Consider the following 144,179-nt stretch of genomic DNA (forward strand, 5'->3'; position numbering starts at 1 on the left):
GAAGCCTGACCGGTTAGCATGGTGACAGAAATAGGTGGGTGTCCCGGGCACACGCCTTTGAGCCAAAACTGCGTAAGAATATAGGGCAAGTGCTCTATACTTCTAGCTTTCAAAAGAAGGTGGAGAACCTAGATTTTCATAGATAAACACCTTGATTTCTAGAGGTGGTCTTGATTAAAACAAACAAACAAAAAACCACACTGTGGGCACCAAAATAAACATGTCTGTAGGCTGGTTCTGCCTTCTGAAATGCACATTTTGAACACACAGCTTCCAACCAGGAAGGGAATGTGGAGCTCATCTTTAAAGTCGAACTTCTCCACTTACCAGACAGGAATATCATGTCCAAAGGGTCCCAGCCCAGTTATATGATCCCACAGCTGAATGAGACCACAGGTCATCAAGGTACCCACCCACCGCGCAGTTTTTTTAACGTTGCTTACAGGTTTTGCCCCAAGCTGGCCCACCAGCAGTGGCTGTTTTTCTTTATGGTGTCTGTGGGACTAGGGGTAAGATTGAAGGTGACTGTTTTGCTTTAAGGTGTTTGTGAAGCTAGGGGTAAGATTGAGGGTGCTATAGTGAAAAGGCAGTTGATAAGATTTTACTGTAGATGTGAAAACCACTCACTCCTCACCCCATCATCAACTGAGACAGGTATGTCCCGGTTCCCATAGCATCAGTGCCAGAGAACCCTTGTTCTCAGGCTGGGATCAAGTATTCCCAAGTGACCTTATTGTACCCTGAGTGCGGAGGCTAAGTCAGGATTACTTTACAGTCTACAGTCTCTCCCCAGCCTGTACAGTCAACTGTCAGCAGGCACTCCAGGCCTATTCTGACCGCACCCTAAGGATGGAATGCATAGCTTCATAATCTGCAGCTGACAGCAGGGAGTTTTTGTGGCTGATCCATGACAAAAGTTATTATTTTATATGTTTTATAGGAAAAAAAACCTGTTTCATTTGCAAATAAATCACTTGGGTATATTTCTAAGCTTATTAAGCAATTAACTCCCAATACTGATATTTTCCATAGAATATTGCAAAGTGTTATCGGATAGAGTTTAGATGAGAGACTTTGGCATCAGATCTACATGGTTCAGGTCCTTCTCTACATCTCAAATATGCACGGGAGTGGGATTCATTAAAATCGTACTAATAATGCTTTTCAAACACCGTAAGTGCTCATAAAGGGTAGCTCTATTACACAATTGCTTCATCTTGATCTGTGAAGGGACTTTATATTAAGTCAATATTTTTGTGAGGCTTTAAAGATCTAGAGATACCATTCTTTCCAGAAAGTTGGGAGGCCTGATTAACATCCTCTTAAAGATCAGAAGCATGGCGAGTTGGACACTTGCTTGACTGTGATCCTCGCCTAATTTCAATCTAAATGATTTTGCCCCAATAATATCTGAGACATAAAAACTACAAAGAAAGGACATAAAATGTGTAGATAAGCCCTGACTAAGCGATTCAGTCCTCCTTGTTACTGTATAATAACGTTGCTAATCTTTACGAGATGGCTCTTTGGAAGCTGTGGGTGTTGCCCACAATCTGGAACAACCATCACGTTGATTTTGGGCAGAGGAGTGAAATATAATGATGGAATGCATTTATTCAGGTGGATATTCTTAAGGGGTCTAGTCTTTGAATTTTTAAGCAATTTTCTCTGAACTGTACATTCATTGGTTGAATAATTAACAGACATTTAGAGCTGAATTTGGAAAATATGCTTCTGCATGTGCTACTGAATAGGGCTGTGCCAAAGGTTGGGACAGAAATGTGGACTCACCCAGATTAGCAGTGCCAGACTCTGACACATTAAATTTCAACACTTCCAGTTCATCTTGGCAGATGCTAGTGTCCTGATGTCATGCAGCCATGATGTAAGCCACAAAGAGTGGCATTTTGCAATAGAGAGATTCTGGGAACCCTCCCCATGAGTGTGAGCTGCAGGATATCAATATTTACATTATACCACAGAGAGTGTGTTACATTTTTGTAATTCACAAAAGTCAGATAACTTACTCACGATCTCCTGCAGAGAGGAATTGTTTTTATGTTCAACACCAAAAGCTTAAATTGCTGGTGTTTGCCTTGTGATTTTCTTAAGACTTTTTTTTTTTTCAATTACATATAGTGAATAAAAATCTTCCAAAAGGACATTTCAAAATGAAAGGATTAGATTTGCATTGTTCTGGGAAACACTAAAAGATAAACTATGTTATAATTTTATTTACTTCAAACGTTAGAAAAACGTAATTATTAAAAAAAACTAATTTGCGGAAAGAAGACACAATAATAAGCAACTGTACTTTCCTTTTTATAAATTTCTGGCTCAAGTGTGAGTGAAATTATAGTGTTTGCTCCCACTCCCATTATTATCATTGTAATTAGCTAGTTAATATTAGTAACTAGAGGCCCAGTGTGCAAATTCGTGCACAGGTGGGGTTTGGCTGGCCCCGGCCCCAACCAGGACAGATCCGGGCTGGGCCTGTTGGGAGGAGGAGATGGCAGGAGATTGGCCAGCTGCCTGCCAGACTGGGGCCCACAGGCGATTGGCCCGAAGGCCCTGCCCTGATTGGGGTTGGGGGCTGATTGGGGGCAAGGCTGGCCATGGGGAGGGGCTGTGGGCGGTGGGTTGGCCAGCCCTGCCCCTGAGTGGGGTGGGTGGGGGGTGCCAATCAGGGGCCAGTGGCCTGGGGGAGAGGCCATGGGTGGTTGGCCGCCATCCCCGCCCCTGATCTGGGTGGGGCCAGCTGGGGGAGGGGCTGCAGGAGGTTGGCCCGGGCAGCCCCACCCCCTATTGAGGTGGGGTGGCAATCAGGGGCGGGGATGTCCAGGGGGAGGGGCTGTGGGTCTATCGTGGTGGGTTGGGCTGATCAGGGGAGCAGCTGAGGGGGGGGGGGAGGAAGGGGGCATTTGGCTCTTGATCAGGGTGGGAGAGTCCGGTCAGGTGCAGGCTGGGGCAGGGGGGGAACTGTGAGGTTGGCCGCCAGCCCCACCCCCTGATCAGGCCAGTTTGCTGGCCACAGTGGGCTTCATAGCGACCGGTTGTTAGGTCGTTATGGCCGTTTAGCTGCCTTTTTATATGTATAGATAGGAAGAGAGCAAAGGGGAGAAAGGGGAGGCCAGACATTATAAGCAAGGTCATTTGGGCAACTTCACCAGGAAGCTACAGCTTCACTCTCCCCAGGGAACCCCTGGTCCATTTCCTGCAGATCATTAGGGAAGGGATCTAACAAAGGGAAAGATGGGCACATGTGCAGTGAAATTGGGGTGATGCAGGTAAGGTGCTTGTCTGTCAGTCTGGCTTGGGGAACAATAGGTTGGCTAGAGGGTGAACCCCATCAGAAGCCCATGAAATCTAAGCTCCTGCCTAAAATCCCCAAAGAAGCTTTTTCTCTCTTGTGCCCTTGCTAGTGCTTGTTCTCACTTGCTCTCTAGCTCCATGACCCGCACTCGCCCATGCGCTCACCTGTTTTCTCTCCATAGCCATGTGGCCTTAAGCCGCCACATGGCCCATGGCCATGGGACCACCGGGTGGATTGTAGCTGAGAACACAAGCTAAACTAAACAGATGCTCGACTGGACTGGACTTTAAGATGGAACAGAAATTCTGGGCAGTGGCCTTAATTCTGGCCCTCCTGAAAACAAGATTGCACTTCTCCAGGCGAGGGAGACAGAGATGAAAACTTGGAGGAGACCCCCTTAATTTTACACCATCAGTAAAGCTTTCCATGAAACCCCATCCTCTTGTGAGGGCCTCAGGAAATTATTTTCCTCTTGGCACCCCAAGAACTCCACTTCTACCAATAACACCATCATGCTTCAAAATGCTAACTCATGAATATTGAAGTCCTAGCATGTATTCTCAAAGAATTGAAGGGTAGACCCAGGAAGAAGACAAAATGGGAATGAAAGACATTGATGAACCCCTTGGCAAGTTTAATTTAGTAAAAAAAATGCCAGAACATATTCCATTTCTTTCCTAAAGGAGCCACCCACCTAATGATCCATAGATGGATAGAGGAAATGTAGTTTGGATGCAAGGGACTCACTGGTAGACTTCTTTCAGGGCTTTATTGCACATGGAAAAAATAAAAAGTGAAATATTTGCAGAACATCTTGTATTTCTTCACTTTTTTTTTATTTAAGTCCTGATTCCATACATAAATATTGGCAGCTCTAGCTCCATAGGAATACCAGAGGTTCCTTCCTGCAAATTTAACTCTTGGGGTTATGGGGTCACAAGATCATGTGTAGGACAGAACATAAACAGGTGGTTTCTTATGAGTCACACTCTAACTTTCTATAGTCTCACTGGGTGGATTTTATACTGTTAATGCATACTGTTCCGCAGGTGAAAAAATTGGAATCTCTATTGTTTTTTTGTTTTGGTGTACTTTTCAGTTTGGCAATCTGGACATTTTAATTTTTGTCTGATGTTGTTTAATTTCAATTATATTGTGTTTATAATTTAGAAATATTTATAGACAGCAAATATGTTTAACTTTTTAGGTTATAACCTCTCCAGACTCCAGCATTAATTCCTCTTTCATCAGGAGGCAATCCTTAATTAAGCTTTATTGTTTCTTCCTGGACTCTCCCCAGCTTTTTAACACGTCTTTGAAATGCTCAGGGAGAGCATAGCTTTCTAGGTGTGGTCCCTGGAGTCACTGGGAGGAACCTTCACCTCCCCACTCCTTGGTATGAGGTAACCTTTACATACTTTGTGAGGACAATCAGAAAGTGCTGACACGCCATTCACCTGCCTTACATTCCTTGTGAAGGCAAAACAAAGCAAATGAAATACCTTCTACTCAAAGGAAAGCAGAATGTAAAGTTTTAATAGTGAATGAAAGTCATAACAATATAAGAGAAAGGCTTATTACTAGGCAATCATGGTAAGAATATTCATGATTGATCCTCTTTTAGCCCATCTCATGATCAAAATGGTTTTGCTTATTAAAATTACAATGGAAAAAAGTCAAGAGTTATAGATTGAATTTAAAAGAAAAGTTATAGACATTGTTTTTAAATTATATGTTTTGCTTCACTTAAAAACAAAATTTAAAATTATTATTTTACAAAACAAACACTAAAATATACACCTAAGATGATAGACAGTGGTGTGTTTTGGACTTGAGGTATGGTTGAGAATATCCCAATTTTTCAGTTGTGGAAAAATTGCTTTCTTCTCCCCTGGTCAAATTTTAGAGCTAGAAGGGCTCTGTAGAAAATGAAATTAAAGCCCAACAATATCAGTGGTCCTGCCCAAGATTATTCTAATTACATGGAAAAAAAATATGACTAAAGAGGAAGGACCCTAATTCCAAAATAGCTATTTCTAGAATAACTATTGCATTTTCTCACTCTATGTGCAAATCTGCTATCAAGTACTCAGAAGTGGTTAATAAATTTCCCACATGCTTTTGGTTGACGAAAAAATTCCTGTGTCCAACTCTTTAGTTTTTCTTTCAGGATCAGTTGTAGAATTTCATGTATTAGTAAAATTCTAGAATTTCAGTCCAAATGAATAGTCACCAGGTAATTCCACTAACAATACGAGGAAGTGCTAAACATAAGCATTAGGATACCAGTGAGTCCAACACAACATGTTATAATCCATGCAGAAAAAGAGATATTTTGTCTACTCAGGGCTTGATATCCAGTAGCTCCCAGTCATCAGAAACTCTAGCTTATTTTATATTTCACAGATAACAGCTCCACAATGTTCTCACAAGCTGGGTATAATGTATTTTGCCTTGGACCTTCCATTTTCTTGTCTCTGGCTTAGACTCCAGGCACTTGTTTGGATCACTGAAGGTGCCACAGCACTGATCTTATCCTAATAGTTGACATCACATTCTTTTAGACCTTATGAAAGCAGCATGTTTGGGATTAGGTCCATTGAGCAGTGATCCAAAATACTGGTAGCTAGTACATGAAGAGCCCAAACTTGGTATTGCTTTGACTTGTTGCAAGGTTGATGATCCTTCTCATGAAAACTCACATCTGACACGGTCAGATGCATGGCATTCAGACTCTCTGCAGTAAGAACAATAACCACACAACAACAGAACAGGCCCAGAGTAGTACTATGAACTTGACTTCTGTCACTGTAAGCTTGCTCCATTGGCTCTCTTGGTATCCTAACAATGACAAAGTCTAGTGATTTCTGTTGAAATGTATTCTCTCATTTCATCATGATCCCAACTTCCATCACATTCAAGTCTAGTCAGCTTAGGAAGTTTAGTTGTTTCATTTGAAGATGTCAGTGTGGGGTCCACTGATCTTTACAAATGCCTCAGGAAAATTTCTTACACACGCCTCACAGTGGTCTTCCTCTGGAACAGACCTTATAAGGTGATTTCAGTTTTAGACACCTAAAACAGAGTATTGATTTTCATAAGAATGTGAATGCTGTTAGTATACCTTATTGCAGATTATATAAATGTTCTGGGGTAGCCATTGTTGCTGGTGCCCCACCCAGATCCCTTTTACCCATTGGTAGATCCATCCCCAGCAGCTATGGGTGTTAACAGACCCAGAACAGTATCCTTCTCCAGAGGATCCCCTGGGCCCACAGAGAACTTTGCCTGAATTCCTGGGAGACTCCTGGTCTGTGCCCACTATCCTGCCAGGAGCATCCTGCCACCCATGCTGATGACACAGGGTACTAAAACCAAGATCCCTCACCTTCTTGGGATAGGTCTATAAAGCCCTTCACATTTGAGATCATCCTGTGGAGTCAGGCTGAGACTCGACTTTAGCTAATACCACATCTTTGCTTACCTTCTTCCTCTGCTCTAGCTTTCCTTACTGCCTTATAGGTCCTACTTTAGGGCATCCCTTGACCAATCACTTGCACAGGAATCCCCATTTTGTGTTCTGCTTCTAGGAAACCTGACCTCAGACAGCGGTATTATTAACATTAAAAGGTCTACTTTCTTTTTTTCCCCTCTTTTTGGTTCCTTAGGCAATTGGCATAATAAATAAGTTGATATAACATATTTTATATGAATTGTTCTACAATTGATATAACATTTTATTTTCTCTAAGATACAATTATTAAGCAACCAAAATTTTTCTTATTTTGATAGTCAGTCTTGATCATTTTTAAAATGAAAACTTTGTTAATAGAGTATGCCAGGGAAATGTATTTATACTTTTTTTCTTTAATTTAGCTCACATTACTTCTTGAGTTTCCCTAGCTACATGAATTCAAGGGAAAAAATTACCAGTGTGGATACACTAGAAATCAGAATTAATACACAAGTAACTTATACTTAGTGGATCCAGCTTATCTTCTTAAGCTTCTAGCAGTAGATAATATCTTCTGAATATACCTTCAATTGATTGTTTGGAAGTAAATGGCCCATGTTTGCCACACTGTTTATTCATTTAACATTCATTTCTTGATTTCTTCATTCAACAAATATATACAGAGTGTCTACTGTGTGCCAGGCACCGTATTTGGCGCTGAATATATAATGTTGAATAAGACACACTTTTCACTACCCTTGTGGGGCGTACTGGCCTCTGCATTTGTAACTTTGATGTATGTAGGCAGACAGAAGCAAGGATGGAGGGAAGTTGTAAATTGGAGCTATCCTATTGCAACTGCAGGTAAATTTTTACTGCTAATCTGGGTTTATGAGGAAAGGTATCAAAACAAATATGTAGGAACTTGCCAGATTTGCAGCCATATTTTCACTAAAAAAATTAAACAGCCAATTCCTAGTACATTGTAGGGGCTCAATAAATATTGTTCAAATGAACGAGTACCCACTGACTTCATATTTTGTGTTTTTTTTCCATACCTCGTTCTTATGTAGCAGTAAAAAATAGCAAGAAAACCACTTAATAATACTCCGACGCCAATCCAAATTGCAATGTATTTTTCATAAGAATTTACAGCATATGAAGTTAAGGTCAAATGCTCACACCTTTCTCCAGTATAACCAGTAAAACACCTTTACAAAAAGAAAAGAATGAATAATTTTAAGATTCACAATGACAGAAATACAGAGAAAAGACCAGTTTCAAAGAATGAGGATGCAAATACCAAATGAAAGCCAATCTGTTACAAGTACTGAAGAAGCTATGTATTTTACAATAATCATTTCATTAAGACCGCATATCAATGTACCTTTTCTCATTGGCGAAGTGAAGATAGTATGTGTGCTTTATGCCTTGATCTAGAAAATTATTTTCTCTTATATAGGAAGATGCTGAGCAAATCAATGATCACCAAAAATAGTATTTTAGTTGCTCTAGAATTCTCTATTCTCCAAGTGTTTTTACCATACCCTATCCTATTTCATTTCATCCTAATCACATTTGCATGATGCTAAAATGCTGATATGGATTCAATAGTTTTGAGGTGGAGCATAAGCTTCTGCATTCCTAACAAGCTCCCAGGTTCACAGATGCTGCTAATCTGGGAACCATATTTTTGAGTAATGAGGATTAGGTAGCTTAGAAACAGACTCCTTAGATATCCAACTACAAAGAAGATTGGTGAGTCACGATCAGATCATGTACTCTTTTAGCCCCATAAGATAGAGGTGTGGGAAATGTACTGTGTGAAGCACCAAAGGCATAAATTCTCCTCCTCCTGTGTCCAGGACTTGGGCAGTTCTTTGCAAATTACCTGCAGATGGCTTTCTTCAACTCACGGTGGAAGGCACAAACACCATTGATGCAGTAACTATCGTGGTGTTCCAGGCAAGGGTGTGAGAACTTCAAGGCTATAGGTCCTTCTGCGCCTTCGGATAGGAAAAAGGAGAAACAATATTAACAGATGAAGTAGGTCATATATTTTTTTTAAAATATATTTTATTGATTTTTTACAGAGAGGAAGGGAGATGGATAGAGAGTTAGAAACATCGATGAGAGAGAGAAACATCGATCAGCTGCCTCCTGCACACACCCTACTGGGGATGTGCCCGCAACCAAGGTACATGCCCTTGGCCGGAATCGAACCTGGGACCCTTGAGTCCACAGGGTGACGCTCTATCCACTGAGCCAAACCGGTTAGGGCAATAGGTCATATTTTATAGTAGTTTTATAACGTGTTAAAGAGAGCTTTAATTTTACTATTCTTTGGGTGCTCTGTTCACTGAACTATTAATCGGTTCCCTTGGCAGGTTATAGTCACAAAACTTAGGTTAATATCACCTAGAGTCAGTGGTCGGCAAACTGCGGCCCCTTGAGTGTGGCTCTTCCACAAAATACCACATGCGGGCGGGCACATACAGTGCAATTGAAACTTCGTGGCCACACTCAAGGGGCCAAAGAGCCGCATGTGGCTCGCGAGCCTCAGTTTGTTGACCACTGACCTAGATATATCATTCATTAATTAGGGGATGGAGGTAAATCTCATTCTTTTTTTTAATTGATTTTTTACAGAGAGGAAGGGAGAGGGATAGAGAGAAACATCGATCAGCTGATCAGCTGCCTCCTGCACACCCCCTACTGGGGATGTGCCCGCAACCAAGGTACATGCCCTTGACTGGAATCGAACCTGGGACCCTTCAGTCCGCAGGCCGACGCTCTATCCACTGAGCCAGACCGGTTAGGGCAAATTTCATTCTTTAGAAGTCACATAATAAGGGATAGATACAAGTTTGCCAAAAGGTGGCAGCATCAAATCTAGTTTTAGCAACTTTCCAGATCAAGGCTTCCCAAATGTGTGCCTGAATGCTGATAAGTATAAAAGGTCTCACACAATTTTCTCATTCTCTCCTTTACATCTGAGAAGTCAGCGCTTAGAAAGATTTGGGCTTATAACTGGGAGATAATGAACTTGATTTCTCTTTTCCCAGAGCATGAGATGAGCACTCCCTCTTATGTGGACTGCCATGAGTGGCTAACTGAAAAGGGAATATTTTCCCTAACTGATTTCAGAAGAGGTATGGTTATGACCTACACAAGAAGCCAGAAACAACTTATGGCCCAGGCTTAACATAGTTAAGACCATACTTTGAAATATCATTTAGAAATTTTATTCACTTAAGAGATATTACGAAATAGTGGGAAAAGCCTTGGAGTTAGAACTTAAAAACCTGGGTTTTGATTTCTAACTCTTATACTGTGCAAGTGACCACACCTGACAGAACTTTTGTGGCCACGTGTCCAGAAGCTTCTTTATGGGAAGCCCCCTGGCGGAAGCTGTGATGTGGCAAAATGTATCTCCTTCGGGACGCTTACTCTTCATTCCTGATGTACTCAGAACATACGCCTATATAATCCCTGGGTTTTATGAAGTGGGACGCACAGTGGTAAAACTATAACTGAGTCCTCTTTGCTATACTTTCATTGCTGATTCTTAAATTTTTCTCCAGTAGATTTAGTGGCATTTTAGTTTGTCAGCGTTATGAATAAATATGTCATGAATATCTCTGCATCCTTAGTTATGTTTCACAATATTTGTCTTGCCAAGCAGATTAAGACACTCCTATTTATTTGTTCAGATCTAAAAAGGCAGACTTTTTTTGATAATGAAAATACTAAATTTTTAAGTACTAAGACACCAACAAGATCCCTTCTTGTAGAACTTCCTTTTGGTTGAGAACACACAATATTATCTTAAGATTCACATTCATGTGGAGTCATGAATCTATTTTCTCATTTTAATAATTAATTCTGAAGCAGTGAGAATTTTGCATTATAAACTGGGCTAGGTTCTTCCTAGGGCCTGAATTAAGATTTGCTAGAAAATGTGAGACCTGAGAGAAGACATTGGCAAAGAAAGGGTATACTGGAGAGATTCAGCTTTCCTATACAAATCTGGATTCAGGTTTTTAAGTCAAGTAAAAAGCAAGGAAAAACTAAAGTTCTCCATCAAGAAAGCAAGGGAAAATGATAGAGATATATTCATTTTCCATTGTTATTACCTGTAACTTGGAGAATTTTACTTGCAGTTCCCTATTAAGAAAGAAAATAGTGGTCTGGGCATAATGTTATGAACTCAGTCATAGAGAGAAGCCATATTTTACTTTTCTGCAGTATTATTTTCTACTAAACATATTTCCTTCCCTTTTTGTTCGAAAGCTCAGAAAACAGGGAGATATAAAAGTCATTCTAAGCCCTACACTTATTTTGGTTTGCAGATTAATAGGTATTTACAAGTTCAATGTGTGGGAGCAGGGTGGAGAGAGTTAATGGGTTGTGGGGGGAACATCTGTAATGCTTTCAATAATAAAAATAAAATTTTTTAAAACTCAAATTGGCAAAAATATTTCAAATACATTTTTAAATTTAAAATTATTTGTGAAATGAATTCTTAATTATTACTACCTCATATTCAGAAACAAAATATCTGCCTTAATCTTTTTTATTTGCCTGGCTCTGAGAGCGTGATATGGCATTTCCTCTGTCCTGTGTCACATCACTGAACCCCACATCAGGGGGCAGTATGTCATTGTGTGACAGTCATAACCATGCAGTACACAGGTCTTGGCAGGTTACAAGCTTTCCAAGTTCACCTCTAAGAGTTCAAACAGGTTTGAAAATATGCTGATGCTCAACAGCAGTGGGAAGCTATTCAAATAATAATAATAATAAGGTAGGAAAGAAAAAAAAGTGGGTAGAGGAGTTAGAAAATACAGCCTATGCGAAAACAACAACAAAAGCCCCTCAAAAGAAACAGGAAAAAATATTTCTAAAGATAGGGGACATGAATTAAGATTTCATCTTGTAGCCATAATTTCTTTGGCTGCAAAGCTCATAGTCACAGATCAAAATATAATGCCAAAATGGTGACAAATTGCCCCTGGACACGTGTGAGTTACAGGGAACTAAGCATGAATCAAGCAGAAACTGTGGCATGTTTAAATTAACATTCAGGAAAAGTAACTGGAGACATTTCTTTAATTTCCTCACTTCCTCCTTTTAGAAAGCTAATTCTTTTCAGACACATTTACCTGTCACTTCCATTTAACACCATCATGCTAAGAGTTGATTATCTAATCATAAAATATATATTAAACATTTTCCAATGTTGCTCTTATCACAATCCAAATTCTCTCACAAATGAGAAAGTCCCTTGAAATATAAAAATGCAAAGAAAATACCTTTTGTTTTGTTAACTGTCCAATTACTTGGTTGGGTTGTGATTGCGAGTGTCAAGTTCAAGGCCACCTCTTCACTTAATGCTGCCATTGCTGTATGAAGGGGGGAAAGGTATCTTTAGCAGGTGAGCCCCTTCTATGTATAAGCAACAGATTGAAAGTTATTCTATTTATTTCCTTTATGTTTTATTTTGAATCCATTTACATTTGAGATCCATCACCTAAGTAGGGCAACTTCCTGACAGTTTCTCTTCCATATCCCGTCTACTGACTATATTATAATTATAGAAAATAGGGACACATTAATATTTAAGAGAAAGTGAATACATTTATATACTGATTTAATCACAAGGATGCTGTCATATAATAGTTAAAATGTATTAACCTCTTTTCAGTTTTACAAAAGCAAATATTTAAAGGTTTCAAATATGTACTAGGAGAGGAACATACATCACATAAGAAACTAAATTAATTCAGATTCCTTGCTCTAATCTTTGTCATGAAGAACAACTCCGAAAAGCCAACTTCTCCCTAATTCAGAGAAAACAAATCCTTTTCACATTTCACACTGACACCAAGTTAACAAAAGAAGAAGAAATCACCTACCATTGAATAAGAGGTAGACTGACACTGAAACGCTGAAAGCCATCGCCTGTCCTTGTTGACAGTATCTGCTCCTCTCCTCCCGATGGTGGAAGGCTTTTATGGAGCTCTCGGAGTCTTTCTTGCATTTATATTTGATGAAGCGTCATCTGGCAGTTACCAATCAAAAAAATATGTACTCCTGGCAGTGACTTAAAGCCTCAAGGCGCTCACACACTGGGTGAGGATACCTGTGTTATCTCCCAACATGATCAAGTTTTCCTTTGAAACCCTTATTTCCTGTTACCTGTGGGCATAATCGGGAAAGTAAAAGTGCTTAAAACAATAAAAAAAAGAATCTGACGTCAGGAAAGGCCCCATTGGTGTAAAGAGACTTGTACCTGCTCCAATGCTCCTAGCAACCTCTATCAGATTCCAATAAAGGGAGTTTTGATATTTGCAAACCAGGAAACAGCATAACCTGTTAATAAAAGAAATATTCCTGCCAGTTGCACTGCCTTTCAGTACAAACTGGGTTTCATTGCAAATCAAGATATTTTGTCATTTAGTGGCATGGGAGAACAATTTCATTTGTGTAAAAACAGAGATTTCATATTCCATTTTAGTTTTTGCTATCTAGTTTTACTATTACAAGTTCTGCACACATAATTATTTTTAATTGTATAACATTTATCATTATGCTATTCTGCCATTTAACATTTTTCTGAATAAATAAAATGGGCTACTAAGTTATGGAAACTACACTGCTTAAATTTGTGCCCCAATGAGTAGACTAGAAAGGACCAGGAAAACACAATAATAATAATAACAACAACAATAATAATATAATAAAATTTCCATTGAGATAAAATTAAAATATTTAGGTTGGTACATTTAATGAATAGAAATTTTAAAACTTAACACAACATTCAAAATTATGATTATTAGAGTGCCATTTAAAAGGAAAAAACATGCAATTATTGTTAGTACATATTGTGATTATAAGGACTTTCTCATAAACTTTTACTTGCCCCAGTTGTTGTGAACAATTTATAAATATGTTCTGCAGAGTTGCTGTGACTTTCTCTCTGGAATTCCAGTTGCTCATATTTTCTATACCTTAAAAAGCTGTTTAAGTCAAGATAGGTTATCATTTGCATCATGTCCACCCAGCACATTCAATTTACCAGAAAGGATCCCTATTACTATTCAAACATGAATTTGGCTTTAAAAAGCACACAAGAATGAGCTTGTTGAACTCATTATAACTTGGGCAATCACTTACCACAGGCGTCATCATTCAAAGTTAAAAGAATATATAGTCCCTGGCTCACTTTAGATGTGCCCACATTTTGTTTTCTAGTTCTGTGGAGTTTTTTTCAACTATTTATTAAGATAATTTCTGGATAATATTTCTCCCAGGAAAATATTATTTGAATTATAAGTCAAATTGTCATCTTGTGAACCACAGGTGAGAATTTAAGAAGGAATCATTTACAAAAGATTCAATGAACTGTCACAACCCATTGCAGTTTTTAGAGGAAGAAGCTAGGACTAATGTCAGATATCTTTATTTTTTTAAGACTGGGGCAAGGAAGTACAACCAACCATCTTAGTAATAACTATTAACTGGTGCTTCCGTAGTGCTTTACATTTTACTAAAGGTTTTTGCACACATTTCTGTTCTTTGTTTAGTAATCCCAGCCCTAACAATTCCAGCATCCATTATATAGTTAATCTGCCTTAAGTGAATAAAGAAATTAACAACAGGTCTTGTTTCTACTCTCATATTACAAATAAGAAATGAAGGCTCAAAAGAATTAAGTGACTTGCCAAAGGCCATGCCCCAGAGTTAAGACTTGAATCTGTGCTCTGATTCCAGACATATGCACTTTCCATTTCCCCAGCTGTGCCCTCTGGTAGGAGTGGGAATACTGCTCTCAGAGGAATTCTAATTATCTCCTAAAATCAAGCTTTACATAATTACCTTTATCATTGGAATCTAAATATTAACTGTGGCTTTCACACACATTTGGGCTTAGAGAAATGGATCAGTGTCTCTCCAGATGTTTCCCTATTCTGGTGAGTTGGGCCACATAATATTTAGAAACTCATCTGCCACTTCAGCTTAAGGTTTCTATCAGAACATAGCTCTGAGTCATCCACATGCTTCTTTTCCTCTGGATCCTGCTGGATCCCACTTACATTCTCTGTAGGAGAGACTCCAATCTTCACTTCTTCAATCCTCTCTTCAGCAAGTCCTTTCTCCAATCCTGAAAAATGGGTGAAATGGGTGTTGTAAGGTGGCTTCATTGATACCTATTCATTCTTGATACACATTAGAGCAGGTTGGAGGGAGAAAGGAGAAGGCTAAGAGCTGCAACACTCCACTACCATTTTCCCCTCCTACCACTTTGTGCCTTTTTAAATGCATTCATCTTGTTCCTCTAGTTATAAGCATCTCTGCAAGTGTCTTCACTCCCCTTCCATTTCCCTTCCTTTTCTTTCCCTTTCCTTTCCCTCTCTTCTTATTTCCTTTCCTTTCTTTTTTTCTTGCTCTTTCACTAACTCAACCAAAATTTGATGCTGGATATTGGCAGGAAATGGTATTCTTATGGATTCAGTTATCATTCACTCATCTATTCATTCATGAAATATCGAATGCCTGCATCGTTCATGGCACTGGGCTGGATGTTATGATGTATGCAGGACAAATAGACAAATCATGTGTGGATTCTGACCTCAAGGAACTAAAGGGAGACGAGGAAAATATGTACATGGGTGTTGTCAGGGTAGGAACTGATAACTGCTATGAATGTCTACATAGACTATGAGAGCTCAGGGGTAGGACTTAAACTCCCCCAGCAGTTTCCATGGATAAGGTTCAATTGAAGTAAACCTTACATAATAAGTAGGATTTGGACATATACCGATACAAGAAAGGATTCTTTGTGGGGGAGAAGCAGGGAGACTGGTGAAAAGAGAGTGCGTTCTGCCTCATATCATCCCAACAGATTTGTTTCAAATTCCAATGCTGCCTTCAGCATCCACTTGGCTTTGACTGAGACTTTAATAACCCAAAAGTTAATTTTCTTACCTATCAAATGGTGATTGTCAATAACAAAAAGAAAATAAAGCATTTAGCGTATGATAGGTTCTCTATTAAGGATAACTGTTACTACTGAACAAATACAGAAAGACAGGGTGTGCATAATGGTCAGTAAGACTAGGAGTTCAGTGGTAGATACATGCTGATGAGTCCCAAATTTTCATCACTAGCCATGAATTCTTATTCTCTTCCTAGACTGATATTACATTAGGACTTTCATTTATATATTATCACCTCAAACTCAACATGTCTTAAACATTTTCTCTCTTCTCCAAAATCATCTTCCCTTTATAACTTCCTCATGTAATCAGTGAAAGCCTCTTCCAGGCTCTAATTTTAATTCTCATAATTTACTCAATATGGTCTAAATTTTAATTTGTTCAAGTTTTCCCTAATCTATTTCTGCATACTTATCCAGTTGTATTTCCACCGCTCTCCAACACACACTTTTCATTTTTAGTATGACTGTATCCCATATATACATGCTAAGCTCATTCTTGCCTCCATATTTTTGTATTATTGTTCAATCCCAATTAATTCTGTAGGGTCATTTTTACAGATACTTTTTGGAGAAGGCAATTTACTTTTCCAAAGGTTCTGTACAAAGTCATCATATGTCTATCTGTTGTGGACTCCAAATATTTAAAAAAGTCATAACAACAACAAACCAATTTTATCTCCTTTATGTGTTGACAAAGGTTGCCTCCTTGACCACATTTTAATCAGTCTCCTGTGGGTCCTCTTCTTGACTAGGTCTTGACTTGACATGCTTGGCCCAGTTTTAGAAAAGAATTTTGCTAAATCAGTATATGGACCACCCCCCATATCTGACCAAGTTTCTCATCCCCCAATTCTTTTTTAAAAATATATTTTATTGATTTTTTACAGAGAGGAAGGGAGAGGGATAGAGTTAGAAACATCGATAAGAGAGAAACATCGATCAGCTGCCTCCTGCACACACCCTACTGGGGATGTGCCCGCAACCAAGGTACATGCCCTTGACCCTAATCGAACCTGGGACCCTTGAGTCCGCAGGCTGACGCTTTATCCACTGAGCCAAACCGGTTAGGGCTCATCCCCCAATTCTTAATATCATAAGTCATTGGCCTGTCTTTTAGCAAGAATGGTAGTAAGCTAGTTTAGCAAGAGTCCCCCAACCCTTGACACCAATCAAGTTCCTCTTAATAATTTTCTATCCACTGATCCCCTCATTCTGCTCATTGGCTATAAATCCCTAGCTGTCGTTGCTGTACTGGGAGTTGAGTTCAATCTCCTCTATTGCTATAGTCTTAAATGAAATATTTCTTACCCTTCTTAACAAAGATAAGAATAATTATTATTTTACAGTATTTTAATTAGTTTCTGGAAAGGCTCACTCCTGAATTTTAGCTTAGCCAAAGGGGCAAAAATCTTTAAAAAATAACCCCTCCTGCACTTTGGGGAAAGCAGGATGGGCTCAAAATGACAGACTTCACCTTTTCAGTGTACATGTATATTCAGTCATTTTGTTTGTTTTGAGAATTTGCAGCCTTAAAAATTTTAAAAGGCCCATTTCTGAAGTGTTTGTGTGAGAGCTTTGAATTTAAATTTCTGTCAGGGTTATCAGACAAAGATGATCTAGGCTGATTGTGGAATGGGACATAGAACCTTTACTTTGCTGCTTAAAAAACTTGGACAGTTCTCAGCAGGCTGTAAAAAAAATAGATAACAAATTTATGAACAAATAAACTTATAGATATCTTAAGGAAAAAAGAAGACAGGTATTCTTATTCAAATTGCTTTTATTATACAGTTAAAATACTATTAATCATAAACATCTAGTCTAGTCTCACATAAATAATAAGTATACACATCATTAAAAACATGCATTGGGTAAGAATTATTATTGGTACATAAATGTACTGGGATTTGAGTATGAAAACAATACAATTATGTGGCTAGAGCAGTCTCAAGATACCTTCAACTGAGAGTCACATGTATTTCCTAAATTTAAATTGTGTTAGAAGCATGGCATCTACTTTGAGAACCAAATGCTATAAGAGAAGAGGGTAGAACTGTGGGAAAGAAAACAGTAGATTTTTAGACATATTCTAATGTTTAACATTGGCACACTGTTTGTGTGTTTTACCAATGGATTTCTGCATTTGTGAAAAAACATAATTTGTTCTTTAATGAAGGCTTCACTCATAGTATGTCATATTTTCCTGATCTTTGTGGGGAAAGACCACCTTAGTTTTGTTTTGTGCATTTGTTTGCTTTGGGATTTTCTATTATTCCTCAAAGAAGGCACTGTCCACATATTTTTCTAGAACAACAAAGAAATTACATGTAAACCTAATACATTCTTATTACATTTTTACTATAACAAGTAGTCATTTATCATTTCACATAATCATTACCTTCCCAAGCAGCACTGTATTTTTTGTTTTCTTTGTATATTTCTCTTTTCTTTATTAAACATTATTTATTATTAGGATGCCTCATAGGATGCATTTAGGAGATATATAAGATGAATATTTTATTTTTTATATTTTATCTTTCTTTTAGCAACTTAGTTCTTTTTTAGCATATGATATAGAACTAAAATATTTAAAAATTGATCAAGCTTATGGCAAAACCTGAATTACATTTTACATGGGTGTCCATTTGGCTGACAAAACATTTGTTGAAAACATATGGCATGTGATATTTAATTGTGTCAAAATATATTATTTATTATGAGCCCTTTATTGTTTTAACATTATGAACAAATATTATTCATAAAATAAATGTTACCAATATTTCCAGTTGTTTTGTTTTTCCCTAAAACTCAAAATCTGTTAGCAGGAAATGCATACAGTTGTGTGAATCCTCTGATCCACCGTGATTCCATCCATGAAAAAATAAATACAATGTAGAAATAAATAGCTTTGTAGTAAAATAGAAAGGATTTTCCCCCTTGTCGAGTAAATAAATAGCATGATTTCAGCTTGCTTCGTTCTTTCATGCGACCTAGTAAATGACTTTTTTAGCTGCCAGGAGGGTGTTCTTCAGAAGCATGGCCACCGTCATGGGTCCCACGCCTCCTGGAACTGGAGTGATGAAGCCAGCCTTCTTCTTCACAGCTAATGGAGGAAACAGAAAGTACTCTTTACTCTTAAACTTTTCTGGGAGTTTATATTTTTAAACACACTGAACTGTTAAAAAGATCAACTGAGGCACTAAAAAAATTTTAAGTTTATTTGAGCATTTATCGATTGCAATTGGGCAGCGCCAAACCGGAAGTGATTAGGAGAGTTCCACTGACAGGAACTCAGGAGAGGCTTTTTGTTTGTTTAAAAAATTGTGTTTGATTTTTCAATTACAGTAGACATGCAATATTATGTTAGTTTCAGGTATACCACAAAGTAATTAGACATTCATATAACTTATGAAGTGATTGGGCAGAGACCTTCATAGAGAAAGGGGGGGAGCAAAGTCAGCAAGTTATTGATGGATAGAGCTTTGAGTCTAGCTGGATGTTTATGATTAGAGGTCTTTAGGTTTGTACTTCATAACTTTAGTTCATTGATAGGCTTAGATTTGTGTTTGCTTCCACAGGCTGCCATGGCATTAGAGCCACCTCAGTCTACTGGCCTCCTTATTTAATTAACTTAACAGAATACTATAGATTTTTCTGCTTTACACATATAACTTAAACAAAACAACTTCAAATTATTTTTAAAATAAAGTAGGCTCTAATACACACACACTCTTAGACAAACACTCCTATGTATGATATCTAATGTGGAAAGAATACTTCTTTAATGCATAACCTGATATTATTAAACACATGCTATTTAGATGTATAGCCTTTCACAAGTTGGCTCATATATGCTTCTACATGAATCAAAATCAGCAGATGTTTTCTAGATCTTAAGTATTATTTTTGTACAATTTATATTGCCTTCTTGAAATATGGCTTATAAAATTTATATTTACCTTATTTGAAATATAGTATCAGATGACAATAATTCTTTAAAACCATAGGAAAAGCAAAGGAATAATATTACTTGAAGAAAAGTCCAAATAAGTTTAAAAACATCACACAAAAAAATCCAACTAGTGTGTATTATAAATCTTCTTATGATATGTAACGAAGTAAAGATAAGAATACTGTGATATGGAAGGTAATATTTTAGTTTTCCAAAATGACTCTCTACATGAAGCCTGCCCTTGCCATACTTCCATCCCACCCTATGCTGTACTAGTAAAAGCCCTACACTAGGTCCAGAGCCATTCTGTAAACAGCTATGAATTATGAGTCCTTTGTTCTCACTATTCCTTCTACCTGGAATAGTCTACCATATCCAACTAAGAAACACATTACTAGTCTTTAAAAGCCAATAAAATGTCACCTGGTTCTAATTTTTCTCAAAAATTTACCCCTCCAACATGGAGCTCCACTATGTATGTTTCCAGGAACTTTACAGCTACCTCCATCATGGAATTCACACTTTGCTGTCGCTCCCTTCACTAGACACCAGGACTTAGAAGGCAGAACCAAGTCTTTATGTTGGTGGAAGTTGTCAGTTCCAATCTTCGAACTTCATGCACATGTTAGGTATTCATTACATTTTGATAAAATGAATTAAGTAGCCCTTGAAATTTAAAATCTAAAATCAATTTGCAGGAATATGTCAGTGCTGTTGATTGGATGCAAGCAATATAAAATAATTTAGCTCAAGCTAATTTCCTGGAAAATTCAAACTACTCATTTTTCCTGAGGGTGACAAACTGCATTTTTCATTTTCCAATAAACTGACGTGATGACATGAATAATGCCACCCAAGACCTTTCTATATGATTGAAGAAGCAACACCTTCAAATATTTTAGGTCTGTAGCGAAAAAGTACTATATAGACTACTACTACTATTTACACTGAAAGTGTATAAAATCTTTGATTTGTAAAACACTAACTTTGAAATATTAATAGGTGAAAATAAAATACTGAATAATATGGTAAATTAATAATCAAATACAAATTAAATCTTCAATAGAAAACAAAATGATTTATTTCACAATTGAAAGGTAAATAAAAGCAAGGTTGGCATGGTTGAGTGTCAATCTATGAACTAGGAGGTCACAGTTTGATTCCCAGTCAGGGCATATGCCAGATTTGTGGTCTCAATCCCCAGTGTGGGGCATGCAGGAGGCAGCCGATCAATGATTCTCTCTCATCATTGATGTTTCTATCTTTCTCTCCCTCTCCCTTCATCTCTGAAATCAATAATTTTTTAAAAAGGTAGATACAATTGATTATCTCAGGGAATCTATTGTGGGTATTAAATCATTTTTATTAATTTTCAACTTTGAAAAGTAAAGTGGCTTGAAATTATGTATATGTTGAAAAAATAAATAACCATAGGTACTATCAGTTGAGCCCCTATTACTTGCCAATAACTTTCTATACATTATTTTAATAATATTTAAATATTATTTGATTTTAATAGATGAGGAAAATGTGTTCACTGAAGTCACTGACTTACTACTCTCTTGTAGAGACACTGTTCAAAGCCAGGTTTGAAAAATTCTATGATTGCATAATTCCACCCCTTCCCAGTACAATTGTATTACCATGACCTTAACAAATGGAAAAGTCCCAAGAAAGGCTCATGTGCCAAAAATGAACTGCTTTCTTAAAGGGTTAGGAGGACATTCTGAAAATAGAAACAAAGAAGAAAAAATTTAATCTAGTAGTTTTCCTACATTTTTACTATAAGTGCTCATAGCTTATCATCTTTGGCTTATATCTAACACTTCCAGTTACACAGCTGGCTCAGTGGTCTGCGTTGCTTTCTTCCTGGATGTCAAGACAGATAAAGCACTGGTTTGCTTAGGTGTCATGACACTTCTTTACCAAATTACATTTTTCACAACATGGTTACTATCGCATTCTTGTGCTCAAAAAGTGATCTTGGTGGGGAAGGAAGAGGGAATGGACATGAGCTGTTTTCTGAAACAATACCTGCCCAAAATGTGTAGCTTGGTTTTTGCATTTTCCCACAATTTACTGGTAGGAACTAACACACATTTATCCTGTCCTACCTATCACTTCATAGAATTAGACTATGTGATGGGTAATGAGTTTTCACCTGAACCGGAGTAGGGCTTCCCTGGACATCCATAAGCATTTAGCAACAACAGAGCCTTGTAGATTATTAACGAGGCAGAAGTTTATATCGCTGTGAATACCCCTGGTTATTCAAATACTTGTTTCAGATATATTTTATCTTTAAAATAAAGTGAATAGATATGAAAATGAAATTTGTACATAGTCCTAAAAGGCAGACAGTAATGAATTTGATTAAAAACATATCCTATATAATAAAAGGCTAATATGCAAATTGTCCCCTCGACCGGGAGTTCGACTAGGAGTTCAACCAGGGGACGGGGCTGGCTGACCAACACCCCACAGCCCCTCCCCGTCTGGCCCGATTGGCCAGACCTCACCTGTGCATGAATTCGTGCACTGGGCCTGTAGTATAATATATACAAGGTCTTCATTCCTTTGGATTTGATTTTCATGGGAATCTATGTCTGAGAAGGAAATACAGAGATGGGCAAAAATAGGTTCACAGGTGTTCATATGGAAAATATATAATCCTATCTAATAAAAGACAAAAAGGGTAATTAACTGTACCTCCACTACCCTTCACATTGGCTAATCAGGGTGATATGCAAATTAACTGCCAACAAAGATGGCGGCCGGCAGCCACACAGCTGAAGTGAGCAGGAGGCTTGCTTGCTCAAATGATGGAGGAAGTCAAGGTTCCCGGCCTGCCACGGCCCGGCTCTGAGCCCGAAAGCAACAATGTTTCAATTATAGAAGCTAAACAAACCCCAGATACCTGCTTTCAGCCGGCCGCGGCCTCAGAGCTGGGAGCACCAGTGACGGCAAAAATGTTTCAATTATAGAAAGTAAATAAATCTCAGAATAAAAAAAGAAAAAAGAAAAAAAGGAAAGGTTGGGAGCATCAGTCACTGGCCAGCCTGAAAACGGCCCTCAGCCCCTCACCCAGACTTGCCAGGCACCCCAGTGGGGACCCCCCCTAAAGGGGGTGTGGCCAGCCTGAAAATAGCCATCAGCCCCTCATCCAGGCTGGCCAGGCACCCCAGTGGGGACCCCCACCCTGAGGGGGGTGTGACCAGCTGAAAACAGCCATCAGCCCCTCACCCAGGCTGGCCAGGCACCCCAGCGGGACCCCTACCCTGATCTGGGACACCCTTCAGGGCAAACCAGTTGGCCCCCACCCATGCACCAGGCCTCTATCCTATATAGTAAAAGGGTAATATGCAAACTGACCCTAACAGCAGAAAGACTGGGAATGACTGGTCACTATGACACACACTGACCACCAGGGGGCAGAAGCTCAATGCAGAAGCTGCCCTCTGGTGGTCAGTGCACTCCCACATGAGGGAGCTCTGCTCAGCCACAAGCCAGGCTGATGGCTGCCAGTACAGCGGTGGTGGTGGGAGCCTCTCCTGCCTCCTCAGCAGAGCTAAGGATGTCTGACTACAGCTTAGGCCTGTTCCCCGCTGGCAAGTGGACATCCCCTGAGGGCTGCCGGGCTGCCAGAGGGATGTCTGATTGCCATCTTAGGCCCAATCTCCCGGAGAGCAGGCCTAAACCAGCAGGTGGTCATCCCCCGAGGAGTCCCAGACTGCGAGAGGGCACAGGCCGGGCTGAGGGACCCCCCACCCCCGAGTGCACAAATTTTTGTGCACCGGGCCTCTAGTTAATAAATAATAATGCAATAATAAACTTGGTGTTTTGCATACTCACAGCTATAAACCTAGTTTTGTCCACCTCTGCCTAAATTAATGCTCTGTTGGCTAGTCTTACTGCATTCTTTGTCTATTTATATAAGGGCTAGGATATGGAAGTGATTTCTCAGGAAAGATAGGGGATTATCATGGGCAAATGCCAGTAGGTACAGATGCCAATGCTTAAAAAAATTCTCTAGTCTAATGATTTTGCATAACTATTTCATAGCTGTCTTAAGTGATGAGTTTATAAAGTATCAGAGGTGGTTTATGACTAAAATTAGTCATGTGAGAATGAGTTAAATTCAATACCTGTTTGATACTCTAAAAAGCATCTTCCCCAATTATATGTGCAAGAGAATAAGTTAACAAGCATTACTTCTCCAGAATAACCTTTTATTGGCCAGTCTCTCCCTGAGGGCAGACAAGGGTTTGTACCTGCTTATAGAAGTTGATGCTTTTAAAGATTAATCCTATAATGTGCAGGCAAAAGTGTTCTATATGCTCCATTGAAAAGAAATACAGAAGCATTTTAAGGTAGTAATTTCCTTCAGAGACTTCCTGTGAGTGTGTCTAGCTGTGAGGGAGTATATGTGTGTTTTAAGGAAAATGCCCAAAATTCTGTTTATACGTGAATCAGGTGTTAGACCTTGATTGATATCAGCACTTTTATAAGAGACTCATGAACAGTATTATAGAAACCATGGTTAAATTCAATTTCATAGAGTCAACATAATTTTAAAGTCACTACAACTCTTAAGCAAATAGGACAATCATCAATTCCTATTATCTGCATGGAACTTGCTCTAAGGAATGAGACTTAGATGGAAATGACGTGGCCATGTTTAAAGCAGGTTCCTAAAAAAAAGAAGAAGAAGAAGAAAAAGATTATTTTGAGGAAAGGCAACAATTATCTTGACAATTTGAATGACCTCTCTGTGAACTTTAGACCCTGCAAAGTAAATTCTATAGAATTCACATGGTCAAACTCAAATTTGAAGACTTGGAATAGAAAGAATAGTAAAGTCACAATGCCAATGGGATGTTCATGTAGAGATAGGAGATATGTGCAGTCATTTTTTATAATCTATTATAATAGTCTCTTGGTTTCCAGTCTCTACCATATTAGACATATATCCTGCAGCCAGATTTAGTCTTTAAAACACAGATTAGATCATTTCAGTTTATATACATTGGATGAATCTTCACTGTCTCTAGAATAAAATATAAATTCTCTGTCATGGTAATTAAGATCTTTAATAGCCTGGCCCTGCATCCTGTTTTGCATTATTTCCTAACCCTTGCATATTTTCCTAACTCAATTACTCTCTGTTCCCACGCATGCTACAAACCAGCCCAGATAGATTTATAGCAAAGGTTCCTTGAGAACAGCCATAGTCACTGTCCCTTAGAACTTACAGTCTAGTTGGGAGATGCATATTACAAATACAATGAATTAAATAACAGTTGATCTAGGCTATAAAACGTGCTACAAACGAAATGTTCACTGCATTGTAAATGTTAGAAGACCTAACTGAGCCTGAGTTTTGTATACACATGTAGGGTTTATCTATGTCAAGTTCAGAAATCTGATTAATCAAACTTTTCCCAGTGAAATGGAGACGTGAGGAGTAGACTGTGCTTCTGGTCAGGGAACAATGTTAGCGATGAAGATGGAAAGAAGCTTCTTGCAGGTGGAAGGTAGCATGAACTCTTGGAAACACCGCAAGAAGGCCAGTGTGATTGACACATAGGAGCGAAGGGGAAGAGATGCAAGAGATGACAAGGAAAGGCCAGTTCATGTAGAGCCTAGCAGATAACGTTGAACATTTTGGATATTAAGAGTAATGGTTAAAGTATTTACATATTTATAAATACTCTAAGGCAGGATAAGATCAAATGGGAAACTAAACTTTCTGTGTTTGCATCTTTCTCTAATGAAGTTAGATTATCATCTGGGTTAGAGGGAACGAGGAACACAACATAAAGTGAAATGTGCTAAGATTGAAATAAGTTCTGGCACTTGTATGAGCACTTCAAAGAGGAACAGAAATTAGATATGGGGGTCAGAGAAATATTTGTAAAGTGACAGAAAAGTTTCAAGATCTCTTGGATGCCTGAGGGAGTAAGAAAGAAGCGAATGCAATGCAGACACAGTGAATAGTAAAAGTGAAGGAGGTTTGGACATAACAATGAATCTTATGCAATAGAAGAGCTGAAATAAGTTCATTATGGCCAAAGAATATGGTGAAAAGAGAGAGTAGAAAGAGATGGAGCTGAGATGAGGTCATGGCTGTATGACCCCGAGGTGAGGGCTCTGGAGTAACTACAGCTGTATTACTGTGTTCAAGGTAAATACATTTTTAAGAAAGTCTTTTGTGAATGAATTTGGTCATTTATATCCTATATAATAAAAGCCTAATATGCTAAGTGTCCAACTGTTAGTTCAACTGTTTGTTCGACCATTCGACCAGTCACTATGACGTGCACTAACCAACAGGGGGCCAATGCTCCGACAGGTAGGTTAGCTTGCTGCTGGGGTCCAACAGATCAGGACTGCGCGAGATGGGCCAGACATGACCTGGAGCCCTCCCGTGATCCCTTCTCGGCCCTGATCATACCCCAGTGGGGTCCCTCCACCTGACCTGCACCTTCTTGCAATTTAGGACCCCTGAGGGAGAGCTGGTTTCGGCCCAATCCCCGCAGGCCAGGCCGAGGGACCCAACCAGTGCACAAACCTGTGCACTAGGCCTCTAGTATTTAATAATAGCAAGTTTTGCAAGATGAGAAATTGAATAGAAAAATGAATACTAAACAACTTTCAGAAGAAAATGAAAATAAAGGAGAATTCATGCTGCATTTTTGTAAAGTTTCAGGTTCTTGTATGTTATTAAATTTTTATTCAAGAAATCATTTTGCAGACTGGAATATATATCTAATCTTTGTGTTCCCTTTTATCCACTATGTGGACAGCTATTCTTTTTCATGTTATTGACTTCAGATTTCTAAAGGAAAAAAATTAAGAAAGAATTAGCTTGACATCATTTTATTATTCTTACTTGATGACAGGCACTATTCACTATCAGGACAAAAACTATAGTTTAGGAACAGAAGTTATTAATTTTAGGTGATGGCAAGGATGATGGAAGAAACTAGGTGTTCAGTGTTCATCTGTGCCTCCAAAATCCAGGGTGACACATGGTTACAAGGTTTAGAAATATTACTCATAAAGAACACTCACTAACAGAAACATAAGGGACATTAAAACGCCCTTTCACAGTTTTGATAAGAAAAAGGAAGAAGTATGTGATCATGAACCTTTGGCCCTGACAACCCATGCTTCATGACAGGTGTCTCTGGCTTGTGTGTTCCATGTCATTATTTTCTCTGGAAACTTTATGTTCCCAAGTTCCCAGGCCCTGGGCTTAATAGTGCAAACTCTCACTAAAGTGCTTTCTTTGTTAAGAAAACTCACTGATTCTCAGGCAGATAGTGCATTTCTGCATCAGCACAGTATGTACCTAGAGGTCCCAAATAATGGAATTTCCAGGTGTATCTAAACAGAATTAATTTTGCTAATACAATTTACAACTTGTATATTCTGGCAAAGTCAAAGAATATATTTGTGCTTCATACATCTATTTCTGGGTGGAGGAGGAGGAAGTGATGTCTCAAGTTTCTATAGGAACATTTCATTTCCCTTTGTATTCTGCCCAGCTCTCTGTCACTTTGAAGGAAGTTCTCTATGGCCCATGTCAGATTTCCAACAATGCTGCAACTCCCTTTGAAAACCAACTCCCTTTCCCAAAAGGAAAAGGGATGATTCCTTACCCATGGCAAGGCAGCAGAAGAAAAATTTATTGTTCCTCTCATGTAAATTTCCGCCTCCTAGTATATATGTGTAATTGTCTAAATTAAATGCTTGGAGAATTTTCCCATGCTTCTAAATGCAGGCCATTTAAGGCATGACCTCTTAAACATATCCAGTACAGTGAAGGGGAGACAAGCTTCAGGAGAATGAAGTGCATGAATAACAACCAGAAAAACCTGTCTGGCATAGGTCTACGGAAATAGTATGACTCAGGAGGTAATATGGAAACCACTCCACTTTCTCATGTGGTTGATATAAAAATGACACTTAAGAGCATGATAAGCTAGAGGGAGGAAAGAGCTCCTGGACAAGTGAATGTCTCACCACTGAACTCTTGCAAGGCACAAGAATCAGGTGCCCTAGAGGCAATTTACTATGCTTTCTCTTGCATTTATCTGATTGCCTGATTCCTGGGGTTTCTGTAGGATTTCCACATATATTAAGACATTCATTATCATGGCCCCCTGTGGTGCAGTAATGGGACTGGCAGGATTAATGCCCTAATGGAGTACAAGAGTATGACATTTGGATCCACATTTATATACCAACTAGAGGCCCGGTGCACAGATTCGTGCACCAGTGGGGTCCCTCGGCCTGGCCTGCACCCTCTTGCAATATGGGACCCCTCAGGGAATGTTGGAGAGCTGGTTTTGGCCTGATCCCCGGAGGCCAGGGCAAGGGACCCCACCGGTGCACAGGCACCGGGCCTCTAGTATGCATATACGATCTTTGGTTAATCTCTTCCCACCCTCTCCCCTCTCCTTCCCTCTGATATTCATCAGTCTGTTCCATGTTTCCATGCCTGTGTGTTGAACATCTACCCCCTGAAGGTCAATGTGAGTCATTGCTACTGGTTGAATGGTCTAATGGTCATTTAGGCTTTTATATATATAGACTAGAGGCTCGGTGCACAAAAATTTGTGCACTCGGGAGGCGGGGGGAGAGGGGGTCCCCCAGCCCGGCCTGTGCCCTCTCACAGTCTGGGACCCCTCGGGAGATAACGACCTGCTAGCTTAGGCTTGCTCCCGGGTGGCAGAGGGCAGGCCCAATCTCTAAGTGCAGCCTCTGGTCAGGCTCAGAGCAGGGCCGATTGGGGAGTTGGGGCGCTGCCCCGTAATTCAGAGAGCAGGGCAGATCGGGAGGTTGTGATGCCACCCTCAGTCACGCTCAGGGTAGGGCCGATTGGGGGGTTGGGGCACCGCCCCCTGTCACACTCAAGGCAGGGTCGATGGGGAGGTTGCGGCGCCACCCCCTGTCACACACAGAGCAGGGTTGATCAGGGGGTTGGGGAGCTCCCCCCTGTCACGCACAAAGCAGGGCCGATCAGGGGGTTGAGGAGCTCCCCCTGTCACTCACAGAGTAGGGCCGATAGAGGAGTTGGGGCACCGCCCCCTGTCACACACAGAGCAGAGCGGATCAGGGGGTTGGGGCGCTGCACCCTGTCACACTCAGGGAAGGGCCAATGGGGAGGTTATGGCTCTACCCTGTCACACACAGAGCAAGGCCCGTGGAGGGGGGTTGGGGCGCCATCCTCTATCACCCACAGAGCAGGGCCCATCAGGGGGATGGGGTGCCACCACTGTCACACTCGGGGCAGGGCCGATGGAGAGGTTATGGCTCTGCCCTGTCACACACAGAGCAGGGCCCGTGAGGGCGGGGGAGGGGGGAGGGTTGTGGCGCCGCACCCTGTCACACACAGAGCAGGGCCCATCAGGGGGTTGGTGTGCTGCACCCTGTCAAACACAGAGCCGCAGGGCAATCAGGGGATTGGGGAGCTCCCCCCTATCAGGCATAGAGCAGGGCCCGTGGGGGGGGGGTGGTTGGGGCGCCGCACCCTGTCACACACAGAGCAGGGCCGATCAGGGGGTTGGGGAGCTCCCCCCTGTCAAACACAGAGCTGCAGGGCAATCAGGGGATTGGGGAGCTCCCCCCTATCAGGCACAGAGCAGGGCTGATCAGGGGGTGGAGGTGCCTTCCCCTGTCATGAACAGAGCAGGGCAGATAGGGAGGTTGTGGCCCCGCCCTCTGTCACACACAGAGCCGCAGGGCGATCAGGGGGTTTGGGCGCTGCCCCCTGTAATTCTGATCCTGATGCCGGGAGCCTCGCTGCTCCGCTGAACCCGGTGCTGGGAGGCATATTACCCTTTTACTGTATAGGATAGAGGCCTGGTGCATGTGTGGGGCTGGCTGGTTTGCCCTGCAGGGTGTCCTGGATCAGGGTGGGGGTCCCCACTGGGGTGCCTGGCCAGTCTGGGTGAGGGGCTGAGGGCTGTTTTCCGGGTGGCAAGTGACTGAAGCTCCCAACTGATCCTTGTTTTCTTCTTTTTTTTTTTTTTTTTTATTCTGGGCCAGCTTTAGCTCTGAGGCCTCGCTGCTGAAAACATTGATACAATGTTTCAGTCCGGCTGGATTTCAGTCCGGCTGGTTTCTGGGGTTTTGTTTACCTTCTTATTTGCAACATAGTACATAGTTGCTTAGACTTGCAGCTGAGAGGCCGGCAAGTGAGGCGGGGAACGTTGGAGTCTGCAGCAAGCAAGCCTCATGCTCGCTTCAGTGCCTGGCTGCTGGCCGCCATCTTGGCTGACAGTTAATTTGCATATACTCACTGATTAGCCAATGAAAAGGGTAGCGGTCGTATGCTAATTACCATGTTTCTCTTTTATTAGTGTAGATTGTTTTGGCCTCATTAGGCTGGTGATCTGTACTTACAAATAGTTCCTTCCCCTAGTTCCCATGCTATCTGTGTGTGTAGGGTGGCTAAGCATTTTTTTTTTTTTGCTTTAATTACTTTTCTCTTTATAGTAAATCAAATAGATATATATCTAGTTACCTGCTTCACAGATGTGAATACATACAAATACTGCTCACACCACATAGAAGGCTTTCAGTGGAGCCAAATAACAAATCAGTAATGCCATGGAAGTTCGAAATTTCTTTTCATGAACTCTATGATCCACTAGTGGAACCTCCTCTCTGACCATGGATGCTGTTGGCTATCATTGCCAGTTTCTATTTTGCAAATCAGGAGTAGTGATCATTGCTATGATATTTCTAGTACTCTATCAAAATGACTGAAAATATCTTTCTTTCATTACTTTCTTAAAAAAACAAAATCATCATTTACTCCTATCATCCTCTCCAATCCATTTCCTTCAAGCCCATGAATATTCCTATTCTATGGTAGAAAATCTGTAAGCTACATAGTCTGTTTGGAATATCCTCAAAATCCCCTGGCAGAGCCTTGATCTAATAGTTATCATAACCCAAGATACTACAACATAAAATTTCCCTCTCATAGATCTTTGTATTTTAATATGAGGCCCTGAGAAACAACTGCAAAAAAAATCTCATCATAAAGTGTAAGAATAAAAGGACTTGCAGGGAAATCAGGCACTTCTCTTGTTCTTGTGGATGCCCTTTTTGTGCTTCAATTTTAACTCTTCACTGTAAGAGTATGTCAATCAATGTTAAATATATTATACTGCTCTGGAAGGTGAAGCTCGGCTGATTGGGTGTTGTCCCATGCACCAAAAGATTGCTGGTTTGATTCCAGCTCAAGGTACATACCCAGCTTGCAGGCTCAATCCCCAGTAGGGGGCATGCAAGAGGCAGCCGGATGATGTTACACTCTCACATTGATGTTTCTCTCTCTTCCTCTCCCTCTCTTTCTAAAAATCAGTAAACTATTCTTAAAAAAAAAAAAAAAGACCTAGACTTCATAATGAGTATCTTGTCCATAATGAACAACAATGGAGATAGTTTGCTCACTGATGACAGGGATCTTGTAGTGACTATCAGTGGCTCTACCTGTTTTGTGAAATGACCTGTATGGGTACTATGACCACAGTGTTAGTAACAGCGTCTTTAACAGAGGCATTTGCAAATTTCCATCAACTTTTTCAAAATGATTGGACAAGATCACTTCTGGGTTTAAGTGTTAGGTCTCCCCTTATACCAAAGCTGGACTTTTGGGCTACCTTGTAATCATCTACCATAAATAGTTGATATTTTGAGTCAAACTGATCAACTGTATTATTATGAACTGAATGTTTGTGTCCCTCCAAAATTCATATGTTGCAATCCTAATCTCCAATGTTATGGTATTAGGAGGTGGGGCCTTGGGTGGTGATTAGGCCATGAGGGTGGAGCCCTCATGAAAGGGATTAATGCTTTTTTTTTAAAGACCCTAGGGAGCTCTCTCACTCTTTGTGCCATGTGGGGATAGAATGAGAAGTTAGCTGTCTGTAACCCAGATGTGGATCCTCACCACCATCTGACTATGGTAGCACCCCGATCTTGGACTTCCAACATCCCCAACTATAAGAAATAAAAACTTGTTGTTTATGCTGCTCAGGCTATGGTAATTTACTATATCAGGCCAAACTGACTAAGACATATATCTATATATAAAAGCCTAAGCAACCGGCCGACCAGCTGACCAGCTATCCAGCCAGTATTTATGATGCACAATGACCACAAGAGGGCAGATGCTCAATGCACAGGCATGAAAACATGGAACAGACTGGTGAATCTCAGAGGGAAGGGGGGAGGGTGGGAAGAGATTAACCAAAAATCTTATATGCACACTACAGGCATGGTGCATGGATTCGTGCACCGGTGGGGTCCCTCAGCCTGGCCTGCGGGGATTGGGCTGAAACTGTCTCTCTGACATCCTCTGAGAGGTCCCAGATTGCGAGAGGGCGCAGGCCAGGCCGAGAAACCCCACCAGTGCACGAATCTGCACCGGGCCTCTAGTCATCAAATAAAATGATTAACACTGAAAACTGAGTTGGTAGGGAGTAAGTTTAATTTGTGGGTTGTTTTTTTGTTTTGTTTGTTGTTGTTGTTGTTTTTGTTTTTTTGTGTGTGTTTTTTTTTACAATATCACAGATTAATAGTTCTGTAAAAGTGATATAGTTAAAAAATAGTCCTATGTCCTTAGATTTTGGTAATAGGCTCTTAGTTTTCCATCTTGTACAACACACACTTGGGAGTAAATAGTGCTGAAAATACTTCAAAATAAGCTTGTTTTAACATGTATTCTAGAGAATATAAGTTCTGTGAGGCAGGGACTCTGCCTGGTACCTTGAAGGTGTGTTGGGTGAGAAATATGTGTTGAGTCAATCAACAATGACTCAATGTATGTATCATTATTAGATCTGCGTTGCTATAGATTAATACTTTGTTTGATGTTACCTTGAGTAGGAGTTTTGTTGCCATTAAGGCAACTTTAAAGAATTATCTCTGTAAGAGTAATACTTAACATTTATAAGTGCAGAGGATGGTCATACAAATGACCAATGATCTGACTAAGATGACTGAGAGCTGATGTGGGATGGAGATACAAAAGAAATGCAGGGCAAGAAGTTTGCCTTACAGAGGCATAACGTATAGTAGGGAAGAACTAAGTAAAAGTTCAAGGTAGTAAAGGGTTAAGAGCAAAATGAGTAAGTTAGATGAGATCTGCTTAGGAGTTAGGAGAAGATGGGGATAAGTATGAGTCTCTTAAGTTGATTCATATGACTTTTGGGTAAAGAACAGGCTTGATGTAATTACACAGAAGAGAGCTGAGGCCAGAAAAGTAAAGAGCAGGGTGGTAACTGAAATGTGAAGTTATATATTTCTAGATTAGTACTATAGTGGGGATGGAGAGAAAAGGTGAGTAGTGTGTACATACATAAACACACAAAAACTATATTCTGCCAGACATATGCTTAGCAAGTCGCATACATCAGCTCATGTGAGGTGATTATTTCATTTAATCTTCACAACAACTTTTTAAGATAGGTATTATTACCTCAGTTTTCAGATGATAAAATCAAGTCTCAGAGAGGTGAAGTGATTTGCCTAATTGTTTTAAGCAACAGAGCTAAGCTTGAAACCTCAGTCAGCCTGACTCCATAATCTTTTATGAAAGGTTGGACATAAAATAAAAAAAGCATGGAGTGAAAGGTAGCGCTTAGGCTTCAAATGTGGAGCACTATGCATATACAAGACATCTAGAAGCAACTGTAATAAGAGAAAATATAGATGAAAACTGCTTTAAGAGCACTCCAGGTGTTTTAGTTCCATTTCTAGTACTTTCTCAGAAACATAGTACTAGGCTTCCACATAGGTTTAGATCCTCTTCTGTCCTCATGTTTCTACTATTGGGTTTCAAATATGAGGAATAAATCTGACCAAATGGAGTCCTAAATTATAGGGTCCCTTTTGCTGTAGGAGAGGTTTCCTGTCCAGTGGAGATCCTTTGGAAGGATGCAAGGTAAGGCTTCAGCTATTCTGGCCACAATTGTTACAATATCATACTTTACTCATTTAACATGCAATGCTGGGCCTACTATTGAGTATGAAAGACTTTTTGTAATTTTTTCTTCCTTGCCTTTGATCTGCTGTTCCCTCTACCTGAAAAGAGTCCCTTTTCCCTCTGCCAACTCTTTATGTAATTACACATACTTAGGTGAAATTCATTGATCCTTTCAGACTCATCTCAAAAGGATTCTAGAATTGCCACCTTCTCTCTTGTGTATTTGAAAATTCTTAAGAGTCATACTTGATTCTTTTATATTCTCTTTCTTTTATATCTAGTCATTTACCCAATCATTCTAACTCTCCTTTTAAATTATAATACCATCTAACCACGTCTTAACACAGTCATCCATTACCAAGTTCAATTTGGATAATTTCTTTTTTTAAAAAAATATATTTTATTGATTTTTTACAGAGAGGAAGGGAGAGAGATAGAGAGCTAGAAACATCGATGAGAGAGAAACATCGATCAGCTGCCTCCTGCACACCCCCCACTGGGGATGTGCCCGCAACCCAGGTACATGCCCTTGACCGGAATCAAACCCGGGACCCTTCAGTCCGCAGGCCGACGCTCTATCCACTGAGCCAAACCGGTTTCGGCAGGATAATTTCTTATTTGGATAATTACAATAGCCTCCTAATAGGTACCCTATCTATACCCTTACTTCTCTACCATCTATTTTCTATTCAGAAGCCAGTGATTCTGCTAAAACACAAGTCCACTGTTATTTTTTCCCAAAAAAATCCTCTAGTGGCTTTCCATTGCACTTAGAAAATCCAAATTCTTTCCATGGTCCACAGGCCCCACATGATATGGCACCCCTGCTGCTATCTCTTGAGCTCCACCAGGCATGCTGCTTCTCAAGGTCTTCACACTTGTTATTCTAGATGCCTGGCATGTTCCTCTCCCACATATCCACACGTCTCTCTCCCTCATTTTGTTCAGGTCAGAGGTGAGCCTTCCCTGATTACCCTTTCTAAACAACCTCACTCCACAATTTTCTAACCTCCTCATTTTGTTTACTTTTTGTAACACTAAACATTGCCTAAGATATTATATTAATATGTATGTATTTATTTATTATTTGTCTCCTCCAATTAGAAGGTAAGCTACCCGAGGGTAAGGATTTGCCTATTTAGGTCACTATTGTGTCCCAAGTGACTATAACAATGTCTGACACATAGCATCTTCCCACCCCTGCCAGTATCCCAATCACAAGCCCTGCTCTGGCCTCTAGGGATTCCTGAGAGGGCCATGGGTAACGCCTCCTCTTCCCACTGTCTTCCTCAACTCTATTTGCAAAAGAGTGTTGTGAGAGGTCAGAGAAGCCCCTGGGCCTCTACTGGGCTGGGAATTATGGTTCAGGAAGAATTTGCTAATAGGAGTGGGCTCAGCTATGTGTCCCCTCCAAGGCTTGGGGTGTCTCATTTCTGGTACAGTTTCAGAAAAGAGCGAGTTGTAGGACGGAGAGTAGACAGACAGACCAGCTCAGGGTCTGTGCCTTCTCTTTTCCCCTCATTTTCCAGGGAAGCAGGGCTAAGGACCCTCTTTTCCTCCCTCTCTAGGACCACCCCTTTGTATCTACACATCCCTCTCCAAGTTCAAGCAGACTCCATCATGAAAACTGATCTTCCCAGTTGTTCAGTTGAGCTAGTCCTGGTCCTGCATCCTTCTATCCCCTGAGGCCTAAAGGTGAGGTGAGCCAGCTCCAGGAGGGCACTGTCCATGAAAGGGTGCCCTGCAGTAGTGGCACACAGAGCCTCACAGGAGGACCCAAAGGGCACATAGGGCATTAAAAAGCAGAGAACCAAGAGAGACAGACTCTGTCCCTATCCCTGCCCCCACTTTCCCAGCATGAAACTAAAATCCTGTGCAGTGTGGGTTTTTAAAATTAAGATAGAACATTGTGTAAGTTTAAGGTGTATAACCCATTGATTTGATACATTTACATATTGCAATTATATCATGGCACATAATTATCATTTCTTTTTTGTGATGAGAACAATTGAGATCTAGTTTTTCAGCAAATTTGAAGTTTATAATATAGTATTGTTGTCTACAATCATTATGCTGTGTTTTATATCTCCAAAACTCATCTTCTAGTTGCAGGTTCATACCATTTAACATCTCCCAAATCCACCTACCGCCAGGCCCTAGTAACCACCACTCTATTCTGTTTCTATGATTTCAGCTTTTTTAGATTTCACATATAAGTAAGACCATGCAGTATTAATCTTTCTCTGGAGTCTCTCACTAAGCATAATGCCCTCAGGGTCCATCCATGTTGTCACAAATGGCAGGATTTCCTTCTTTCTCATTGCTGAATAATATTCCACTTTATCTATCTCTATCTCCCTATCTATCTATTATCTATCTTATATCTTCTTTATTTCATTCATCCATCAAAGGACACTTAGAGTGTTTCCATATCTTGGCTATTGTGAACAAGGCTGCAATAAACATGGTAGTGCAGATATTTTTCCTATATCCTATTTTCATTTCCTTTGGATATAGGATATACAACTACCATTTAATCAAGAAATAGGAAAGCTGGATCATAAACTCCACATATAGAAATATGTTGTGTTTCTGTACAATAACAATGAAATATATGAAAATGAAGTAAAGAAAACTATCCCATTTACAATGGTATAAAATGCAATAAAATACTTAGAAATAAATTTAACCAAGAAAATGAAAGATCTACAAAGTGAAAACTACATGACTTTAATGAAAGAAATCGAAGACACAAATAATGGAAAGATAGCTCATGCTCATGGATTGGTAGAAGTGGTACTGTTAAAATGTCCATACTGCCCAAAGCCATCTATAGATTTAATGCAATCCCTATAAAAAATTCCAATGGCATTTTCCACAGAAATTGAAAAAAACAATCCTAAAGTTTGAATGGAACCATAAAAGACCCAAAGTAGCCAAAGCAATCCTGAAGACAAAGGACAACGCTGGATACATCACACTTCCTGATTTCAAACTACAAAGCTACAGGAATTAAAACAGTATAGTACTGGCATAAAAATAGACACATGGACCAATGGAGCAGAATAGAAAGCCCAGAAATAAACCCCTACATAAAGGGTCAATTAATATTTGACAAGAGAGCCAAGAATATGCAATAGGAAAAGGACAGCCGCTTCAATAAATGGTGCTGGGAAAAGTGGATAACCCCATGGAGAAAAATGAAACTGGACTCTATCTCACACCACTCACAAAAATTAACTCAAAATAGATTAAATATTTAAACATAAGATACCATAAAACTCCTAGAAGAAAACATAGGAAAAAAGCTCATTGACATTGGTCTTGGCAATGATTTCTTGAATATGTCACCAAAAGCATAAGTAACAAAAGCAAAAAACAACAAGTGGGATTACATTAAACTAAAGAGTTCCTGCATAACAAAAATAAACAACAAAATTAAAAGGCAACTGATAGAATAGGAGAATATGGTTTGTAAACCATATATGGATAAGGGGTTAATATCCAAAATATATAAAGATCTCACACAAGTCAATAACAAAATACCAAACAATCCAATTAAAAAATGGGCCAAGCAGCCAAATAGAATTTTCCAAAGAAGGCATCCAAATGGCCAACAGGAACATAAAAAGATGCTCAACATCATCAATCATCAGGAAAATGCAAATCAAAACCACAATGTGATATTACCTCACACCTGTTAGAATGCCCACTATCAAAAAGACAAAGGATAAATGTTGGCCAGGATGTAAAGAAAAGGGATCTCTCTCTCTCTCTCCATATATATTGATTTCAGAGAGGAAGGGAGAGGGAGAGAGAGCTAGAAACATCAATGATGAGAGGGAATCATTGATCGGCTGCCTCCCGCACGCCCTCCACTGGTGATCGAGCCCACAACCCGGGCATGTGCCCCTGACCAGAATCGAACCCAGGACCCTTCAGACTGCAGGCCAATGCTCTATACACTGAGCAAAACCAGCTAGGGCAAGAAAAGGGAACTCTTGTGCACTGTCTGAGGTATTGCAAATTGGTATAGCCACTATGAAAAACAGTATGGAGGTCCCACAAAAAATTAAAAATACAACTACCATTTAATCCAGCAATCCCACTCTGGGTATAACCATGGGCTGTATTCTAACAGCAGGTAACTTGCCCCACCCAGGGAAGCATACACACAAGAACCTTAGTATTGAATCAGGAGATATGCAAAGTCTTGGGAGCCCTGTGCAACCCTGGGCTCTGGAATGGAAACCAAGGCTTTTTTTGTAGATTTGTCTCTGGTTCCTGAAAATATGACTCAGGCCTCCTTGCCTTGGGCTGCCTTAGTGTACCGCTGCCCCAACTACTGGGGACTTTGTGGACTATGGCAGTGGCAATAGCCCAATCTCCCAAGGCCAGGGGTCCTGGATTCAAAGCAGACTCCCACTCTGTGGCCCACCTATCAACTAGTATGGCCCAATTCAGCTGTGGTTGGCCTGCCCTCTGTTGCTACCCCATCTGTCTGGCATCCCAGCCTCACCCCTAACCTGTCCTGGGACATTCTATACATGTCCATAAGTTTGCCTTCAGTAAATCCCTCTAGCTGTATATTTAGAGTCTTTCAAATGGCAAATGCAGACATTGTCAATATCTCCTGATCAGCTATTCCAAATTTCCCCTTCAGTATCATCATTGTTCATTTATTTCCTGGTAATTCCCTCTTTCCATGATCTATGTTTGTAAAATGTCATGAGGTCTATCACTGGGGGACAAGGAGTCAACCGAACTGTGCACTTTATTATATGAACTGAATGTGCCAGAGCCAATCACCAACACACTTAGAAACTTGTGACATGATTGGTCACAACCCACATTTGATATTTACATAATACTTTTTGGACTGAGGACCTAGCAGTGAAGTTTGCACTTTATACAATTATAGTTAGCACTAGAGGCCCGGTGCATGAAATTTTTGCACTTGGGGGGGTGTCCCTCAGCCCAGCCTGCACCCTCTCCAATCTGGGACCCCTCGGGGGATGTCCGGTTGCCAGTTAGGCCTAAACTGTCGGTTGGACATCCCTCTAACAATCCAGGACTGCTGGCTCCCAACCGCTCGCCTGCCTGTCTGCCTGATTGCCCCTAACTGCTTCTGCCTGCCAGCCTGATCACCCCCTAACCACTCCCCTGCCAGCCTGATTGACACCTAACTGCTCCCCTGATGGCTTGATTGCCCCCAACTGGCCTCCCCTGATGGCCCGGTCTCCTCCAACTGCCCTCCCCTGCAGGCCTGGTCCCCCCAACTGCCCTCCCCTGCAGGCCTGGTTGCCCCTAACTGCCCTCTCCTGTTGGCCTGATCGCCTACAACTGCCCTCTACTGCCGGCCATCTTGTGGCTGTGGGCACCGCCATCTTTGAGGGAAGGGCAGTCAATTAGCATATTCCCTCATTATTGGCTGTGGGCGCCACCATCTTTGTGATGGTGTGAGGGTCAATTAGCATATTTCCTCTTTACTAGATAGGATACCACTAAAATTCAAACTTCTTTGTTGGGAGACTAGTGTTATGTAGCTAAATCATGGTAACTGAAATCTCTGCACACCAGAACCAAGCAAAGTGAGGATTGCTATACACCAAAGCACTGTCCAAGCACATTTGAAACTTGATATATACATAACCTGGGGATTAAATTAAAAAGTGACTTTATGCATTAACCATGTAAAGTACAAAATAGTGGAGATGTAGCAGGGGTGGGGAATGTCTGGCCCGTGGGCCATATAAGGCCCATGAAATCATTTGGCCTGGCCCTGCCAAGGCATTAGGGGTGAGTTAATTTAATGTTTGACCAAATACCAGTATAGCAGGCTAATTTTTAAGTTGATAATTTTGTATGGCCCTCGAATGATGTTATAAATATCCCAATGGTCCTTGACAGAAAGAAGTTTCCCCTTCTCTTGCAATAGAAGGTAGAAATTGCAAGAGTCTGGCTGTGAACAAATGGTGCTACATGACTATGTCATCTCAGGCAAGATGCTCAGGGTCTGTGTGCCTCTATAAACTAGGGATAGTGATAACACCTACCTTAAGGGGTTTATAAAAAATTAATAATTAATGTAAGAGGATGAGAACAGTACCTAGCACATTGAAAGAATCTCAAACACTAGCTACTGTTATTACTAAATGAAGAACAATACAAATGCCCCCATCTTCTCAGGTCATTTGTAGAAAAGCCTCTCATATTTTCTTTTCCCTCAATATAATTTTCTTCTAGATTTTCCTGTCACCTCTTCAAGAATATTGGCAAATCTGTGACTGAGGTGGTAGGGAGTTGTTGGAGCAGTAGTGGAGAGATGGAAAATTGTTTCTCTCAATGTCACCTTTAGTCCTGAACACTATACAATGCCATTACCCTAAAAAGGGTTATTCTATTCTATTCTGGGCTCAGAAGGAGGAGAAAAATAAAAAAAGGAAGAAGAGAATGAAGCAGAGGAAAATTGAGAACAGGAAACCTACGTAGATGAAGAAAGATGTGCTCTAGAGAAAATAATACCTACACCAAAACACAAACCTGACATTACAGTAAAAAGGAAAAAAGGGTATTTTTATGTTTCCTTTTGTCAAGAACTATAGTTAATAAAAGCTTTATAAAATATCACTCTTTTGAGAGAGTGATTCAAACTGAGGCCAATACATCTAATAATGAAGATTACAAATAGGCATCTGAATTTTCTTAGAAATAAAATAGATAAAATGATTCCTGGTTTTATAAATTATTAAATTTGCAATTATTTACATACTTTTAATATTCCTCTAATAGGTCATTGATGAAATTATTCTTTAAAAAATTATTCCCATCAAAGTAATCTACTTGACGTCAGTTGTCCTGTTTCCTTTATTAGTAAGCCAAAGATTTCAGCAAGGACAATTTCCTTCAGCACTTGATTTTATCTACATCCGTTTTGTTGATCTTGGCTATAGTTCTAGTGAAACTTTCACCAATACTCACAAGGCAGCCACACTTTCCCTGTGGCAATTAGCAGCCAAATGCTACCTTATAAGTTTTGTGTCACAACCCAAGTTAAAAGTTCCTCCTTCTCAGCCAAGGGATCAGCCCTCACCTCAGGTTAAGTCCTGAAGAACAACATGAAGAACGACATGTCAAAACCTACCACTTGCCTGCTCCTCTGGGTGGCTGAGTCATGGCCTTCATGGCAAGGTCTTCTTTACTAAGTACAGGTCTTCCTTAGGCCTCTAGCTCCATGAACCAGCAATGTAGCAAGAGTGAGATTTTTAGGATCAGAAAAATCTGACCTTACAAACGTTTATGGGGTTTTACACAATCATTTGGTAGCACTCAGTTGAATGTACAATATATACCAAGCATTAGGACTAGAAGGAGCCATTTTATCATTTAACTGATAATAACAACGATGCCCAGAGAGGTTGCAAAGTTAGTGGGTTAGAATACCAGGTCTAAAAGCACCTCTTCAGAGTCCCAGACAAATGCTCTTTCCGGTCCATTTCATGGCTTGTTTCTCATTGTGATTTCTTTTTTTTTTATTTCGTTATATACTTTGATACACAACCGCAATTGAATTTAATAGATTCTATCAAGTGAAGTAGTTTGCCAGCTGGAGTGCATTAAGCATATGCACTCACCCCCAAATGCTCATTTTAAAATATTTTCAGAATATCCTCATGAGCAAAACAATATTCTTAGCTAATCATAAGAATGCATGGAAATGATGTGAGACCAACACATTATCATATAAGAGAAGGGTCTTATAAGTTATGGTGAACTGCTGGGTAAGTTTATCCCACAAGCACAGTCAAGGTTATGAACTGAAAACATCCCAGCTTTTCTTAAGCTGGTTATCATGTGCTGTCTATGCCATCTGGTGCATCATAAGTGTGTGGTGATTTTTACAATCAACACAGGGTAACTGTAATGTTATCAAGAAGCAGAATGACAGTGCAAGAAAAATAGGAAATAGGGTCAAGACTTGAAATATATTCTCATTCTTTCAAGTTGAGACATTCAAATAAATTATTGCTATCTGACATTAGTGACTGAGCATGAAAAGTGAAATAAAGAAATGAGGTCATTTCCTAAAGAGATCAACAGGTACACATAACACACACATACACAGACAGACACGCATGTTCCCTTGGAGAGCCAGCTTACTGGACTGGGAGCTCCATCCATGCAGGGAGCCTATGACAGCCTAGGAGGGCAACAGTGTGCGGTTTGATAAGCTCCAACTGCACTTCGCTCTTATTCACCATGCTGCCCTCAGAGGAAAGAGTCACACTGATTAATAATATTGCCGCCATCAAATAGAAACTTTCTCTTTCTACTATCAAAACATGAAGAATACAATCTTTCTTTACCTTTACTTATCAAGAATGATTTAATTTATTACCTTCAAAGTCCACATCTCCAACTAATTTTATCTTTTCTGTTACTGGGTCGTGGACATAGTTGATACCCACATCAATTACAGCAGCACCTTCTTTAATCATATCAGATGTGATCAACTTTGGAATACCTAGAAGCAAAACAGAGTTATAAAACACTCTAGAAAAGTCTTAAAATTGGTGATGAGTATAAAAAAGGTTTACACATCTAATATTTTTGTTGTCATGGCTTTAAAAAATACACAAAAACTGTTTCTAAAACAACAACAACAAAAACTGTTCCTAACTATATTGATCATTTCTGATTAAACAGAAAAAATGTGGGCTTCTGTGGATAACACCCTGCCAGGGTTTACCCTTTCACCTTTAAGAGTGCCTACCAGACTTCTCCAAATGGGTACCTGTTTGAGCAGCATTCTTTAGTATTTTGTGTACTATAAATGGCATGGGGAGAATATGAAGATGAATGAGGCTCCTTCTGAGGTTTAATGGAGTGAAAACAACTTGGAAATTGGAGGTAGACAAAGGGAAGAAAGGGAGGGAGGGATGAAAAGTATAAAAAATAATGATGATAATAATTCATATTCTTCAAGGTTATGGTAAACTGTAAAGTGCCATAAACATACTCCAAATGTGAAATGCCATCTTGGGCTTTCTTTTTATTTGTTCTTGGTTTCCCTGATTAATTACAGAGTATATGTCTCCATTCCAGTTTGAAAGATAGTTTTACAGAGATCTTATGTCACCATCTATTTTCTGTATTTTCACATTTTATCTCAAGTACTATACCAGCAAATGGCTAATGTTCTAGTTTTGGTTAGTAATCAACAAACCATTTCCAAACTTAGTGTCTTAAAACAGCAATTTATTATGTTTCATGGTTCTGGGGGTTGTCTGAGCTCAGCTGCATGGATCTTCCTGGGGGTCTTTCATATAATTGGAGTCATAGTGGCTGAGGCTGGGGTCACCTGGAGATGTGACTGGCCCATTTCCAAAAAGGCTCATTCACATGTCTGCATTGATGCTCACAGTTGGCTGAGCTCAGCTGGGGCTGTCAGCTGGGGCCTACAGGTATGAATACTCCAGGTGGCTTAGGCTTCTCACAGCCTGGCAGGTAGCTTCCTGGAATGAGTTTTCCAAGAATCAGGAATTAGAAGCTGCCAGTCACTTAAGGCTGAAACCTGGAAACTGGCACAGTGTCACTTCTGCTATATTCTACCCTACAGAATCCAATTACATGTAAGAGGAGGGGTAGAGTCTCCACTTCTCAGTGGGAGAATCAGAGAATTTGTGGCCAACTTTACCACAATGCCTCTGGTAGACATTGTGTCTGGTAGGTGATTTACTCACCTTCACATTCTACATCCTTTGCAGGAAAAGAGTTACCTGTTGTGTTTTCAGAGGCTTTATTCTAGCATCTGAATGTATTCATTTAAGTATTCCAGATGGCTTAAATGTAACCTCATGACATACGATTTTCAGCGTTAGTAAGAATTTAAAGGCTATAAAGAAATAATCAGTGTTAAAATAGATATAGTTATCTCATAGGTCCCTCAGTCACATAATGATATAACCAATGAAGCATCAATGGAGATATTTTCCTCCTGCTTTCCCATTCTGTCCCACAGACCTCTTCCTTTTTATTGGTTCTAGAATAGTAATTTAATAGTGCTCCAAGATAATAATAAAGTCCTGTTTCTTTTTGGCATTCAATAGAAAAAGAAAACATGCATTCATGTGACTGCAGGAAATATTTTTAAGATGAAAATGTTGATGAAATACTTATTAAAATCTAACTACTATGCTTTTGAAATACTTATTAAAACCTGCTACTATGCTTTTGAAATACTTATTAAATTCTAGCTACTTTACTCTCCTTTCCAATTATAACTGTTCATAACAATTTTCAGAAAATATCAGATTGGCAATGGACGAATGCACAATTTTCAAAGTAGAGGGAAATGTGAGCTTTATTTTAATTCCCAGGAAAATTACAAAATACAAAAATATTAAATGTATGTTTATTTTTTTCTGATATGATGTTATGTATATTTATTGTAGAAAATCTGGAAAATATCTAAAAATGCTAAGCTAAAAATAAAAATCAATATAATCTTGCCATTCAAAGATAATAAGTATATTTTTATTGCATTTCTTTCTATGATTTCAAAATATTTCTATATTGGGTATAAAATATGATGTCTGTAATTTTGTTTATATTATGCTTCACTATGTACCTTAACACTTTGTCATTAAAATTAAATTGTGAGCATTTTCCCATTTCATCAATTATTTAAAATTTAAAAACCACATGGAATAACTTATAATGTGGATTACCATATTAAATTATTCAGCCCTGCATTTGTTCTAGTATTTTGTTGTTATAAATAATGCAGTGATGATCATTCCTGTGTTCAGGAAACTACAGATGATTTCTTAATTGAAGCGTCAAATTTGAACCCTTATTAACAGCATGGAAAAACATGGATTGGTTGAAAACTCTTATTGGTACAGTTATAGCTGTTTAAGTAACATATTCTAAACTATTGATCAATGCATCTGTAAGGTCCATTAAGTATTCCATGGAAAATATTTGTCAGTGACATTTTCAAATTCTTTATAAAGAACTTTGAAGAACACATTGGCATGGTGATAGTTATTTTCTCCTTGTCCACCTCCAGGTCCATTTTCTACCCTTCTCTGATCTACTCTATGCAGAGCTGAGGCTGATCCCTACAGAGGTCTTGTGTGCTTCCTACCACTCTTGGGACCCTGTCACTGCCATGAGAACAGGCTCCAGCTGGTCTCCTGGAGGATACAAATCCTGTGGAGGAGAGCCGAGTTGCCTCAGCAGAGACCGTCCTAGACCAGTCAGCTTCCAGCCAATGCTTGAGAGCCCAGTCAAGATCAGAGGAACAAGCCAAAGTCACCACAACTGACCTGCTGAACCAGAGACTCATGAGAATTTCCTTTTAAATGTTATTGTTTAAAGTGACTGAGTTGATCGGTTTTTTGTTGTTGTTGTTTTGTTTTACAGGACAATAACTGCATACCCTACAGTCAAAAAATACAAAATTGGATAGAATAATTTGTAGGTAGCCACTTTGAAATAATCCTATCTAATAAAAGACAAAAAGGGTAATTGACCATACCTTTGCTACGCTTCCCATTGGCTAATCAGGGTGATATGCAAATTAACTGCCAACCAAGATGGCGGCCAGCAGCCACGCAGCTGAAGCCAGCAGGAGGCTTGCTTGCTCCAGTGATGGAGGAAGCCAAGGTTCCCTGCCTGCCGCGACCCAGCTCTGAGCTCCGAAAGCAACAGCTCCGAAGGTAACAAAGTTTCAATTATAGAAGCTAAACAAACCCCAGATACCTGCTTTCAGCAGGCTGTGTCCTCAGAGCTGGAGCGAGCAGGACAGCAACCAAGTTTCAATTATAGAAGGTAAATAAATCCCAGAAAAAAAAAAAAGAAAAAAAGGAGAGGCTGGGAGCTTCAGTCGCCGGCCAGCCTGAAAACAGCCATCATCCCCTCATCCAGGCTGGCCAGGCACCCCAGTGGGGACCCCCACCCTGAAGGGGGTGTGACCAGCCACAAACAGCCATCAGCCCCTCACCCAGGCTGGCCAGGCATCCAAGTGGGACCCCCACCCTGATCCGGGACACCATTCAGGGCAAACCAGCCGGCCCTCACCCGTGCACCAGGCCTCTATCCTATATGGTAAAAGGGTAATATGCAAACTGACCCTCACAGCAGAAAGACTGAGAATGACTGGTCACTATGACACACATTGACCACCAGGGGGCAGACGCTCAATGCAGGAGCTGCCCTCTGGTGGTCAGTGTGCTCCCACATGGGAGAGCTCTGCTCAGCCACAAGCCAGGCTGACAGCTGCCAGTACAGCGGTGGTGGTGGGAGCCTCTCCTGCCTCCTCAGCAGTGCTAAGGATGTCTGATTGCAGCTTAGGTCTGCTCCCCGCTGGCAAGTGGACATCCCCCGAGGGTTGCCTGGTTGCCAGAGGGATGTCTGATTGCCAGCTTAGGCCCAATCCCCCAGGGAGCAGGCCTAAGCCAGCAGGTGGTCATCCCCTGAGGGGTCCCAGGCTGTGAGAGGGCACAGGCTGGGCTGAGGGACCCCCCCCTACCGAGTGCACAAATTTTTGTGCACCGGGCCTCTAGTGAACTATAAGTAGCATGAATTTGAAAATAAATAAATATATGATCCTGAGGTGTTGTACTTGATTAAAACTCATTAAAAACTATTAGGCTATGATGCTAAGACAAATAGTGTCCAGATACAAGGAAGTAATGTTTTCCATTATATTTTTAGCAGACTCTCTCTCTGGAAGCATTGGCTGTAATCTAGAGAAGAATAATTAGAAAGGATCTAGAACAGCCGTGGGCAAATGAAATGAATAAAACTAAAAGAAAAAAAGACTGTACCCTTTTATGTAATGATGTTTACTTTGAATTTATATTAGTTCACACAAACACTCCATCCATGCTTTTGTTCTGGCCCTCCGGTCCAGTTTAAGAACCCATTGTGGCCCTTGAGTCAAAAAGTTTGCCCACCCCTGATCTAGAACTTACGTTATAAGAACAAATGCTGTCAAATTAGTTAGCTCAACTGTTTATCTGCAATAATATAAAAAAGCTTGTGCCACAATGTAAAGCAACTATATCATTAACCACACTATTTAGCACTATTTAATTCAGCTAGCTTTATTTTTCCATAGCAAGACTTTTTCAATGAAGGCAAGAGGATATTGATTTATATTCTGGTACAGCTCCCTGAGGACCTATAACATATAGTTCTCAAAGGGTGAGAAATAATCATGGGCCAGTCCTAGTCCACACATTGACTACCTCTGAAATAGAGGAACGGTTCAATAAACTCAGGCTGACTATCTCAGGAAAAAAATACAACCAAGTTCAAAACTCAATAATTGTGGCAGTGTCTTCAATATGTTAAACTGAACAGAAAATATATTTATTCCGTATGTTTTCAGAGGGAAGAATAAAGAAAGGAGGGAACAAAGGAAGGTAATAGATTTTAGATTAACAAAGAGATCAGCATGTCTTAAGAATAATAAAATATGCTACAAAGAGAAACTTTATATTGTGTTTATCCTTCATTACAAATATTTACAATAGGGTAAAAATGGGATAGAATTGGGAAGGTAAGGGATTCCTTCCAACTCTATGATTTAAACATTCTCTTTTGTCTAGTCATACTGGAAAAAAAAAATTTCTTCTCACAATTAATTCATTTCTGAATGCTTGTAGACTTCTGACCAAGTAAAAGGTAAGAAAAGAAAGATATTAAAAATTCACTTAATGATTGAAATGATGAAAGACATAAAAATCTCTAGTTTTATGTTAAATATTCTAAGTCATCCACTTACATTATTGTCTTGTAGAAGCAAATGATTGATGTAGTTGTTCCCAAAGTATATAAGTGCAATATATTTAAATCCTTATCACTTGATAATAGTGAAAGGGCATTAAAAGCTATTTAAATGTTTGGTAAAGAAAAGACACACATATCATTAGGATGTGGAGTCAGATTTTTCTTTCTTTTTATAAAGTTGAAAATTATTTCAAGAGAATATTTCCTATGAGCTTTATGCTTTTTTATGTATGATAATTCCATTGAAGCCTCTCCTTAATTCTTATATAATTTGAAGGCTCAAGTATTATATGTGAGAACCGAAACCATCCACACCCATTAGCTTACTGTGTACATTAACATGACTTTACTATTCCACTGTCTTCACCAACATGACTTTATTACTAGTACTCCAGGAAACTCACTCAGAAGATAAAAGTTGCAAGTAATTTTATATCAGGAACTTAGAGAAAAATTCATTTTAATTAACATCAAACTGTCTGACTTTTCAATAGATAGCATCAAATGACTATTCTCCAAGATTGTTAGAAAACCTTGCTTCAAAACCCTCTCCTTGTTTTGTCTACCAATCCTAAACTTTTACAGTATATTATGATCCTTACCCAATCTTAATCAAGCCTCTGCATTAAAAGATTTGCCTTAATGCAAACTTCAACATTTCCTAAATATCCCAACTTTGCTTCTATAACCTAAGATGCTACTAAAGCAATCTGGAACCCTGAAGATAAAAATATATCCCTGATTTGTGGACTTTGATGATTTGTTTGGTAGAAATGTTCCTATATTGGCTAACTTCAAGTTACCAAGGTGACATCACCGAACAGGGAATTGGAAAGAAATGCTCAGGATCCAGCTTCTCAGCTGATCGGAGCTAGCTCAGCACACCACAGCTCCTAAGGTGCTCCCTCATACTTCAGTAACCATAAACTCAGATCTGTCTTATCAATGGACTGTATGGGTGGTATTTGGGAAGAGCCAGCATTCAACAATATTGGGGATCCACAAAGATCTAATTAAGAACTTCTCTTGTCCATGATCCAAGACCTCAACTTGGAAACCATGGATGCCCTCTGTGGCCCCTTGACCCTCTTGCTGGGTCAGGGAGCTGTTGGTCTCTCTGATTGGGAAGATGAGTCTTGCATTGAATCTGAACTGACCTATTTTCATTACAGCTCCCCAAATGCTGAATTTATTTTGTCTCTCTGAATAAGAAGTCCCTTTTAGGAATCCTCTAATTACACAGTGAAAAAATGTTTATCCTTGGTAGAGATGGGTTTTATTACTTACAACACAATGTGGTTTTGTCGCTCTAATTTTTTATACCATATCTATAAGGGACATTTTCACAGGAAGGGGATGGAGGTAAACTGAATGAATCTACTTTTCAAAATGACCCCAAGGACCAAAGAATTCAGTGTCTTTTGAACTTTGGAAAATCCTATAGAAAAATTTTGCCTCAGGTCCCTTAGCAAGATTTTATGAGAACTTTCTTCAGTCTTGTCTTGCTTTTATTTTCTGTGAAATATCTCCAGTCCTTTCTATCTGCTGGGAACTGCAAATCTGTAGAGTCGGTTGGCAGCTGGAGATGGGCTAGAAATTAGGTGGTTGTGTGTGTGTATGAGGGAGGGGGGGCGGGGGAGGGCTGAGGCACAAGGAACACAAGCAGCACTTTTAATTGACCAGTCCTAGACTCTCCCTACCTCAGTCTAAACTTAAGACTGTGCCCCTCTGAGGTAGATTACTGCTTCTTACATGTATTTTTAGACCATATCCCAAATTCTTATACTTACCTTCTAAATGGCATCATTTTACCAAGGATAATTTAGAACTATGGTAGCCATTCTGATGAACTTTTGATGTACACAAAAAAGAAACATGCAAATTGACTGTACCTCCACTATGCTCACAAGCCACGCCCACCAGCCAATCAGGGGCGAGTATGCAAATAAACCCAACCAAGATGCTGGCAGCCATGGAGCTGGAGTGAATAGGAGGCTTGGGTTGCCCCCAGCGATGGAGGAAGCCAAGCTTCCCACCTACCCTGGCGGGACCGAGGCTCCCCTCAAGGCTACAAAGTTTCAATTATAGAAGTATCAATTATAGAAGATAAATAAATCCCAGATACCTGCTTCCAGCCGCTCTGACCTCCACTCAAGGAGGGTCTGGGAGTCTGGGTTGCCCGGGGGCTGTGGCCAGCCTGCAAACAGCCATCAGTCCCTCACCCAGGCTGGCCAAGCACCCCAGTGTGAAACCCCTCCTGAAAGGAGTGTGGCCAGCCTGAAAACAGCCCTCAGCCCCTCACCAAGGCTGGCCACACCATCATAGGGTGAGGGTCCCTGCTGGGGGGCTTGGCCAGCCTGCAAACAGCCATCAGCCCCTAACCCAGGCTTGCCAGGCTCCCCAGTGAGGACCCCCATCCTGAAGGGGGTGTGGCTAGCTTGAAAACAGCCCTCAGCCCCTCACTCAGGCTGGTCATGCCCCCCCAGTGGGGACCCTTACCCCATGGGGGCGTGGCTGGCCTGCTAACCACCACAGGCCCCTCGCCCAGGCCACCCCATGCCCCAAGGGAACCCCCACCCTGATCCAGGACACCCTTCAGGTCAAACCAGCTGGCCCCCACCCGTGCACCAGGCCTCTATCTATACTAATAAAAGGGTAATATGCTAATTAGACTGGGAGACCTTCCAGACGTTCTTCTGGACAAAGCCATGGTGGCAGGGCCAAGGTAGAGGCGGTTAGAGGCCAAGAGGGGAGGGCCGTAGAGGCCAAGTTGTGGGTGACCAGGTTGGTGGGGGGCGGGGCTGTTGGGGGTAAACAGACCAACAGGGGGGCCAGTTGGGGGCAAGCAGGCCAGCAGGCGGAGTGGTTAGGGGCAATCAGGCAGGCAGGCAGGCAGGTGAGCAGTTAGGAGCCAGTAGTCCCAGATTGCAAGAGGGTTGTCCGACTGCTGGTTTAGGCCCAATCCCTGTAAACCGGCAGTAGGACATCCTTTGAGGAGTCCCAGATTGGAGAGGGTGCAGACTGGGCTGAGGAACACCCCCCTCCCCCATGCACGAATTTCGTGCACCAGGCCACTAGTAAAGGAATAAAATTTTAAACATTCAATGGTCTGCATTATTAAATGATTTTGAGGGCATATCCAAAGGTATTCAGATTCCAAAATTATTCCTTTAAAAGATGTCTTGGCCAAGGCAAGAGAGAGAGAGAGAGAGAGAGAGAGAGAGAGAGAGAGAGAAACTAAAAATGTTCTCTCATCTAGCTCCTTTCAAATCTCAGCACAAATCTAATAGTCTTTATCTTATTATTCCTCTTCCCCCCCAGCTATGTTTCTCCATTTCTTTCTGACTCGTTCCTTTTCCCAGCCGGCAGGCCCAAAACCTCCAAGCACAATTACCTCAGAAAGTTAAATTCCCCCTGGAGTAGAGAAAACCTCTTAGGTTTTAAGATTTAGTCTTTGTTCTAAGCCAAAAGCCACATTGAATATTTTGCAAAGGTTAGAAAAATAAATTTTGCAGAGGAATTAGGGATATCCGGTAATATATAAAATTTAGTTGTTACACACTTATAATATCAACATTAAAAAATTCTAGCTTATAAATATAATTATACACTAAAGTCCAACATAAGTTTATGGAATTATGGTGTTTTTTTCTTCAAGACAATCCATTTATGATTTTATTTCTGGCAGTAGAAAAAGCCCATTTTGAATGCATATTTTCAAAAATAACTATTTTAGGGTAAACTATTCTTAACAGGAAATTTAATAAAATAGATTTCTGATTCAGTTAAGATTTATCTGCTGTGGGTGAAAATTACTTTGGTTGATAAGTAGCCTAACCAATAGATGATCTACACAGAATTACACTTTTCAAAAGTTATGACTTTTTTGTTAAGTGATTGCAAATCTGTTATTTTATAATTCCTATATGAGAAATAAGAAATTAATCACCAGTGCTATCTTAGCAAAATAAACTAAATAAATATAATGTTTTAAAAAAACAATACCAATACCTAAAGTACACACCAAACATGATTCTACACCCTAAGACCTAAATTTAATGATATAAAGGTACAACCATTCCCCCTTGAGTAAGTGTCAGGCTATATCTTTATTTTTACCATTTAGAACCCAATATTCATATGCCTATTTGACAATGTCTGAATTAAGTTCACATGAATTACAAAAACATTAATCCTTTCCCAATGAATCCTCCTATCATAGTCATCTTAAAGTCTTTATGAAATAGCCCAGTCAAGGCATCCTGATAAAAGGAAGTTCCATATTTACACATAAATTTAATTAGTATAGTTCAAAGAGCTATGGAAACATTATCTAATTAAACTTCACAACAATTCAGTGAAGCAAGAGAAGGTCGACCCATTATCCTCATTCATAAGAGAGAGATTTTGAGGTGCTGAGAGGCTAAGTGATTTCTTAGTTTCACAATGATGAGTCAGAGGTGAGACTGGGAACAAAACCAGAACTCTTGTTTGGATGTAAAAGTAACACCATGAAAATGCTTATTCAGGTGGCTGGCTCCTTCAGCTGGAAGCTGTCCGACTACATAAATTACAAGAGTAATTGCAATGGAATTTGTATTAATGCATACATTTCTTTCTAGATTAGAAGTTTTTTTCTTCAGCATTATTGCTCTGGAAGCAGTTAGATAACAGCTATATGCAACCTAGCTAAATATAACCTACAGTAGTAGTAAGTTTCTTCCCCCAAGGGTCTTCCTGCTATTTCTAAACATCTTCTGGAAGTGCTTATAAACCAGTGAGTGAGTGGCAATGACCACAGGGCATATCCCCTTGTCTCTCTTTCCCTGGCTTCTCATTCCCATCTGATACCTGTTTGGTTTATGAAGTTTCTCATGAGAATAATATCCACACCAAGGACAATCTCTGGATGCTTCCAAAGCTTCTAATCCATCAGGTGCCAGAATAGTACTAGGTTCCTTTGTTCTCAGAAAGTTATGAGATCACTCTTGAATATTTCCATCAGCTTCTACCTGGAACCTTTTCTCTGTAAAGTCCAGTGGACATGTGAGGGCAAGATGTGTGCTGCTTTTTCCTTCCTCCCATCAGCTAAACCTTGCTCCCTTCAAATGGACAATGGTGCATTTGAGGCATGGGTGGAGGTCGGGCGCCTGTGGAGGCAATAGGCAAGAATCTATATTACCAACCACCATGATATACTGTATATAGAGTATAAAACTCAAATGGAATTTATATGGTTATAATAATCTGGCTATTTAACAGGAAAGGTGTAAAGGGAAGACTAGATAATATAAGAATGCCATTTATACAGCTTTGCCAAGAAGTTGCAATTAACATTCTCCCCTCATATTGTTGGGGAAGGGATTGGACAATAGACACATGCCCAGTAAAGTCTGGGTGATGTGGGAAGGTGCTTTTTGGTCAGTCACACCTGGGAGCAAGTCAGTGGCCAGAACAGGCATGGCCACTACAACGGCATGAAACTGGAATATTTAAACTCCTGGACAAAGGAATGCTCTTGACTTTTAGATCTTGCCCCTCTAGTTGTCTTGGGATTCCTGTTGTTGCAGGGGGAACACTCTCCAGCATTTGTCCATGTGACCCATGGCCATGTAGACTCCATACAATAAACTGATGGAATTTAATTAGTCTGATGCTGAATTGGACCCGGCTGCAACATGGAATGGAGACTCTGGACATTGGCCCTGCTTCTGGTTTTGCTGGTTTTTAAGACTGGACTAAGGAACATGAAATCTTGGACCCCAGGAATGTAACTCCATGCAAATAAAGTATTTTACTATATCTTATTTTCCTGTGGGGACCTCTGAAAATGCATATTTCAGTGGTGCCCCAAGAATTCGACTCCGACGAATGACGGGTAAATTTGGCCCACTCATTTCTCTGGTAACAATAGTATTTAAAGTGATGGCTTTGGCCATTTTAAGGAGTTACACAGTTTTCCTGGTTCTGTCCCATGTACACAGGATGTTACATGTTATTAAATTTTTGTTTTTCTTCTGTTTATGTCTTATGTCACTTTGCTTATCAGACCAGTCAAAGAACCTAGATGGGAAGAAGGAAATGATTTTCCCATCCATAGAGACTGAAGAGAGAGGAAAATAGGGAATATATGAAATGAAGTCATTTTAACTAACCTGTTAAAATTATTAACATTATGAAGATTGGGGCATGAGGAAAGACTTCATTCTCCTTCTAACTATCCTGGGAACTTAAGCTTTTTTGAACTTTCCACATCCTGTATAAATGCCTAGATACACATCTGGACTTCCATTTAACCCTCTAATTACCCACTGACAAACTCCTGTATCCAGGCCACCTGATTAGCCTCTGAAGGACTCACATATACATCTACCTGACATCCATTAGCCAGACTGCGTGACACCTGCTGATATCCTTAGACCAATCCTAGGGGTAAGAATACTGAAGGATTGCAGGTTTGATTCCTGGTCAAGGGCAGGTATTTGGGTTGCAGGTTCATCCCTGGACCCGGTGGAGGCACATATGGGAGGCAACCAATCAGTGTGTCGCTCTCATATCTCTGTTTCTCTCTCTCTCCCTCTCTGCTCTCCTTCTTTCCTCCCTTCCACTCTCTCTAAAAATCAATGGAAAAATATCCTTGGGTGAGGATTAACAACAACAACAAAACATAGTCTATTGCCCAGCCAGCTCAGTGGTTGAGCCTTGACCTATGAACCAAGAGATCACAGTTCAATTCCCAGTCAGGACACATGCCCAGGTTGTAGGCTCAATCCAAAATGGGGGGTGTGCAGGTGGCAGCCGATCAATGATTCTCTCTCATCATTGATGTTTCTATCTCCCTCTCCCTTCCTCTCTGAAATCAATAAAGCTATATATTTTTTAAAAACATAGTGTACTTTTTAAAATCCATGGTCAAACAAGAAAACCAGACAATTATACTACACTATGGCATTGCGATATAGAAATGTACAGTATGTAGAGGAAGATGAGTTAGGGAGGGGATGCTAACTTAGCCTGTGGCAGAGAGGTCTTGTTTTCCAAAGGACTGTGTTGATTCTGAGAGATGTCTTGAAAAGTAGATGAAAAAGGTCAGAAAGACTGTTCTAAACAGAGAAACCAGAGTATATAAACAACATCAAGAACAAAAATAGAAACTTCCAATGAACTTTGTAGGTTTAAGGAAACCGAAAGGAATTTGAGATGGTTAGAGTCTAGGATGCATGCCTAGGGCAGTGGCTGGAGACAAAGCTGGAGTCTCAGTTCCCACTACGCACTTCAGAGAAAGGCTGATTCACTTTCAATGGATCATATTCTAGTTCATGTGTATCCTGAATTTACTAAAGACATAGTTTCTCCGTTGAAAATGTTGGAAATAGCTAGTTTTACATTGCATTAAGTTATTGAAAACACCACGGCTGGGTGTATCCAGAATGAGCTGGAGGAATGGGCATCACAGAAGTCGCCATGGGGAGGGCTGAGGAGCCTCCACGGGACATCTCACCACGGTCTGCACAGGGGAACTTTGAATACTTTCAGTGATCAGGCTGCATCCCAAATCAACTAAATCAGAATTTCTCTGTGTGGGACTCACGCATCAGCATTTTTAAAGTTCCTCAATTAATTGAAATGTGTGACCAAGGTTGAAAGAGGGGACCAGGTTTATGTGATGGACTGATGGCAGCATCATATTTATTGATATGGGAGAGGTGAGTCTAGGTAGATCTCAGTATTCATAGCTCAGATCGGGCTTTACTCCAGGCTCCCATGAGTCCATTTAGGAATGTAGAGAGGGAGACCCCAATAAATAAAGAATTGGCAGCTCTTAAAAATTCTGTATTATATTTTGTGCCATTCTAAGGGAGACTACCATGATAGAGAGGCATTCTTTCCCTTTTTGCAACAGAACTTCATTCTTTGAGGGCTCCAGCACACCTAGGATGGACTGTGCAGCTAAGAGACTGTGTCTGGCCACAGTGGTCAGCGTTGTTGGCAGGAAAAATAAAACTCATCTCTATATGAATGTATGTTGTGAAGAGATGGTGATGAGGGGTTAAAGCAGAAGAGAACACTATGTGAAAACTGACTAAACTTGTTATGGAGTATAAAGATCCATGAGAGATGTAAAAATAACAGCAAAGGTGTGAGGCATAATTAAAAAGAATTATACAGAGAATCTCTAAAATTTTAGTACTATAAGGAAAATATCCAGATGGGAAATATTCTCATTATTTCAACAGATATTTGCAGAATAGCTATTATGTGCTAGGTATCAGAGAAAGTGAAAGGGATAAGACAATGAATAAGATAGACAATAATCTCTTCCTTATGGAGTCGACTTTTTCATAGGGAAGGTAGCAAATAAATAAATAAATAAATAAATACCGCACACAGTGTCTGGCAATGATAAGTGCCAGAAAACAAAATAAAACCCTGCTATTTTTAGATAGGCCTCTAATATGTTCATTTGAACAGACATGAATGAAAACAGTGTTATTATGCAAATTAGTGGGTTTCAAATTTTTTGGTTTCAGACCTACTTTACAGTCTTAAGAATTATTGAAGACCCAAAAGAACTTTTTTTATGTGGCTTATGTCCATTGACTTTATCATATAAGCAATCAAAACTGACAAACTGCTTAAATATTTATTTAATTCTTTTTAAAAAGACAATAATAATCCCATTACATGTTAAAATGATAGATTTTAATTAAAATAACCACATATCCCAAAATGACAACAAAAAAATAGTGAGAAGAGAGGGACTGTTTTACGATTTGGATAATCTTTTAATGTCCAGGTAATAGAAGAAGCTATTCTCAATCTGCTTTTGCATTCAGCACCATTCTCACATGTAGTTGGAAAAGGAAGAAGTGTTCTAAAAGACTTATAAGTTAATCGTGGTCATCTTTCTTTGAATCTACATCAAAACTAGACAAGAAACCGTTTCTACAGGGTAGTTGCAATGTGTAATTTGAAGCCATTTCAATGAGCTTTCCGTAGTCTATAGTATTAAAACCCAATACTGGTCTACCTTACATTTTGAGTGGATATAGTGATATCATGCATTACTTATTTGAAAAATATCACTTCACTGAGTTGTACACATCTTCCCAATGTTGTCACACATCATTATACAATACTTAAAAATCGTATTTGTTAATATCACCATCAATCTCAGGGGAGGGGAACGTATTGGGAAGCTGTCAAGCTCACAGTGGGATCACTGCTTTTGCAGAATTTTAAGATTGCTTGAATCAAACTATCGTCTAGTCCAGAGTGCTAGTACAAGTTCACCACAACTCACCTGGATGTCTTTTGTAGCCACTACCAGTCTTTGTTTTCATATCTTCCCTCCCACTGACAAAAGCAGTTCATTGGGCACTCTGACCCTTTCCTTCAAAGCCAATAAAAGGATCTATCTCTACCACCAAGCAAAGACCTCCCCACACCCCACCTTTTTGGTCTGAGGATCATACCACTTCCCAGCAGATTGGAGAGACTGTGGTGACAAATATAATGAATAATCTCACTCTCACTTGAGACCCCACCCCCACAAACAGGGAGTGGCACAACCTTGAACTGTAATAACCATGTAACAACAGTTGAAACAAATAGTAACACCTACCAACAAAATGAGCAGTGTTACTTTTAATTTTGGTTCCCTGTAGAACATTCAAAACAATATTATTAAACATTTTTCGGTACCAAATCTCACAGAGTTCACTGTCATAGATGAGGTCAGTGTATGAGCCAAAGTCGGGAAAGAACGGGCACTTTGAGAGAATGAGAAAAGCTCTCTGTTCTCTCAGGGATTTAATGGTTGGCTCTGTTACCTTGCCTACAAGCTTTGTTTTGTGAGAATTTCTAGTTCCTTATTACATGTTTGGTGATACAAGAACCAAACAAAAAATTAGGGCAACACATTCATATTCATTTGGAAACACTGAAATGACCCATGGGACTCTAAACAGACCTGAGATAAAAGCAAGGAAATCAAAGGAATACATTGTTTGAGATTAAGAAAATGCTTATTAAAAGCAAATAAATAAAACAAAACAATAAAGCTACCATAAAAGGCCAAAACTTGTGTTTAAAAATGAACAAAATTCACCAAAGTGGATTGGAAAGCTTCAGACTTTGTGGTAGAGTTCTCCGACCATAACTCGCCCTCCCCATGTAGCCTAAGGGGGTGTAAACACAGTAGGCTGACATCGGGAGTGGGAGGGTAGCTGACAGAGCCCTGTCCTGGTGAACGTGAACGTCCCTACTGTGTGGGAGATGACTGGTGCAACCGAAACGCACTGCAGTAAAATCACACCGGATGGACACAAGGTGCCCAGTGGAAACTGGTAAAGGAAAGGAAACTGCAAAGGTCTTTCTTGTCTATTAGTAATGACCCTTGAAAAGCATATGCCAGCCATTCAACTCCTGAGATGCCTTCTGTGGCGACACCAAACCCAATAGGAGACCAAGTGCCCCTCTATATATGCACCCAGAGTCCCTGCACTTTCCTTTCTCACAAGTTTTTTAATTTTTTCATTCTGTTTGCATGTTGCTATTTGACTAAAGCCTGTTTAAAGTGGACTACAAGCTCCATGAGGGCAGTAACTAAGTCAGTTTTGAACCCACTGCCTGGCACTACTTGGTGCTCAGTAAATGTGTTGAGGAAAGGAAGAGAGGGAGGGAGAGTGTAGCCTTAGACTAGCTTAATAGGCCAGTCCTGGGAAAGTGGCACGTTAGTCTAACGGGGAGAAAGATAACAGGAAGCATCCCATATGAAAACAAGAGAGTCACCAAGGCTCTTGTTCTATATACTTTAAGTTGGAAATGTGTTCATGTGAGAAAGCAAATGAATACAGTTCAGTAAGCACCTGTTAGACATCTTAGAATTCTGACTAAGAAATTCAAAGTTTTCCTTGTGACATACTCTCCCCCTTCCCCTGGCCCCACGCTAGTGAGGAGGAAAGAGCTTCTAAGAAGAGACAGGACATTATTTGAGTAGTTTCTCTCATTTTTGCCTTATATTTTAATTAGCTTGGCTGGCACTGCAGGGCTGTTTAGAAGAAACGAGAAGGTGATACAGCTGTGTCTCTGCAAGTCTGGGGAGTGTCTTACCTGGCAGTCGTAGCAAGAATTGGCAGGAGGGGAAAGAGAGGTGAGCAGAAATTCCAGAAATGTCCAAATCACAGATTCCAGGGGAATGTGGACATACAGCAGTCATTCTGTTCCATGTGGCATAATAGGACAAAGCATGGTCTGAGGAATTCTTCATGTGGGAAGACAGATGACACTGACAGCTCTACGTGGAGAACTAGCAGACACCCAGTAGGGAATAAGGTTTGCCATTAGGTCTGCACAGGCGTGCAGTCTGAGTCACGGAGAGAACTTGGGCTTCATGTGATCGTATACTAATGGTAAGACTATATTTCACATTTATAAAAGTAAACACAGTAACAATCCCCACCCCTTGCCCTCCGTTTGCTGTAAAAATAATGCTAAGTAGATGAAAACACAGAGCACGGTGCTTGGCACACAGTCGCATTCAATTAATGACAATTGCCTTTGGCTTCTTAGTTTTCTAATTGAAATGTCAAATACAATATGAATATTGTGTTATATATAGTTTTGTGGTATTAAGTTACTTTAAGTGACCTCTCTATGTAACAAAAATGTCTCTTTTTTAAATAAGTTGCTTCAAACTTCGTTTTTCAAAAAAATTCAAAGTATAAATAAAATTCCACCATTAATCACCTTTGGGTAATTTTAGCAACTCAATTTATTTTGCAAATATCCCATTATTTCTTTAGAACAAAATACAAAGATGGCTTGCTTGGCCGGTATTGCTCAGTGGTTGAGCCCTGAACCAGGGGGTCATGGTTTGATCCCCAGTCAGGGCACATGCCTAGGTGTGGGCTCAATTCCCAATAGAGGGTGTACAGGAGGCAGCCGATCAATGATTCTCTCTCATCGCTGATGTTTCTCTCTCTCCCTCTCCCTTCCTCTCTCTGAAATCAATAAAAAAATTCTATATAATAAAAGCCTAGGTGGCATCATGCCCTTGCGTGAAGTCATCACAAGATGGCCACCACAAAATGGCCATGTGTACAGGAGGGGTGGGGCCTAGTGGCCACTCCATGCCATGAGGCCTGGGGGTCCTGTGGCTCTGTGCAGTGTGGAGGAGGCCAGTCCTGGCGTAGGAGGTGGGTTGCAGCAGGGGAGGGCAGTTGTGGGTGATCAGGCTAGTAGGGGAGGGCAGTTGTGGGCAATCAGGCTGGTAGGGGAAAGCAGTTGGGGATGATCAAGCCAGCAGGGGAGTGGTTAGGGGGCAATTAGGCTGGCAGGCAGAAGTGGTTAGGGGCAATCAGGCAGGCAGGCAGGCAGGCGAGCAGTTAGGAGCCAGCGGTCCCAGATTGTGAGAGGAATGTCCCAGATTGGAAAGGGTGCAGGCCAGGTTGAGGGACACCCCCCCCCACCTTGTGCACAAATTTTGTGCACTGGGCCTCTTATATATTAAAAAAAATAGATAGCTTAAAAGGCCATGTATAAATGAGCTAAAAATGCCCTGATTTTACCTGTGTTAGCCACTATTGTTTTGTGACTATGATCTCCAGCTGATTCCAGGAAAATAATGTCATGAGTGAGTGATTATTTTTGTCTTTTGGTAGTAGGGGGAGAGAGGAGCCTTTTCTTTACATAATTATTCTAGGATTAATGGTGTAAAAGGATTAATAGGATTAATTATTCTAGGATCAACTAGCTTCCATTTAGAGTTTATAGGCCAGAATCCTAAAGTGCATTTGATGATGAAAAAATAATTTAATATGCAAGAATATTTAATAAATGTAATAAATATGTAACAGGTAGAAAGGGGTTTTAATTTGATTTACAAATTCCTTGGCCATCAAAATCATATAAAAAATGTCCCAGAAGCTTATGTTTTTTCCAATTGGACCACATATTTTGCAGAAACAAATATGGGTCTATGACAAAAAGGAATGGAAATGAATAGTTTTTTTGGCCCTTTCAACAAATTATTAATTTCTAAAGCATCACTCTGTGAGGATATGCTCTTTATAACTGCCGCACATTATGAAAGGGACACATATGGCAGGCTGTGTTTTGTAAAAGCAGAACTAGAATAAAAATGTAGTAATACTCTACTCATCTAAGAAAATGCCAAGTCTTTTACTGTTAAAATAGATGAATGTGGAACACTACTTATTGGCAGACAGAGAACTGTAGTCACAATCTGAAAGCTCTGCAAAGCTAAACACATATTTGTATTTCTACCACATGTAATCTAACGCAAGTATTCTTCAGAATATAATTGGCTGTAAGCATCCCTTTGTGTAGATATGCCATCATTCCTTAAATGTTCCCATGTTGTTGGGTGCTTAGACTGTTTCCAACTCTTTGCTATCATAAATAAATCTGCAGTGGATATCCTTGAATGTTATCTCTGTAAGCTCATTACAGTTCTCAATGGGATAAATTCCTGGATGTAGTATTTTGGGAACTGAGATAATGTGTGTTCACAACATATATCCAAGTTTTTAAATCTATGTATTTTTATTTGAAGAAATGTAGTCAAGTTACATCTCATCTAGTGCCCCAGGTAAACTAACATTATGTCCTGAGTTATTTCCAAGCCATTCAGCATTCCTTTGCAGAGTTTCCACTAAAAAGTCAGAAAACTTATAAAGGAGAAAACCCCTTCAAATAGTTTTTTAATCCCCCCCAAAAAAGTAAATTTGGGGTGATAGCTTAGTAACCTAAAAGAATTTGTTACTCTTAGTAAAAACAAAGGGAATTTCATTCACTGTGATATGGTGTGCCACATTATTTTTAAGAATATTCATTCAGACCAACTATCCTAGGGTGAATATATATCATAATGTGGTGTGTGTGTGTGTGTGTGTGTGTGTGTGTGTATGTGTGTGTGTGTTTTACAAAGAGTAAATCTTCCTGGTTATCTTTAAAGTCAGTGTAACTATGAATTATGGGGAAACATAATAAGAACATTATGGAAATGTACCTGACTTTTCTGCAATGTAATAGTTGATCCCGGATATAGATTACCATCTTGATTTAAAGGGCACAGTGGCTAGAGTGTCGGCCTACGAACTGAAGGGTCCTGGGTTTGATTCTGGTCAAGGGCACATGCCTGGGTTGCAGGCTCAAGCCCCAGTAGGGGGCATTCAGGAGGCAGCCAATCAATGATTCTCTTTCATGATTGATGTTTCTATCTCTCTCTCCCTCTACCTTCCTCTCTGAAATCAATAAAAATATATGTAAAATAAATAAATATAAAATAGGCAATTATTAATTAACCAAATCAGAAATAAATTTGGAGGAAATGCACTCAGGTGAAATTTGAAGGGACAGGGACAGAAACCTTCCCTTGACTATGCATACAGGCAAAAAGTAAGGGCTTTCATACAAAGCTGTTTGATGAGATATATGCTGGCACCAGTGATTCCTTTCTTCTCATCACTGTCCTTCAGAACCAAAGCCACACCTGAAGCAGGCGGCCAGATGCGCAGTAAGATTCCCTGCAGCCCATTTCAAACACTATCTCTACATGGATTACGCAAGTGTTGATGTGTGGTATTTTGATCCCTGATTTTTTTAAAGTTTCAATTTTCCTGTATTTTAATTAGATTTGTGAATGTTACTGTAAAACCACAACTAATAATAACTGACTATAGATAATGGAATCATTTCACTTTCTTCCAGTCAACACATGTTTGGAAGAGACATTCAGCAATACCACACACTCAGAATACATCAGAGGAATGACTTCACCAAAGAAGGGCTCATGTTCCTACCCACACTAGGCAGTAGAGCAAAGTATTTTCTTATTCTCTCATTGAAGATGATCATCATTTCTCAGCTCTTTCTCTGCCTCCTCCCTACCTTACCTCTGAACTCTGCAGCTGCAAGCGCTGACTCAAGGGTGCTGATGCAATGCCATATTAAGCTTTCGTGAAGTGGAACAGCCCAAACAAGGTATTAAGGTTGAAATGGATCCTGAAGAGATCATTTACCCTGATAGAGGCCCCCTCAACTTCTCGGGAAGAAGCTTCACCAAAGATAAACACCTGAATTCTAAACAAGGAAGTATATTCATTCAGCAATGAGTTTTCTAATCCCCAGTGCAAGATTCTTCAGTAGATATTTAAAAATAAATAAACCTTGTCCTGGGTACTGGAGGTCACAATACCTTCGGAGTCACTTCAATGCCGTCCCGTCCACGTGGTCACCTTCCATACTGACCCACCATAATTCTTGCTGTTCTTTATAGACTCATCTCATATCTCACTTAGGTCCTCTGTATTTCCATTCTCCTCCCTTTTATTGTGTTACATTTCAGAATTAGCAATATGATGCTTAAAAGGGGACTTTTCTACTTTAAATAAAGGCACCCAATGCCATCCCCTGTTAGTGTTATGTATCCAAATTTCACATAATATTAAAGCATATTTTATGACTTGCGTGGGTGTTGTTAAGCAGATATTTTGTTTCTGTATTAATCCTCACCTAAGAATATTTTCCCATTCATTTTTAGAGAGAGTGGAAGAGAGTGGGAAAGACAGAAACATCGAAGTGAGAGAAACACATTGATTGGTTGCCTCATGCCCACGTGCTGACCAGGGCCCAGGCTGGAGAGGAGCCTGTAAACGAGGCATGTGCCTTGACCAGAATCAAACCCAGAACCCTTTGGTCTGCAGGCTGACGCTCTATCCACTGGGCCAAATTGGCTAGGGCTAGGCAGATATTTTGTACAACTATAAGTTACCACTTGATAAGCCTCATATAAAGAAAGGTCTATTAAAAATTAATAAACTATAAAGGTATAAATCCAGTGAAGATATAGTAGAAAACAATGCTTTAAACCTTCTCTTCAGTGTAGACCAGATAACATTATTGGAGTCACTAGCTGAAATGAGTAATACTATTCAAAATACGTATTTTAAAAGAGCTCAGAGCCTTACACTAGGTTTTAAATCATCTACTAATATACCAGGAAAAAATAATGGCTGTAGGAAACACTCTTTATTAGATACTGGAGGCCCAGCACACACAAAATCGTGCACGGTTAGGGTCCCTAGGCCTAGCCTGGCCTCCGTCGCATGGCCTCTGCCACCCTGCGACACTACGTGAAGCTCCCCTCCTCGGGATGCTCGGAGAACCGCCCCCCTCCCCCCCCGCCTCCCCCTCCCCCCCCCCCCCCCCCGCCTATCCCTCCCCACCCCCCCCCCCCGCCCCCGACTGCTCCGCGAGGCTTCCCCCCCCCCCCAGGACACTCCACGAAGCTTGCTGCCGCCCCACAAGGTTCCCCACTGGACACTATGTGAAACTCTCCCTCCCCCCACTCTGTAACTGCTCCCTGAAACTCCCGTGCCCTGCGACTGCTTCGCGAAACTTGCTGCCCCCCGGGTGACTGCTCCACTAAGCTCATGGCCAGCCCACCACAGTCGCTCAACAGTCCCCAGTCCCACCCCGGCACCAGTCCCCCTCATGGTGAGTGGCTCGGGGGCCAGTGGAGGGGGGTACCGAAAGGTGCTCCATGCACTTCATGGTGACTGGTCGCCCCTTCGGTCATGATGGCACCTAGCTCTTTATATATATTAGGATGGATTAGCTATCTTAGATCCCATCCTATTTTTTAAAATATATTTTTATTGATTTCAGAGAGGAAGGAAGAGGGAGAGAGAGATAGAAATATTAACGATAAGAGGGAATCATTGATTGGCTGCCTCCTGCGCACTCCTACTGGGGATCAAGTCCACAACCCGGGCATGTGCACTTGACCTGAATTGAACCTAGGATGCTTCAGTTTGCAGGCCAATGCTCTATCCACTGAGCCAAACTGGCTAGGGCAATCCTATCCTATTTTTATTGTAGATAAACCCATTTGCTAACAGAGAAATAGTGGACTTTTAATCCCTACTAGCATGCTGACATGAATCTCATGGCCATCTCTGCCTTGACCAGAGCCTCAAGAGAGATGAAAGGAATGGAAGAATAAATAGAAAAAATAGATGGGCTTACCAGAAAAACAGACTAGATGGCCAGGAAAAACTACAGAGCACATACTTGATCAAGGTTGCACAATTAACAATTGGCAGAGATGGGATTTAAATTCTGAAATACTTACTCCAGCAAGGCCTGTGCATTTACACCACTCCATACCATTGACAATAATTGACAAAATTAAGATAAATGACAAATTTAGGAAGGCAGAAGGAATTCTAGAGGAGAAGCAGAGACTAACGGGGACAAGATGGAGAATGAGAAGAAGAATATGGGAAGAACAATAGCACAGTGAAACCATAAAGTGTGCTGACATTGGCTCAGGAAGCACCCAGAGCTGTAAAGGAGTAAGTTCCACGCCCAAGTGCCATGAGCTCCAAATGATGGCATAGACTATTTTCTTACCCCATCCCTAGGAACTTCTCAGTGTCCTGGCATCCTGAAAATTACTAATTCTGCTCAAAGGAAGAGGAAATACTGTATTGAGAACCTAGGATGATGTCTGATGGGTGTGTATCTAGAACTTGAAAATATGATGGAAGAAGTGGTGAAAAGTAGTTGGTAGGTCACCTTGTATTTTATGAAGAGTAAGTATGAATATTCCCAGTTACTCTACTGAATTGCCCATTTATCCTGTTTTATATTACAGTGTCTATCTTTAAAAGTGTTGCAGTAGATGCTTGAGTTATGACTGTGAAAGTTCATTCATCATGCTGGAAGGGATGGCTTAGTGGACAAAATGCCAGCTTTCACCAACTATGACACTGTATCCAGAGGTTAATAATAATAGGCAAGTGGCATTGATTCAGCAGCTCATGTTCTGAATGAAGCTAGTTCCAACAAGTTTACTCAGATGGGTGGAGGGTTCTTTAGACAATGTCTGGAAAAAAATTGCCAATCCTGCCTGGATAATGAAAATTCCTAGACCCTTTACAAATGTAGTATTTCCCCAGCATGAGACATGGAAGAACCAAAGGACTTTTTAACACAATCTTAGAATCTGTGCCCTCTTCTGCACAGCAGTACCTTCTTTATCATTAGCCTTACCCAAGCCAATTTAGCCTTCCCCAAAACTAGAGTAGTCTCCTTTTATCCTCAGTTTCTTCACCTTCTGTGGTTTCAGTTACCTGTGGTCAACCTAGATCCAAAATGTTAATGAAAAATTTCATAAATATATAATTCATAACTTTTAAATTGTGCACTGTTCTGAGTAATGGGATAAAACCGTGTGTCGCCCTACTCTGTTCAGCCTGGGATGTGAATCATCCCTTTGTCCAGTGTGTCCACTCTGTATACGCTCCCTGCCCTTAGTCACTTAGCAGTCATGTTAGTTATCCCCTATCACAGTAAAGTAATGCTTGTGCTTGAGTAAACCTTATTTTACTTCATAATATCTCAAAGCACCCGAGTAATCATGCTGGAAATTTGAATATGCTAAAGAGAAGCTATAAAATACAATAAAATATTGAAAGAGAGACAGGGAAGGAATGCGAGAGCACACAGTCACATAAGCTTTAGTTTATTATTAATTATTTTGTTAATATCTTACTGTGACTAACTTATAAATTAATGTTTATCATAAATATGTATGTATAAGAAAGACATAGGGTTCAGTACTACCTATGGCAGCAGTTCTCAACCTGTGGATCGCGACCCCTTTGGGGGTCGAACGACCCTTTCACAGGGGTCGCCTAAGACCATCCTGCATATCAGATATTTACATTACGATTCAAAACAGTAGCAACATTACAGTTATGAAGTAGCAACGAAAATAATTTTATGGTTGGGTCACAACATGAGGAACTGTATTTAAAGGGCCAGAAGGTTGCGAACCACTGACCTATGGTATCAGGCATCCACTGGGGGTCCTAGAATATATCCCCACAGACAAGGGGTGGCTACTCTACTTCTTTATTCAACTGTTTAATACCCTCAATTTTAGCTGTCTATAATAGTCTCTTTCTTCACTCTTCTCATAGTTTCTTTTTTTAAAATATATTTTTATTGATTTCAGAGAGGAAGGGAGAGGGAGAAATAGAAACATCAATGATGAGGGAGAATCACTGATAGGTTGCCTCCTGCATGCACCACACTGGGGATCAAGCTTGCAATATGGACATGTGCCCTGACCAGGAACCTCCTGATTCATAGGTCGATGCTCAACCACTGAGCCACACTGGCCAGGCTAATTTCTTAATTTAACATTTATACTCAGATCAGTCTACTCCTCTACTTAATGATAGAAACTACTCTTTTATTTCAAAAAAATAACTCACTTAGATGGCTTTATCAATTACTTTACAATGACCAATAAATTTTAACACGTTAAACGCCCAGTCAGTCACCGGTGACTGACACTACACTTTCCGTCCGGAAGACAAAACAGGCTGGGTGCTTAACATGTTAAACAAATTCATCTTTATAAAATTATATTCTTAAAAATTTATCAGCAAAGAAGGGTTTTAAAAGCCTATAGAATCTATTGCTATTCTTATTGTGTTCATGCAAACAATCAGACCAAATTGAAACTTAATGTAATACAGTAAATATATTGGTCTTAATTTGGCTCTTTAATAAAAATTAGGGTGGCCATGACCGGTTTAGCTCAGTGGATAGAGCATCGGCCTGCGGACTGAAGGGTCCCAGGTTCGATTCTGGTCAAGGGCATGTACCTTGGTTGCGGGCACATCCCCAGCAGGGAGTGTGCAGGAAGCAGCTGAATTGATGTTTCTCTCTCATCGATGTTTCTAACTCTCTATCCCTCTCCTTCTCCCTTCCTCTCTGTAAAAAAAATCAATAAAATATATTTTTTTAAAAATGAGGGTGATTTTAGGGAGGGGGAATTATATTTACATAGACTTTATAATACACAGTTATGAATATTAGACTCACAGCTTTATTTTTCATTTATGATTTGAATTGGATCCTAAATTAATCTTAAATATTTGGCTACAACCCTCCAAACTATTCTTTCTTTCCTTCCATCAAATCATTTGTCATAATTCTTGCTGTTCTAGCTTTTGTCCCAATAATAGTAAGATTTGTAGCAGTTTGTCTCCATCTGGTTACAATCCCTGCTTGTACTCAGGAAATACCACTTCTCAACACCATCACAACCTCCTTTTGTGGCCAGGCCTTATTGTCCCTAACAGAGAGCAAGGATTTTTGGCTCTGAAGAAAAATGTTGCCCCTTTCAGCAGGAAGCAGCTATAGAAGAGACCTTACACCCTCTTTTCTCTGAAAGAATTCAGTGCCAAGATCCTTGAGGGGGTGAGGGGGGAGTGTTAGAACCCAGAGCAAGAATGATGGACTAGGTACAGAAACTCACTAGGGCAGAAAGCCCTAGATGCCTAGCAAGGGGCAAAACTGGGAAAACAAGAACCTGGCCCCCAAGGTAATCTATCTTCCCCTAGCATATCACTGGTCATGTGATTTGGACTCCAGATATTTCACATCTCTAGTCAGGAATTTATACCCCTTGACCTTTTCCTCCCTAAAGATAAACATCTAGGCCTCAGTTGTATTTCAGCTTCCGGCCCAGAAAAGCAGCAAAACCAGACACGTGGTGCTGTGGCTGCCTCAGGACCAGCTTTTACCTCTCAAGTCATTCAACTGGTTTCCTCAGCCTTGGGTATCTGATAATTTCACCCTCCCTTATAATAATGGACACGCTAAGGTGCTAGGTGATTGGTTTCTGACATGTGGCATAACTGTTTATTAAGAATAATTATTAACAAACAGAAAGAGGAGGGAAACATTAGGCCTATAGGACAATACAATCCTTAGCAGCCATCTGTAAGCTTCCCACCACAGGAGAACAAAAGACCAAGAAAAACTCACTAGACACCAGGAGCCAGACCATACAAGGAAAGGAAACTGTTCTGAAGGCTACTGATTGCACACCTGCATTCCATCCACATTCCAAGCCCACCAGCTCAGCCCCCAAACCCACTGATGACAAGTTTCCTGCCAGTGACTGCGTATAAGGATGAAACTCTGGCTCCTGGGTGCTGTCATCATTGACCCAGTGTCCCCTTGGCTTGGTGCTATGCAGCCCTTCCTTTGGATACTCCAACCCCCATCCTTAAATAAATTTAATTTTTTTTTAAAAAATTACCAGCTACATTTGTAATAATTTGAAGAAGTATTTGTTCCAGTTCTCGTCTCAAAATCAATGCAGCATACATTTATTGAGTATCCACAATGTATCAGGTACTATTTTGAGCACCAGTAAAAAAAATTTCTGTTTCTGCAATTGTAAAGAGAAGGGTATAGACAACTTTAAACAACTAGAGCAGCGGTTCTCAACCTGTGGGTCGCGACCCCTTTGGGGGCTGAACGACCCTTTCACAGGGGTCGCCTAAGACCATCGGAAAACACATATATAATTACATATTGTTTTTGTGATTAATCACTATCTTTAATTATGTTCAATTTGTAACAATGAAATTGGGGGTCACCACAACATGAGGAACTGTATTAAAGGGTTGCGGCTTTAGGAAGGTTGAGAACCACTGAACTAGAGGCCTGGTGCACAAATTTGTGCATGGGTGGGGTCCCTTGGCCTGGCTGGTGATCGGGGATAATTGGGGCTGGCTGAGGGGAGGGACTGCAGGAGGTTGGCTGTGGGAGTTCATTGACCACCAGGGGGCAGCTTCTGCATTGAACACCTGCCCCCTGGTGGTCAGTGTGCATCATAGCTACCGGCCAGTCGGCCAGTCATAACGGTTGCTTTTATATATATATATATATATATATATATATATATATATATTTATGTGTTATAACCATGGTACAGCAAAGTTCCTAGAAACAGATTATTTCTCTCTGGGAAAAATGCAGAGGGGTATAGCTTTGAGTAGGAGCCTAGAGCCTTTTATTTCTAACAGCATAATTTGACAGGATTTGGTTTTCAAATTTGAACTTCTATATTAGTCTACTTTTCAAATTTTGGTGAGATGCTTTAAAGGTAAGTCCTATATAGTTAAACCTATGAAAGTTTGAGAAACTGGAGAAGTGAGATTAATATGAACATAAGCTAATTTTAGTCATGCACCAGAATCATCACATGCCATTTCCTCTTATACTTTTCTTCTGTAAACCCATTCCAAGGTTTCTTCACCACATTCTTTATTGTCATTTCAGACATTATCAATGTGCCTGATACATCACCCACTACTCCTCCTCTACTCCTCCTAACTTTGAGATGGTACTGCTTCCATATATGCTGACATTCTAGTTATGACAATAATCAATACCTCTGCCATGAGGTCATTATATCCTTTTGTAATACCCACTGCTAATCGCATGTGTTTATTTCCCACACAGAATGCATGATGTGGTTATTCATTATTAGTGGGTTGTTGTTTTTTTATGCCTTCCTTACAATTCCACTATAATTTACCAATCTCTACGTATTTTATCCTCAAATTCTCCAGGTGATTATTAAGGAAGTAAAAATGTAGTAATCTTTAGTTATTTCTTACAAATTCTCAATTTTCTTCCCTGAAATTTCCCATTACACAGATGTTTATTTCCTAAGGATGATTGCAGGGCTACATACAGAGCTGTATTCCAAAATTCAGCATACATTTGTATCTAGTTAGAGGCACTAGAGCTGGAATACAAAGCAAGGAACAATACCTGTTTGCACTGCCTTCACTCAAAATTGTCTTCCTTCCAGGATTAAGACTGTGCGTGGCCAACTGGCTGTCTAAAATAGCTTGCACACGGGACTGGCGCCCTCTGGTGGTAATAGGATACCCTGAGTAGGATGGCTGAGATATAGAGCCTCAATACTGCTTCATCACCTAGAGACCTGGGTACCTCCAGGCTCCTCTTTTGTTAACTTTATGTAGAATTGGTCCCTTTTCCCTTTATTTTCCCCTTCCTTTCTTATTTTTTAACTCCTTGATCACAGTGACAATACAGTGAGTCTATATGAGAAACTCAAGGATGATGACAGTGTTGGCATAATGACTTGTGACATAAAGTTTGATTTAGTCACAACAGAATATCAGTGGTTCTTGAAAGAGGATGGTAATTACCCACTTGTCATTTCTCATAACATGAAAAACATGAGTATGAATGCATACTGAGGGATTTTGCTCCAAATATGCATTCAATAAAGAAAATATGCATTCGATATTATAATTGATAAATGAGAACTAAGATCAACTGTGAAATATTCTTTATATATTGTTAACCTCAGAATCAAATCAAATTTTAATAATAATGAACATTTCATTTTGTCTAAAATTAGAGATTAGCAATGACGACCACTCAAATTCCTCTCTCCTCACCAAATTCTGAGTCTTGTGTGTGACTTCAAGTGTTTCTAAAAAAAAGTCAATGTAATATTTATCTTGCATGAATCTATCAGTTGCTGCAGCAGTATTTCACCTAATGTCTGTGATCTAACAAAGTGTATTGCCTCTCTAAACATCCATCTTACTTCTGTCAATTGAGCTCAAACTCTTACATCTGGTATACCCCCTGAATATAATTTTTTAGAAAAACAGGAACTGTAGTTAGAAGATTATTGTTGATTCTAAAATGGGAATATTTCTATTTATACTCTATGAAGAGGCAAATTACTCCATCTAAAGTTATCACATATATATTTTGAGTTCCTATAAAGGGCCTATAGAATAAGAAAGTGAATTAAATTCTGTTAAAACTAATTTAAATTATTATTATTTTCCATTAAACTCAATTTATTATGAAACGTTTACTCTCCCTTTATAATTTGTAAATACTCAGCAATTCAACTGTAAAGTGTAGAAATTATCAATAATATCTAATTGATAAAATTAAAAGGGCTCTCATTCCAGCCTTAGATAAAGAACAGTCACAGTGTCTTCACCGTAGAAATACTATGTGGCAAGAGTAATGGGTAAAGGCAGAAGTAAAGGGTAGAATTATTTTGTATATTCAAATGTAAAACAAATTAGAAAAAGCTAGACCCATTAAATGAAAGTATAATAACTGTTCTCTGTTTCCATTCTTGTCTCTCTAAAGTCAATTCTTGACTCAGTGTAAGTAATCTTTTAAAAACGTATGCCAGACCATGTCAACCTCCTGATCTCAGCCATCGTAGCTTATATCAAAGTTTTTACCATGGCCTACAAATTCCGACATGTACCAGCCATGGCTATCCCTTCAACAGCATTTCCTACCAGTCTCCCCATAATTCATTCATGTTTAGAAGCAATCATGTTGTCAAAAGAATTGGCAAAATGCACATCTGTTCTTGTGCTTAATATTTCATTCCAAAGGTTATTCAGGTTTTCTATAATGAAGTGACAAATGCTAACACAGGCACAATGGACCAATATGACCAATATGATGATTGCCAAGAGACAGAATCCAGTTGTCGGAAGTTAATCATACATATCTTAATTCTCTGAAGAAGTGGTTCTTACGGACATGCTGGCATTTAGGGCAGGAATTACTCTGCTGATGATACTCCACCAAATAACACCCACTAAAGACTTACCTGCAGCGACTATGATAATATCTGCCAGCTGAGTATGGATCTTCAGTTGTTCTTTGGGGGTATATCTGTGAGCTATTGTCACTGTTGCATCACCTGGAATGCAGAAGAATTCCATTAATGATTACTTAACTTATTCATAATTTATGAGTGCTCCAATTCTAGAGGAGTTTCAGTTACGTCCTAAGTGTGAAAAAATGCTTTGAAATAATTAAATCACTTTAAAAACAAAAGCTAGATAAGAAAATATAGATGACCCATATCACTGTACCCTTCAACTGACCAGTGGAAAATCAAATGAGCCCAAATGAGGCTATGTGCTGACCATATAGGACAGCTATAAGTAGGATCCTAGAAACCTAGCACTTGAAAGTTCTGCATTGACAAGTTAATACACAGTCACTCATTGGCTTGATAATAAAATTTATAAATACTGAAAACAGCAAGACAAGTGCACTAAAAATGGGGCAACATCTTGTAGCAGGACAGGTTAGAGATTAATTCTGCCTCATCTTGGCAGGTACCACATTCATCTTGAGGAGGTGTCAAAAAAGGGTTCCTAAAAGAGGTAATATACTTTGTTAGTTCTTAAAGCATGAGTAGTAGTACACCAATCAGGGAAGGGGAAAAAAAGGAATTCCAAGGCAAAAGAATGGCAAGGAAAAATGAACCAACTTTGAAATTATGTGTTTAAGAAATGATGAAGAAGTCTAGGCTATAAGGGAAAGTATTCATACATGCTTTAACAAAGTGAAGTATGAATAAGAGAGGTTAGCAGACTGCGGGATTTCAGTGCTTAAAGTGAGAGCCATTGAAGGTGAGTGAGAGAAAGGCAGTGATGATGGGTCAAAGGAAGGACTCCCGGTATGAACATGGCTGAGTGAGACAGTACTCTCTCTCTTCCCTTTCTGCATAACATACAACAAAAATGTCATAGTCTCTATTTTTAGGAAAACTAGAAGACATACCACAGGGAGAAAGGCAGCAAAGAAATGGACAGAATAACAAGATGTTCGGCAACAACAGATCTCTGAGAATGACTGCAAAAATATACTTCCTGAAGGTGAAGAGTTCACATCAAAATGCAAATATTTGTAGCAGATAAAATAGGAAGAAAGACTGGAGAAGTCTTCTGAGACCCAGTATAGTTCAACAGAAAGGAACACAAAGACTTATACAGGGAAGGATTTCAACAGGAAGGAAGTAGTTGAATTCTATGAAGTGAAGGAGAAATCTGAAGGCTGCCCAGTACCTCCTTTACAACTGCTAGCAGAAGTATCCTGCAAATAGCAGATCCAAGACATCCAACTCTTCAATAAGTAATTTACAAAAGCATTTGACAAAGCATTGAACGCATATCATATAAGGATCAGCCCAAGGGAATTTGAATGGTGACAGAACTGTTCAAGGTTCTATTGGTAGTTACATGACTATATGCATTTGTCTAAACTCATGGAACTGTATACCTAAAAGAGTGAATTTTACTATATGCAGTTTTCTTAAGTAAATAAAAGGATACATTTTAAAAGTGGCAGACCCTATATAGGCCTAACCAATGGACACAGACAACAAGGGGGTGAGGGCATGAGTGGGGGGGGGGGTTAATGTGGGGATAAGGACACATATGTAATAACTTAATCAATAAAGAAATTAAAAAAATAAAGTAAAAGTGGCAGGCCCAAGAAAAAAAAAAAAGCAAAATAAATAAATAAATCCAATAGCAGTATTTTTTACAATAGCTAAGATCTGAAAACAGCCCAAATGCCCACCAATACATGAGTGGATAAAAAAGCTGTGGTACATTTACACCATGGACTACTATGCAGCAATAAAAAAGAAGGCTCTTTTACCCTTTGCAACAGCATGGAGGGACCTGGAGATTAATATGCTAAATGTAATAAGCCAGTCAGAGAAAGACAAATATCACATGATCTCATTTATATGTGATACCTAAAGAACAAAATAAACTCACAAACAAAACAGGTCTGGAGGCATGGATGCATGGAACAGACTGAGGGAGTGGGGGTATGGGAAACCAAATAACATGTGTTCCTGGTCATGAGAGCTAGCTATCCAGTGTTAAAATAAAAAATAAATAAATAAATAAAAATGGAGACTAACCTTGAAATTTCTCTGAGCAGACAAAACAGTTTAGTCATACAAGCAAAGTTTAACTTAGCTTATTTAACAAGGTTAATTTGACCTGGATCATTTCTTGCTTATGCCTCTGAAAATCATAAACAAAATTTGAACTGTTTCCCAAGGTTCATATGAGGTAACCATTGACCAATTCCCTATCATTTAAAAAAAAATTCTAATCCTATAACCAATCACTGTGAAGAATAAACAGTCCTTGCTTTCTCGCTAATATAAGCTGTCTTAGAACAATATACTCCTGAGCCTCATCCATATTTTGGTTTGAGGGCTCCTAGTTTGCAAACTATCTTTTCGGTGTGTAAACAATAAACTTTTACTGATTATTACTTCGGTGACTGATTATGTTTTGTCTGAACTTTTGACGCCTGCTAACTATATTCTCATTTAACCTGTCTTAATTGACATAGTGAAAAATCTTGTCATTCCTATTTCCAATCCTGGTTTCCCACTGCTTTTCTTCAACAAATCCTCTGGCTTGCTGCACCTAATCCATTCTGTCTCCTCAGCTTTTTCCATAGGTAACCAGTACTAACAAGTTGCAACAGCTACTCCTTAGAATGATGTGTATCTCTGACCCTCTGATGACTTTTCCCCCTCACTCAGTTTCACGTCCTATTGCTCAGATGATAACAGCCTTGGCAAGAACCTAATATTTCTAAGCATTCCACACATCCAGGTAAAAATTCATAAGCAGAGTCTTAAGCAACTTATTTGTTTCTGCAGTTTTGCATAAGTTATAGAAATCATGATAGCCTAGAAAACTTCAAATACCTACTTGTGTCTGCATCAGCAAATACAGCAAAATGGCGAACCCAGTAAGGGCTGGAATCTCATGTGTAGGGTTTCTTTTGTCACTTTCTCTAGATAAGGAAAAACTAAGTCATTCCCAACACGTTAACTCACACTATGACCTGGTTTAAAGGGAAAAAAAATCATTGAGGAAAATTCAGTACTCATCAACAGAACAGCACTCAATGAATCTTAAAATAATACCGCACTCTCTTGACTCTGAATTCCAGTTACTGCATGCTTTCTATCTCATATTTAGCTGCTTTTTCTGGATTAAACTGTTTAAATTTTAGATATTGTTGCAGAACACTCAGGTCTAAGCCTTCTGTCCATGTTTTAAATGGGGCAGGCTTTACTGTCTTTATCTGGTCAAGACCTGGCTGGTTTGACTTGCTGTTTAGCAGTCTTCCAGTCGTCTTCCAAACACTTTGGGCCAATTGTTTCACTTTTAACTAGTCAAATACTGTTTCAAGCTCAGTTCTTTAAAGACCTATTGTTCCTTGGAGAGAAAGAGTTTTACGGACAACTGACTGAATCCTGACCATCAATGTCTGTAGATATTTTAAAAATCTGTCCCAGTTTTAGCCAAAATTTATTGAATTGAAATTGTGGATGCATTTATTCAACAAAGGAAATATACAAATGAGCAAATATATATATATATACATATATATATACACACACACACACACACACACACACCAGAGGCCCGGTACATGTGGGGTCCCTCGGCCTGGCCTGCGGGGATCAGTGGACCTCTACACTGCCACAGCCCAACCTTACTAGCTCATTGGGCTCCAGCCTGCTGTCCACATCAATCCCACGCAGCACAAAGTAGTGTGTGACTGGGGAGGAGCCCAAGTCTGGGCTGGATGCTGTGCCGCTCCTGCTCATCCTGGCCCCGCTGCACCTGCCGCAGCTTCCACTACTCAGGCACACAAAGGGAGTGTCCGCAGGAAAGGCTTGCACCACCGAAGCTACACTCACCAGCTGTGAGCCAGGTGTCTGACGCCCATCTGTCAGCTGAGCAGCACTCCTGCTGTGGGAGCTGCTGCATTGAGAGTCTTCCCCCTAATGGTCAGTGCACGTCATAGCTATCAGCCTGTCATCTGGTCGCCTAGGCTTTTATATATGTAGATAATAAAATTGTACATAGGAATAAGTGCGAAGAAGAAAAGAATGCAGAGTAAGTGGATAGAGAGTAATAACATGGATGATATTTTAATAAAGTGATCAGGGACATTTGAACAGAAATTCGAAAGAAGTGAGCAAATAAATTATGTAAATAACTTCAAAAAGAGCATCCAGGTAGAAGGAAAATCAAGTGCAAACACACTGACACAGGAGCAGGTATGACATATTCTAGAAATGCAAAAGGCAGTAGTGGCTGCGGGTCAGAGATGGAGGGTGAGAGTGGTAGGAAATGAGGAAGAAGATGAAGCCCAGATTTGATCATAGAAGGGCTCTGGAATGAAACGTGCAGCTCTGGGCTCATTCCAATCTTCTGAGCACTCATCCTCAACCTTGATACCATTAGAATCTTCTGTTTTTTAAAAAATACTAATGTTCAAGTCCAACTTGTAAATATTATGATTTAATTGTTCTGTGTCGGGTTTAGGTAGCTATATTTTTTTAAAAGCTCCCAGATGATCCCAGTGGGGAGCAGGAGCTGAGAAACACTGGTTTAGAAGTTGGGAAAAGAAAAATGACCCAGAAACAGAGAATGAGAAGAAATGTCTAATGAAATAAGAGAAATTCATGCCAGAGTTAGCTTTAATCTGTGCTTAAACAATAAAAGCAATAGCTCTATAAAATTTTGCCATTTCATTAAATTTTAAAGCATTTTATACATATAATTCAGTCCATTACATAGTTTCCTGATTATAAGGACCCTTAGGAGAAATTACTCTTCGGTCTTAATATCAGAATATGATATTTTTTATTTTTAATCTTAAAGACACTTTATTGAGTAACTAGTTATTTTTTTTTTCCTGCTAAAAAGCTCTCAGGATAAAATTACTGATCCAATCATATAGCAAGCATAATTTATATTTAATTAAATAAATTCGCCAAATATATATTCAGCACCAGTATATAAAAAGCAATGTGATTGGCACTAAGAACATACCTGTGAAGATTTAATGATATGTCCAGTTTTAGCAGTAGCCATATTCTTGGCTCCATTCCAGTCCCAGCTTTCCTTTAAATTTTTCTTCCCTATTTCTCATTGGCATTGTGTTTTAGATATTACTATGGCCCACCTTAAATACTTTTTAGAATAAGTGCACCATAGCAGCGAATATGTATTGAGTACTTACTATGTGAAAACACTAAGATTTTTAAAGATATTAGCTCATTTAATTCTCCCAAGACCCTCGTATATCCTTATCAAACAGAAAAATGCAGAAGCAGAATGTGGCCTCTGGCAATGTGACCAGAGAGCTTGTGCTCCTTCCTACCAGGCTTTCATGCCCCAGGCGCCATCTTCACCACTCTGGACTGCAACTGTGGTGTGAGCAACTTGGCAGCTATACATGAAAGTAGGAGTTTTAAAGTCTTATGTTTTTAGGATCATTCTCTTCTATTAATAGGAATGAAATGTATTGGTATCCAAATGAATAAATTCCCCAGGTGACCAAATGCTCATGGTACCAAATTGCCAGGTCAGGGTTGAGGGCAGTACTCATGATTATGAAACAGATTTTAGCTACAAAAAAAAAAAGAAAAAATCAACTAAATTTTAAAGCAATAAGACCCCCCTGAAGCCTAGACAAAATGAACCAGCCAGCTCAGCCATGCGACAGGGGGCAAGTGAGAGCATGAGCCAAAGTATTGCTCTTCCTTTTCTAGTTGTTCTGACTAAAAGGTGTGGGTATGGGGTCTGTTTGGTAAAGTTTTACTTATTCTTGCATTTATTTCCTGCTTTTCAAGATTAACTGATGAAAATAAACTCAGGAATCTTACTAGAATGTCTGATTCTGTAAACATGCTTACAAGGTCATAGACTAAAGCTAAATACTAGTAAGCATTCCCAAGGCTCTTGCATTTGAGAGAGAAAAAACGCAGACATCTTAAAGAGCTCTCTGCTGTTACTGCCCTCTCAGTCATCCTTCCTCTGGGAGAAGGGTGGACCTCTGGGGCATACTAGTACAAACACAGAAAATATATAACTTTAGGAAAAAACAAATACTTTCAGGGTCCAATACTAAATATTATTATTCTCTCAGAGATGCAGTGCTTCCTATATTACTATAGTAAAGCCTCTGGGAACAACCACAGTCAAGATAAGTTTGGTTCTGTTTAATATAGATTTCTCAAACCAATTTGACAAATTCCTCTCCTCTTTTTAAAACTTAAAACCTATTTAAGATCTTGTGGTATGTCAGTGTTCTTAATAATACAACTTAGAAATAGCTGTATTAAACCTTTTATGATACCCTTGGCCTAGAATTAAGGTAAATTATTCATTCATTTATTGCACAGACTTTTTAGACAGTTAGATGCTGAAGATAAAATGGGAAGAAACACAGATCTGGTCTTCACTCTTGTGAAATTAATTGTCCAGTGAGTGTGGTGAACATTAATCAAATAATGACACAAATAAGTGACAATTACAAACTGATAAATGTTGTAAAGAGAAGTTCTTCAGTATGTCTATGGTGGTGTGTGGGGTGGGGTGGGAGGGATGATCAGAGAAGCCTGCTAATGGAAGTTCCACCTGAGCTGAGAAATAATGGGTGAGCAGGAGGGAACAATGACTATTTGGGATGCTGAAGGATGATGTAGGTATGAGGTTAAATCAGAACTGTGATGAGGGGAGGAGAAAATGAAAGCAATTCTGGGAAGTCCTGAGAATCTGCAGAAAAATTTACACGGGGAAACAGAAAAAGACCTTAGATGAAAGAAGAGCAACAAACTACAAGAATAAAAAACAGAAGAAACTTCAGAGATATTTATTGATCAAAGAAAATGGGGCCTACATTCTTTTTTTTAGCATTTAGTAACTTTATAAAATTACACTGTTTGGCATTAACTAAAAATTTTTAAGTCATCAGATCATCATTTATAATTATGGCATGAGTTATTTTTTTTTTGTAGAGAGTACATATTTTTCTTCTAGATTTTAGATATTTTTAATAACTTCAAGTAGGAGATTTTTTATTTTTGCTTGTGAGGTAAGAAATGAAAATTAGTAACAGAAGGTAAATAATAAAAATACAACAGTAACAGAAGGTAGACAAAAAAGGGGGCTAACCTTCATATATAACTATAATTAGAAATTGTTCATCTCTTCCTTCAACTAAGCTTTTTATTATAGAAAACTAGAGGCCTGGTGCACAAAAATTTGTGCACTGGAGGGGGGATCCCTCATCCTGTCATGCCCCCTCTCACAGTCCAGGAGCCCTCAGGGGATGTCCTACTGACGGCTTAGGCCCGCTCCTCTGTGGGAGGTGACTGAGCTGATCAGGGGAAGGTGCCACCTTCATCACCCCACTGCTGCTGCCACTGCAGGCCGCAGTGGCTGCTAGGCCTGAGCCCGGGGCCTCGCAGCCGCCGGGACTCATGACTGCCTGAGCCCACAGCTGCCTGAGCCCACAGCTTCCTGAGCCCAGGCCTCACAGCCGCTGTGGCTTTGTCCAGATGGATGTCCAGAAGATGTCCGTCCTAATTAGCGTATTACCCTTTTATTAGTATAGATTCTACCCCTTTGCAGCACTTTGCACAATTACAATGATTAATCATTCATAGCTAATTGTTTAATGGCTGTCTTTCCTAATAGATTATAAGTGTAAGAGGACAGGGCAGTATCTGACTTAGTCACCATAATATGCCCTGTGCTTAGTCACCAAGAAATCAGTCCATCTGTAAGAATACAGCATTACATGTCAGCAGCTCGAGGAAAAACAAGTTAGTCTAAACAAAATGATAGACTCTAGATGTTTTACTGGAAAACACTGTGACCTCTTTCAATGAATGCCGTCAGCAACCACTTGCCCTCCCTTCCCAGTGTCATGACTTCTCCTCTCCCATTCCTGATGGTGATGAGGCACCCTCCACCCCTGTGAGCTGATTCTTGGGGAAAGGGAATCTTAAGTAATACTTCTACATAAATGCCTATACTTTTAGAATATTAAGAAATTTGTGTGTGGTAAGTACCTAGCTTCTCTCCCTCCTCCCCTTCCTTGCTTCTATACAGGAATTTTTTTCAATAAGTGACAATATTTTATTTTAAAACCCTTGCCTGTGGTCTTATTTTCTATAATGCTGGTACAGTAGTTGGCACATAGGAGGCGCTAAATAAACTTTTATTAATTGACTAGTTATATTATAACATACCAAGTCCTGTGCTAAATTTCAGAGATACAAAAAAAGAATTGAGAATTTCACATTTCCCATGTGTGTAAGAAAGGGGAACAGATAGATAACTAATATATAATAGGTCTAGTATTGTGTCTACAGTATAGACAATGTGCAAAACTTAGAAGATTTGGGCCACATGTTGAAAGATGGTGAGACGTGAGAAGAAAGTTGGTGAGTAATGGGAATTGGCATGCAATGGAGTGTGTAATAGCAAAGAGGCATGGAAGAGATGATGTGTTTGGGAAACAATGTTTAGTGCTATGGGCTTCTGCATAAGGTACCAGAGAGAAAATAACAGGAGGAATGGCTGAAAAGGTAGGTTGGAGCAGACCACAATAGCCTTATGAGTGGTGCCTCTAACAATTAGGCATACAGATTTTAGAAAAAGGATAGTTTGTGCTGGTAATATAATAAATGCCTCCGAGGCCATGGCAAAAAAAGAAAATGAAAGGGAAAGAGAAAGATTTGGACTTCACTCTACATTTTAAATAATGTTTAATGCTAGTTTCAACAGTGTAATAGTCTCCATTGTTTGATGTGAGAATACATTTTTTCCAAGTATCGTGTTTTTCACATCCTATCTGGCTGAATTTCAGAGATGTTGAAAGTGGGACAGTACTCTTACTGTGCAGCTCAGAAAAGGAGACTTGAACAAGTATTTGTATTTTTCTATTGCTTTCCACTATGCAAACTCAAAGCTATAATTCACTAAAGTCTAATCAACATAGAAGCATCACAAAACATAATGTCCTAGTATCTCATCATGAGAATTTCTAACTTAGCATCATGGGATGGGGGGAGCAGAGAAAAATGCCTGCCAACCTCCCTGCCCCAGTTTGACAATGGTTCATTCCACAGAGGCAGCATCCCCCTCCACTACCAAGGCTAAGAGTCTCAGTAGTGATCGCTCTGCATGACCTCTGCATCTCTCGGTGATCCTATTTGGCTCCTCTCTTTGAAAGCCTAGAGTGCCCGGCCCCACCTGGCACTGAACTGACCTTAATCACACTTACAACACACACCATGTGGCACTGCCTTGAACATCCACTCCTGTATTGCTACCTGAAGGCACCTCCTGTAGGTCGGAGACAATGCTCTTGGCTGGCAAAACTGTTCATTTTCCCATCTGGAGCCAATTTTCAAAAAGAAAAGGCATTCTACTAGTAAAATATCTTGAGGTTTCCCATTGACACAGGGTGCTCCTTGAATAAAAAGTACCTGATATACATAAAGTTGCAACCGAAGGGCAGCTTGAGTGCAAAAGCTGAACAATAATGCAGAAGCAGTGTCTGAAAAAACAGTGTCCAAAGATGAATCCTGAAAATGCTGACTACCAAGTCCAGCAAATATCACAGAGAATAAGCACTGAGTGCAAGCTGCCTGAATGAAATCAATACCACCCCTGGGTCCATAGAACTGTAAGCAACAGCAATTGGTCGCTGGCCCTTTTAAAATGCTCCTTTAAAAAGTCCCAGCATCAATGCCACTCAAATGATACCACAACCTTTTAGTTAAAGGAGGCACATATAACCCATGTTGTCGCCATGCCATTTAGGGATCTATTTAGATGAGATGTCCTACATAAAAATATAAAAATATGCAGGAAGAAACTTGCTAATTCTCTAAATGAATTTGAAATAAAATCATATTCTGTATCCATTTGGTGACAAAATCATAATGTTTTGGTCATTATGGCACTTTGTTATCTGAAGGGCAAAAAAACTGTTTTAGAGTAATTGCAGAACTCTCTCACTTCCTCACAGTAAAGTTAAAAATAAAGACTATACTAAAGCCAATGGTATTTTGTTTTCATTCTGAAAGGAGGTTACTCTATACAAAGAAGTTAAAAGAATATACCGTGGTCACAATGGTACTCAAATATCTTAATAAGGAAAGGGGCTCATGAGAAGAAACTCTCCATTCTCAGTCTCTTTATGTTCCCCAATTAACCAGACACTTCCCTAAGCAACTGGAATGTTTGCTTATGGATGCCAAATTTCATTTTGTGCCACTGAATATAATTTAAATCATCCATCTACACTAATAAAAGAGAAACATGGTAATTGGCGTACGACCGCTACCCTTCCCATTGGCTAATCAGCGTATCCTTATGCAAATTAACTGTCAGCCAAGATGGCGGCCGGCAGCCAGGCACTGAAGCGAACAGGGAAGCTTGCTTGCTTCAGTGACTGCGGACTCCAACGTTCCCCGCCTCACTTGCCGGACTCTCAACTGCAACTCTAAGCAACTATTACTATGTTGCAAATAAGAAGCTAAACAAAACTGGCTTTCAGTCAGCCCCGGGCCGCAACATTGTATCCATGTTTTCAGCAGCGAGGCCTCAGAGCTAAAGCTGGCCCAGAATAAAAAAAAAAGAAAACAAGGAGCGGTTGGGAGCTTTTAGTCAACTGCCAGCGGGAAAACAGCCCTCAGCCCCTCAGCCAGCCTGGCCAGGCACCCCAGTGGGGACCCCCACCCTGATCCAGGACACCCTTCAGGGCAAACCAGCCAGCCCCTACCCGTGCACCAGGCCTCTATTCTATATAGTAAAAGGGTAATATGCCTCCCGGCACCGGGATCAGTGGAGCAGCAAGGCTCCCGGCACCAGGATCAGCGTGACAGGGGGCAGCGCCCAAACCCCCTGATCAGCCCTGCTCTGTGCCTGATAGGGAGCTCCCCAATCCCCCGATTGCCCTGCGGCTCTGTGTGTGACAGGGTGCAGCGCACCAACCCCCTGATCGGCCCTGCTCTGTGTGTGACAGGGTGAGGCGCCCCAACCCCCCGCCCCCACGGGCCCTGCTCTGTGTGTGACAGGGTAGAACCATAACCTCTCCATCGGCCCTGCCCTGAGTGTGACAGTGGCGGTGCCCCAACCCCCTGATCAGCCCTGCTCTGTGGGTGATAGAGGGTGGCGCCCCAACCCCCCCACCACGGGCCTTGCTCTGTGTGTGACAGGGTAGAGCCATAACCTCCCCATTGGCCCTGCCCTGAGTGTGACAGGGTGCAGCGCCCCAACCCCCTGATCCGCCCTGCTCTGTGTGTGACAGGGGGCGGTGCCCCAACTCCCCTATCGGCCCTACTCTGTGAGTGACAGGGGAGAGCTCCCCAAACCCCTGATGGGCCCTGCTCTGTGAGTGACAGGGGGCAGCGCCCCAACCCCCTGATCGGCCCTGCTCTGTGCATGACGGGGGTGGCACCGCAACCTCCCCATCGACCCTGCCTTGAGTGTAACAGGGGGCGGTGCCCCAACTCCCCAATCAGTCTACCCTGAGCGTGACTGAGGGTGGCACTGCAACCTCCCGATCCGCCCTGCTCTGTGCATGACGGGACAGCGCCCCAACTCCCCAATCGGCCCTGCTCTGAGCCTGACCAGGGGCTGCACTTAGGGATTGGGCCTGCCCTCTGCCACCCGGGAGCAGGCCTAAGCCAGCAGGTCGTTATCTCCCGAGGGGTCCCAGACTGTGAGAGGGCACAGGCCGGGCTGGGCCCCCCCCCAGTGCACAAATTTTTGTGCACCGGGCCTCTAGTACTTATATAACACGCCCACCACTACCATCAAGACTATAAGCTCCTGGAGGACAGGAACTATTTCTCATCTACTCTCTATAAACTGCATAGTGGCTCCAATGCCATATTGTCCGCAAAGCCTTCTGTGGAGATGTATGCTCAGCAAAAGGTATTCACCTTTAATACCCTGCTGCAGCGAGTACCCACACTACCCATTTATTTCACAATTCTAGCACATGCTCAGTCCTATAAATATTTCAAGCCCTTGATAAATTAAAAGCAGCAATTTCTCACAAAACAGCAGGAACCCATGTCCTAAATAATCAAGAACTAAAAACTAGCCCCGAATAGACACATATTATATCAAGCTAAATTGCAGTATGGCCATTTTTCTAGTGCAATTATCTATGGCTTTAATATACAATGAATCATTAGGGTCCTGAATTTCTTCTGGCAAATAAGTACAGTGTGAGCTGAATGCTCAACATCGTGAGTGTCATGAGAACAAGTTCTATAGATCTGAATTGACCAAGCTAATCCTCCTGCATTATTGCTATTAGCCAACAATGCACACGTAGTTATTACATATAATTACTGCTCTAACAGACATGGGCATTTGAAATATTAACTTTCCCACAGACTCCAAATCTTCAGTAAGCAGCTCTCAAAAATTCAGTATATTAATCATGTATGTCAGCACACTCCTGTTAAATATGCATGCGCTTAACCACCACTCATGTTACAAATTGTCCAACATAATTTTAATATAATTTATTACTCTTTAGATACTGTAATTATAACGGCACCTAGGTGCCACTATAATAAATGCAAATTCAATCAACTGGCTTGTAAGTAACCACTATTATATAACTAATTCCACTTTAATTCAATTTTTAACAGGCATTCAAGTAAGAATATTTCATAACACAAAGTATAAAATGTTTATAAACTTACTATGTTTTATGACATAGGAGTGTCTAATTTAAAATTAAATGAATAAAAGGTAAATTGATTTTCTTAGACTTAGACAAATAATTAAAAATTAAAATATATAAAGAAATTAGCATACAATATATTGATATCTATAAGAAAAAGTATACAAAGTATGGTTTGTAGTATAATGATGTCATATTTCTAATAAAATACTTTATATGCTTTATAAATTCCCATTCTACATTTATGAAATTATTATAACAATGACTAGATTTGACCTAAAATAAAGCAAACATAAAACTTGACAGAGAAAAAAAATTTTCAAATGAAGGTGAAAAATACATTATTAACCTTGGATCATGTTACTCTAAATTTTATGATTAGTATGGTCACAGATCATTAACTTGAGCACAATAATGGGAATAATCATAATAGCCACATTTCATTTATACCAAGGGTTTACTTAACTCACTGTGTCAGGTACTGTAATTAGTGCTTTGCTTTCATATCTCATTTAATTTTCACAATAATCCAGTGAAGGATATATTAATATTATACACATTTTACAGATGAGGAAGTGGAGGCTTACACAGATTAAATGACTTGTCCAAGGACACAGGGCTTGGCAGGAGAAGGGTCTGACTACAAGTCTATCCTCCAAAATGCAGTCAGTACTCAGCTCCCAGCTCTCCTCTACCAGAGTGACCTTGGGTAAGTCACCTGAAGTCTCTAAAGCTCATTTCCTGTAGCTGCAAAATGCAAATTATATGACTATACTAGAGGCCCAGTGCACAAAAATTTGTGCACTCAGGGGGTCCCTCAGCCCAGCCTGTGTCCTCTCACAGTCTGGGACCCCGGGGGATTGGGCCTAAGCTGGCAGTCAGACATCCCTCTGGCAGCCCGGGAGCCCTTGGGGGATGTCCACTTGCCAGCAGGGAGCAGGCCTAAGCCGCAGTCAGAAATCCTTAGCGCTGCTGAGGAGGCAGGAGAGGCTCCCACCACCACCGCTATGCTTGCAGCCATCAGCCTGGCTTGTGGCTGAGCAGAGCTCCCCCTGTGAGAGCACACTGACCACCAGAGGGCATCTCTTGCATTGAGCGTCTGCCCCCTGGTGGTCAATGTGTATCATAGTGACAAAGTCATTCCCAGTCGTTCTGCTGTTAGGGTCAATTTGCAAATTACCCTTTTATTATATAGGATAGAGGCCTGGTACACGGATGGGGGCCAGCTGGTTTGCCCTGAAGGGTGTCCCAGATCAGGGTGGGGATCCCACTGGGGTGCCTGGCCAGCCTGGGTGAGGGGCTGATGGTTGTTTGCAGGCTGGTCAAGCCCCCCAGTGGGGAACCCTCACCCCACGGTGGTGTGGCCAGCCTGGGTGAGGGGCTGATGGCCGTTTTCAGGCTGGCCACGTCCGCAGGCTAGAAGCAGGTATCTGGAATTTATTTAACTTCTATAATTGAAATTTCTAGCCTTGGTCTGGCTCGAAGCCTGGGTTGCCAAGGCCCTCCTTGAGCGGAGGCCACTGCCAGTTGGAATAGGTATCTGGGATTTATTTATCTTCTGTAATTGAAACTCTGTAGCCTTGAGTGGAGCTCAGGGCCGGCCAGGGCAGGTGGGAACCTTGGCTTCCTCCATCGCTGGGGGCAACCCAAGCCTCTGCTCACTCCAGCTCCGTGGCTGCCGCCATCTTTGTGTTGGAGTGAGGGAGTGGTGGTTAATTTGCATATTACTCTTTTATTGGATAGGATGCCAAAATTATTGAGAACTAAATAAGATAGTTTATGAGAAGGTTCTGTGAAAGTTTAACAGTTATGTTAGCTATGTTATTGTAATGTTATTGATGAGATCAAATGAAATGTTGAAAACGAAAAAACTGCTTATTAGCTCTTGGGCAAGATTTTCCAACAAAAATAGTATTCCTAGGTGAACTTTCCTGGTTGTTTTACCTTGCTTAATGTAGAAACTATCACATGAAGGTAACTATGAATCAATATTTTATTATACTGAAAAGATAGATAAGCCCCAATAGAGTAAGTTAGAAGTGAATAGCAAAACTAAAATGTAACTTTGTAGACAATTATCATGAAAATTGTTCATGCCACAGATTTGGCCTTTCTCATTGAAGAGCTTTTTGCTTTTCAAAACTAAGGCTTTTTAAAGTTACCTGGAGTCACTCTCAGGGTCTAATTTACTGTGATCCACATACACATTTTGCTTTGTGGCAATATTTAAATCCTTAGAACCAGGAAAGAAAAACAATATTTTAAAATCTTTATCATTCACCATTTTCGATAAGTAATGTATTCTCATCAGGCTTACTTTTTCATAGGGCTTTGTAGCTTAAAAAATTATTTCATATGCATTATGTCAAACCAGATCCTAAAACAAGTATTTTAAAATATGAGATCAGGAAACTGAAATTCTCTAAGGTTAATAATAAGAAATCTATATATCTATACATTGCTGTTGTACATGTGTGTGTGTGTGTGTGTGTGAGAGAGAGAGAGCGAACATACAGATGTCTATCATGAGATTTTATGTAGCTACTGGCTTCCTACTTTTCTTAATATCTGCATTGTAAATGATCTGAAGAAAGTATATATAGCCAAAAAAAAAAAATAGAAACAAAAAGGCCACATATTTCCAGTAATTCCTTTCCTCACTTTCAATGTGCTCATGTCATTAGATGAGGAATAAAGGACACCTTCATTTGCAAAACCTACAAATACACTAAGTCACAATTTCAAATATCTAGCTTTTATTAATTCAAGAAGTAAAAAAGTTGTAAAGGTATATGGAATCTCAAAGGTCCCACCTACCTCCTGGTCGTTCATGGTCTCCATCAGTGTGTAGAAGCATGGCAATGGGCATCCCTACATTCTTGGACCTTCCAGCCACAACCACATTTTTCCCAAATGTTTCAATTCCTTAAAACACAGAGTTTGATTTAGATAATCAACAAGAAGCAAGTACACATTTGAACAGTCAACTGAAACATTCTTTAAAATTTTCTAATTGAATCTGAATTACTGTATGGCTTGTCTATGATGTGTCCACATTCATTATTTGTAAATATTTATTTTATACCTCTTGGATTTGTCACTTCCTCTCTGATTATGTCCTCATGAAAAAAATCACAAATATTTTCAAATTGCCATTAAATTGCGTTTTAAATATTAAGGTTTACATGAAGAGTTAGAAGTACTGAGACTTAAATGTATTAACTGCTAATTACAAAGTAAAGTACAACAATGTCAAGTTTCATTGAGAACAACTGGAATAAAATAAAGTGGGGGCAGTATTTTCCACAAAGCTCATGCACTTTACTTCACAGGAGAGCAGCACTAAACTTAGGGACCTAAGAGGTATGAAAGATAAAACTTGCAGATTTAACACTATTTACCACTTTGGGGCATAGTTTCTCATAAGTAAAATGAAGAAGTTAGAATTAAGGGTGTTGCTTTTTCTCAAATACTAAAATTATCAGAGTATAATTCTAGGATTTGCTTTCCTTTGGAAATTTTCCCTTTCATTTGGAAAACAGTAGATTAGAAAGGAGATGCTGCCAGAAATGGAAGTGACGCTGGCGGAGCTCTCACAGGTGTACAGAGATGTTTGCCTCTACACTAATTGACACCATATTGCCTTAGGGGTCAGTTAATGTAGGGCAGTGGTTCTCAACCTGTGGGTCTCGACCCCTTTGGGGGTCGAACGACCCTTTCACAGGGGTCGCCTAAGACCATCGGAAAACACATATATAATTATATATTGTTTTTGTGATTAATCACTATGCTTTAATTATGTTCAATTTGTAACAATGAAAATACATCCTGCATATCAGATATTTACATTATGATTCATAACAGTAGCAAAATTACAGTTATGAAGTAGCAAAGAAAATAATTTTATGGTTGGGGGTCACCACAACATGAGGAACTGTATTAAAGGGTCGCAGCATTAGGAAGGTTGAGAACCACTGATGTGGGGGTCAATTTACAAATGGCATTTAGAGCACAATTCAAGGGTAAATGTTTGTAATAAAAACCTAGGTCATTACAGATGATTCAAATATATTCAGCACATTCTGTTTTAAAGGTAAGGAAAAATATAATACATTTTATAAAATGTACATGAAAATACATTGATTTTAGATTAAAAGTAGGGAGGCAAACCTACTATTAAAAAATTCCCTACAAGATGCAAGAGTGGTTACCTGTAAGCCAAGTATATCTTATTTTGGATTATTCCTCGCCTTACAGAACTTTATATCTTTCTGCAGAATCAGTGGGATTGAAGGGGTTCCATCAAGGCAATGCACAAGTTCTCAGTTTGGCTCTTAGCACCCACATCCTGTAGACCACAAATTACCAACCTGTTCTTTTGATTATTTCCCAAACAGCACTGGCAGTGGCAGGTATGAGAGAATGTTGATCAAGGCACAGTCTTCCAATATTGATAATATGAAATCCATCTACATCTTTTTCAGGGGCAATTCCATTGCATACTGTTCGCTCATCCACATGATCTGAAAAGTAAATAAAATTGGTCTAATTTTACAATTGTTTTTTTATTTAGAGGTATGGAACATGAAATGTGAGGACCTACAACCAGATCACTTATAAATCATTATTCTTTTCTTTTTCTTAACACAAAAATAGTAAGACAAAATGCTCCTGACCAATGGCTGCATTTAACTGCTGTAAGAAAATAGACAAGTAAAGGGCCAGAGTGGCTGGCCTGGTGTATGGGAAAAGTCTATAAAATAAAACAATACCAATGAGATCTGGGGACACCCAGATGATAAGTCTTTGCCTCAATAAGCTTGCATATTTAAATTTATGTTTTACTATATTTTCACAAATAGGTTTTCATTAAATATTTCTAGCATTACAGATTAAAAGGGCTGGGTTAGTGTTAAAAATAGTCATTAGTGCCAAGCTTCATCCCAAATGACATAAAAAAGAAAATATTAAACACACATGCACATGCCATTTCCCTGAAGCACTAGCACACTGAAAAATGCACTCATTTATTCACTCAATAAATATTTATTGAGTGTCTACCATGTGCCTAGTACAGTTCTAAGAGTTTAGGATATATAAGTGAATCAGACAGACAAAAATTTTTACCCTCTGTAACTTACATTCTAATGAAATAAATGTCTGCTTAATCAAAGTATTTAGTTATGTCCTCTTAATGAGTTAATTATTTTCTAGGAGTAAATGAGAGGTATTTTTATAAGCTGTGTACACTTTTCAAGTCAATAAATAATATTTAAGCCCTAAAAAGTTTGGCTCAGTGGATAGAGCATCGGCCAGCGGACTTACGGTCCCGGGTTCAATTCCAGTCAAGGGCATGTACCTTGTTTGCAGGCTCAATCCCCAGTAGGGGTTTAGGGGTTGTGCAGGAAGCAGCTAGTCAATGTTTCTCTCTCATTGATGTTTATAGCTTTCTATCCCTCCCCCTTCCTCTCTATAAAAATCAATAAAATATATTTTAAAAAATAATAATAATAAATAATATTTAAGTTACACCCTATAGGTTCTACATCAAGGTTTCAAGACAGGAAATATTTACCAGGTGCTTACCACTTGCACAATATAATTTAAGAGTTGTTTCATCATCAAGGAGTGAGGGGATGAAAAAAGAATGTGGAGTGACTGCCATCTCACTGTACTTCTACATCCCCAAATTCGAGAATAGAGTAGAGCCTGGAGGCAGAGTGGGAGGTATGGCTCTCCACCCTTCCTTAGCCTCTTTCTCCTATAAGGCCATAGAAGCTGCAACAACATCCCAGGCAGGCTTACTTCACAGGCTATAAAAACTGATTAATGGAGTGGGAACCAACATATCATGCAAAAGTTACTACCTCTGCCCTGCATGTATCTCTTAAGTGACCTGAAAAGTACATGGGGATCCAAAAATAGCCTTATTTTTCAGGAGTATTGAAGACACCTTGGTTTGTTAAGTCCTCAGTTTCCTAGGCACTACACTAAGTGACTCCTATCAAATATATAGTACAGCACTCGAAGCAGTGCATACTCTATAGAAGAAAACACATAGGTAGGTGAGCATGTCTATTCTAAGGAGCTTCTTTTACACACAAGGGAAAAGAAGAGATGCTGTGTTTGGGGGATCTTTCTTGCAAACATCTCAAGGACAGCTAGTCCAAATTTTTTTCCAACTACCACTTTCCCCTAGTGCTTAGCACAGAGTTGTATATAGATTGAACTCTAAGTAAATAGTTGTTGAATTGGTAAATGAATGAAGAGGGTCACAAAGAAATCATATAAATGTATATTTTAAAAGACTTTCTAACAAAAAAAAATCCAGATGTTTAAAAGGTCTTTTGATTTTGATAAATTCTTGACCCAAGATGAATACACTAGAAAATATATGAGAATATCATGGTAAAAGAAAAAAGGTGAAAAAGAAAAGAAGTAACCTCTGTAGTTCAAGAATTCCAGATTTTAAATATACTTTGAGAAGTATATCATCTCAAGTTTTATGATACTAGAGGCCTGGTGCACGAAATTCATGCACTCAAGGGGTCCCTCAGCCTAGCCTGTGCCCTCTCGCAGTTCGGGAGCCCTCGGCAAATGTCCAACTGATGGCTTAGGCCCGCTCTCCCGCCACCGCCACTGCAGGAGTCTCCCGCCACCGCTGCTGCACTCCCCAGCTATGAGCCCAGCTCAGGGCTTCTGGCTGAGCAGTGCTCCCACTGTGGGAACGCACTGACCACCAGGGGGCAGCTCCTGTGTTGAGTGTCACCTGGTGGTCAGTGTACATCATAGCAACCAGTCGTTCTGACATTTGGTCAATTTGCATATTAGCCTTTTATTACATAGGATAACCTGTTTGTGATAGCAACTACTCAGAAAGATGTAATTACATAGATTTGAGTGACTAAAAAAACTCTTGAGATAGATTTCACCTGGGTCTGAATAGAAAGAGACATAAGTGGGTACAGAGACCTGCCAATCTCACTAATATGTCAATTATATCTCAGTAATTTACTCAGCTTCTAGTATAAACCATTAACATTTTTTAAAATCACTACTTTCTCAACATTGCCATCATGTGGTTAACTATTCCACATGCAGGAGATTCACCTTTCATTTTTGTCCCCTTGCTCATACATTCTTTGATAAAAGGTTACCTAAGAATTTCTTTTTAACTGGATGAATGGTATTGTGAGGATGGCTTTGTTTCTATGTGAATACTCAAATTTTGTCTGAAAAGATTTGGAATAAAATATTCTTTTCAAAATCTGGCCTTTCCTATCTCAAAAAGCAAGAAAAAATGGTAGTAAATCATCTAACCCTACAACTCAAAGAATTAGAAAGAGAGCAACAAGAAAACCCCAGAGTGAGCAGAAGGAAGGAGATAATAAAGATTAGAGCAGAAATAAATGACATAGAGACCAAAAAGATAATACAGAAAATCAATGAAACTAAGAGCTGGTTCTTTGAAAGGATAAACAAGATTGACAAACCTCTAGCCAGGCTCACCAAGAAGCAAAGAGAGAGGACCCAAATAAACAAAATCAGAAATGATAGAGGCGAAATAACAACAGACCCCACAGAAATACAAATGATTGTTAAAAAATACTATGGACAGCTCTACTCCAACAAACTAGACAACATGGAGGAAATGGACAAATTCCTAGAAAAATACAACATTCCAAAACTCAATCAGGAAGAATCTAAAAATCTCAATAGGCCAATAACTATGGAAGAAATTGAAGCAGTCATCAAAAAGCTTCCAGCAAACAAAAGCCCAGGACCAGACGGCTTCACAGGGGAGTTTTACCAAACATTCAAGGAAGAACTAAAACCTACCCTCCTCAGACTACTACAAAAAATTCAAGAGGAAGGAACACTTCCAAGCTCATTCTATGAAGCCAGCATCACCCTAATACCAAAACCAGGTAAAGACAACACAATGAAAGAGAATTACAGGCCAATATCCCTCATGAACATAGATGCCAAAATCCTCAACAAAATCTTAGCAAATCGGATCCAGCAGTACATCAGAAAGATCATACACCATGACCAAGTAGGATTTATTCCAGGGATGCAAGGATGGTACAATATACGCAAATCAATAAACGTGATACATCACATAAACAAATTGAAAGAAAAAAACCACATGGTCATATCAATTGATGCAGAAAAAGCATTCGACAAAATCCAACACCCATTTTTGATAAAAACTCTCAGCATGGTGGGAGTAGAAGGATCATACCTCAACATAATAAAAGCCATATATGACAGGCCCACAGCCAACATCATACTCAATGGACAAAAACTAACACCATTTCCCCTAAGAACAGGAACGAGACAAGGATGCCCACTCTCACCACTCCTATTCAACATAGTCCTGGAAGTATTAGCCATTGCAATTAGACAAGACGAAGAAATAAAAGGCATCCAAATTGGAAAAGAGGAAGTAAAACTGTCCTTATTTGCAGACGACATGATAATATACATACAAAACCCTAGAGACTCCGTCAAAAAACTACTAGACTTAATACATGAATTTGGCAAAGTAGCAGGATACAAAATTAATGCCAAGAAATCTGAGGCATTTCTATACACCAATAATGAACTTGCAGAAAGAGAGATTAGAAAAACAATCCCATTTACCATCGCACCAAAAAAATTAAGCTACCTAGGAATAAACTTAACTAAAGAGGTAAAAGACCTCTACTCAGAAAACTACAGAACATTGAAAAAAGAGATAGAGGAAGACATAAACAGATGGAAGAACATACCGTGTTCATGGATTGGTAGAATCAACATCATTAAAATGTCCATACTACCCAAAGCAATCTATAAATTCAACGCACTTCCCATTAAAATACCAATGGCATACTTCACAGATCTAGAACGAACTCTCCAAAAATTCATCTGGAATAAAAAAAGACCCCGAATAGCTGCAGCAATCCTGAGAAAGAACAAAGTAGGTGGGATCTCAATACCAGATATCAAGCTGTATTACAAAGCCACTGTTCTCAAAACTGCCTGGTACTGGCACAAGAACAGACATATAGATCAATGGAATAGAATAGAGACCCTAGAAATCGGCCCGAACCAATATGCTCAATTAATATTTGACAAAGGAGGCAAGAACATACAATGGAGCCAAGATAGTCTCTTCAACAAATGGTGTTGGGAAAATTGGACAGATATATGCAAGAAAATGAAACTAGACCACCAACTTACACCATACACAAAAATAAACTCAAAATGGATAAAGGACTTAAATGTACGACAGGAAACCATAAAAATTCTAGAAGAATCCAAGGGCAACAAAATCTCAGACATATGCCGAAGCAATTTCTTCACTGATACAGCTCCTAGAGCAGTTGAAACTAAAGAGAAAATGAACAAATGGGACTACATCAAAATAAAAAGCTTCTGCACAGCAAAAGAAACCATCAACAAAACAACAAGAAAACCCACTGCGTGGGAAAACATATTTGCCAACGTCATATCTGATAAGGGCCTAATCTCCAAAATTTATAGGGAACTCTTACAACTTAAGAAAAAGAAGATAAACAATCCAATCAAAAAATGGGCAAAGGATCTAAATAGACACCTTTCAAAAGAGGACATTCAGAAAGCCAAGAGACATATGAAAACATGCTCAAAGTCACTAATCATCCGAGAAATGCAAATCAAAACAACAATGAGGTACCATCTCACGCCTGTCAGAATGGCTATCATCAACAAATCAACAAAGAACAAGTGCTGGAGAGGATGTGGAGAAAAAGGAACACTTGTGCACTGCTGGTGGGAATGCAGACTGGTGCAGCCACTATGGAAGACAGTATGGAGTTTCCTCAAAAAACTGGAAATGGAACTCCCATTTGACCCTGTGATCCCACTTCTAGGAATTTATCCCAAGAAACCAGAAACACCAATCAGAAAGGATATATGCACCTATATGTTCATAGCAGCACAATTCACCATAGCTAAGATCTGGAAACAGCCTAAATGCCCATCAGTAGATGAATGGATTAGAAAACTGTGGTACATCTACACGATGGAATACTATACTGCTGTAAGAAAGAAGGTACTCTTACCATTTGCAACGGCATGGATGGAGCTGGAGAGCATTATGCTAAGTGAAATAAGCCAGTCAATGAAGGAAAAATACCACATGATCTCACTCATTCATGGATAATAAAGACCATTATAAACTTTTGAACAATAATAGATACAGAGGCAGAGCTGCCTCACACAGATTGTCAAACTGCAGCGGGAAGGCCGGGGAGGGTTGGGGGGCAGGAGGGAGTGGGTTAAGAGATCAACTGAAGGGCTTGTATGCATGCATATGAGCATAACCAATGGACATAAGACACTGGGGAGTAGGGGAAGCCGGGGTATTGTCAAGGGTGGGGGAAAAAAAAAAAGGACACATATGTAATACCCTTTGTAATGCTTTAAGCAATAAAAATATAAAATAAATAAATAAATAAATAATAATAAAAAAATCTGGCCTTTTTTCTTTGAATAAACTTCAAATACATAAAATGGTTGAATCATAATTTATGGCTTGAGACAAAATCTCAATTTTGATCTAAACACAATCCAATTACAAAATATATAAATAGCTATTTTTCATAAGGTAGGCATATGCAAATCCACCACCCCAAACAAAGTTATGGCTTTAACAGTCATCTATACCTAACTATACAATCCGCCCATTAACCCATCTCCTTTCTTGCTCCAACCTGATGTAAAGTTTATCCTGAATCCTGTGTGTAGCATTCCCATGTCTTCCTTTTCATATAGTTTTATTGCATTTATTTGTTTTCCAGAAATTCAGCAAATTTACCATTTAAGTGTTCTTATCTATCTATGGCTCCCATAATTTCTCTTTCAACTAAGTAGATATTGATTGTGACTCTGAATTTGATTCTCTCTCTCCATATTTTTGAGTGGTGGTTTTCCCTGCAACCTCAGTTCTTTCATGGGTCAAGAAAAAAATTAATTCTTAATTTTATCAACTTTTCTTTGTTGTTAGGAATAGAGGATTTATGTTAATCTGGCTAGGAGTGGTCTTTGTTTAATTGGGTTGTTTTTATTTTCACTAAATTATTGATTTTTGAGAGCTCTTTGTATATTCTGTATGTACATGTTATCAAAATATGCTTTGCAAATATACTCCTCCAGTCTGTGTCTTATCTTTTCATTCTTTTAATAGTATCTTTTGAAAAGCATAGTTTTCTATTTCAGTGAAGTCTAATTTATCAAGTTCTCCTTTCATATCCACATAAAATCCAATTGTTCCAGCACCACATGTTGAAAGCATATTATTTATCTTTCTACTTTTGTCAAAAATCAGTTGTCGATATAAGTGTGGTTCTATTTCTGGGCTTTCAATTTTGTTCCATTGATCTGTTTTTCTAACTTGGTTGGAATACCACATGGCCTTGATTACGCAGCCTTAAAATCAGTCTTAAAATCAGGCAGTATTAATATTCCAACTATGTCACTCATTTTTAAAGTTATTTTGACTATTCTAAGTACTTTACATTTCCATATAAATTTTATAATTTGTCAATCTCTACAAAAATAGCATATTAGAATTTTAATTAGGGCTCTCTTGAATCTACAAATCAATTTGAGGATAACTGACCCCTTAACAATATTTAGTCTTCCAATCCATGACTATAGTATATTAACATGTGGGTTATTTAAAAGTGTATTGTATATTTTTAATTTAATTCCATTGTGGTGAGAAAACATACTTTAGGTACCATGAAACTTTTAAACAATGTAAAGCTTTATGACCTAGAAAATGCTATATCTTGATAAAGGTTCTATGTGAACTTAGAAAAAGTGTGTATTTTGTTCTTTATTAGAAGACTGTCCTATAAATGTCAATTAGGTCAAACTGGATGAAACTGTACTTCAAATCTCTATCTTTACTGATTTTTTGTACACTTGTTCTTTCAATTATTGAGAGAGAAGTACTGAAATCTATTATTATAATTTTTAATTAGTCTTCCTTTTAATTCTATTAATTTTTGTTGAATTTATTTTGAAGCTTTCTTCTTGGATATATAAATAATTTAAATTGCCATTTCTTTTTAATAAACAATTCCGTTATTACTCTGAAGTGACCTTATTTCTCCCTGGTAATATTCATCACTCTGAATATACTTTATCCAATATTAACATAATCACTTCACGTTCTTTTGATTAGTGTTAGCATAATATGTATTTTCCATCATTTTGCTTTTAACCTCTCTGTGTCTTTATACTTGAAGTGTGTGTGTTATAGGCAGCATATTGTTGGGTCTTGCTTTTTATTCAATCTGATATTTAATTGAGTTATTTACAACATTTTATTTTATTTAACCAAATCTATCAACTGTTATATGTTTTCATTATTGTCATTTCCTTTTTTTCTTCCCCCCTTTAGAATAATTAAATGTTTTTAACAATTCCATTCTATTTCCTTTGTTTACTTATTAGCTATAAATCTACCTCATTTCTTTGCTTTCTATCCAAATGAGTCCATGGAAACTGCTTGTACATTGTTTAATCCTTATGCAAACTTGTCCTCCAACATCAGAATTATAATTCTAACTTGAAATTTCTTTTACTTAAGATATTTCCACAATTGTAAAAATTAATCTCAGATTTCTAAGTCATGAAATAATTTGAATTCAGATTATTAACCAAATGATAGAATATTGGAGGTGTAATTGAATAGAATTGTTTCATTTGTTCATTTACTCATTGGTTCATTATAACAATCCTATCAGACTTGTACAGGAGAGGCTATCTCAACCCACTTCCACATAGCCCCCTACCAAAATGACTAATGTATTCCACTGCTTCTGTAAAACATGCAGGCGGATGTCCAGGACTTGCCAAAAAGATATCAGAGCGTAGTTAATAAACTATTCCTGCTCCTACCAGTTGAATTTCATGATAATCAAGAAATAATTGTGCATTTACCTCAATCTGGTTTTGCCAATTATTTTGCAGTAAATTATGTAATTTAATTTTAAAATGATATAACCAAATAATAATGGACAGTGAAAACAGTTATATTTATGAAAATTAAGCTGAATGTTCTGGAAAGACTCAAGAAGTAAAAAGAATTAGCAATAATTTAGATAAAACCAAGACAACTATGAAATTAGGGAGATATTTTCTAAATCTAGACAATATTTCTCTCACCTTCACCTCCAACTGAAAATTATAGCCAATAAATCATAGGTATTATTAATTTTATAAGATGATACAAAATTCTAATCAGTAGGTTCCAAAGAGTCTTGGACCCACACCAAAAAATTGATGAGTAAATGAGTTATTTAAATGTTTTATGTTATAATACAATGTTTAAGCTAAATATGCATTGTTTTTATTATTTTCCTTTTTAATCAACTTTCTGTATTAACCAACAAAGTATATGACCCAAATGAGTTATATAGTTTCAATCCTCTTTTTACAAAGAGAAAAAAAGTGAGTCATCAGTTAAATAACAATCAGTAAATCAGAAGGTCAGATTATAAACTCAGACTGCAAATATCCAAAGCTGAATGGTATCTTCTGCTGGCAACAGCATACCACTCAATATACGAGTACTAAAATAAGACATAGGTCACTTCAGGATGAATAGTCTATTTATTATTTATAGTCTTTATAATTATATTTATAGTTTTTACTCTTGCTATTATCATTTTTTACCCTTACCAAAAACAAATTATGAATAACGATAGGAATATCATTACTGAGCAGGACAAAACCATAACAATACAGGTTACAGGGCTGGAGAGCAAGAACAGATGGAAGATCACGGAGGTAATTCTAGAGGAGATGGTAGTTACATGCACTAGGAACCTGAATGTGAATGTTTGGAACACATGCTTGTAATGTTCAGAGTCAGCATTATGTAGGTTAATAAAGGTTAAAAAGGCAGGCTCTGGAATCAGACTGCCTGAATTTGGGTCCTGGCTCTACCTTTGACTATCAAGTAATATTGGACAATTCATTTAACCTCTGTGTTTCCTCATCTGTGAAATGAAGATGATAACTCCTATGGCATAAGGCTGTTTTAAAGATTAAATAAAATAAGCTGCATAAAAGAGTGCCTGTAACATAGTAAGCACAGATTATTCACCAGATAACATAAGGTTCTCAACCTTCCTAATGCCTCGACCCTTTAATACAGTTCCTCATGTTGTGGTGACCCTCAACCATAAAATTATTTTCGTTGCTACTTCATGACTGTAATTTTGTTACTGTTATGAATCGTAATGTAAATATCTGAAATGCAGGATGTATTTTCAGGGGTCACAACCCACAGGTTGAGAACCGCTGGAAGTAATGCCATGAGTGACCAGTCTACGAGGATTCACATCTCAGTGCAATTACTTACCAGCTCTGTAACCTTAAGGAAAGTTTAACCTCTCTGGGCATCAGTAAATTGTGCATAATAAAAGCTCCAATCCCACAAGATTATTGTGAGGATTTCAATAAGTTAATAAATGTAAAGTGACTGAGATTTAACTGCTTAATCTGATAAATGTTAGCCACTACTATTTTGTATATTACTGGCGTTTCAGCTAATTGAAAATTGCTCTTTCTGAGAGCATCCGGATGTTAGTTACCACCTTTGGCTCCATGCTTCTCACCCTCCAAAATAAACAGGACTCAAACAATGTATTTCTATACAGATAGATCACCAGTGCCATCTAGTGGTATTGCTAACAAATTCACCAAATGAGTGATATTGCCCAAAAAGGGGTAACATTTCTACAGATATAAATTTAATTTTTAAGACAGACTAAATTGAATGTTGTTATTTGGAAATTTGTAACATTTTATATAACTACTAGAGGCCCAGTGCACAAGATTCATGCACTGGTTGGGGGGGGAGGGGGGAGATAGCCCTCAGTCCGGCCTGTGCCCTCTCACAGTCTGGGACACCTCGGGGGATGTCTGCCTGCGGGCTTAGACCCAATCCCCCTGGGAATTGGGCCTAAGCCGGCAGGCAGACATCTTTCTCTCAGTCCACCCACCTGCCACTGCTTTGCTCGCCAGCCATGAGCCCAGCTTCTGGCTGAGCAGCACTCCCCCTGTGGGAGCACACTGACCACCAGGGGTCAGTTCCTGCATCGAATGTCTGCCCCCTGGTGGTCAGTGTGCATCATAGCAACCAGTAATTCAGCCATTCGGTCGATTTGCATATTAGGGTTTTATTATATAGGATTTGGATGAAGTACAAATGCAAATGAGAGAAATTTCATAAACTGCAAACTATAAATAGATTGCTTGGCAAATACACTACAAAAAAGGTTTTACTTTTTTTTTTTGCATGAGCCAAACAATTGAGTTTAAACCCATTGCCAATATTTTTGGACAGACTTATTATGCTTGCAAACCCCTGATAATATCTAGACCTCAGTTTCCTATAATATGAAATGAAGGTGTTGTACATGTTGAATTTCTTTCCAGTTCTAAAAGTAAGTAATGAATTACTATACTAACTTTAACATGATGAATCCATAGTATTACCTATCAGAAGCACTTTCTCAGAGGGAAACCTTGATGACTTGATAACTTCCAAGATCCTTTCCAACTTTATTATTTTTTAAAATGCAGCTGTGTTGGAATTAGACATATAAATTTTTGGTATAATTTGAGCAGCACATAAGTTATAACATACTAAGATGTTAGGTTATATTGTTGGAGAAATTAAAATATTAATACCATATAAAGATGCGAAGCAAAGCATCATGCATCTTTATTTTCTGCAAGTCCAAACTTATAGAAGGTACGAAACTGCACAAAACTAATGTAACCTATACTATATCAGCAGTCCTTGCTTTGCTCATTGAAAATGCACAAATTTTAGAGCCACAACTAATTAAATAACACCAGCCCTCCAATAACACAATTCACGTCAGTGACCATGGTATATTAACTATATTATGTCAGAGTTGCTGGCTCTTTGGTCTGTAAATCCCTATTTAAATAGATGTAGCATCAGGAGCAGTGACCAACATATCACTTCTTTCAAAGTCCATCGGTGATTTCCCACTGCACATTTGTATTCAGTTCAAACATAGACAGCAAAGCATGTTGCCTCCTTGTCTCCAAGTGTAATGTCACAATTCACATGACATTTCCCCAAAGTGAGTAATCAACAGAGGGAATTAGCCTATGAAGAGGAAAAGTACAGCAGAGTCAAAATGTGATGTTGCTAGAACTGAAAGTGGATTGAATAGATCTGAAAATGGTGACAGCCAAGCAAAGACATGAAAAATCTAGGCCCTCATGAAGTGAACGTAAGACCTATAACCTAAAAAACAAGCTCAAGTTGCTTCAACAGGGTGCTAATTGAATATAAATGGCTGTACAAGAAATAGGTGACTGGAATGTTGACACTGTGCCCTTCGGAGCAACTTAGCTAGGCAGTGACAGAAATTCAGAGAAGGTGAACTTACCAACATCAATGAGGAAAGTTATAACAAAAAGAATGACAATGTCCCAGAGGAAGTGACACTGGCATAAAACTTCCCTTTGAAGAAACTCAGAAATATTTACAACTTTAAAAGTACAAAGAAAAAAATGAAAGCTGATCCAAACTTAAAAAAAATATGAAAGTTCAAGTCACCAAGACTTAGAAAAGATGCTTGTTCCATATTGTAAGTCATACAATGAGAAGACGGTAAGTTCTGTTCAAATTCTTGACAAGTTTTTTGTAAAGAAATGAAATACTTTCATTCTCAATGTTTTAATGTTTTAAACTACAGTGTACTAAATAAATATTAGTTTTACTATTTTTCATTTCCCTATACATTTATAAACCCCAGTAAGTAAATTTATAATGGTTTGAGAAAACATTTTAGAGTCATGGAACAATTGACATTTTTGCCCTTGATCACTTTGCCTGGTTTCAGCTTACACAGTCATTTTATGGTCTTGCAATACTGTGCAAAGCAAGGACTGCATGTATTGTCAATGTCTAAGTTGTTCTTTCACAATTTTCAGTCACTGTAAGCATAAGCCATTCAGAAATTGTCACTATTACATGATAGTATAATAGCTTGATCCCTTCTGAACAAATTATATAAATTACTTGCAGTATCATGACATAATGCTGAAAGGTGCCTTTTATCCTAACCAAAGCAGACATATAGAAAAGCATTAAATACCTGGCAGTGGCAACTGAACTAATATGCCACTGACTCTTGGGTCCATGTTCAATTGATCAGTTATATCCAAAAGCTCTTCTTGAGAAACATCCTTAGGCTTTAGAATGATCTCACTATAGATACCTAGAAGAAAGCAAGCACAGACAGTCACCTAGCTAACAATGATGTGTGCTTTTCATTAGTGGTGTCTTACACAGTGTGTAACTCAAGCATGTCAAACTCAAAGGCTAACATGGACCAAATAAACAAGGTTTAAGTTTATGTGGGCCACAAAAAAACAAAAGCTTCAATTTTCATTGAAATGTAGGTATATTTTGATAGAGAAATGCTGAATACAAAGGGCTGAAATAAACAAGTAATCATTAATATAAAATAATAGAACATTTTAATCAAAATTAATATTTTTTCTTGAACATTAACTTACCAGACATTGAATAACTGCACAAATTAATAAGCATAATGCAAATAAACCTATTTCTCTTGTTCTCCGAAAGTGAAATATTTCCTGTTGCACACACCAAACAAGTCAGTCCAAGGCTAACGAGTGGCAATGGGCTGCTAAAATATTCGCTGCTAATGTTAGCGGAGAGAAATGGTGCGCTTGCACGTAAGTAAGGCGTGTAAGGGAAATGAATGCAACATGATTACAGTAATCAGTCATTAGCAAACGTTGTAGTTCATTATTAATAATTATGTATAACAGGATATTGTAAAAATTAAGTTATGAAATGTTTATTAAAATGTTTCTTAGATACCATTATATTGGCTGGGCCACATGCAGTCCGCGAGTTTGACATGCTTTGTGTAACTGGTTTTCTCTGCTCTTGTCCCACAGGAAGGAAAGGCCCTTCTACAAAAATGGTGTTCTAAGCATCATCAGAAGAGATTTCTCAAACAGGATTTACATGCATTCTTTGGCCCAGGATCCTATGTGGCAAATTGCCCTTATCTGTGATAAGCTACTATTAGTGAATTTGAATACAGTAAAAACATCAATAGCGCCACCACCACTGACAGGTCAAGCTTGACAGCGTGAACTGGCCAGATTTATTATCTCATTAAAGCAAATGTATTAAAAATGGTCCTTTTAAGTGTAAAGTCTTCCTCTCACATCTCACCATAGCAGCTGAAATCACATTGAATTGATTCAATAAGAAATTTAAAGACAAGGGGTAAGAAATGAACATAAACATTGGTAACTAAAAATATCTATCATAATAATAAATGTTATTCAAATAACACTTATTTGACAATGATCATTCATTATTACACTTTGCAGTAAAACCAGAAACATTCTTTAGTGACAAGCACAACTAAAGCATCCCTACCTACAGCAGAGGCGGCTCGGATCTTCTTCCTGACGTAGGTGTGGCTTGCTGGGTTATCTCCCACTAAAATGATACTGAGGTGAGGTCTTCTGTTCCCAAGGGAAATCCAGGACTCCACACCCTCTTGTATTTCTTTCTGGATTTGTTTGGCCATTTCAGTTCCTGAGATAATAATGGCATCGTGTCTATGGGGAATAAAAGATTAAATGTAGTACTGAAGATGACAGTAAGGCGTATTCAACAACATATGTTTAAGATACAAGAACGACCAAAATTTGTGGTTCTCCAAGTGAGCATCCAAAATTTGATTTTCCAAGTATATATGACACCCATTCAGGTTCATAAATATATTTATAATTTTGTGAAATATTCTAGCTCTGCTTTTTAGTTTTACACCTGCATTATATCTATACTATACATTTCGTTATAACTACCATGTGGATTTTTAAAATGATCAAACCACATACTCCAGACCTGGACTATAATACTGGCCCTGTTGAAAGCTCTGCTATTTTTTAGAAGCAGCAGATCAGCACAGTCTAGTTAAAAACTGACACCCATCTTCAAAGGCTTGTGCCATGTAGTATGTGACCCCAAAGTATTGCAACCCTAAGGCTAGTGTGTTCACTGTTAGTTACTGTACCCTATACAGGACCTGAAGTCATGAGCTCTGTACTGCACAACTCTTTTAACTTTATTCCACAGCCTTAGGACAACTCCATGACAACAGCTGCCAGTCTTGTCATGCTTGTCAGTGATTACTGTTGGGACCAGGTCAGTAACAATGGCCAATTGTTCCCCACACCATGGCATCATTTCTAATAAAAAAAAAATGCACAGAACATTACTTCCTGCCAGTTTATATAAGTGCTTAAAAGGTAAGAAATGCTATGCTTTGATAGGTAACATAAATCTATCTCTGGAATGGCACAAAGAAATGCATTATGGGAAGGCTTGCCAGCTCACCATGATGCCAAACTTAAGAGTGATAAATCGTGTTACTCTTACTGTGTGCTTATTTCTTAAAGGTACCTGATCTATAATAATAAAAGCATAATATGCTAATTAGCCGGACGTCCTTCCGGACAACCTTCTGGATGAAGCCAGAGCTACAAGGGAAGCCTGGGTCCTGGGTTCCAGAGGGAAGCTGGCGCCAGCAGCCGGGGGAAGGAAGGCCTACTCTTGCACGAATTTTATGCATCAGGCCTCTAGTAAAGTATAAGATGATTCCTTCTTCATGCTGCCATGATTATTACACAAAATGCCAAATGCAGGCCAATGAATATTGTGAAGAAGAGGAAGAGGAGGAAGCAGAAGAAGAAAAGGAGGAAAGAAAAATCTTAATTCTTTCTAATATCTGTACACTTTTTATTTTCTAACAAATGTGGGCACAATGAATATCAGCCAACACACAAGTGCAAACTTGCTGCCTCTTCCAAATAAGCCAGCTGCCTTCTCTAATAGGTGGTGTAAATACAGGTAGAACCAGATCAAGAATACTCCATTTCCGTCTGGCCCCAGAGGTCCTTGGTGCTCATCCAAGTTCATACAATTTTGGTGTAAACATTGTTCTGGGAAGAAGTGAATCCAAAATGTGGCCTATGGATAGATACATTAAAATTGCCTGGGAAGCCTGCTAAACTTGCAGATGCCCAGACCCAAGACCACATCCACAATTCAGTCCCTAGAGGGTGAAGCCTAGGAATCCGCATGTCGAGCAAATTCCCACAAGTGTTCTTGTGCATGACAGTGTTTGAAAGCCACTTCTGCAGTTCAAAACAAAAGTACATTTTAATAATAATCATAACCCTGGGTAAATAATTGACTGAGAGAATAAACTGGTTAGACAATACAATTAAAACTAGACCTTATAATTATAAGTAAACTACTTTTGATTCTAACTTTGTTGACTTTTCACTAAAAATTTAATAGCTTTCAAGACATGGAAGTTCATGGAAAATTCAGTGTGACACATTTGCTCCACTGTCCTAAATTTATAACAGCTTTATTGAAGTACTAGAGGCCCGGTGCACGAATTCATGCATGGGTGGGGTCTGGCCGGCCTGCCCCATCGGGGCCAATAGGACTAGGCCAGCCAGGAAGTGGGGCCACAGTCAGTTGGCTGGCTGGCCCTGTCCCCTGGTTGAACCCCCGGCTGAAGGGACAATTTGCATATTAGCCTTTGATTATATAGGATAATTGACATACAATAAACTGCACACATTTAAAGTACACAACTTGATGTTTTAATATATGTATGTACCTGGGAAACCATTACCACAATTAAGAAAATGAACATAGCCATCACCCCCCAAAATTTTCTGGTACTCCATTTGTAATCTCACCATTCTACATGTCCCTGCCATGTACCTCCACCGCCTGCACGCCCCTCCCCCCCATCACCAAGCAACCACTAATTTGCTTTCTGTCACTCCATATTAGTTTGTATCATCATGAATTTTATAAAAATGAAATTATGCACTACACTCTCCTTTTTATCTATCTACTTTCACTCACCATAATTAAGATTCATTAATGTTGTTGCATGTATCGATAGTTCATTTCTTTTTATTGCTGAGTAGTTTTCCATTGTATGGATATACAGAAAATTGTTTATCCATTCAATTGTTGATGGGTATTTGGGTTGTTTCTAGTTTGTGGTATGATAAATAAAGCTGTCTGGAACATTCATCTTTAAGTCATTGTATACATATATGCTTTCATTTCTCTTGCACAAAATTTGAGCAGAATGGCTGAAACATATGGTAGGTATATGTTTAAATTTTTAAGAAACTGTCAACCTGCTTTCAAAGTGGTTGTAGCATTTTACATTTCAACGAGCAGTATATGAGAGTTACAGTTGCTCAACATACTTGCCATCACTTGGTATTGCCAGTCTTTTACATTGTAGACATACTAGTGCCTATACTGTATGTTGGTATCTCCTTGTGCTTTTAATTTGCATCCCTATAGTGAATAATGATGTTAAGCATCTTTTCATGTGCTTATTTACCATCTGCCTATCCTCTTTGTTGAACTGTGTAATTTAATGTTTTGCCCATTGTTTAATAGATTATTTCCTTATTATTGAAGTTGAGAGGGTTATTCATAATATCCTAGATTCAAGTCCTATATCAGGTTTGTGATTTAAAATATCCTCTCCTAGTCTGTGCTTTACCTTTTCATTCTTTTAACTGTGTCTTTGGAATATCAGTTCTAAATTTTTATGTATTTCAATCAATTTTATTTTTATGGATCATACCTTTGGTATTAGTATAATGAATCTCTGCCGCACTCAGGGTCACAAAGGTTTTCTCCAGTGTTCCCTTCTATAAGTTTTATGGGTTCAGGTTATACATTTAGTTCTATGATTTAGCTCTATTCATAGTTAGATGAGAGCTTATATCAGAATATTTTCTAATTTTTTTTCTGAATTTATTGAGATTATCATATATAATCCCATGGACTTTTGGTTTTAGTGTGTTAATATGGTGAATTACATTGATTGATTTTTAAATGTCAAACCAACATAGCATTCCTGGGATAAACCTCACTTGGTCATAATGCAACTATCCTTTCCAGATATTGTGGATCTCATCTAAAATTTTGTTACTTGTTTTGCATCTATGTGCATGAGAGGTATTTGTCAGTAGTTTTCATTTCTTGTAATGTTTTTATATGGTTTTTGTACTAGGGTGATGATGCCCTCATAGAATAAGTTAGGATGTACTCCATCCTCTTTAAGAGTTTCTGCAAAATTGGTATTATTTATTCCTTAAATATTTGGTAGAATTCATCTGTGAAAATATCTGATCTTTGAGCTTTCTTTATGGGGAGGTTTAAAACTATAAGTTTACCTTTTTAATATATAGTGCTATTCAGGGTATTCATTTTTTCTTGAGTTTTTATAGTTTGTGTCTTTGTACATTCTAATAATTAGTACATAATTATAATGATAGACTAAATCAAGTTAAGACAAAATACACTTACTTTTGAGTTTAAATTTTATTTTTCAAGATTAAGTAACAAACTTTTTTCACTATTTACTATGAATTTCTAGAGCTCATTTTTTATTAATTAATTTAGTCGCCTTTTAATACTAAGAGAACAAGGACCTCTATATTAGTAAATACTAAGGTTGCAGATACAGCAACTAATTCCAGAATGGCTCATTTATAAAAGATAATTAAACAATAAATACTTTCCATAAATTAAATTGTGTCAGCAATATTCAGTTAGGGTAAAATACTGGGTTACTGAAGCAGTTTTATATGCTAATAAACTTTAATTCACTCTTATAGTAAAGAACATACATTTATATTTTAAAACACAAAACCACCTAAACTCCATGTTGCATTTTATAGCATATGAATAGCAGTGCTGCTGCTGATATGTCTTATAGTTGATTCTCTGTTCAACAGAATAATCTGTTCATAGGCTACTGTGAAACAGGCAATCACTGAAAATAATTCAGGATAATTACAGTCAAGAAACTACAAAGAGAATGTCAGAGTCAACATTGGCATAAATTGATTCCTGGCTTCCGAAGAGACAATATACAGATTAAACTTCACTGCAGTCTGTATGTTGGGATCTGAGAGAGTGACAATGCCTACTTTACTTTATTGCACTGAGATGCTAAGTTAGTTCGCTAATTATAGCTAACATTAGAGGCCCAGTGCATGAATTTGTGAAAGGGTGGGGTCCCTTGGCCTGGCCCGCGATCAATGACAGTTGGGGCCATCTTGCCCAATCCCGACTGGGGCCAATTGGGGCCACTGCCCCAGGGGAGAGACCGTAGGAGGTTGGCCAGCCACGGGAGGTTGGCTGTGGGAGCACATTGACCACCAGGGGGTAGCTCCTGCATTGTCTTCCCCCTGTGGTCAGTGCATGTCATAGCAACCAGTCGACCGGTTGGTTGACTGGTCCTAATGGTCACTTAGGCTTATATATATATAGATGATACAGCCTGAATTAGCTTTTGTTTATGGGTAAATATCCACAAGACTGCCACCCAATTATGACTACAGACTTTGAGCATTTTCAGTAGCAGTTGAACCATCCTCTTGATTTCCTCAGTCACTGAAGAGCCTCAATAAGCCTGGCTTTGTGGGAGACACACTATCCTATCTAATAATAGACAAACATGGTAATTAACCATACCTCCGACATGCTTCCCATTGGCTAATCTGGGCGATATGCAAATTAACCGCCAACCAAGATGGCGGCCGGCAGCCAGGCAGCTGAAGCGAACAGGAGGCTTGCTTGCTCCAGTGAAGGAGGAAGCCAAGGTTCCCCGCCTGCGGCTGCTGGGCTCTGAGCTTGCACTCTAAGCAACTATGTTGCAATTATAGAAGCTAAACAATCCCCATGCTTTCAGCCAGCTGCCGAACTGGAGTTGCAACAGTGTTTCAATTATAGAAGCCAAACAAAGCCAGGCACCTGCTTTCAGCAGCTGAGGTCTAAGAGCTGGAGCCGAGCCTCAGGGCTAAAGCCGGCTCTCAGTTCCAGAGACAGCCATAGAAGGTAAATAAATCCCAGAATAAAAAAAAAAAAAGAAAAAAAGGAGAGGTTGGGAGCTTCAGTCACCCGCCAGCCTGAAAACGGCCCTCAGCCCCTCACCCAGACTGGCCAGGCACCCCAGTGGGGACCCCCACCCTGAAGGGGGTGTGACCAGCTGCAAACAGCCATCATCTCCTCATCAAGACTGGCCAGGCATCCAAGTGGGACCCCCACCCTGATCCAGGACACCCTTCAGGGCAAACCAGCCGGCCCCCACCCGTGCGCCAGGCCTCTATCCTATATAGTAAAAGGATAATATGCCTCCCAGCACTGGGATCAGCAGAGCCGCGAGGCCTCCCAAACCCGGGATCAGCGGAACCGTGAGGCCTCACGTCCCGGGATCAGCGGAGCAGCGAGGTCTCACTGCCCCTGTGTCAAGCGGAGCCGTGAGACCTCCCAGCACCAGGATCAGCGGAGCCGCGAGGCCTCCTGGCACTGGGATCAGCAGAGCCTACCAGCACCGGGATCAGCGGAGCAGCGAGGCCTCCCAGCACCGGGATCAGCGGAGCAGCGAGGTCTCACTGCCCCTGTGTCAAGCGGAGCCTCGAGACCTCCCAGCACCAGGATCAGCAGAGCAGCGAGGCCTCCTGGCCCCTGGAGCAGCGTGACAGGGGGCAGCGCCCAAACCCCCTGATCGCCCTGCGGCTCTGTGTGTGATAGGGGGCAGGGCCACAACCTCCCTATCCGCCCTGGTCTGTTTGGGACAGGGGAAGGCGCCCCAACCCCCTGATCGGCCCTGCTCTGTGCCTGATGGGGGGAGCTCCCCAACCCCCTGATCGGCCCTGCTCTGTGTGTGACAGGGTGGAGCTGCAACCTCCCCATCGGCCCTGTCCTGAGTGTGACAGGGGGCGGTGCCCCAACTCCCCTATCGGCCCTACTCTGTGAATGACAGGGGGGAGCTCCCCAACCCCCTGATCAGCCCTGTTCTGTGCATGACACGGGGGAGCTCCCCAACCCCCTGATCGGCCCTGCTCTGTGCGTGACAGGGTACGGAGCCCCAACCTCCTGATCAGCCCTGCTCTGTGCATGACAGGGGGTGGCACCGCAACCTCCCCATCGACCCTGCCTTGAGTGTGACAGGGGGCGGCACCCCAACCCCCCAATCGGCCCTACCCTGAGCGTGACTGAGGGTGGCATCGCAACCTCCCGATCTGCCCTGCTCTGTGCATGACAGGGGGTGGTGCCCCAACTCCCCAATCGGCCCTGCTCTGAGCCCAACCAGGGGCTGCACCTAGGGATTGGGCCTGCCCTCTGCCACCCGGGAGCGGGCCTAAGCCAGCAGGTCATTATCTCCCGAGGGGTCCCAGACTGTGAGAGGGCACAAGTGGGGCTGAGGGACACCCCCCCCCGCCAGTGCACAAATTTTTGTGCACCAGGCCTCTAGTCCTATATAATAAAAGCCTAATATGCAATACACCAAACGGCAGAACAACTGATGGAACGACCAGTCGCCATGACAGGCACTGACCACCGGGGAGCAGATGCTCAACGCAGGAGCTGCCCCAGCCCGCAGGCCCCAGGCCAGCCAAGGCAGGTGCCAGTGGGGGCCCCCCAATTGCCCCACCAGTCGCCCCATAAATCGGCCCTGATTGTTGCCAGGCCTAGGGACCCTACCCATGCATGAATTTCATGCACTGGGCCTCTAGTAAGAATATATCAAGTAACCTGGAATTAGTAGAGACCCAATGGGAGGATGCCTGTATCAGTCCATGTACTGAAAGAACTGGTAAACACACACATTATCTAACTCACATAATCCTTAGTGCATAAACAAATGAATTTTTCAACATGCACATTGTTGATATCAGCAAGAATTTAACTGCCTGGTTAAAGTAATGATCTCTGCCAATCCATTCTCTATACTGCAGCCATTGATTTTCCAAATGTAATCATGTCGATTTCCTGGTAAAACTCCTCACTACATGCCCACTGTTTATTAAATTAACAAACATGTATTAAGGACCTTCTATATAGAAGGCACTATTCTATGCACCAGGAACGTAAGTAATAGTGGGCAAAATAAATTTTCCGATTTCATGGAAACCATATTGTAGTTGAAAAAGAACAGCAATTTTAAAAAGAAAAAAGCAAATATTGAATATATCATGTGTGGAAAATGAAGGGAAAGGACCTATCGAGAGGACAGGGTTATCATTTTATATAGGTGAGATAGTGTCACTTCTCTGATTATCCAGGTGACATTTGAGCATAAATGAAGAAAATGAGGGAATGTTGTGTGGAGAACAGAATTCCAAGCCAAGGAAACTGTACAGCAAGTACAAAGAACTTTAGGCAAGAGCGTGCCTGACATGTTCAATGAATAATAAGGTCAGTGGCTGCCATGGAAAGAATACGTGGACCACGACAGAGCATGAAGTCAAGAAGGAGGGATGTCTGATTACATAAGACCATTCAGGCCTTTGAAAGGATGTTGGTTTTTACTGTGAGTGAGGTAGGAAGCCATTTGGAGATTCCAAGGAGTGCCATGACCCAATTTTTATTATTCAATCATAACTGGTTAAAAGGTGGAGGACAGTCTCTGGGAGCAAGGGGAGTGGGGGCACTAGGGTGGCATCTCAGGCAAAAGATAACAGTGGCTTGGGCAAGGGTGGTAGCAATGGGGGTGCTAAGCAGTATGATTCTGAATTTGAGGATAGAGCCACTGAGATTTAATGTTACGTGTGAGAAAAAAATCAGATTACACGCCAAAATTTTTAACCTGAAAAACTGAGAAAAGGAAGTTTTAACTAAAATCTAAATTTCCTGTACCTTCAAGCCCATGCATGAGCTTTCTTTAGCATCACTGCTAAAGAACACAGAGCTCACCAAGTCCCACACTACTCACAGCTGTATTTCAATGTATCTGCTGTGCCAGGTTCTTATTTCTGGATCTTCACATACCCTGTTCCCTTGACCTGAAAACACTTTTCCTTCTCTTCCTTACTTTTCTAACCTCCCTACCATATCTGTTCCTCCTTCGCCTCCACATATATTTCTCAAGTCTCAGCTTAGGTACTCTGGGAAATGTTCTCTGACCCTTTACCCTGGGGAACTACCTCTATGAGCTCCCACGGCACCCAGCTCCTCCTCTTTGGTAGTATTGTAATTCCTTATTAAAATTGCTGGGTAGGGCAGCAAGTTAATGTTTACTATGATATCCTTAACACTTAGCAGAGTATGTGCACATCGTATGTGTTTATTAAATATTTGTGAAGTTATCAGAGTTAAAATGTTTATTGTATTATAATTTTTAAAAATTATGTAGCCACTGAAAATAATTATAAAAAAGAGTAAAATGGGAAAATATCCATTGTATAAAGTGAAGGTATGGCCCTAGCCAGTTTGGCTCAGTGGATAGAGCGTCGGCCTGCGGACTGAAGGGTCCCAGGTTCGATTCTGGCCAAGGGCACATGCCTGGGTTGCGGGCTCGATCCCCAGTGTGGGGAGTGCAGGAGGCAGCCGATCAATGATTCTCTCTCATCATTGATGCTTCTATGTCTCGCTCCCTCTTCCTTCCTCTCTGAAATCAATAAAGAAATATATTTAAAAAAAAAAAAAAAAGTGAAGGTATGAAATGAAAAATTGTAGGTACATAGATAATCATGACTCTTAAAATATGCATGCATCTGGCTAAAGATTTAAAAGAAATATGCAAACTAAAATGGTGAGATAGGTAGTATTCTGGACCTACCTATCTATTTATTTTAAAATATTTTTCAATGTCATCAAAATAGGTCTTCCTGAATTATATTAAAAATGAGTAGATGCAAAATATTTATAAAACATATGAAAAGGGAAAATAATACAATTAACCTTACCTCTTAGTTTAATAAAAAGATTATAATCACTGAAATCATCTGTGTAACTCTCCCCTACCAAATAACCTTATGTTCTCCAATAATTAAACACTATCCTGAAATTTTGATTAATAATTCCATTATTTTCCTTTATAATTCAATCTACTGTTTGTATTTTAAACATTAAAGATGTAGCATACATTATATACTACATATATAATATTTCTCTAAGGCATATACCCAGGAATGGAATTGCTGGATTATAGGATACATATGTGTTCAATGTATGCTAACCTGTTTTCCAAAGTAGTTCACAAGTCCATCAGTGGTGTATAATAAGTTTTTATTGCTCTACTTCCTTGATATTGTCAAAGTTTTTAACTTAACCAATTAGTTAAATGCCATTTTATTGTGGTTTTAACATGCATTTCCTTAATTACTAGTGGTTGGACAATTTAAAGGCTTATTGGCCATGCAGAGCTCCTCTTCTATGGAGTGACTTTTCATCTCTTTTGAGCATTTTTCTAATAGATTATTATTCTAATTTGTAGTCCTTATTTATATATTATGAACACCAATCTTATATCAGTGTATCAAATATGACCAGTACATAGCTTCCTTTGGATTTATTTTATGGTTACTTTTAATGAAAAGTTCTTAACAAAAAATTAATATGAATATAAAATTAAGATTAAAATTTTAAATTGATTTAATGTATAAGAATATAAATTACTTTTAAAATGTTAATTTAGAAAATAGTTTTGAATAGAACTTTTTATAGGTCCACTAATATATTTGTTAGTCAAATAAATATCTATATAGATAAAAGCCTAAGCAACCATTCAACTGTTCAACCGTTCGACTGGTAGCTATGATGTGCACTGACCACCAGGGGGCAGATGCTCAATACACAGGCATGGAAACATGGAAGAGACTGGTGAAACTCAGAGGGAAGGAGGGAGGGGGTGGGGGTGGGAAGAGATTAACCAAAGATCTTATATGCATAGTAGAGGCCCAGTACACAAATTTGTGCACTGGTGGGGTCCCTTAGCCTGGCCTGTGTCCTCTTGTAATCCAGGACCCTTTGGGGGATTTTGGAGAGCCGGTTTTGCCCAATTCCCACAGGCCAGGCCGGGGGACCCCCCCCCCCCGGGGACCCCCCCCCCCCACCCCGTGCACAAATCCATGCACCGGGCCTCTAGTTCTAAATAATGTCATTTTCATTACTTGGATATCTCTTTTTAGTATTAAAAAAAAAATGAGCAGGTTTGGTCATAAGTCATAGTCACATTGCCATTAAATAGACATCAAAAGTGAAGCTGACCTTTGAGATATATTTCCATTAAATAGACATCAAGTTAAGTTGACCTTTGAGGTATCTTTCACACAATTTACCCTATCACAGTCATGGCGAACCTTTTGAGCTTGGCGTGTCAGCATTCTGAAAAACCCTAACTTAACTCTGGTGCTGTGTCACATATAGAAATTTTTTGATATTTGCAATCATAGTAAAAAAAAGACTTATATTTTTGATATTTATTTTATATATTTAAATGTCATTTAACAAAGAATAATCAACCAAAAAAATGAGTTCGCGTGTCACCTCTGATACGCGTGTCATAGGTTCGCCATCACTGCCCTATCATTACTTGCTCAGGTGACATTTCCTGAAAAGGCAGAACTATTGCAAGTTACCCACAAAGAAAGCAGAACAAGGGCTCTCTCAGTCCTTTTTCTCCCCACATTGCTGGGCTAGCACTAAATGTGGACTCCTTAGGAAGCAATAAATCATGGGGATAGGGGAGAGGAGTATAGGACAGCCCAGTGCAGTACTAATTACTCACCCTAAGCCAGAAGTCCTGTGTGTCAGCCCTAATGAGCAGTTACGAGCTTGAACAAGTGACTTAACTGCACTCAAAGGCATGCAATTTCCTCAACTGTCTAATGGGAATGTTCTCTGTTGACCTTACATAAAGAGATTTGGCTAAGAGATGACTGGCTGATTTGCAAAAATGGCTCTCTCTCTCCTAGTCTTTGTTAAGTAACAGATGGAGACATATTCAGATAATCAGGAGCAATATAATATGGGACCAGAAAGCCATCAGCATTTAGTATTGTTTCTATGAGCTTGTTTATTTACCTACTAGAGGCCCAATGCTCAAAGATTCGTGCAAGAATGGGCCTTCCTTCCCCTGGCTGCCAGCACCGCCATCGCTCCAGGTGGAGCCGCCTTTCCACCTTCCCATGCTGCCCAGAGGCCTGGAGCGGCTGGGGCAGTGCAGAACGCCTGCTTCTTCGCCATTTCGCCATGGCGACGACACAAGCATCGCGCCCCACCCCTGGCCACTCGGTGCCTGCATATGCAAATTAACCTGCCATCTTTGTTGGGTTAATTTGCATAATACTTTTAATTGGCTGGTGGGCACCATGAAGGTATGGTCAATTTGGATCTTTCTTTTTTATTAGTGTAGATACTTCCCAGAAAATAAACTGTAACTATTCTAATCTCTGGTTATTAGGACTAAATGAAGTGTCAATTAACTATAGCAAAATAGAAAACAATAAAAATCATGACTTTTCTTGTATATAAAAAATTCCTTCACCATGCCAAAATCTACCCAAGATTAACAGTGTCTTCAATTGGAATACTGAGCATCTTGCTTCAGCAGATAGTTTTCAATCTCATTTTAAACCAGCTTTTGAAGAAGGAATTGTTTTATGAGAACTGTTTTATGAAAAAGCCTAATATAATTATTAACAAGTCAAATTTCTCTTCAGGTCCTAAGGTAGTTTAATTGCTTTGTATTGTAGGGCACAATTTGGAGATTTTAAATTATAACTAACAATATAATAGAAATTAAACCCATGAGTAACAAATTCTGAGATTAATATTAGTCTATGTTTTGCATTTAATTCATTTTAATCAGAAAACTTAATTTTGGACTCATTACATTAGAACATATTATCTCCAAACTGGGACAGACATAAAACTAAGATATAAGATGTTAAATGTTGAAAATTTAAGTTCTAAATTGAAAATGGTATAAGAAGTGCTGAGAAATCGAAACTGTAGCCATATAGCTATCATATCTCACTTTGATTAGACTAGGTAAAGCATTCAGATGGGAAAACCACACTATCATATTTGCCAACAAAACAAAATATGATTTTAAGAAACTGTCTTTGCTAGTCATGGGAACTAACTCTATCTTGGCTGAAGTCAGTCTGTGGAAAATCAACTTAAGTAATGGTCTTAAAGTCTGGGTCCTTTCTGCCTAACATGAGGATAAAAAGATCTTTAATTAAGTAATTCTTCTATAAAAATATAAATATTGAATAAGTCCAGAGGGAAGAATCTGAAGAAAAATGAACAGCCTTCATGATAAAATTTGATTTTTAATTATTAAATTCAACTACCTACTTTATAAGACATTAATATTTAAATAACATAAACCAGTATCTTTTTCTAAGTCCAAAAAGTAGGGTTTTGGGTTTTTTTTTTAATGTTAGCCTAGCTGCAAAAATTATAAAGCCATTGGCAATGAGACATAAAGAAAGGTGAGGCTTCTATAAAGAGCTATAGGCCAATACACACATTTTTATAAATGTTAAAAGGAATCATAGCAGGGGGAAGAAAAAAAATCTGCCAAATTAATGATTTTAGGAATCATAGAACAACAGGATAAACATGAAACAAAAACTTGGGCTATCCATTTAGTTACTGAACTTAGTTCACGTAGGATTATCTGCAGCAGGGCTTGTGGGAGTCCCTGTTGCAGGATACCTGCAAATCTGCTTTGAGCAAGACTTTAATTTGAAAGGTCTGGGTGTGACCTCCCTCTCAAATGGGATCGGTTCCTGCCCAGCTCCATATACTGAAAAGCACTGAGACAGACTTATGTGATGTTCACAACCCAAAGACATTTTTAATTTGTATACTCCTCACACAGCAAGACAAAGTAGGAAAACTCTAATCACCAATAATTTTTTTTTTTAACTTTTGGGCTGTTTAGGGAATTCATTTTAGAAACAATAAGCTGCAACAAATAGAAGAGTTAATTTATTTCTTTGACATTAAATATATTTTCTTCCAATTAATAAGATGTAATTTCTCACAAATAAATGGGGGGGGGGGGGGGGGGGGAGACGACTCTGCAAATCTTAAAGGAAAAACCATTAAGAGAAAAATGTTAAATGATACTTCAAGATTTTGTAACTTTCAAATTCTGTCAAACATATCACTTGAAATTTCACTTGTCAAAAAAAAAAACAAAACCCTCCAAAACCGTATTTACATATACATTATTGCAGGTATCTAATTATTCAAAAATATAAAAAATAATAAAAAATACATTTTCATCCTTCATTTAAGGCTCTATATAACTCAGAAATTGATACCAAAATCTGTTCATTGCAAACAGTCAATATCTTTCAGTGCAGAGTTTATCACACTCAAAGACAATTTTCAATAAGAATAACACTAAAGTTCAAATTTTAAGTCAATGGGAATGATGTCAGATTTAGACCACATTCACTATGAAGAACTAGACAACTAATGTGTCACTGTACATTTAAAAAAAGATGACTGAGGATGGGGACAAGTGGGGAGGCAGACAGTGGCGACCTCTGGAAGATGGAATCTCTTCTCTCTGCTGGCCCTAGAAGAGAAAAGAGACACCAATAAGCATCAACACACTGTCCGAATTCCTCCCCACCAGAGACCCACCAGTCCACAGGTGTTTCTCAACCTTACAGCCATCCTCACCTTTATATGTGGTATTCAGTGCCAACAGGAGAATATCAAAGACACCACCCTGTCCGAACTTAATTAGCGCTGCCTTAAAAAAATAAAAACTATCAAAAGTATTGTTTATTTTTATACAGTTATAATCTGCATCAAATGGGACTGAAGGCAGCTGGGCTGAAATAACTGTTCTCATCTGTATTAAGAAAAGCTTTCTAAAATTATTGGACTAGGTTATCCTATCCTATATTATAAAAGGCTAATATGCAAATCGACCAAATGGCAGAACAACCAGTCACTATGGTGTGCACTGACCACCAGGGGGAAGACACTCAATGCATGAGCTGCCCCCTGTTGGTCAGTGCGCTCCCACAGGGGGAGTGCCATCAAAAACTGGGCTCAGGGCTGGGGAGCGCAGCGGTGATGGCTGGCAGGAGCCTCTCCTTCCTCTGCGGCACTGCTAAGGATGTCTGACTGACGGCTTGCAGGAGCGGGCCTAAGCCGCCAGTCGGACATACCGCCCCCCCCCCCCCCCCCAGGGCTCCCAGACTGTGAGAGGACGAAGGCCAGACTGAGGGACCCTCCCCCCTCCCAGTGCACAAATCTCGTGCACCGAGCCTTTAGTTTTCAATTATAAAGAAACTATTAAATAAAAAATTTTAAATATCTAAATTATCCATGTGTGTGTGTGTGGGGGGGGGGGGCATCTGTACAAACCTAGTGGCTACAACCAAATACTTGGGTTGTAACTGTTGTGACTCCCATTAAATACACATGGAGAGGATATGGTGAATGGGGTTGTTTACATCAAGCTGGCTAAGAGAAATTAATCAACTTGTACAATTTGAAAAAAGTTATCCTCATCCCGGAAAGAAGCCCTGAAACACTAAAATTTTTTTGAAATCTAAATAAGTAGATAAAATAACTATAGTAGATAATTCCTTCAATACTGTAATGCAAGTAGAATTCTCCAGAATCTCCTTTTCCTAGGTAATAAAGTTAGTAATTCCAAACAACTGGCAAATTCTTCCAGACACTACAAGAGCTTACACAACCAGACCTCTGAATCCGTTATTTTCTCACATATTCTTGTGGAAGACCTTGTCACTAAGAACTGCCTTCCCAAGCAAACCCTACAGGAAATCATTTTCATTTCAGCTACTCAAGACTTACGTCCAAATGCATGCAATGGGGACTTAAACTAAATAAGCAGCAGCTATATTTCCACATTACTGATCATTGCTGTCTCCCAGGTATTATGCTGAACAATGCAGATACAAAAAGACACCATCTCTGGCCAGGAAACCGGCAGTGACAGCGGCGCATCACTGGAAGCCCTGTAAGTGTGGAAACGGAATCTCTTCTGAACTCAGTGGCTTGGGGTCAGGAGAATAGAATTTTAACCTGAGGTCCGCGTTTGCAACCACCACAGGGACTGAGGGAAGGAAGGGTCGTGCTGCCGGGCCCCTGGCGCTGAGTGAAACCCCCGCTGTTGTGCTTCCAAACGAGTCAGCGCAAGGTCCGAAGAGATGCAGCGAATATAGCACTCATCACTTCAGTCGCGGCGTGGGAAGTGTCATACAGACAAAGACTGAGAATTCAAGATGAATGTCTGATTTTGAAAGTCATTAAGAATGTTAGGGCTGGAAACGACCTAACTCCGTGTTGCCAACGAAGGAATTCAGAAATCCAAACACTCCTGACAACCCACGTGGGACAGCGCCCACTCCTGGGTTGACAGGTTGCAATCACCCAAACAAAAAGAAATGTTTGGAACGAGCAGACCACGCGTTCTCACGGCAGCTTTCCCGAGGGACTCAATGCCTGCACAGATAACTCGCCGGCACCAGCTTCGAAGAAGGGACAATCTGGTGCCGGAGCCCAGAGCCAAACGCGTCCAAGCCGCCCGACTCCGGGCCCACCGGACAGGCCCCGCGGTCCCTAGGCCACGTTCGGAGCCGAGAAAGGCCTCGCCCCGCCCTGAAGGGATGGATTCCGTAAACCTACTGTTTGCCATCAAAGTGATGGATTCCGTAAACCTACTGTTTGCCATCAAAGTGATGGATTCCGTAAACTGCGCCGCGCTGCCACCCGAAGCCCCGAGCCCGAAGCACGGCAGCTCCGCCCGCCACCAGTGCCCGCACCGAGCGGCCCCTCCCGCCGGCCGCGCAGCACCGGGGACACCACGCGTCCGGCCGTGCTCGTACCTCGCGCCACTGCTCCGAAAGGCCCGGAACGAGCGCCCGGCCGCTCCCGGCGCCCCCATTCGGCCCAGGAGACCGCGGAGCAGCGAGAGGGCGCGGGCGGACTGAGCCATGACCGCGAACCCCCGTCTTCCGGACGGAGTTCACCCCCGCCGCTCCGGTCCCGCAGCTGCTGGACGGGGTCCGCCCCCACCGGGCCCGGCGGGGGAGCAGCTCCCACCACCACCGGGTTCCGGGGAGCAGTGCAGGGGCGGGGCCAGGAGCCAGGCTCCGGCCGGGATCGGGGGGCGGGGCTGGGGGATTTCCCCAGCGTCAGGGGGCAGGGTCGCGCCCCCAGGCTGGAGCTGGACGTGGTCTGGGGGCGTTGCATCTGGAAGCCTGGTGGGTGGCCCTGTGGTTTGGCGAGGTGGCTTCTCTCCTACTCCGCAAGCCGCAGATCTTCCCGCGGGGGGGACACGAATCCGCTCCGCAGCACCCCCCTTTCTCTAAGCGGGGGCTCCAACCCACAGCCTCGCAGAGGCCACGAGGAACTTGGTTAAAAGCAGGGAGGGGCTCACTGGTTCTTTTGTTTCTGACTCCCGTAGTGCGACCTTTGGACACCTTGGGAGCTGGAGGCAGAAACAAAGGTGTGAGTGTGTGGAGAGAAGGGGGGACCTGACGGAACACGGCCTTGATTTTAGGGTTTCTGTGGCTCCACCTTATCATTTACACTTTGGGGAGAAAAACAAAACAAAAAAAAACTGAACAATGTGTATGGTTTTCCAGTCTATGATCAGGTTAACACAGCCTAGGAACGCGCTGTTGTGTGTAGTGCATTTGCACTGAGAAAGCAAACTATCAGCTCCCTTTGGAAAATCAAGACTGGCCATTCATGCCACTGGGATATGTTAAAAGATAAACTGAGCCATATTTTTTAAAATGTTAAGTGTGTAGTTGAGCAAAAGTTGGTTTGAATCAGGCAACATTCAATCTAGCAGATAAAAAGGAGCTGTACAAAATAAAAGTCTTTTATATAGAAGGGAGAAGGAACTAGGAAATTATACAGGCAAAAAGCAGGTTGGGCCCAGCTGCTGGACTCAGTGGTTGAGCATCTACTCATGAACCCAGGAGGTCAGGGTTCGATATCTGGTCAGGGCATATGCCTGGGTTATGGGCTCAGTCCCCAATAGGGGGCATGCAAGAGGCAAGCGGATTGATGTTTCTCTCTCATCATTGATGTTTCTACCTCTCTCTTCCTCTGCCTGTCTGAAATCAATTTTAAAAAAATTATTTTTAAAAAAAGAGCAGGATGGTTATTGCAGTTACTAAGGGGATGGTGGGGCAGATTACCTAACTAGTGATGATTGAGCAATTCCTGATTGACTGGTTTAAGAGTCTGATTCTGGTAGAGCAGAAATGTAAGTAAGTCTTCATTTGGTGACATGAGGCTTAGCATAAGCCATTTTGGGTATGTTGTCTTGTTTTATAACAACAGACACAGATAAAACCAGCTGCAAAGTTAAAGGAAACAATATTTATCCCAAGGTCTGACTGTAGGTATGAAGGGTCATCACAATCCTTTTGACGGCTGCTTTCTACTTAGACCAGTGGTTCTCAACCTTCTGGCCCTTTAAATACAGTTCCTCATGTTGTGACCCAACCATAAAATTATTTTCGTTGCTACTTCATGGCTGTAATGTTGCTACTGTTATGAATCATAATGTAAATATCTGATATGCAGGATGGTCTTAGGCGACCCCTGTGAAAAAGGGTCGTTCGACCGCCAAAGGGGTCGCGACCCACAGGTTGAGAACCGCTGACTTAGACCCTTCTTCTCTAAAATCATAGACTGTCAGAAAATTTGCTGTTTAAAGTCATATCAATAAGAATGAAACATCCTACTCTTGTCTGGATGACACAAAGAAGCAGCCTTTACTTCCAAGCGAGGTACAGAGCTTCAGACAAGGGATTTCTGGACACTCTATCAGATAGAGAGTTCAAAACACTGGTTATAAGGATGCTCAATGATTTTTTTTTTAATTTGGAGAGGTTTTTAATGTTGCTAATGTGCAGACATGTAATACCTTTACCAAAGACATCATCTCCTAGCACTATCTTAACCCCTTTTGACCTGAGCCATTTCTCAGGAGTCTTCATGAAGCTGTAAGCTTGAGAGATGACAGGGTCTCTTGAGATTCTGTATGAGAGATGAGGTAATGACTCCCTCTGAACAAAGGGAATGAATGCTTCCTTGCTGCTTGCCATAAAAGTGATGGATTCCTTAAACTCAGAGTTCCTCTTCTGTGGCCCAACCCACGATACATGCGGACTTTACCTGGCCCTCCACACCACTCTGTGATACATGGGGTTCAAGAAACTGTCATGCTAATATGATGCTGATCCTCTGGCAACTACTTCTTCTGTTTTTTTGGTCATATCATTTGACCATGTGTGTGAGGGCTCATTTCTGAGCTCTCTTTTCCATTTCATTGTTCTATATGTCTGCCTTATGCCAGAACCATACTCTTTTGATAACTGTGGCTTTGGAATAAGTTTTGAAATCAGAAAGTGTGAGACCTCCAACTTTGTACTTTTTCAAGATGGTTTTGGCTACTCAGGGTCCCTTGAAATTCTATATGAATTTTAGAATGGATTTTTCTATGTTTGCAAAAAAATGCCATTTCGATTTTGATAGGGATTTCATGAAATCTGTAGATTGCTTTGGGTCACATTAACATCTTATCAATATTAAGTCTCCCAACCCATGAACACAGGATGTCTTTCCATTTATTTGTGTCTTCTTTAACTTTCTTCAGCGATATTTTGTAGTTTTCAGTGTATAAATCCTCCTTGGTTAGATTTCTTTCTAAGTATTTTATACTTTTTGATGCTATTGTAAATGGAATTATTCTCTTCATATTCTTTCTCAATTGGTCATTTTTTGCAGCTACTTTTACTGTAACGAATTTCTTTGTCTCTGTCCAGGAGTCTCTTGTCTTCTGTAAGTCTTTATGAAACTGTGGAAGGCTAGTTTATTAGATTGTAAGTAGGACAAAATCAACTCCATCATAAAGACCCAGATTATAAGGAATGAAAGAGGGAATATCACTATGGATGCTAAAGGCATTATAATGTTGATAAAGTGATAATATAAAAAACTTACATGTTAATAAGATGATAATGCAATATATTTGACAACATAAATAAAAATTTAAAATAGAAATCATCAAAAACTAACCCAAGAAGAAATTTGAAATATCATAACTATATAAATTTTAAAAAATGAATTAGTAATTAATAACCTCTGACAAAGGATTTCCAGGCATAGGGGGCTTCACCGGTGATTTTTCTCAAACATTTAAGAGAAGAATAATAAGGATCCTATGCAAATTTCTCAGAAAATAGAAGAGAAAGGAACACTTCCCAACTCACTTTATGAGGCCACCATTGCCCTGATATCAAAATATCACAAGAAAAGACAACTACAGACCAATATTCCTCAACATAATAACAGAAATCTTCAAAACAATAATAAATAATATAAAGCAATATATTATAAGGGTAATATATCATTAACAAGTGGGAACATAAGTGGTTCAACCTTCAAAAATTAATGTAATTCTCGATAGCAACAAATTAAAGAAGAAAAAACAATGTTGACCTCAGTAGATGTAGAAAAAGTATTTGACAGAATTCAACATTTGTCCATAATAAAGAAATAATCACTTTCACAAAACTAGAAATATTCATCAAGCTGATAAAATGACATCTATTAATACTCACAAATAAAATCATACTTCATGGTAAAGACCCCTAAGATTAAAAACAATGGTATTTTCTCACCATTTCTACTTTATATTGTATAGTTCATCTGGGGCTGACTAAAAAAGGGTACAAAAGAACTTTTGGAGTGATAAGATGTTCTAGATTTTTATTATGGTGTGCTACATAATTTATACATTTGTCAAAACCCATCTAATCACACACTTAAAATGAGGACATTTTATTGTATATAAATTATACCTCAATTAAAATAGATAAAACAAAAGAGTTAAGCATTGTTGATTTTCTTCAGATGTAATCCACATCCCTCACTCACTAAGAAGCCTCTTTTCTTTTTTTAAAAAATAACTTTTATTGAGTTCAGAGAGGAAGGAAGAGGGAGAGCTAGAAACATCAATGATGAGAGAGTATCATTGATCGGTTGCCTCTTGCACACCCCACACTGGGGATCAAGCCCACAACCCGGGCGCAACCCGGGCATGTGCCCTGACCAGTAATTGAACTGTGACCTCCTGGTTCATAGATGGATGCTCACTGAGCCACTCTGGGCAGAAGCCTCTTTTCTAAGAGTACGTGTTTACATCACTTTTATTTCCCATAATTAATTTGGCCACTAGAGGGAACCCATGTTTCATAAACCCCAAAGCTTTGCAATGATTTGAATATCATGTCATCTCTGGATATACATGCACAGAAAAGAATAATACATGTGAAAATTTTCATTAACAGGTTTGTAAGAATTTAGTAACAAATTTGATAAAACTGTTTGGCCCTAATAACAGAAAATAAAAGTGTTACTTGTGGAGGGGATGAAGCTCCTTTCATTAGTTTATTGAAATAGTGAACCCAATCTTGACTTTCATCTAAATGTTGTGAGTCATTTGAACATAATCTTGGAATATTTTTATTGATGAGAGAGAGAGAGAGAGAGAGAGAGAGAGAGAGAGAGAAATGAGGGGGGCGGGGGCACTTGTTTTTCCACTGATCTATGCATTCATTGGTTGATTCTTGTATGTGTTCTGACTGGGGATTGAACCCGCAGCCTTGCTGTATCCAGATGATGCTCTAATCAACTGCTGAACTATCCATCCAGGGTACCTTGGAATATTTTTTAAATAAGGACATACTTTTGGTTACAAAAGTTATACATGTTCATTATAGAAAATTTGAAAGTTGTAGAAAAGCTGAATGAAAGAAAAGAAAGAGAGGAATTATAAAAGCCACTGTCATAAGATACACAGTCCGCAAATAAGAATGCTGTCAATATTTCGGTGTACTGCCCCCAGAGCTTTTATTTACACATTAATTTTACTTGATTGTAGTCATATATAACATGGCCACTAGAGGGAACCACTATTTGGTATCTAAAATAAAGTACAAATTAATATTTGTTCATAATGTGGAATATTCATAATTACATTAATTATGCTTCTTTGAAGTGTTTTTAATAGTACTCACCTAAGAAAGTTATACTAAAAGTTTATTAATATTTAATAGCCACATTAAATTGTTTGTATTTCTTTGGTGGCAGTAACTCTTAGGCAGGAAAATCTAATTGAGTCATTACAACTAGAAAGAGGTGGACAGTGGATGGCAGGATCCTTTCTTCTTATTCTAAATAATCTCCACTTAAATTGTTAGAGGAGAAATTGTAATCTATGACCAGGAAAAAAATCTCAGACAAAAAGAACAGTTTTGCATTATTTACATATTAGGCTTATGATATATTTCCAAGGAAAAAGAAATTAAATACATTTAACTCAGTTGTACCTTGCCACATAACAAAAACATATTCATGTTTAAGTAGAGAGGACAATGAAATGGCTAATAAAGAGTAAATAGTTTTGAGCCTTGTTTGTGGAAGATACCTGTACATTTATTAAAATCCATTTGGCACAAATGTATATTTTAACTGATAGAGGGGATAAAGGGGAGAAAGTTAATATACATATTAACAATATTAAAAATAGATAGTATTTATTAATATTTATGGAAAACATTATTATATTCCTGGGATAGGTATTGTGTTACATTATTACCTTTTCTTTATTTAATCTTTACAACAGTTTTATAGGGATGAAGGGGGATTACTCTCATTTTACAGATACAGAATCTGAGGCTCTAAGAAGTTAAATAACTTTTCCAAAGTCACACAGTTAGTATGTGCCAAAGTTAGGGTTCACAGATAAGTCCATCTGGCTATCACAGCCATAGCTTTAATCTACACACTCTATTTCCAGGAACTTCCGTATATGTAAAACCCTTTCAAAGCAGAACTTTTTTTTATCCCACTTTAAGATGTATCACCTTCATGATGTTGTATTTGAAGAAACCTCAGCCTAAAGAATTAACTTAAAAGAAATAATTACTTCAGTCCCAGGAAAGAACTTCAAAGGGCAATTTCATTTCTAACCCAAACCAAAGATGATATTCTTGGTTTAATTCTACTACTTTATCAAATAACAATGTAGGGAGTGGCTGGCTATGGTTGCTTTATTTCCTTCATTGGGGCTATTATGAAGGAATAGTTTGGTAACTATAACATTTATGTGCACAGATTATTATATTGATTGGTTTTATAAGACACCTTTCTGGTACTATATTTGAGTGGAAATAAAATCTTTCCTTAGCCTCTAAAACTAGAAGAAGAATAAATAACATCCCCATAATATGCTTTACTGAAGTTTTTAACTGATATGGTATAAAAAGGAATAAATTTGAGAATCATACCTGGAAACACATAACAGTAAAGGCAGTTTTGCATTTACTTATAAATTTACAAATACAGAGATTTTTTAAATTTAATAACTATTCATTCAGCATATACTATGTGTCTATATTAATAAACTGGTAATGGATTAAATGCATTAAACATCCATTCTAGATTTAAAAACTCTTAATAAAATATGACTGCACACTTACTGTTGGGGTGTTGAAAGAACTCAAGAAAATATCTCAGCACTAAAACAAATACAGAAAAAAAAATGGTCAGATGAGTGGCAAATGAAATTAAACCCAGAATGTAATATTGCTAAAAATAAACATTGGAAGATATAGCTTAAGATGTGAGTCAAATAGACTGCCAACTGAATACCACAAATAAGCAGACAGCCATCAAGTCACGGTAAATGTTGAACCAGAGGAGCCTCGCACATATGGAGAGCCTGGTGCCAAAGGGGAAAAGGGAAGTACTAAATTGAGCATGCCTGATTCATTCTTTCCAAGTAAGGTAAGTTATTTCTCCTCTGATCAGAATCATAAAAAGGACAAGTAAAGACTAGAAATGTTATTTAATTTCACCAGTTCAATTTTAAAAGAAAGATGAGTGGTGGAAAAGTATTCTTCCAACAGATATTTGTAAATTATTAAAAATAACAACACTGCCCTAACCGGTTTGGCTCAGTGGATAGAGCGTCGACCTGTGGACTGAAGGGTCCCATGTCCGATTCCGGTCAAGGGCATGTACCTTGGTTGTGGGCACATCCTCAGTAGGGGGTGTGCAGGAGGCAGCTGATCAATGTTTCTCTCTCATCGATGTTTCTAACTCTCTATCCCTCTCCCTTCCTCTCCGTAAAAAATCAATAAAACATATATATATAAAATCTTAAAAAAAAATAACAACACTAACAAACCTACATGTTTAGCAGGAGCCCAAAGTCAGCATGGTGTCTAATGGTAGAAAAATAGAAGGAAGGGCTTAAAAGCTAAAACTGAGACAGGATGTCCAGAACCACTATTATTATATAACAGGTTTGGGGAAGTACTAGACAATGGAATTATACAAGGAAAAGAAATGAGATATAGAGATTAGAGTAAAAGAAACAAAATATTAAAAGCACCCTAATTATATTTATATGAAACTTCTTAAATAACGAATGATACATTCCAGCAATAAAATACTGTGCCCCACATCTCTCTACCTCTAGGGAAATACATGAAAATACTCACTGAAATTGAATATTCACCAAAACATATTTTTACACAAAGCACGGAAGGTGCAGAACAATATGCATGGTATTTCTCCATGCATACCATAAAAAAGACTACAACAGTCTACAACATGCACACACATATAAAAACATGCTGATTCATTTATAGACTATTTTATTCCAAGAATGATACACACATGCAGAAAATTAGTAATCCTCACAGGTTCTGGGAAGGAAAAAGGAGGATCTGGAGTAGAAGGGAGAGGATTGAGGGTTGTTTGTTTTTTACTGTATAACCGTTTTTACCATTTGAATTTTTATACTGTGCACATACTTTTCCTTCAATAAAAAAGTATAACTGGTTTACCTACTTGATGGTGTAAGTTTTAGCTTCTGAATGATTAGCAGTATGTTGAGTAGAGTGCTTATGCAATGACCATAAAGGTAGTTAGGAGTTTGGATCTTTGTCAAAGGACTATTAAACTTTGAAAGGCTCAAGGAAGACTGGCATAGTTCTTGGGCCAACTAATAGTATTTTGTATGTTTTGAGGCATACCAGGAGAATAAATAATAAGAAATTTATAAATATCCCAATTGTGTAAGCCACTTTTTATGGTCTGAATTTGTCCTCCAGTTCATATGTTGGAGTTCTAAACCTCAGTACTTCACCATGTGACCTTATTTGGAGATACTCTGTTTTAAAAGGGAATTAAGTTAAAATGAGGTGCTAGGGTGGGCCTTAGTCCACTATCATTGGTGTTTTTGTAGAAAAGGAGATTAGGAACAGACACACACAGAGGGAAGACCCTGTGAACATACATGGAGAAGACGACCATCTGTAAGCCAAGGAGAAAAGTCTTTGAAGAAACCAGCCCTGAGGACACTTCGACTTTAGACTTCTTCTAGCCTCCAGAACTATGAGAAAATAAATTTCTGTTAAGCCTCTCAGTTTGTGGTACTTTGTTACGGCAGCCCAAGCAAACTAATACACCACCTAAACCAGTGACACTGGCTATGTGGTAGACAGCCCTTGAAGGAGAAGAATGACCTGATGAGATCTACTCTGTAGAACAATCACTTGGCAGTAAATAAGGCTGACAGGAGGGGACAGCCTGGAGTCTGGGGGACTGGTAGAAAGTTATGCCAATGGGCTAGTGAAAGTGTTACAGAGTAGAAAATGTTTTAGGCCTGCTTAATTACCTAGCCACCTCAGCAGCTTGACAGCCTGTGCAAAGTTTCTAGGAACTGAGCTCACATACCTGAGCAACGGCCTACAAAGAACAGACAGATCAACACACCTGAGCAACGGCCTACAAAGAACAGACAGATCAACACACCTGAGCAACGGCCTACAAAGAACAGACAGATCAACATACCTGAGCAACGGCCTACAAGAACAGACAGATCAAAATGAAGAATAGTCCTGACCTTTAAGTTACCCAGAAGTGAATAACAGGAGGAGGATGAATAGCTTGGCTAAAACTTTGCAATGAGCTTTTGTAACTTGGCTTTGCTTGCTATGGGAACCTGAGCACGGATGCAGTTGTCCCCTTTAAATATTGGACTCTGCAGATGGTCGTGGCCACTTCTCTCTTGGGCCTCCCGAGTGGTGGAGCGGACACTGGCCAGTCAATAAAGGCTCTCTAAATTTTAATCAGTCTGGAATTCTGGTCATTCTGCCACTCGCGCTCCACAACAAAAGCTGATAAAAAGCATAATTAAGGCAATTCCACAGGGAAGGGAGAGAAGGTGTTACATGTGAGAATTGTTAAGGGTGTGGAAATGGCAGGACCTAGAGCCCAGTTGGATGCAAAGCAGAAGGAGAGGGTCAATCTATGATGAAGCCAAGTCCCCTGGCTTAGGCAACTGACTGAATTGTTTATAAAGTAAAACGGAAAAACAAAACAAAACAAAAACAGAGAAACAATGGGTCCCCATTGAAGTCTGGGGAGAGCTAATGAAATTTCAGTAGTTACATGTTAACATCAGCAACAAAGGAGAAAATGCAGAGACAGGCTTAAATCCAGGTGAAGATCATAGAACCTGATACTCAGTGAAGGGAGGCTGGTAGAGCTGGCAAGGAGTGGCAGTCAGGATGTGTTAGCCTGGTGAGTTACCGTGTCATGGCGAAGAAATGCACCTCACCCAGAAATAAACAGAGGGTCCCTTTCTGGAGGTTTTATGTCTGAACATTCCACCGAGGCTGGGTGCAACCAGGGTGGAGCTGGCCCTGCTGGCTGAAGGGGAAGTATTGGGAGAAAATGGAGATAACAATCTTGGCATCATGCCTTGGATCTGCCTTAAAGAGGTTTTTTAACCTTGGGCAAGTCAGTTGCTCTCTCTTTGCTTCATTTCCTTTCATTAGCAAAACCAGGGTGAAAATGAAATGATTCTTATTGGGACACTTAATTGGATAATTAATACTTACAGAGCTCAGGAAAAGCCTCCCCGAGGGGGTGATTAATGAACTAAACGCTGAAGAATAAATAAAAATTAACCAGATGAATGAGCTAGGAAGTGGGGAGGAGATGAAAGGTGTTCCATAAGACTGAGCTGAAACAGAAAATGGTATTTTCAGAGAACCAAGAAGTGATCTATTATGACTAGAGCAGAGTCTCATAGGGCCAAAGTGAGATAACCTAAATTATAAGCTGTTAAGTAATTCTCTCAAGATTGCATAGCTAATAATGGTATCCATTATTGAGCATGTCTTCACCAGGACTTGAATTTAAACTGTTAGTCATATACAACCTCCCAACAACAGACCATTGACAATACTCTTATAGTTCATAAACTGAGGTCTTTAAATAACACTTAAATTTTTTCTTCTCATACCTGTTTGTTAAACTTATTTCTAAAGATTTTTTTATATGAATGCTATTATAAAGGGTGTCTTTTATGATAATATATATGATGTCTTTAAAACTACACATTACAATTTTGTATATTATTTTGTACCTATCAGCCTTCTAATTACACATTTGTAAATTATTTTGCATTTTCTACATAGACAATTATGTCATTTGCTACTAATAGCAGTTTTGTTTTCCATTCATTATAAAATGTAATGTCTTCTTCTAAATTTACTGTGCTGGTTAAAATTTTCAGTGCAAGCTTGAATGGAAGTGATAGCAGATACTCTTGTTTTGTTCTCACCAAACCTCTTAAACATTTAATCACTAAGTATAACATTTATTGCAGATGGTTTATGGGTTTATGAGGTTGAGAAAGTCACCTGCTATCAACAATTTCTTCCGTTTCCTTTTAAATCACAAGTGCACATTGAATTACACTTTTTTTTTTTTTTAATCCTGCAATTTCCACTTTGAGTTCAAACTATGGTGAGAGGGCATGCTTGGACCTAATGAACTTCTGAGGAGTCCTGGAGATGAAGGTAGGGCCCTGTGGCCTGGGAACAGCAGTTGAAAAGTTCAGAATTAATTTAATTGAGAACTTAAACAAGAACACGGAACATTGTCCTTGAGATTTGGACAACATATTCTCTCCCCACCCAATTATAAATGAGCTTTTTATAAGATTCTAAAAGCAAATCAAACAAACAAAAGTAGATTAAAAATATGCCCAGGGATATTGCTAAACAATATATGACAAAGATTCTATGATGGCTGCTTGGGAGATAAGATGTAGGTTACCAAACCTACAGAACCTTGTACATAGAATTGCATGTATTGTGTACATATTATATACATAGTAATTAATGCTTTCTGACTGGTTTATCGCTGAAAAGGTCCTATCTTTCATTTTAACTGACATTATTCATAGACAATGATAGAAAATTGTGGTAGTATAAACAGAATATTGTATCCTAAATATATGGCTAGTGTAATAAATATCTCATACAAATTTGCTTAGAAATACATATATTTTGTAGCTGTTTTTAAAACCTAGTAAATAATATGAAATCACTTTGGGATTTTAAATAAACCATTTTTTGGGAAAGGCAGCACTCCCATTTTTACTAATCAAATGGTCTCCTTTCAGAGCCACATTGAAAGATGGAAAATTAATTTGCTTTGCCCCTGAGGATTTATGAATGATAATCATTATCAAACATACGAAAGACAGGTACAGTAGATGCCAAGGTATCTTGAGGCAAAATTTTGCTTCCAAAGTAGATTGATATTTAAAAAAAGACTTTGCTGAAGACTTGAATGAATTACAAATGTACCTTTTATGTAATGTAGTATTTACCTGCTTTATTTACCACTAACCATGTAAGTGCTTAAAATGGCTACAAGTTGTATATGCAATCCAAAACAAGAGTATCTGCTATTATCACTTCCATTCAAGCTTATACTGAAGATTTTATCCAGTGAAGAAGGCTAGAAAATATATTAAAATGCATAATGAATAGAAAAGCAAAATTGCCCTTAGTAGCAGATGACATAATTGTCTATGTAGAAAATGCAAAATAATTTACATAATTAATAATTAAAGGGCTGATGGATACATAATAATAAATAAAAAACATAAAATGCAGTTTTTTAAATGCCATTTATAATGGCATCCAGCTACAAAAGACTTTAGAAATAAGTTTTTTTTAAAATAAGCTACAAGAAAAAAATTTAATATTATTTAAATACCTTAGTTTATTAACTATATTCAGTTCACAAAATTTAAGATTTACTATTGTAGAGATGCATCAACTACTCCTACCAAAACTGATCTATAAATTCAAGGCACTTTTACTCAAAATTCTCATATTTACAAGCTGATTCTAAGGTATATATGAAAGAACGAAGAAGAGCTAAGACAACAATGTCAGGACACTTGCCTTTTCACTTATCAAGAATTTTAATAATGCTATAGTAATTAGGAAGGCATGACACTGTAGGTCCCAATGTACTGACCAATGAAGAAGAAAACAGAGTCCCAAAATCATACATACTTGTTATCTTAATTTATGGCAGGAATTGAAAAACGATGAAGTTTCATAAATGGTGCTGGGACAATTGGTTATCCATGTGTGAAAAAATTTATTTCTACCTCATATTTTAGAGGACAAAAATCAATTCTGAGTTCTAAATATTAAAAGACCAAACTATTCAATTTTTAGGAGACACTATAGAAAATACTTTTATTACTTTAGAAGAGACTAGCCATCAAAAAGTTATAAAACTTTATTTTAAAAAACACCACAGATGCAACATTTTGCCACATATATAAGTGACAAATGATTAATAGACAAAATGTTTGTCTTGAAAAAAGCTTTTATGAAATGGCAAATAACAGAACATATGGGAAGAATAAATAAAATTTCACAAAGAATAAAATACAAATGGCTCCTAAGCAAGCAAAAAGGGAAATCTGAATTAAAACCATAATAAGATAGCATTATATAGAATTTGGCAATAATTTTAAGTCTACAATTCCAGTGTTGGCCAATAGGTGGAGGAAGAGGAACTTGCATGAATTGCTTTTGGGAGGAATAAATCAGTACAACCACTTGGACAATAGTATTCTTTGGTGAAGTTAAAGATGTGCATACCCTGAGAGCCATTTATTCCCCTCCTATATTTTTTATCCTAGATTATCTCTGACATGTGTAGCAGGATACCAGTGCAAAAATGTTGGGAGCTGTATTTTTTCATAATAGCAAAACTGTAAGCCCTCCTAATTTCAACCTAATAGTGGAGCAGATAAGCAAATGTTAGTGTTGTCATAAAATGGAATAGCAGCCATCTATAAAACATCCTAGGTTAAACTCACAAATATATTCTACAGTAAGATAATTAAGTCATTTATATATCATCTCATTTATTCACATTCAAATAAACCAACAAAGCTAAAGAATTAATTGTTTACAATTTTACTCATAGGGGGCAAACCATTATCTCTCAGGAACTGTCTCTAGCTCTTTATTCAAATTATAACTCACAATTCTAGGAAAAAGTACAAAAAGGAGATTCTATTACCCACCTCTGTTATGAAAGTGTTATCAGTGGAAGTGGAGTTCTTAGGGTGCTTTGAGAAAAGAATTGCCTGATGCCCCCATGGGAGAATGAGGATTCATGGAAAGCTTTATTGATGATGTAAAATTAAGGGGTTCCCCTCCAAGGCCTCATCTCTGTCCACCTTGCCATGAAAGATGTCCAATTTTGTCTTCAGCGGGGCCAAAATTAAGGCCACTTCCCAGAATTTTGGTTCCATATTAAAATACAGTCCAGTCCACCACCTGGATAGCTTAGCTTGTTCCCAGCTGCAGTCCATTGTGTGTGGGATTCGAATGGCCATGGACCATGCTGATGCTTAAGCCTACATGGCTATGGAGAGAGTGCCAGCCACGGAGCCAGAGAGAGCAAGAGAACAAGACAGAAGGGAAGGGAGTGAGCAAGAAGAAACTCTTTAGGGATTTTAATTAGGAGCTTTTTCAAATTAGCCAATTAACTTTATAAAATCTCACATCTGATCGGGTCCACCCCCTAGCCAATCCATTGTTTCCGAGACTAGACTGACAAGCAAGCACTTTCCTTAGTCACCCTGACTTCACTGAGCATGCACCCATCTCCCCCGTTGTTCAATCCCTTCCCCAGTGATCTGCAGGGAATGAACTGGTGGTTCCCTGAGGAGAGGGAAGCTGTAGCTTCCTGGTGAAGCTGCCCAGATGACCATGTTTACAATGTCTGGCCTCTTTGCTCTCTTCCAGTTATTAATATTAATAAACTAGCTAATTATGATAATAACAAAAGGAGAAAAGTTTAAATTAATCAAAAACATAACCTCAAATTAACACAGTTAGAAGGTGTTGGAACTGAAAACAACTCCCCAATCAGTCTAATTCCTCATAGCTTATGTTCTTAATCACTCTATGAATAATTCCATCTCCTTCATCCTTTTCTGCATTCACCAAGTTATGTTAAGTTTCTAATATTTGTATTTTAAAATTTTATCATGAATCCACACAAGAAGTGTTCTGGACCAAAGACACATTTCACAGTGAATGTGTGTCACTTCCTGTTTGCCTCAGGCCTTACCCCTGGGGTGATGCAGTAAAAGATACATCAACTGTCCTACTCCAGTAGCCAAATGGGGGGTGGGCGGGAAATCAGTGGGGGTGATCTCTGCTTATAAAGGGGAAGGAAGGAGACCTTTGCCCTTTATTCCTCTCCAGAAAGGGTCTCCTCGGAAACACAACAGGCCTAAATTCTAACTCCAACCCTTTGGAGTAAATTAATCTCTCCAAGAGCCACAGAGCCCCCAGTCTCACTTTTATGACCTATAGATGTTTCTAAATTCTGTGCTTTATCTTTTTTGACATGTAAATACTTTGAGAGATAGCATTTGTCAACATAAGACCAAGGTCCTTGGCACCAATTAAACACCAACAGGAACCCCCAATTTGAGGTGTGGTGAAGAAGGAAAATTTATTCAGTGCAAACAGTTCAGTTATGTATGATACAACAGGGCTGTGAGAATAGCTCAGCTGTGGAACAGCTCAATAATGTCACAGCTTAATTATGAAGCAGCACAGAATGATTGTGAGGAGGCCCTGGGCTGTGATGGCCCTGGGATTGGGACTCCTGTTCAGCTATAGAGCTTTGCTCTGATCCACCTGCTCCAGTTTGGTGCTGGACTGCTCCTCTCTGGCAAGGGAAAAGCAATCTTCTGTTTTCTATGGAAAGGAAAAGTGTGTTTCTGGAGCTAGAGGGGTCCTAACTAATCAAGACAGAAGTATTCACCCTTGGACCTGATTGCAAATAAAGTCTCCAAATCCTCACTGTTTGATTGGCCCAAAAAGCACAGTCCTGATTGGTCATAATGGAGCTGCTCCAATTGATTGGTGAAGATGCTGATGGGGCTGGAGCTGCACAGCTCTGATTGAACAAGGAATGCCTCCATCCTATTGGTTGAAATACAATTCTAAAAGTTACTTTATAAGGGCTGGCTCAGATGGCAGGGACATAACATAGGCAGGCAGCTCCGTGAAGGGTTCTCCCTAAAGTGCTGGTTTGCATGAGAGGCCCCTGTTTAGAAATGGCTGCTAAACTCTGCTTGTAAATTTGAGCCAAGTTGGCCTGTAGGAGCCCTGTGAATCTTTTTTCACAGGGTCCACACATTCCAGTCTCCCCAGCACCTTGGGGCTTAACCTGAGACATAGTACTGTAGTGGACAGATAGGCAGAGTAGGACAGATAGGCCAGGTACTCAAGGTCACCAGGGTGGATCTAGAAACTGGCAAACTGGAGTGGGTCCTCACCCCCCCCCCCCCAGGGTGACCTTTCCTCCCTTAGCATATAGCCATGTGGTTTAGAACCCCCTGACCTTTCCTCCCCTAACATGTCACTAATCATGCTGTAGACACCCTTAGAGGAGGAACAAGGAGGCTGAAGAAAAGCCTCATAGGATTCCGATACAAGCCCTTGCATCACCACTTCCTTAAGCATTAAACTCTCAGGTCAATGAGGTTCTGGCCCACATCAAATAATTTTAAGAACAAAGCCTTAGGTCTGTTGACCACAGAGACAGAGTTTTGGTCAAACTAGAGATAACATCTAGGCCTCAGTTGTGTTTCAGCTCCAGGCCCAGAAAAGCAGGAAGGCCAGGTGGGGCAAGGCCATGGCTGACATCAGGACCAGCTGTGATGACTAATGACCCCCTGTCCTGGTGCCAACAAATCAGTGAAGACCACAACCCTGAGGGGAAACACCAGGAAAGCTGATGAATATTCTATTGAGATTCTCCCCTGAGACTTCCAATCAAATCTTCACCTTTAAAACCCTCAAGACCAAGGACACAGCCCCCCCCCCCCCACCCCCCTTGAGCTTTCTCTCTCTCTCTCTCTCTCTCTCTCTCTCTCTCTCACACACACACACACACACACACACCTGTGCCTTTCCCCCTCCTTCTCCCAGGCTTGTTTTCTTTGTCTTTTTTTCCTCCTAAGCTCCAAGGGCCCTTTTTTTGCTTCTGTAATTGTTTCTTCAGCCCACACAGCACAACTGGCTCACTTATTCCATGGCTCACTTCTGCCTCTGTGACTTTCTACATAAACTTTTTCTTGTATTTGAGTCTTGCCTCTGAATTCTTTCTTAGCCCAAAGTCAAGGACAGAGGTCTAACATCTGGTGCCCATTTACCATTAACAGTCCTAGAGGTAACCAATGGGTCCTTGTGGGAGAGATTACAGAAGTTTTATGATCTGTTAGGATCAGAGCAATTAACTGGACAAATAGCTACAGATTTAGTACTTGGGGTATGTGAAGAAGCTAGGACTTTTCACAAGAACACTGAGGAATCCAAGGAAGTTTTATTTCCCACAGTGGTGGCATTTATGGAGCTTCCAGAATGGTGTGCATTTGTTCACCTCCATCCAATTTACAAATTGCTTTTCCATCTTATCTCATAAATCTGAGAAAATACCATTGCATTTATGAGGAAACTATTATAATGAATTTTCAGGGAAGAACATGGAGGCTCAGAGTAGCTGTACCCACCCAGGTGTTCAGGACAAGCTTGGTCATGCACCCACCATCTTCCTCCTACTAAAGGTTATCAAGAAATACAGGAAAGGTGCTGAGTCAGAGACAAGCACACACCCTAGCTAGCCCTCCCACTTATGCACAAACTGCCCTCCTTTTCCAGGTGACTCTGATCTTTCCTTTGCCCTATCATTAGATGCCAGCCTTTGTGTCTGCTGTGAAAGCTAGATGTGTTCCTGCCATCCTGGGGCAATGTAAATTCAAATTTACAGGTTTAGAAACATTTAAACCATTACTATGTCTGTGAGTCACCGGAACAGCGTTATACTTGTGACTGTTATCTTTCCATGAAGGCTAGGAAATGAGGCCCTTCTCTATTAGCCCATTTACCTAGAGGAAGTACTCCACCACTTGCTTTAATCTACTTTTCCCCCTGCATTGCACAAATTATTTGAGTTCTGAGGGAGAATCTGTTAGCGGTGGAAAAATAGCACCAGGTGTTAACTCAGTTCAGCAACCACAGTTGTTGAGTTCTGGCTAAGAGAAGAATTCAGAGCCAAGACTCAAGTTTACTTAAAAAGTCACAGAGGTCAAGAAAGTGGGCCACAGAAGAAATGGGCTTGGGAAACAAGTTACAACAAAAGAAGGGCCTTTAGAGCTTATGGGGAGGGGGTGTGAAAGGGTGGGGGGGGGGGGAGAGAGAGAGAGAGAGAGAGAGAGAGAGAGAGAGATCAGTCCTGGGGAAAGAGGGAGTGGGGAGAGGAGAAAGGCAAGGTGTGCACCACAGAGAGAGCCACTCTGGTCCTGCATCCTGAGGGCCTTTATCTAAGGTCTCAGGGGAGGATCTCAGTAGAATATTCATCAGCTTTCCTGGTGTGTCTCCACAGGGTCATGGTCTCCACTGGCTGGTCAGTGCTGAGGTGGTGGTGGTGCTGGGGGCATTGGTCATTGCAGCTGGTCCTGAGGTCACCAAGGCTTGCTCAGCCTGGTTTTGCTGTTTTTCTGGGCCTGGAGCGAGTCCAGAATTTCCCAGGCCCAGGGATTCATGCTTAAGGGCTTACACTTTGCCAGTTGCTGGGCACCCGGGGATCTCATGCTGGTGACCCACTGCACCTGGCCCATCTTTCCTGCTCTACTCAGACCTATCTACCTGCCTACTGCAAATCCACTTGTCCACTTAGCTTCCAGCTTCATTGAGAGGGAAACGGATGTATAATTGTTTGAAAAACAACTTAACATATTCATTTCAATGAGAGCTCTTTTAAAATATGTATAAACATTTGAAATACTTTAAACAGCTAGGTCCTAGCTGCTAGGATTAAGTAATAGATTGTTTATACTAAAATAAAATGAACCTTTTATGTAAATCAGGGATTCTTAAGCTGAGGGCCTGCAGGACTTTCAAAATGTATCAAATACGCTTTCATGAACAGGAGTGAAATAAGAGAGAGACGTGCCAACCAATGTCAGCCGTGTCGTGGGTGTGAGCTACAGTCTATTATAAATCTACAGCACGTGGGTATTCAGGAGGAACAAGACGTCAAGATATTCAAACAAACCAAAGCAAGAAGTTTCTGTAAAAAGCTTTATTTTCATCTTCTTTGTAAAAATACATCTATAAATATTTAACTTCTCTATTCCAAGATATAGAGAAACAATGCATAACTGGTACTGAACAAGGCATTATGCCTTACTGGGCAGACATAAAATGTCCAAGGGATATTTAGAACATTAGTTCCTTAAATATCAGAAATGTTGACCTCATACTGTGAAACGCTTTCAATAAATAACAACTGACATTCTTCTCAACAGTACAAAAACGGATATACACAGAACATTTCCCTGCTTTCACTGTGACCTATTTGCTTGAAACCCCCACTATTTATCTTCAGCCTTCATCATAGTGGGTGGAAACGTGTGGTCTCCCACCCACCCAGCCGACTAAAAATATTAGCTGAGTGAAGAACATTTAAAATGCATCATCATCAATTAAATAACAGGCTGAACTAGCTTTTTGATTTGACATAAAAATGACAATTTAAAATAACAGTACAGCACATTACCAAACACTTTCCTGTCTTTAAATATTAGATAAAACTTTGAAAAATAAATATATTCATATGTAAATAAATAGAAGAACTCTCATAAAAAACAGTCAAACAATTTAAACACAGGTAGCCCCAGGAGCTCTTTGTTTCTCTTCTTTCACTCCGATTCCACTCAGGATGCAACAATAAACCTGGAAGCTTCCTCCTTCTCCTTAGATCAGTTGGTGCTGCTCCTGTGATGAGAAAAATGGTTGCTTATTAGGACTCAGAAACTTAACTGCTTAGCCCTGTACCAAATGGTTACTAGCTGTACCCCTGCTACCCTGTGTGGTAGAAAATGCCAGGCTACTGGATGCTGTTTAATTAGGAATAAGGGACCTGTGGTCATAATTGTATTATTAGCCTCAAGGAGCCAGAAAACAAGGTTACACTAAAAAAGTACATGCATAACATCACTTCAGCCTCATAGCAAACCCCATGAAGTAGATGTTATCATTTCCCCCATATAACGGAGACTCTGAGAGATTAAATACTTTCTCCCTGCCTACAGGAATAGCAAAAGTAGCCTACACTTACATTTGCAGCAGAGGATCACTGCAAAGTCACTTGTCATCACCACTAAGATTTAGAAGCCCATGTTGCCCCAAATCAGGGGGTTCCACTTTTCCGTTCTAAAGCGACCTACATTAACAGTGTTGTTCCTTAATGGGTAGGAAGCATTTGAGATCATTGACCAAATCCACCTAATCTTTTAGGAAGACATATTCACCCACACTCATTTGAAAGGGAATGGAGAGGGGCATGGTAGTGGAGGGCACTGGAAATGGCCTGTGCCACCAGAGCACATTCATGACAGTGGTGGCAAATCTAACTGTGAAATAATGTCTTTTCATTCCTTCAGCTACCCCCTGGGCTTCCCTGATATAGTTTTCAGGAGGCAGAGGCCAATATCTGTCACAAATGACTCTAGTCACATAACTCACTTGTTTAACAGCTTGTTCACGAATTTCTTAACCATGGGAGATTCGGGGTTGAGACAAACTTTCTGTCCATTCTTGAGAATGGCTCTGCAGACAGAAGGGAGAACACAAGTGAGACAGGAGGGCGGGCGAGGGTCAGGGTGGGGGCATCTGGGCGGTGGAGGTGAGCAGGATGGTGGCAGCAGCAGAGCATGGTGGCACTTACATGACTTCTGTTCGGTCGCAGTGAGTTCCTGGGGACGTCACCTTCACACTCTGGATGTTCTTGGGGTGAATTCCCTTCATGGTCTGCATGCACTGGCAGCGCAGTTCATTGACCACGGGCTCCTCTGCGAGGACCATAGGCGCCGCTGCAGGGAGAACAGGCTCGGTTAGCGGGGTGCCCCCAATGGGCGCCCACCCTTCATCCCCTTTTTCCCCCTTGGGCTCCAGGGGCTCGAGTCTCACCTGCAGCTTGCCGGCAGGCGGCGACCAGGAGCAGGAGCAGGAGCGCGGCCCGGAGGAACCGGGGAGCGCGGGGTGCAGCAGCGGCGGTGGCGGTGCGGGCCATGGGGCTGAGCTCGGAGGATCGGTGCTGCGGTGCCTGGAGTGTGAGAGTTGTCAGGAGAGCTGGTAGAGCGAGATCTGTGGCTCCCCGAGATGGGCGAACCCCTTTTATCCATGCTCGAGGCGTAAAGCCAGCAACCCAGGGCTTGGGAAATTCCCGGACTTTGCAGGTCGTTCCGGGTCGCAGGGGGCGGGAAGGAGGGGTTGGTTGAGGGAGGAGGACCTGGGGGTGCGGCCCCGCCTGGCCTCCCCAGGGACTTGGCGGACTCAGCGAGGTTCTCTTTCCGCTCAAATCCCCAAAGCGGGAGCGAGTCGCTTAGTAAGAGCGATGTCACTTATTATCGGAGACAGGCACCCATGGGGAACGTTAATCTAATAGCAACATTTCAAAAGAACGTGTGGAGGGGAAACAACTGAATTTTCCATGTTACGTACGCCTAAATATCTTCTGGCTTGACGATTTTATTTCCCTTTGCATAAAGGCACTCTTAAAATAGAGCTGCCATCTCAGATTATACAGAAGATTATACATACAATTGTTCATCTGGTATTGTACAAGCACAAATAAGTTACACTTTGTGTTATTTCAGCGGTGAGGGGATGGCCAGTGTCAAAAGTTTAACTCAGTGTTTAATCTAGGACAAAGTGTCCTAATCCTATACAGTTTCCTTTTCTGTGAAATTCTGGAACTTCCAGAGAGATCGTGCCACCTCTTGTGCTTAGAGGGCGTTGATTAATCCAGGAACTAGGAGCTGGTTATTTTGGAGCTGCTGGAGGGAGGGAAGGTTGCCTTGGGCTCAGGGGGTCCACAGTTTCTAGTTTTGTCCAAACCCACCAAAAAGTCAAAGGGATCACAGCTAGTCTCTCCTTCTGTTTCTACAGTAAAGGCATCCTGATGATTCCAGCCATCCATACTTGCTCAAATTCATGTCCATGATCTCTGAGCACCATCCAGTATATCAAATTTGGGCATTATTCTGAGGCTTTTAAAATAATGGATTTCAATATAAATTTTCTCTTTCCATTTACTTAAGATTTGTTTAAAACTTTTGTGGAAGTAGTAATGAGTAATTGCATTACGTATAATATAAACTAAAGAAAAAAGGAATGCCAACATTACAAAAGAATATCAAAAAATAGATATAGGAAATGTCTTCATGGAAATATTCTTTATCACAGTATGAAGACAGCTTGATGACCCTATTTTGATGCTTCCTGTATAACGAAAGCAAAATTTCGGAAGTTGAGAGATGAGTGATAAACAACAGCAAACATATCACATGCTATGAAATATGCTTAAATATTTCAACATTTTGAAATTTGTCGATACACTTTTTATGATCCATATAGTCTCTTTTCTAAAATGTTCCCTGTGTTTTTTTGGGGGGGAGGTGATTTATGCAATTATTAGGTGAAGTGTCTTTATACATTGCTCAGGCCAAGTTGGTTGATCATGTTGCTTAACACTTCTATACTGTTATTTATTCTTTATTGTTTCGCCTATTAAGTATTTAAAGAGGTTTGCTAGAATCTTTAACTGTGGTCAAGGTTTCATCTATTGCTCCTTTTAGTTTCTCTCCATTTGCTTCATAAATATTTTTTTAAAATTTTTAAAATATATTTTTATTGATTTTAGAGAAGAAGGTAGAGGGATTTATAATATAATATATTTTAAATATATTCATCTAATCCTCTAAGAGGGAGATAGAAACATCAATGATGAGAGAGAACCATCCATCTCCCACAGTGGGCATCTAGCCCTCAACCTGGGCATCGAACCTGACCTCCTGGTTCACATGTTGACCCTCAACCACTGAGCAATGCTGGCCTACTTCATATATTTTAATAAATGGTATTCGGTTCATAAACTTTTAGAATTATTTGTTTCTTATAAAATTGCCCCCTTTTTATTTTGAATCATCTTTCTTTATCTCTAAGTCTACTTCTTTCTTTGTCCTAATATATTAATCAGGCTTTCATATATAAATTAGCCAAAATGTTAATAATTTATTTCAATAATAGATTAACAATTAACAAGTAATTAATACATTAGTAAATCTATACTAGGTTTCTGTCAGTTTTAACATGATATAACACTCGATTCTTTTAATTTCAAGTTGTCTGGGATCTAATATTTAAAGGGTGCCTTTTTATGCAGCATACATTTTTTGTCATGTTTTTGTAGTCTGTATTTAAAATGTAAAACAAATTTCAATTTTAATTGGAATGTTTGTTCCGTTTAAATTATTTTAATTTTTACCATAGTTGGATTTCAGTCTACTGTCTTGCTATTCTATCTGTCCTGTCTTTTTAAAAACAAACTTTAAATTTGAATAACTTCAGTTTATGAAAAAAATGTATAATTATAATTTATTTATCAAAGGTGGGTGGTTAACATTGGTACATTGTTATTAACTAAACTCTAGTCTCTTACTAAGATTTCACAAAATTTCCATTGATGTCCTTTTCCTATTCCGGGATCCAATCCAGCATACCATATTGGATTTAGTCACCATGTCTCCTTTGTCCCCTCGGATCTGTGACAGAGTCTCAGTATTGTCTTGTTTTTCATGACTGACAGTTTCAAAGAATACTTATTAGGGATTTTGTAGAATGGTCTTCAGTTTGGGTTTTTATGATGATTTTCTGATTATCATACTGAGGTTATAGGTTTGGGGAAGAATATCATGGAGATGAAGAGCCTCCCTCTTCACATCATGTGGGGGAGTACATAGATTCCCATAACACAACTGGTGATAATAATCTCGATCACATGGCTCAGGTGGTATCTGCCAAATTCTCCACTGTAACGTTATTGTTTTTCCTTTTTCTCTAATCTCTTCTTTGGAAGCAAATCACAAAGCCTGGCCCCCACACACAGGGAGAATTACTAGTAAGTCCCTCTTTCACAAGGAGAGACACTACTTACATTATGTACGAGGCTTCTCCTCAAAGATTTGTCCCTTCTCTCTTGCACCACCTGTTGTTTTGCTCCTTTATTTCTTCGTTTTTGACACCTTTTATAATATTCAGGTATTTTCTTATTTTCCATTGTATCTCCTTTTTAGATTTTTACATCCAAAGTTTTGCATTTCTTTTTGAGAAGTTGCCCTAAAAATGCCAATATATCTTGCCACATTTCAATTTTCTCTAACAATTGAAGAAATATATTATAAATCCATTCATCTCCCTATCTGCCCTTTGTGTTATTTTTGTCATGTATTTTACTTTAGAGTGTGTTTTACCTCCATAGATAAGAATGGTTATTAATATTGTAAATAACACAAATTGTTTGAGTGTCTAGGAGGAATCTACTTCTTCACCTTTTGCGCCCAGCCTCATTAAAAAGGAAAAATTGCATACTTGTGTGAAAAACCACTTACCAAAAGCATTTAATAGGAGCCCTTGTTAAGATATTTATATAAACATTCAGAAGTTTGTAAAGCACTAATTTTAAATAATGAACTGATCAGTGTGAAAAACAGCTGAATTTATGTAAAACTAGGCTTCTCAAGGTAGGTGGGGAAGGTAGTGTGTCAAATATTCCTTCATAAGTTCGAGAAATGTAAGGGAAGGGACAGACAGGAATAGGCTTAAAATTAGCCATGATCCACAATCCAACTGTACAACACCTTGGGCATCCGGCGGGGAAACAAAGGTCAAGAAGAATAAAACAAAACTTAAACATGTTATATTTTGTAAAACTTTTATTTTTAAGCCATTTGTAAAAATGTAACAGTGGTTTTAACTTCTCTGTTCTAAGACAAAGAGAGACATTGCATAATAACATTAACCAAGGCATTATGCCTTACAATAAGACAAAGAGAGATATTGCATAAC

General features: G+C 39.7%; 4 protein-coding genes across 10 annotated transcripts in view; all 4 read right to left on the reverse strand.

The window, feature by feature from the left end:
• Positions 1–4,036: 4,036 nt before the first annotated feature.
• Positions 4,037–12,763, reverse strand: EPGN (epithelial mitogen). 4 transcript variants are annotated; one of them, XM_070395019.1, is made up of 5 exons: positions 12,686–12,763; positions 12,083–12,172; positions 8,659–8,773; positions 7,826–7,978; positions 4,037–6,388 (listed from the first exon to the last, which is right to left on the reverse strand). In XM_070395019.1, exons 1-5 carry the CDS (start codon positions 12,726–12,728, stop codon positions 6,334–6,336), a joined length of 456 nt encoding a protein of 151 aa, XP_070251120.1. In that variant the 5' UTR covers positions 12,729–12,763; the 3' UTR covers positions 4,037–6,333. The 4 variants fall into 4 exon arrangements, with proteins under 4 accessions (XP_070251120.1, XP_070251127.1, XP_070251106.1 ...); XM_070395026.1 differs by lacking the exon at positions 7,826–7,978; XM_070395005.1 differs by lacking the exon at positions 4,037–6,388 and having other exon boundaries at positions 7,664–7,978.
• A 4,782-nt stretch (positions 12,764–17,545) lies between these two features.
• Positions 17,546–119,856, reverse strand: MTHFD2L (methylenetetrahydrofolate dehydrogenase (NADP+ dependent) 2 like). Of its 4 annotated transcripts, XM_070395077.1 has the most exons (9): positions 117,454–117,501; positions 117,258–117,346; positions 103,330–103,514; positions 102,002–102,124; positions 89,186–89,338; positions 87,633–87,740; positions 72,070–72,162; positions 42,130–42,255; positions 17,546–18,874 (listed from the first exon to the last, which is right to left on the reverse strand). In XM_070395077.1, exons 3-9 carry the CDS (start codon positions 103,481–103,483, stop codon positions 18,762–18,764), a joined length of 870 nt encoding a protein of 289 aa, XP_070251178.1. In that variant the 5' UTR covers positions 103,484–103,514; positions 117,258–117,346; positions 117,454–117,501; the 3' UTR covers positions 17,546–18,761. The 4 variants fall into 4 exon arrangements, with proteins under 4 accessions (XP_070251178.1, XP_070251150.1, XP_070251158.1 ...); XM_070395049.1 differs by lacking the exons at positions 117,258–117,346; positions 117,454–117,501 and adding an exon at positions 119,640–119,856; XM_070395057.1 differs by lacking the exons at positions 102,002–102,124; positions 117,258–117,346; positions 117,454–117,501 and adding an exon at positions 119,640–119,856.
• An 18,493-nt stretch (positions 119,857–138,349) lies between these two features.
• Positions 138,350–140,416, reverse strand: LOC139006865 (growth-regulated protein homolog gamma-like). The gene is made up of 4 exons (XM_070409631.1): positions 140,241–140,416; positions 139,999–140,143; positions 139,797–139,880; positions 138,350–139,046 (listed from the first exon to the last, which is right to left on the reverse strand). The coding sequence occupies exons 1-4, from the start codon at positions 140,341–140,343 to the stop codon at positions 139,031–139,033; spliced, it is 348 nt and encodes a 115-aa protein (XP_070265732.1). The 5' UTR covers positions 140,344–140,416; the 3' UTR covers positions 138,350–139,030.
• A 3,646-nt stretch (positions 140,417–144,062) lies between these two features.
• LOC139006871 (growth-regulated protein homolog gamma-like) overlaps positions 144,063–144,179 on the reverse strand; it is a 2,188-nt gene continuing 2,071 nt past the window's right edge. The window contains exon 4 of the mRNA XM_070409645.1: positions 144,063–144,179. This exon is cut by the window's right edge and continues 554 nt beyond it. The gene's annotated coding sequence lies outside the window, so the exon portion shown is untranslated.

Source organism: Myotis yumanensis, unplaced genomic scaffold, assembly GCF_028538775.1.
Source record: "Myotis yumanensis isolate MYYU_CA2020_CCGP unplaced genomic scaffold, mMyoYum1.0.hap1 SCAF_1, whole genome shotgun sequence".
Lineage (NCBI taxonomy): Eukaryota > Metazoa > Chordata > Mammalia > Chiroptera > Vespertilionidae > Myotis > Myotis yumanensis.

What these genes read in the sequence shown, in the direction of transcription:
- LOC139006865 (XM_070409631.1), bottom strand. Translation starts at nt 140,343, where the DNA reads ATGGCCCGCACCGCCACCGCCGCTGCTGCACCCCGCGCTCCCCGGTTC. An exon ending in CGCCTGCCGGCAAGCTGCAG is followed by an intron (nt 140,144 to 140,240) that starts GTGAGACTCGAG and finishes TTCTCCCTGCAG; the next exon opens with CGGCGCCTATGGTCCTCGCA. An exon ending in TGCGACCGAACAGAAGTCAT is followed by an intron (nt 139,881 to 139,998) that starts GTAAGTGCCACC and finishes TTCTGTCTGCAG; the next exon opens with AGCCATTCTCAAGAATGGAC.
- EPGN (XM_070395005.1), bottom strand. Translation starts at nt 12,728, where the DNA reads ATGGCTTTCAGCGTTTCAGTGTCAGTCTACCTCTTATTCAATG. An exon ending in AGTCTACCTCTTATTCAATG is followed by an intron (nt 12,173 to 12,685) that starts GTAGGTGATTTC and finishes CCCTTCATACAG; the next exon opens with CAATGGCAGCATTAAGTGAA. An exon ending in TTGAAGAAAGCCATCTGCAG is followed by an intron (nt 7,979 to 8,658) that starts GTAATTTGCAAA and finishes CTTTTTGTAAAG; the next exon opens with GTGTTTTACTGGTTATACTG.
- MTHFD2L (XM_070395049.1), bottom strand. Translation starts at nt 119,749, where the DNA reads ATGGCTCAGTCCGCCCGCGCCCTCTCGCTGCTCCGCGGTCTCCTGGGC. An exon ending in TATTATCATAGTCGCTGCAG is followed by an intron (nt 42,256 to 72,069) that starts GTAAGTCTTTAG and finishes TTTTGCTTCTAG; the next exon opens with GTATTCCAAAGTTGATCACA. An exon ending in TGGAGATGTGGACTTTGAAG is followed by an intron (nt 18,875 to 42,129) that starts GTAATAAATTAA and finishes TTCCTCCATTAG; the next exon opens with CTGTGAAGAAGAAGGCTGGC.